At 40.4% G+C, this 140,493-nt stretch overlaps 13 protein-coding genes, 2 long non-coding RNA genes and 2 other non-coding genes across 29 annotated transcripts; 12 read left to right on the top strand and 5 right to left on the bottom strand.

The window, feature by feature from the left end:
* Nucleotides 1-1,229: 1,229 nt before the first annotated feature.
* On the top strand, nucleotides 1,230-3,199 carry LOC122049559 (AP2-like ethylene-responsive transcription factor At1g16060). The gene is made up of 8 exons (XM_042610929.1): nucleotides 1,230-1,400; nucleotides 1,512-1,594; nucleotides 1,724-1,732; nucleotides 1,812-1,900; nucleotides 2,000-2,073; nucleotides 2,134-2,184; nucleotides 2,252-2,328; nucleotides 2,458-3,199. The coding sequence occupies exons 1-8, from the start codon at nucleotides 1,276-1,278 to the stop codon at nucleotides 2,967-2,969; spliced, it is 1,020 nt and encodes a 339-aa protein (XP_042466863.1). The 5' UTR covers nucleotides 1,230-1,275; the 3' UTR covers nucleotides 2,970-3,199.
* Nucleotides 3,200-6,820: 3,621 nt separating this feature from the next.
* Nucleotides 6,821-9,907, top strand: LOC122047309 (probable serine incorporator). The gene is made up of 6 exons (XM_042608492.1): nucleotides 6,821-7,106; nucleotides 7,250-7,489; nucleotides 8,575-8,686; nucleotides 8,771-8,945; nucleotides 9,104-9,344; nucleotides 9,407-9,907. The coding sequence occupies exons 1-6, from the start codon at nucleotides 6,923-6,925 to the stop codon at nucleotides 9,700-9,702; spliced, it is 1,248 nt and encodes a 415-aa protein (XP_042464426.1). The 5' UTR covers nucleotides 6,821-6,922; the 3' UTR covers nucleotides 9,703-9,907.
* Nucleotides 9,908-10,362: 455 nt separating this feature from the next.
* LOC122047308 (UDP-glucuronate 4-epimerase 1-like) lies at nucleotides 10,363-12,065 on the top strand. Its single transcript, XM_042608491.1, has one exon. The coding sequence runs from the start codon at nucleotides 10,648-10,650 to the stop codon at nucleotides 11,959-11,961; it is 1,314 nt and encodes a 437-aa protein (XP_042464425.1). The 5' UTR covers nucleotides 10,363-10,647; the 3' UTR covers nucleotides 11,962-12,065.
* A 3,306-nt stretch (nucleotides 12,066-15,371) lies between these two features.
* On the top strand, nucleotides 15,372-18,412 carry LOC122047307 (cytochrome c oxidase subunit 6b-2-like). The gene is made up of 4 exons (XM_042608490.1): nucleotides 15,372-15,503; nucleotides 17,575-17,663; nucleotides 17,762-17,843; nucleotides 18,118-18,412. Exons 1-4 carry the CDS (start codon nucleotides 15,495-15,497, stop codon nucleotides 18,169-18,171), a joined length of 234 nt encoding a protein of 77 aa, XP_042464424.1. The 5' UTR covers nucleotides 15,372-15,494; the 3' UTR covers nucleotides 18,172-18,412.
* A 622-nt stretch (nucleotides 18,413-19,034) lies between these two features.
* On the bottom strand, nucleotides 19,035-20,782 carry LOC122047306 (RING-H2 finger protein ATL13-like). Its single transcript, XM_042608488.1, has one exon. The coding sequence runs from the start codon at nucleotides 20,636-20,638 to the stop codon at nucleotides 19,355-19,357; it is 1,284 nt and encodes a 427-aa protein (XP_042464422.1). The 5' UTR covers nucleotides 20,639-20,782; the 3' UTR covers nucleotides 19,035-19,354.
* Nucleotides 20,783-64,385: 43,603 nt separating this feature from the next.
* Nucleotides 64,386-67,947, top strand: LOC122047305 (mitochondrial pyruvate carrier 1-like). Of its 3 annotated transcripts, none has more exons than XM_042608487.1 (6): nucleotides 64,386-64,562; nucleotides 66,094-66,259; nucleotides 66,636-66,750; nucleotides 67,242-67,296; nucleotides 67,391-67,526; nucleotides 67,720-67,947. In XM_042608487.1, exons 3-6 carry the CDS (start codon nucleotides 66,658-66,660, stop codon nucleotides 67,754-67,756), a joined length of 321 nt encoding a protein of 106 aa, XP_042464421.1. In that variant the 5' UTR covers nucleotides 64,386-64,562; nucleotides 66,094-66,259; nucleotides 66,636-66,657; the 3' UTR covers nucleotides 67,757-67,947. The 3 variants fall into 3 exon arrangements, with proteins under 3 accessions (XP_042464421.1, XP_042464419.1, XP_042464420.1); XM_042608485.1 differs by having other exon boundaries at nucleotides 64,387-64,562; nucleotides 66,094-66,290; XM_042608486.1 differs by lacking the exon at nucleotides 66,094-66,259 and having other exon boundaries at nucleotides 64,388-64,562.
* Nucleotides 64,908-64,980, top strand: TRNAK-CUU. The gene has a single exon. It is a non-coding gene; the product is annotated as a tRNA-Lys (tRNA).
* Nucleotides 67,948-68,213: 266 nt separating the features above from the next.
* Nucleotides 68,214-68,286, top strand: TRNAK-CUU. The gene has a single exon. It is a non-coding gene; the product is annotated as a tRNA-Lys (tRNA).
* Nucleotides 68,287-68,600: 314 nt separating this feature from the next.
* On the top strand, nucleotides 68,601-69,170 carry LOC122048737 (tetraspanin-8-like). The gene has a single exon (XM_042610267.1). It carries the CDS (start codon nucleotides 68,601-68,603, stop codon nucleotides 69,168-69,170), a length of 570 nt encoding a protein of 189 aa, XP_042466201.1.
* Nucleotides 69,171-85,923: 16,753 nt separating this feature from the next.
* LOC122048736 (tetraspanin-12-like) lies at nucleotides 85,924-89,018 on the top strand. The gene is made up of 2 exons (XM_042610266.1): nucleotides 85,924-86,040; nucleotides 88,713-89,018. Exons 1-2 carry the CDS (start codon nucleotides 85,924-85,926, stop codon nucleotides 89,016-89,018), a joined length of 423 nt encoding a protein of 140 aa, XP_042466200.1.
* Nucleotides 89,019-89,111: 93 nt separating this feature from the next.
* LOC122047303 (cyclic nucleotide-gated ion channel 17-like) lies at nucleotides 89,112-93,449 on the bottom strand. The gene is made up of 7 exons (XM_042608484.1): nucleotides 93,050-93,449; nucleotides 92,244-92,745; nucleotides 91,680-91,883; nucleotides 91,215-91,525; nucleotides 90,960-91,071; nucleotides 90,004-90,240; nucleotides 89,112-89,926 (listed from the first exon to the last, which is right to left on the bottom strand). The coding sequence occupies exons 1-7, from the start codon at nucleotides 93,106-93,108 to the stop codon at nucleotides 89,213-89,215; spliced, it is 2,139 nt and encodes a 712-aa protein (XP_042464418.1). The 5' UTR covers nucleotides 93,109-93,449; the 3' UTR covers nucleotides 89,112-89,212.
* A 535-nt stretch (nucleotides 93,450-93,984) lies between these two features.
* On the top strand, nucleotides 93,985-98,836 carry LOC122047301 (protein CYPRO4-like). Its single transcript, XM_042608483.1, has 2 exons — nucleotides 93,985-95,697; nucleotides 98,399-98,836. The coding sequence occupies exons 1-2, from the start codon at nucleotides 94,063-94,065 to the stop codon at nucleotides 98,678-98,680; spliced, it is 1,917 nt and encodes a 638-aa protein (XP_042464417.1). The 5' UTR covers nucleotides 93,985-94,062; the 3' UTR covers nucleotides 98,681-98,836.
* Nucleotides 98,837-98,971: 135 nt separating this feature from the next.
* LOC122047302 lies at nucleotides 98,972-100,386 on the bottom strand. Its single transcript, XR_006130520.1, has 3 exons — nucleotides 99,673-100,386; nucleotides 99,219-99,539; nucleotides 98,972-99,143 (listed from the first exon to the last, which is right to left on the bottom strand). It is a non-coding gene; the product is annotated as an uncharacterized LOC122047302 (long non-coding RNA).
* A 2,314-nt stretch (nucleotides 100,387-102,700) lies between these two features.
* LOC122047300 lies at nucleotides 102,701-112,187 on the top strand. 6 transcript variants are annotated; one of them, XR_006130515.1, is made up of 6 exons: nucleotides 102,702-102,901; nucleotides 107,804-108,039; nucleotides 108,708-109,021; nucleotides 109,583-110,658; nucleotides 110,908-111,004; nucleotides 111,785-112,187. It is a non-coding gene; the product is annotated as an uncharacterized LOC122047300 (long non-coding RNA). The 6 variants fall into 6 exon arrangements; XR_006130517.1 differs by having other exon boundaries at nucleotides 102,708-102,901; nucleotides 109,583-109,655; nucleotides 110,254-111,004; XR_006130518.1 differs by having other exon boundaries at nucleotides 102,709-102,901; nucleotides 109,583-109,655; nucleotides 110,265-111,004.
* LOC122047299 (magnesium-transporting ATPase, P-type 1-like) lies at nucleotides 102,928-110,592 on the bottom strand. 2 transcript variants are annotated; one of them, XR_006130513.1, is made up of 10 exons: nucleotides 110,456-110,592; nucleotides 110,220-110,333; nucleotides 108,774-109,000; nucleotides 108,429-108,640; nucleotides 108,239-108,341; nucleotides 107,779-108,149; nucleotides 106,067-106,574; nucleotides 104,272-105,447; nucleotides 104,095-104,173; nucleotides 102,928-103,986 (listed from the first exon to the last, which is right to left on the bottom strand). XR_006130513.1 is itself a non-coding variant. In XM_042608482.1 (9 exons), exons 1-8 carry the CDS (start codon nucleotides 110,577-110,579, stop codon nucleotides 104,302-104,304), a joined length of 2,805 nt encoding a protein of 934 aa, XP_042464416.1. In that variant the 5' UTR covers nucleotides 110,580-110,592; the 3' UTR covers nucleotides 102,928-104,173; nucleotides 104,272-104,301. The 2 variants fall into 2 exon arrangements, 1 of the variants encoding a protein (XP_042464416.1); XM_042608482.1 differs by having other exon boundaries at nucleotides 102,928-104,173.
* Nucleotides 112,188-114,861: 2,674 nt separating the features above from the next.
* LOC122047298 (zinc-finger homeodomain protein 1-like) lies at nucleotides 114,862-117,571 on the top strand. The gene is made up of 2 exons (XM_042608481.1): nucleotides 114,862-115,828; nucleotides 117,359-117,571. The coding sequence occupies exons 1-2, from the start codon at nucleotides 115,018-115,020 to the stop codon at nucleotides 117,463-117,465; spliced, it is 918 nt and encodes a 305-aa protein (XP_042464415.1). The 5' UTR covers nucleotides 114,862-115,017; the 3' UTR covers nucleotides 117,466-117,571.
* Nucleotides 117,572-117,633: 62 nt separating this feature from the next.
* LOC122047297 (pentatricopeptide repeat-containing protein At5g18475-like) lies at nucleotides 117,634-123,324 on the bottom strand. Of its 5 annotated transcripts, XM_042608476.1 has the most exons (3): nucleotides 120,698-123,324; nucleotides 118,711-118,820; nucleotides 117,634-117,929 (listed from the first exon to the last, which is right to left on the bottom strand). In XM_042608476.1, exon 1 carries the CDS (start codon nucleotides 123,314-123,316, stop codon nucleotides 121,757-121,759), a length of 1,560 nt encoding a protein of 519 aa, XP_042464410.1. In that variant the 5' UTR covers nucleotides 123,317-123,324; the 3' UTR covers nucleotides 117,634-117,929; nucleotides 118,711-118,820; nucleotides 120,698-121,756. The 5 variants fall into 5 exon arrangements, with proteins under 5 accessions (XP_042464410.1, XP_042464409.1, XP_042464411.1 ...); XM_042608475.1 differs by lacking the exon at nucleotides 118,711-118,820; XM_042608477.1 differs by having other exon boundaries at nucleotides 117,684-117,916; nucleotides 118,711-123,324.
* Nucleotides 123,325-140,493: the final 17,169 nt, after the last annotated feature.

The raw sequence follows: 140,493 nt of genomic DNA, 5'->3' as shown, positions 1-140,493 counted from the left end.
GGGCGGGTCCGGTTAAACCCATGACCCACTTCGGATCCGCCTTGAAACCCGTTTTGACAGATCTAAATCCGTCCTGTCGAGATAGATTTATCACGGGATCAGATTTCAATCTATTCCATTATCATTAATAATCCTACCACGATATCATAATCCCAGGGATGCATTAGTTTATGGTCTAGACAACACAAATACTAGTTAAATTTTATCTTACTTGATCAATCAAACAGATTTAGCATAGTAAAGATGATCGGCATTGTCGTCCCTTTTCTCATTATATGTTAACGTTGCTATTTATTCTTTGGATTTGCATGATAACTTGAACACTAATGTCAAAGGAAAAGTGCCAAAATAAAAGCTAAAAAATCCTTTTAAAAATAGAAAATTCCTTTCAATAAATTAGATATTTGTATTAAAAAAATAATTAAACTGTTATTTCGTAGTTGAATCTTTCAACGAAGATAAATTATATTTTCTTGGTTGATTTCTCAATGCAGAAATAATCATTTTTTTTACATAAATTAATCTACCAATTCTATTATACTCTAAATTATTGTGTGTGTTTTTTTTAAAAAAATAATTCCCTTTTAAATACTTCACAAACCACACAAAACAAGCTACTACAGCTTTTAAGTTAAAATATGTGGAATTATCTGGTTGTTGAACTAATTAATATAAAGCTTTGTTGAGAGTTACAATGCCAGTTAATAGAGGGATTATTTTATTTAAAAAAAAATCATATATTTTAGTTTTATAAAAAAAATATTAAAATTTAGAAATCGAAATGAAATTTCTTAAAAATAAATTAAATTCAAAGTTTTGTATTTAAAAGTCATCAATTGGATCAACTAATTAATAATCTGAACAACAATATGTAAAATAAATTACTGTTTTTTCAGGATTCTTTAGTTGGGAGTAGTTAATTAGTAGTTCATCTAAACTCTTCTTCTTTTTCCTTCTTTGCGCCCCCCAAAAAATTAATATTAAACAATTAAATATTAACATCTGAAATTCTAACAATAGTGTTTAAGATACCAAATTATCTTTATTTTTCATCGAATAAAGTAAAAAAAACAAATCCCTGCAATAAATTAATACTTCAAAAACATCAAGATTAGTGCAAGAGTGACCACAATATTGCTCCAAGTAAAGACAATGGACGGCCAATATCAAAGAGAGAGCCGGCTTCCAATTAAATTGGGCTCATCCTTCTTCATTAATAAAAACCCCCCTTTCGTTCCTTCTCCCTCAATTACCATCTTTGGAAGAGCAATAGCAATGGCCAAGAGGCAAAGAAACATCGACAACGGTGCGACCGGAGCCGCAAAGCTAAAGAGAACAAGAAAAAGCGTACCGAGAGAGTCTCCTTCTCAACGCAGCTCCGTCTATCGCGGTGTCACCAGGTTAACCAGTTAATTACCCCTAATTAATCATTTTAATACTTTGCTTAATCACTATTAATTGCTGTTTTTGGGGTCCAATTAGTGTTCATTAATCATAATTAACTTGAGCAGGCATCGGTGGACCGGGAGATACGAGGCACATTTGTGGGACAAAAACTGCTGGAATGAGTCACAAAATAAGAAAGGAAAGCAAGGTAAGCAATTAATTAATTGATTAATTAACTAATCACAAAGTTAATTTTTTTTTTTCTTAATGGAGTTAACATTATTTTACATTATGTTTTCTGTGTTGCTTCCTTGGTGGATTTTGGATCTCGATGCAGTTTATCTTGGTGAGAAAAACATTTTAATGTATAATAAATAATAATAATAATAATTTGAGAATTAATTTCTGGATTAATATTAATGCAGGGGCTTATGACGATGAAGAGGCAGCAGCTCATGCGTATGATTTAGCAGCATTGAAGTATTGGGGCCAAGACACCATCCTCAATTTCCCTGTATTATTTTTTTTTTATTTTCTACTATTTCCATTTTTATCATTTTAAATATATTTTTTAATAATTAATTATGTATTATTTAATTTAAATTAATCGAAGATATCAGCATACGAGGAAGAGCTCAAGGAAATGGAGAGCCAGACCAGAGAAGAATATATTGGATCATTGAGAAGGTATTAATTAATATACATTAATTATTTTTTAAAATTAATTAAGTGGTGAAAGTTATACAGGAAGAGCAGTGGCTTCTCGAGAGGAGTCTCTAAGTACAGAGGAGTAGCAAGGTATTTAATTTGTTTATATCATTATTATTAAAAAAAACTAATCAAATGAAAATTTTATGTTAATTAGGCATCATCACAATGGGCGATGGGAAGCTCGAATTGGTCGAGTTTTCGGCAACAAGTATCTCTACCTCGGAACATACGGTAAAAAAAATTAATATTGGTGATTTATTTATTTATTTATTTTAAAATAAAAATTTATATTAAGGAAATATTTCATTTTATTTATTATTTATTATTTATTAAAAAGTGAATCTCTGGATTTGCGTGCAGCGACGCAGGAAGAGGCGGCGACCGCTTACGACATTGCAGCGATCGAGTACCGAGGCCTCAACGCCATCACCAACTTCGGACTCAGCCGGTACATCAAGTGGCTCCGGCCGAACGCCGAGGGAGCCATCGGCTCTTACCCACCGACCGGCATCCCGATGCCCCACGTCGACGTCAGCGACGTCCCTGAGCCAATGAGAGCCAGAGGAGGAGGCGCCGGGACATCTGCGCTTGGACTTCTATTACAGTCGTCAAAATTCAAGGAGATGCTGCAAAAGACTTCACCGGAAACCACAGCCGCTGCCGCCGCTGCCACCTCCTCCTCCTCATCATCAGCACCGGCGACACCAAACTCTTGTGGAGACAATAAATCATTACTCCAGTGCAATTTTCCAGATTATATTCAGACCTACTTCGAGTGCCAAAATGGCAGGAGCTTCATTGAGGAAGAAGACGACTCCATCTTTGGGGAGTTCGGTGACTTTATGTCTTCTCCACTAATCGAAGGCGTGTAGTTCTAGCTGTTTGTTTGCGAGCTGAAATAGTCAATAATTTATTTTCCTTAATTTTGGAAATAGGATTAGTGATAAGTTGAGTCAACAGAGAATTAAAGGAGAGAAGGGAATTGTTGATGAAGATATAACTGTTGAGCTAAACATTGATTCATTTTGTTCTATTGTAGCAATAGAACAAAGTTCTAGCTAATTTTCATAGAGATTCAATTCAAGCATTAATATGATAAAAAGTGTATTGTTTCAGAGCATTTTGTTGAGTATTTCTTCTTGTTTCTTTTATTTTTGGAATACATATTAGCAACTTCCATACTAATAAATGGCTCTGGTGAGTGGTAAAAGGATTTCAGTGAGGGTATTTCTAAAGTTTACCTTTGAATTTGAATAGGTATAAAAAAACAAATGAAATCGCCGTATTAATGACCTCTTATAATAAAAATATGGAACCGCCGTAGCGACCCTTTAGAATTAGTTCTTATGGATATAGAGAAAGATAAATATAAGTATATATAGTATGGCCAGAATGTTAATCCCAAATAATGATATTTCGATAATTGAACCCTAAATCTTTCGACTATGAAATCATACATCCTTAGCTGTGCTACGTCCTGGGGACTAATGACCTCCTATAATTGAGCAAAAGACGAAATCGTTCGCCCATAGCTAGCATCCCCGCCGCACCCGACTTCAGATCATCACGAGGGAGGTAAATTACGGCAGGCGAGCAGGCAAGTGGTGGTGGGGTGAGGTGCATAGGGTCCAGGAATTTACACCCCGACATCCCTACAATTCTACCCCGCGACGTCATGTGACAAGCATGCTACCACTTACCAACTCGAATGATCCATGGGATCCTAATGACCTCCTATAATGTGGCAAAAGGCGAAATCGCTCGCCCCCAGCGCTCCCGCCGCACCCGACCCAAGGCCATCATGAGGGAGGTAAATCACAACATCCTGAGCGAGCATGTGGCAAGTGGGGTGAGTTGCACGGGGACCGGGGATTTACGCCCCGACTACCCTGAGTTTTGACCCCGCAACCTCATGCAAGCATCCCATCACATACCAACTCGGATGACCTGTGGGGTCTAATGACCTCCTATAATTGTGACAAAAGGCGAAACGCTCGCTCCTAGCGCCCCCGCCGTACCCGACCTAAGGTCATCACGAGGGAGGTAAATTGCAACATCTGAGCGAGCATGTGACGAACAAGGTATAATACGGGGATAGGAGAATTATTCCCCAGCTACCCCGAGGATCGATCCTACGATTTTATTGTGGCAACACCCACCACATACTAACTCGGATGACCCACAGGGTCCTAATGACCTCTTATAATGACTATATGTCATATGGAGAGAGATTCAATATAATAGGCTTGTTTCTTTTATTTTTGGAATACATATTAGCAACTTCCTTACTAATAAAGTGACTCTGGTGAGTGGTAAAAGGATTTTGAGGGCATTTCCAAAGTTGCCCCAGGGTGTAGCGTAGACGGTGGTTGCATAGTATCTTTGGCATAATGGCCAGGGGTCGATTCTCAGGAACTGACGACCAGAGGTTTATCCCGCCATGCGCCTATGGCCTGTGTACCTGCAGGGGCGGATCCAGGATTTTAGGTTTGAGGGGGCCGAATTAATACGCCTCCTGGCTATATGATGACTTGCTCGAAAGCATCGTCATAGGCCAGCGTGATTGGATGGTGAGCGACCGGCAGCCTAAACTCTTTCTTCACCTTGGGGGTTTTAGGGTTGGGGGCCGGGTTGATGCATCTCCTAACTGTGCGATGATTTGTTCCATGAAAGTGTCATCGCAGAGCGTGATCCATGGTTTGCAAGAACAATCTTGATGTCATCTCAAATTCTACCGTTCCAATTTCAATATTGTTTCACAGAACGATCATAGCACGGATTTATAAAATAAATAAATAAAATTTATTGTATAAATTTTTTATTAGAATGAATTTAATAATTAAATAATTAATAATAATAATAATAATTAGTTAAGACTTGCAGAATAAATAAATTTAAATATATAAAATTTATTTAGGAATTTTTAAAATTTAAAATAGATTTTCTATGATATTTTAGAAGATAATTTATGTTAAAATTTAATTAAGTTATTTAAATTGAGAATTAATCAAAATCTAACCTAAACTAATGAACTCTCAATTAATTACCCTATATTTTTTTTCTTACGTCATCTTCCATTTTCGCACGTCTTGGTCATTGCCACCAAAGTCCAAACCACTTCCTTCCTTAGTTCCTTCTCAGCTTTTCACCTCCCCACTCTCACTGTCTCTCCGCCATGATATATCGCTGGAAAAGTTACTGTCGCCGCCGTGATCTTTCGCCGGACAAGATGCTGCCGTGAGGTCTAGAACGTTATATACAAAAAATTTGACACGGCTCATGCCATTCCAGACGTTCCGCATCCGTTTTGACGAATTATATCATAATCAGCCGGTCGGGCGAGAGATAGCCCAAACTTTTCCCCCATCTTTGGGGGGGCCGTGGCCCCCCCTAGTCCTATACTAAATCCGCCACTGTGTACCTGCATGAACCTCCCTCCATATCCGTGGGGTCGGTACTAGGGGGCCGCTAAGGTAGTGGATCTACCTTTTTTTTAGAGCATTTCTAAAGTTGACCTTTGAATTTAAATATGTATAAAGAAACAAATGAAACAGTCGTATTAATGATCTCCTATAATAAAAATATGGAATCATTACAGTACTGATCCCTTAGAATTAGTTTTATGGATATAAAGAAAGGTAAATATAAGTATATATAGTTGAAAGTGCATGGTAGGAACGTTAATCATAGATAATGACATCTCGAAAATTGAACCCTAAACCTTTGGTCACGAAATCATACACTCCCAGTTGTGCTACGTCCTGGGGACTAATGACCTCCTATAATGGCTATATGTCATATGGAGAGAGATTCAACATGAGCACAGGTGGTAAACGTACGACGGAGTTTCCACATGCGGTAAAATCTTGAGATCGACCTCTAATATCATGCGTTTATAAGCGGTGTCAACCCCTAGGATTTACCTAATAGATGAATTAAAAGAAGGGCATAAATGAAAAGGTCTTTTTTTCCAATTCATTAAAGACGCATCCCATTTTAATTTTTTTTATCAAAGACGCTCTACTATATTGTTTTGTCTTGTATAATTATCCAATTGCCCTTTAATATTGTTCTATCTCCTATTTAAATCTTTCGCATAATTTTTGAATCGGTTGGATGTATTTTTTAGTAACTGTAAAACTGTAGCGACTATATAAGTTATAACAGTTACGATTTTATAAATGCTACAACATGAATTTTAGATGAGCATCAAATTTGTATTATAGTAGCTATAATTTTATACTGTTTCAATGTGAATATTAGGTGAGAAAGTCGAATCTTCATTGTAACAATTACGATAAATTTCTATCATTCATATTATAATAATTATGAAATTGTAATGGTTATAACTAACTACAATAAATTCTTATCTAGATTGAATAACTTTATAATATTATAGTAATTATAAATCGTAACTATTTAATTATTGTAATGCACCTAAACAGTTCGACATTTTCATGAAAGATAATAATATTGAATAATCTGAGAGAATAATGGACTAATTATATACTTTTGATTTAAAAATCATAAATGAGAGTGTGCTTTCCGCTCTTGCCCATAAAAGTAAGACGGTTTACTAATGAAATTAATTAGATAATAAAAAGTCCTATACTTTTGAATGCTTGACCGACTCTAATATTTGACAATTTAGAAAATTAAAAAATAGGAGGGCTGATTCGAAAAAGTTATTCCCGTCGATTACTCGATTACAAGAGGATGGGAAAGAGACAAGCTTCCGCTCACCCTTTCCGTGCTCTAGGGTTTCCGGTTCGGGCTTCTTCCCTGTAGATTCGAAGAAGAAGAGGGCGAAATCGACGACGAAGTTATGTGGGCAGCCTCGTGCCTCGCCTCTTGTTGCGCGTCCTGCGCTTGCGAGGCGTGCCGCTCGGTCGCCGGCAGCATCAGCCGCCGCTCCGCTCGCATCGCCTACTGCGGCCTCTTCGCCTTGTCCCTCGTCATCTCATGGATCCTACGCGAGGTGGCCGCTCCTCTCATGGAGTCCCTCCCGTGTATAAATTTTTAACTTCTCTTCATTTTTACCAATTCGCAAGACGAATTCTACGTATTAAGCTACAATTTTGGTTGATCGTTCAAAATTTTATCGTTACCAGATTGGATCGGTCTAATAATTGACCCTTGGATGGTTTTGCAGGGATTAATCACTTCCAGAAGATGCCCGATAGGGAATGGTTTGAGACCAGCGCCGTTCTTCGTGTCAGCTTGGGGAATTTCCTGTTTTTCACGATTCTAGCTGTTCTTATGATCGGTATAAAGAATCAGAAGGATCCGCGCGATCGTCTGCACCATGGTGGTTGGATGGCGAAGATTGTCTGCTGGTGTGTTGTGGTCTTTCTTATGTTCTTCGTCCCCAATGGCGTCGTCAGCTTCTATGGTGAGGCTTTGCTGTCTTAAGAAGTTAAAATGCCTCTCTTTCATTTAAATAATATAAGGAAGAATCTTTCTCTAGTTACTATGCAATTTCTTACTGCAGACTATTTGTTTTTCATGGAACTCTAGGAATTTTCGTTCTTCATAAAGACGGTACATTAGTTTGAGCTGAAGATTATGACATGGTTCATTTTTCCATTAATTTTAGCAGAAAAAAAATTCACACTTCCTGTTTTGATCTAGTTCTTTCATACATGGGTTTGAAAGCATATAATTTTCTAGTACCAGTGTACCACATATACTATTTGTATTAGATAATAAAACTAATTATCTTCATAAGCTGTGTGGTTAGTTGCTAAGAATTGAGAATAAAAGAAATTTAAGTATGAACTAAGTTTGTTTTATTTATAAATAAGCAAGCATGTGCCTATTTGAAAAAAATAATAATTGATCAGGGAAGTTGTTTGTAGTTTTAGGAAAATATTTATTCAGCTAAAACATCATCATTAGCACAACACTAACTTGATTCCTTATAGCCATTGCCATCCACCACACCCTGCCCTTTCAAAGCAGGCTGTAGTTTATGACTTTTGTTGCTGTTGAGGTAGGTAGAATTTGGAGGTCCTCAGCAGAGAGCTCCTAGCCTTCATAGCTAAGTCCGACAACTATCTCGATTAACTGTCTTTCTGTTAATCTTTTGTTTTCATTGTTTTCAAATCTTCTATAGTTAACAAGTCTCAGCACTTTGTTGATACTTAGGATTGAATGCGAGCTAGACAAGTAATCTTGTTTATATGAAGAAACCTACTACTTTTGTGTTTAGCGAATCTTGTAAATTGCTTTAATCAAATATTTGAATATGATTTAAATAATATATGCCATACAGTGTGTGGTCTGCAACTGGCCTTTTACACCACAAATACATGTCAATGGCATAATGACAGTAAATATGGAATTACTGCATACTCTGCCATTGCATGAACTGCTTTTTACACATTTTTATTCATGTTACAAAGAATCAAATCGCTCACCTCTTTAAGTATGTTAATAGATATACAAATTGGGTACTTATGGTGTATTGTGTTGCAGAGTCAATATCAAAATTTGGTTCTGGATTGTTTCTCCTGGTTCAAGTAATTCTCTTGCTTGACTTTGTACATGCTTGGAATGAAAATTGGGTCTCAAAGGACGAGCAGTTCTGGTTTGTATATACTATGTTGATGCTTCTGTTTCATAAACTGTGTTTATAGCAAATGGAGGCTTTCACTCTATCCTTTTGCTATAGGTACATGGCTTTGTTAATTGTCTCTATGGTTTGCTACTTAGCAACATTCACCTTTGCCGGGGTGCTCTTTCACTGGTTTACTCCATCAGGACATGACTGTGGACTCAATACCTTTTTCATTGTTCTTACGTTGATTCTAGTGTTCGTTTTTGCTACAATTGCATTGCATCCAAAGGTTTGTTCCTACTCCGTCTTACTAAATTGAATAACCTCATTAAGCAAATCACATTCTTTTAGTTAAAGATTACATGCACAGAGGAATCAAATTTCTATATTCATATGCTGCCAAACAAATTGCAATGAAGTTTTTTTTTTTTTGGTTGATACATGTAGGTAAATGGAAGCCTGCTGCCAGCATCAGTTATTTCACTTTACTGCACTTACCTCTGTTACAGTGGGCTTTCAAGTGAACCGAGGGATTATGAGTGCAATGGCCTTCACAACCATTCAAAAGCCATTTCGACTGGAAGTCTCACTCTAGGATTGTTTACGACTGTGCTCTCAGTTGTCTACTCCGCCGTTCGCGCTGGCTCCTCAACAACCTTTGTATCATCCCCAAGTTCACCTCGTGCCGGTCAGTTCTCTACATTGCTTTGTGATCGTTGGACGTTGCTTTTGTTAACAAATATATCATAGGGTCCGAGAAACCATTGCTGCCGTTTGACAAGCTGGACGAACAGAAAGACGAGAAGAAGGATGAATCAAAGCCAGTTTCTTACTCATATACCTTCTTCCACCTCATCTTCTCTCTCGCAAGCATGTACTCAGCCATGCTCCTGACTGGCTGGTCGACCTCGGTCGGAGAAAGCGGAAAGCTCGTCGACGTCGGGTGGCCTTCTGTGTGGGTTAGGATTGCCACTGGGTGGGCAACCGCGGGTCTCTTCATCTGGTCCCTTATTGCTCCTCTCATATTCCCGGACAGAGAGTTCTGATTACGTCGAGGAAGAAGAGCCTCGTGCGACCTATATCAAGATGTTGTGGTGCGTTTACTTACGACTCTATGATGGCGCTTTGAGTATTTGGATTATTATAAATGATATGATGGCAATGCCAGTCTGAGCTTCTAAATAATCTATGGAAATAATCTATGGACATGATGTGTTATCAAGTATGAAAGATGGTCTACTTTGGTGTAAAGTTCTAAGCTCTTGTGTTTATCATGCCAATTTGGTGGGCGTTGGAAAGCAAAATGATAAAAAGGAAAAATGAAACTTTAAGGGCATTTAAAAAACCAAAGATAGAAGGTAAAATAAAATTTATCGAATTTATATTCGACCTATTTTATCATCACATTAAATTTGTACTCTAAAATACTTAATCTTAAAAAAAAAAATCTAATTTTACTTTGCTTTCTTATTTTCATATTGTAATTTCAAAAGAATGCCCCCCGCCGCCGCAACCGCTATCAACGGTCGTCCTCTCCCGCGTTGACGTTGACCCAACAAATGGGCCCTCACCGGACATGAGTGCGGTACTGCAAAAATCTGGGTCCACAACCGGTTGGATGGAGAACCCGATTCTTCGGCGCCCAATTAAAGAATCTTGCTATTATTATTAATCCACTGTATAACAGAGTTTCAAGTCTTTTTTATTTGCCTTTCATTCTATCGTTTCTTATATTTAAAAATAAATTTAGGCAATTTTGATTAATTATGCAGAAAAAGAAATAAATAAATAAATAATCGGCAGTTTTTGTTGTCGTTGACGAGACGACGACAGCCGTGAGAGTACGCGGTTTCTCTGTTTTTTCCTTTTTTCCTGACCTGCTATTTATACGCTCGCGCTCGGCGCCCCTACCTCAGCAGGTGCAGCTGGACATTTCGTCGAACGCCTGGCGTGCGATCGCTGCCCTGCGGAAGAAACAAGCAGAAGAAGAGATGATGAAAGTGAAGGAAGATGATCTATTTCCGGCGACGCCGGGGAAAGTGAAGATCGACCGGGCGCTCACCATCAATCGGCAGTTCCACCGGTGTTTCGCTTCAACAGGCACAATGTTCATGTGGGCGCTCTTGTTGATCGCGCTCACGGCGTCGTATCTCAGCTTCCAGAGCTTCGTTGAATCGTCGTCCAAGTATTTCCCTTCTAACTGGGGTGGGATGCAGTGGGAGAAGCAGATCCGGGCATCGGCGACGCCGCGGCGCCCAGGCGGCAAGTCCGTGCTCCTCACCGGAGCCGCCGGCTTCGTCGGCACGCACGTGTCGCTGGCCCTCCGCAAGCGCGGCGACGGGGTCGTCGGGCTGGATAACTTCAACAACTACTACGACCCGTCACTGAAGAAGGCTCGCAAGGCCGTGCTGGCTTCGCACGGCGTATTCGTGGTGGAGGGCGACATCAACGACGGGCGCCTCCTCGCCAAGCTCTTCGACACCGTGCCCTTCTCCCACGTGATGCACCTAGCGGCCCAAGCCGGGGTTCGCTACGCGATCGAGAACCCGGCGTCGTACGTCCACAGCAACATCGCCGGCCTCGTCACTCTGCTCGAGGCCTGCAAATCTGCGGACCCGCAGCCGGCGATCGTGTGGGCGTCGTCCTCGTCGGTGTACGGCCTCAACGAAAAGGTGCCATTCTCAGAGATAGACCGCACAGACAGTCCGGCCTCTCTCTATGCAGCCACCAAGAAGGCCGGCGAGGAGATCACCCACACGTACAACCACATCTACGGCCTCTCCATCACCGGCCTCCGTTTCTTCACCGTATACGGGCCCTGGGGTCGCCCTGACATGGCCTACTTCTCCTTCACCCGCAACATCCTCCAGGCAAAGCCCATCACCGTCTACCGCGGCAAGAACGGCGTCGACCTAGCCCGCGACTTCACTTACATCGACGACATCGTGAAGGGCTGCGTCGCCTCTCTCGACACCTCGGCGAAGAGCACCGGCGACGGCGGCCGGAAGCAAGGCCCCGCACAGTACCGCATTTTCAACCTCGGCAACACCTCGCCGGTCACCGTCCCGGCTCTCGTCCGCATCCTGGAGCAGAACCTCAAGGTGAAGGCCAAGATCCACGTGATGGAGATGCCTGGCAACGGCGACGTCCCCTTCACGCACGCCAACATCAGCTACGCTCGCGCCGAGCTCGGCTACAATCCGACGACCAACCTAGAGACCGGTCTCAAGAAATTCGTCAAGTGGTATCTCTCCTACTACGGCTACAGCCCAAAAACCGGCGGCAAAGACTCCAAAAACTTGTAAAGATCCCTTTTCTTCAATTTTGACCTCCCATATTCAAATTTAGCTCCTAAACATCATACTGTATTATTTGACGTGAATTGTTAATACTGCTTCCACTCTCTTAATCGATCTCTGACCAGCGCTCCGCCGGCCACCGTCGCCGGCGACTGCGCAGATCTGGTCTCAGTGCCATTCTGGTAAATATCATTAAATGCTGGTTGTTTCTCTTTGTTGCTAACGTTAATAAGACACGTTACCTTATCCGCTGACGAAGAGGCAAACAACAGTGGGGCCCACGGGTCAATCCGTAGTAAACTGTCGGGTGCCGCCGTGATGGTACCCTTGCGCATCGGGAGACGATTTGCTAGGCTATGGTGTGGCGCAGCCCACCTCGAATGATTCTCCAGCGTCCGAACACGGTGTGTCCAGCTGTAAAATTTGTGTGCGACAGAAAAAGTTTAAAAAAATATTTAGGGGTGTTTGATTTGTATATATATATATATATTTTTTAAAGTATATATTTAAAAAAAAAATGATGTTTGATTTGTATTTTTATATTTGTTTTTTTTAAATAAATAATATTTTTTAATAGAAAATATTTAAAAATTATTTTTTAGAAAACATTTGTTTTCCAAAAAATAAAAATAAAAACATAAACTAAATGCACCCCTCATTTTTCTGAAAACTTTATTATTATTAAAAAGCACTTCGTGGTAAGAGAATATGTTAATAAAAATATATTAGGGGCTCATCAATATTTATAGTCCCCATTTTACATTATTTTTTAAATATTTTACTATTTAAATATTTCAAATCTCACTAATCAAATATTTTTTTTTGATTCAGAAGTTCCATAATTATTTTATTAATTTATATTTATTTTTTAAAAAAAATATAATAAAAGACATACGCATTTAAAAAAAACTACTTATGAATATAAATATTTTATAAATTTAAAATTAAAATATAATGATACAAACCATATTAAATAAATAAAATACATAATGATAAACCATAAAAATTATAAACTACAATTAATAAAATAAAAAAAGAGCGGATAAAATAAACTATAGAAATTAACTACATGTTCATTTTTTTCTTCAACTACTCACATATCGTTAGATGATTTTGAAATTATTCATCTGTCATAGCTCGTGTGTCTATCCATTACAAGGAGTTGATATGCTTGGATAAGTTGATTCACTTTCTTATTGTTATTATACTTTTCAAAATATGTCATTGACTATTGCACAAAATGATTCAATCCATCAATTAGCCTTACTCTTTCTTTGTCTTTCCTCTTTACTGTCTTATGTCCCATTGGACAAGATCGGACTTCTATATCATCTAGATCAACAGTTATGTTAGGAATAGAGGAATCAGGATGTGCATATGATGATTTTGATGTTCTTGCTTTCTTTATAGCTCATCATTCTGAAGATTGAGAAGCATACATCAGACTATCTTTCATGATCCTCTACATATGTTCATATTAGAAAGTAGTTTTAAAACTACTATTGTATTCTTCATGAGCTCGCACTATCAAATTATTATTACTCCATCCGTTTGGTCGATCATTATACTATTTATTGTAGATTCCATTATATCTATTCATGATCTTTTTCAATGAAGGCCAATGTGATTTTGCTTTGTCTGCAGTTCTCTTTTTTAACTCCCTTATTTCGATTGGTATTGTAGTATATCACCACCCATTTCCCAAAAGACTCACTCTTTTGTGTATTACCAACTATTAAATATTTACTCATAATTATGTAGGTTGCTGTAAGGAGCTTATCATTTGCTATTATCCATACAGTTCGCTTGCTATCATCTTCATCCGATTCATTACCCATCTTTGGTGCTTGATTGAAAATAATATCGTTGGATCCTATTTCAGAAAAGAACAGTGGAAATTATGAATCGAGAACTGTATAAGGTATTTCTCTACCTTTAGCACTGTTAGTTGCATTAACACTAACTCTTCTCAATTCATTTGATTGAATCTCTCGTGATTGAAGCGGTTTAATTCCATGAGATGTGGCTTGTATGAAATATTGACTACTCTACTAATATTCTGGAGTATATGTATAAAACGGAGCTCGAGGGTTGCAACTTGCAACACAAAGAATTTGGATAACTTTGAAAATTATGATAATATGGTGGTGGGTATGGAAAAGGTTAGAAATTTGATGGGTTTTGAGTGAGAAATGGAAATTAAAGAAATTTGGACGAATTTAGAACTTTCTTCACTAGAATTTTTATTGATATTTGGAGAGTTGAACAAATCTCTAAAATAATGATCAAAATTTTTATCCATTTCTCTCTATTTGTTTTTAATGAGTGTGGAATTGATGAAATTAGATGAAAAGAACCATGTATATATATAGGAGGAAAATGAATATTGCCCAATGTTAAAAAAATGAAAATTTTGATTTTTTTTCTAATTTCAATTTTAATTTTTTTTCTCTAAAAACGTCTAAAAATTTTAAATTTTTTTTTTTTTTAAAAAAAAAATGATAGACCACTTTTTAGTGGATCCTATAAAAAAAAAATATCGGATACAAACTTGTGTCTGATTATTTTGAATCATTTTACAAATATCCCATAGGAAAATTGAGAGAGATATTATCTTTCACGTTGCAGAAGGATGATGATTTAGGATATTTATTTGGTTATTATTTATTAATTTTGTTTAGAAAGAACAATAGAATTGGTAATTTTTAAAATATTTTAATTTCAACCTTTAAATCTCTCATTTTGTCTTTTTATGTATTTAAAAAAATTCTTTCATAAATTGTTTCTCAAAAACACAGGTCAAATTAAATCCGTCGGAAGCCGATTCACACGGGTCATGGGCTAGATGAATCGGCTCATCTAGATCTATTTTTAAATAGATTAATAAAATTTTAATACAATTTAACATAATTAAATTATCTGACGGAATCAACCAATCTGACCGTTCCAATTCAAATGGATGCACCGACAGATCTATCAATAAATAAATTTGAATTTTGCCAGCCTTTATTTTAGTCAGAAAATAAAAGGACGTATTTAGTTATAATATATAATTAGTCATGTCATAATTACTTTTCTAAATTTAAATTTATTTATTGAGAAATGATATTTTCTCAATAAATAATGAGTCCCATTATTTATGTGTCTATCTAGATGAATTTTCTAGATGAAAATTCTAGATGAGTATCACAACTCTATTGTAATATAGTATTTTGAAAAACAATTTTACTGGAAACATTCGAACTTCAATCATTATTTTAGGATCGGACTCGAGCGGACTCCGAATCCGTATCATTCTAATGAGACTCAGTTCCTGCCCCTAAATTTGACTCGATCCCACGGTGAACACGTGGCCCAATGACAGAGATTCTCTGTCTTACTTCCCTCCATCACATCCTCCCACGTGTCATCCAACCTTCTCCAGATTGTTAATTGACTCGTTCTTCTATTCTCCCCTCGTAAAGACTAAAGAGGCAGACTCCCGATCTCGTTCCTTTCTTTCGAGACCTTGGCTTCTCTCTCGCTTTGGGGATCTTTCAATGGAGGAGGTAAGAAGTTCCATTGATCCTTGCATATCTCTTTCTCTCCATTTGTTTCTTGTAATTTCTGGTCTCAGTTCTGCCACGGTTTCATTTCGATGCGCTTGTGGATTTTTGGTTTTTTTTTTGTGTGCGCGCGTGTAGTATCGATTGGAGCATCGATTTATTGGCTATTTTATCCATGCACATGCACCATTTCAAAATCAACCATACGAATATACGATTTTATCGTTTCTTTATTCATTTCTTCGATCGCGTGATTCTAGGGTTTTCGTTTGATCGCCGAGAGAGTATTTCACGATCTCTATCCATAAATCTTCATAGGGACTCTTTCATTTCTATTCTTGCAAAATCTGCCGAAAGGATTGACGTTTTGAATGTATCGTGCCAATTTCTCTGAATTTCTCTATTCATGATCTCTATACATGAATCTTTACATGATCTCTATTCATTCCTGTTTCCGCAAAATCTGCCAAAAGGCTTGACTTTTTGTGTATAAATTATTGTGCCACTATATCTGTGTTTTGCTCATTTATTTAAGTAAACCTTACAACGAAGATATTGAAGCATTTCTAAGGAGCAGGTTATCTTTCTGAATTCTAATAGCGCAAAGCTTAAGGGTATTTCATAGCTTTCTTTCTGATCGTATCATTGGTTAATCTTATTTCTAGATAGACAAGGTCAAACCACAAAGATTTGAGTTTCTTTGTTATTGATGCATAAACACATACTTAATATGTTTTATTTGTGTTGGTTGTGGTATCTTGATATCTCATTGTTCCCTGCAATTATGAAGCAATATCTATTTGTCCAGTCTAAGTTTCTTCCATGGGAGAGTGGTACTACTATTTTACATATCCATTTATATTTGATATAATGCCATTCAAACCTATATTACTGTCACAGATCTGAAATTACCAACTTGTGCAAGGATAATCTCTTTAATGTTGCCAATTTTAAGCTCTTCAATAATGATAACTAGACCACATTCAATTGGAGATTCTAGGGAGTGGGTAGGGCTCAATTAATGAGCTCTTTTGGTTAAACGTTCTCTTTTATTGACTATTGGTGTAGAGATGACGCCAATAGGGAAGAACGTGAATGCCTCATGCTTGCCCTGGGGCTTTGGTGCGATTCTAAGTGGTGGGGAATGCTCCCTAGGAAACAAGGGTTCAAATCTCACCCAAGGCACATTATACTTATACCTGAGGAGTTTGAAAAACTTATGACGTTGGACCATCCACTAGGACTCATCTTCGCTTCCCAATTTACTCTTGTGGTCAGTGGGAAACTTTCATGGGCCGCACTCATTACCTCCAGGATTAGACATTATAAGAGCTGGATACTTGAATTACCAAAAAAAAATAAAAATTGAATGCCTCGTGCTTTGCTTCCCAGAAATAACACATCAACAAAAGCAAATAGCCATAGTATTACAGCCATGACTAATTAAAAAAAAGGTAGGCTTAATCAACTAATGAATCATCAATTAAAAGGATTAACTTGCTGAAAGAAAAAAATTGTAGTAGATGATGTGGCTATATGGCAATAGTAAGAATCCAGAATATGTATGGTTAAAATTCAAACACAATCAAAGCTTTAGACCAACTGATTGCCTTTAATTTAGGAATAGGGTACCTTTTGTTATTGTTAGCCTGCAATTTAATTGAGTACTATTGTGTAGAAGACTAGAAGTAGAGCTTGTTTAAACGCTTTGCTAGACCCGCAAGGGGCCTTTTAGTCTCATATTTATTTGCTTCTTTTCATCAAGCTAAATTGAAAGCCTTGTAATGCTTAAATTTGAAAGAAATATCATAAGGAGAGTATGAAACCTAGAATGTAGCTAATTATAATAATTATTCTGTAGTTTCAATTATCTAGTGCATTTGCACATCCAACTTGGTTTGAACTATCAATAATTAGTTGCTTGGCATGTTTTTTAATTATCCTCCATCTTATAGTGTCTTCAATCTTCAGTTAAAAGAGAGATACTTGTACTTTAACATTTTTTTTTCTATTACTTATCATGTTTATTGGTTCAAGCTAGTGACATTAATATTTAAACAATTTCCCTTGTTAGTTTGAGTTGAAAACAGCACCAGCTGATTTTCGGTTTCCCACTACAAATCAAACCAGGCACTGTTTCACCCGCTATATTGAGTTTCACAAGTATGTTTTACCAAACCAAACTGCTACTTCCATAAGTATACTTTAAGACGTCCCCATCAAACTTAGACGCTGTTTTTTAATTGATGTTGCACATGTAGGTGTGTGGCTGCTAAAGGTGAAGACTCTGGCGATTGCCAAAAGTTTGCCAAATATTATCGATCTCTCTGTCCAACAGAATGGGTAACTTATTATACTTCTTGTTTTTTCTTATATTTCTACTCATCTATGCATGCTATTCCAACTCATTATGATCTATATACATTTCCAATTTATCATTGTGCCCTTTTTTTCTTCGGTGACTTCCTTGATTACAAATTTTACCATGTTGTTTAAGTTACGGTCATTGTCAACTAATGCATTTCCTGCAGAATTTTCTTTTAAATATTTTGTATGTTTTATGGTTCTAGAAGTTTTTTCCTTTCACAGCATGTCTTCTCCTTGTTTTCTTAATCAGATTGAGAAATGGAACGAGCAAAGAGATAATGGCACATTTCCAGGTCCTCTCTAATCGGCACAAGCACGACAAAACTCAATTGCTGTTTTCCTTTGAAGGAATTGAAATGATGTTCTGAATTTAGTAATTTCCCATCTGATTTTAATTATTGGTGATCGATGCAAAATCATATCTATCTTGATGCTCTTAGTTCTTTGTACTATTAATAAGTGGATGAACAGAAATCCAACCAACTGGATCTCTTTATGATTGTGTGCCCCTTCAGATTAATGAGTATCAATTGCCTTTTCTAGTATTCCTCCGATTGCATCATGATATTTATGTTGAATTAAATCTTCTTGACATCTTCTACACCTGTGGAAAATTATAAATAGCATTGCAATCAAATCTAATACTAACCTCATTGGCATAAATGTACTTCGTGCATATGGTAGGATCAGTAGAAGTTCCTCTGGTTTAACAATAGAAGAAGAAGAACAAAGAAACTAGTGTGAGTTGATGACTGATTATTTTTTCAGAATTTAATTTTTATATTTTTGTTTGAAACAATTGAAACATTGATGAGTGTGAAAGTTAGGTTTGCTCATGAGTGGTACACTTGACCTACCATTCCATCAACACTCGACATCTCTTGTGATGTTTAGCTTTCAAAGTAGTTCCCCTTGATGAATGGATCCAGCTACAGCCACAGGTCAATGCATAGAAAGCAAATAGCATTAAATGCAACAGGCCAATCCTTTAATGGCTTGCCACCCCAGCAAATGAGATGAATGATGGTGAAAAAAGAACAAACATCACAAGGAAACTGGTCAGGCATTTGAATTTGAATTTGAATTCACCATCCGCATCATTAATTCCATGTCAATTTATTTATGCCAAAAATACTCCTTGAACTACTTTTTCTATTACCTCTTTGAATGGCCGGCAACTTTGTTCAAGTGACTGGAAGTTACATTTTGATACATCAGAATTTCTTCTCTCTATAATAGAATATGGAAGCCCGTTATTAGATGAGAGTGTTTGTATCACAGGAAAACCTTTCAGAGTGAGAATTCAGTTTGGTTTTGCAACATCCTTATCATATTTTCGGCATGAGATAAAGTAGCTAGTTTTATTTACAATACAACAGAAGCACTATTACTTCCAGATACATATCAGCTTTAGTCGTCTCTGAGAAACATGTGTTGTAAAATCCATGGTTGAATGAATGAATACTAAGACACCACCAACATCCATGTCAGAGTTGATTCCCCACTCTGTTTTGCCTTCCTACTAGCCAAAGCAATGTTCTTCTTGCAAATGAAGGAACCTCGCTGATCTGAGATCCCACACTGTAGTTAGAGCTTCCAACTTCCACATCCAAATCCACCTCGCTCGAACTTTTCCCCCATGATGAGACATTGAACTCTGAAGCAATGGTGATGGCAGGGCTGGCATTGGCTTTGAGCTTCAACCGATCGCTCGCTGATCGATTCAATGGCAACCGAAAAGAGATGGCCCTCCTGGAAGAGTCACTCTTCTCCTCCTTGGCCTGAAGCCAAATCTTGGAAGCTGAGAAGCTCTCTTTCAAATGTAAACCTCCAACAGTAATGGCACCGACATCACTTTCTCGCCGAGGTATGGCACTAGCAAGCCCTCTAAACCCCTCCCTTCTCGAATGGCAATCGCATTCGGACATCGCGATTCGGTGGCCGGGCTTCTTGACAGAAGGTTTCTTTGGAGGTTTGATGGGCACCCGAAGCATTGTGGTGTCTTCCATCACATACTCATAAGACCCCATGGAGAAGCACCTCCTCTGATTTAAACTACTGGCATCGACAGTGCTGCTCGTGGCTTCTTCACCAACAGCATCCACACTCTTAAACTTGCCGAGCTTGACGGCCATCGTGACAGGCATATCTTCCTTTGCGGCAACCTCCGCGTAGGCATTGCCCTCATCGCGGTCGTCGTCGTCGTCAGCCGGGACCGAGTCTCTTCTTTCGGAGGCTGTCTCGCTTGCTGATTCAAGAACAAGGACCCCGGGACTGCGAGGGGAGCAGCAACCGTGGAGGAGACTGCTCCGGCAGAGAGGGCAGGTGGAGTGGGACAAGAGCCAGGTGTCTATGCACTCGAGGTGGAAGGCGTGGCTGCACTTGGGCAGCAGCCTGAGCTTGTCCTCGGGCTCGAACTCGCAGAGGCAGACCGCGCAATCGAAGGGATCCTTGAGCCCCATGATCGACTTGTAGAGGAAAACAGGGAGCATGTCGATGAACGACTGGTCCACCCCCGCGTCATGGAGGTGGAACAGCTGCTGGAGCTGGCCCTGAAACGCCGTGACGCCGTCAAGGTACTCCTCCGGCTCCCGGGAGATGGGTCTCACGAGGCAGCACCTCACCAGCAGGTGGAGGAGGCCGGAGACGAAGAAGATGATGGCTAAGATCACGATTATGAGTAACACGCTGGGGCTAATCTTGTTTTCGATGTGGACGACAGGCGCTGAATGAAGAGAAAGAGGAGGAGTCGAAAGAATTGATTCACGCATAGCTTCAGCAGCGCCTGTGAGCTAAGATGATGGCGGAGGAGGAAGTAGTGGAAAAGGGAATTGAATTGCGAGGTCAATTTGAGGGAGGATGGGAAGGTGGGACTCTTAATGAAGGGAGACGAAAAATTAATGAATGAGGAGGGGGTTTGACAGCTGATTGGAGTCAGATAATATAAATATCGAGGACAGATTGGTGAAATAGAATTGAATGGTGTTCAATAGTTTTTGGCACCTAATGGCAATAACACACCAAGTTAATTTAATCTCTTTCTTCCACATCAGGCTCGAGGGCCGCCATTAAATTCCTGCACCACGCAACAAGACAGAACTATAAGATCAGTTCTGTAATTGTGCATGTCATTTTACTCTTGCATGCCAGCACCACACTTCTCATGGATCACCTGTAAACTTCTAAACCGTTTCCTTTAGTAGGTCAACATGTCCTTGTGTCTTCTGGGGCCTTGTGGACTTTGGAGTGGTGGGAGAGAGGGTCAACATGGGAGAGGGTGAAGAGTTAATTGTTTGCTGTGAGATTGGAGAAGGAGTTGGACTTGGGGATAAAGATTTGAGCCTTGGCATTCGAGTCTGTGGCCTTACGTTCCAAATTATATAAATAATCAAAAATCAAAGAACATTTAAAAAAAAAAAAAAAAGTCAAAAAAGAAATCCCAACTAATATTTTATTTTAAAAATACCCCTTATTTAATATTAGTGTACCACCTATTATACGATATAGTATTTATAAAGATAAATATGTTACCTTAATGGTTCTTTTAGTATCGGCCCAATGAATATGGAGGGATATTCATATAGGTACATAGGTCATGGACGCATGGCGGAGTAAATCCTAGATTATCAGTTTCTCAGAATCGATCCCTGACCATTATGCTAGAGATATCATACGTCCACCATCTGCGCTACATCCTGGGGACTAATATATAATATTTATAGTAACTACATGATATTGTTCTTAGTGATTATAATAATTACAATTAATTTAGTGGTTATAATGAGTAGAAGCTATAGCTTTATAATTATTTTAAATTATATTAATTATTTTAAAATAATTTAAATAAAATTTTAAATAATTTTATCAAGTTGATAATTTTTTTTTTGATATAATATAGTTGATTTAGAGTATAAGACTTTACAATTTATGATTTAACGACAATGTGTATAACTCAGTAGATAGTTACTGTAATTGAAAAAGTTAGGTAATTGCTATCGTATAAAAATTCAACTATTTCAATATTCAGAATTTAAGATTTAAAATTTAAAATGATAAAATTTAGAATTTAATCATAATATGGAGAAGTTATTTGATGGTTATTATAATGTACTCACAATATAACTAAATTAGTACTTGAGTGACAGAGTTGTTGTTGGGGTTGTAAAGTTACAAATAAAATTTCATATTGAAAACACATGAAAAAGATCATGACCTCAGTGGTATGAGACCTTTTATGTAGAGTTTAAAAATAAAATCAAAAGAGTTTAGGTTCAAAGTGGATAATATCATACCAGAAGGTTTAACCGTCGACTGTGCATAAGAGTTCGTATCTGGATTAGAGAATCAGGCACCAAGTAGGAAGGCCGCTAGGTAAGGAAGTCCTAGTAAGTTGGTGGACCGAGAGATAGTGGTTAGTATAGGATCGAAAAGAATTTAGATATCTTCACAATGATATAATATTGTCCACTTTTGGCCTAAGCCCTTATAACTTTGCTCTTAGACTCTACCTAAAAGACCTTATGCCAATGGAGATATATTTTTCTTATAAACGTATAATCCTTCCCATGTATTGTTAATGTGGGATTATGTTTACAACATTACAATCCCAACATCCCCCTCAAACAAAGGACCACAAGATCCCCCCTTAAGCATAGGGTCACTCTTGACCTACTCAGAGCCTCCCCTCGAGCATCCGGGTCACTCTTGACCGGCTCAGGGTCTCCCCTCAAGCATCATGTCAGGGTCTCCTCTACTTTGTTTAAGGTTTCATCCACATAGTTTGATCTTGGATCATTGCTCTGACTCGTGCTTCTTCCAGCGGTTAGTCCGGTGAAGAGCGACCTCTCTCTGATACCAATTGTAGGATAAAAAAGAATTTATATATCTCCATAATGATATGATATTGTCCACTTTAGGTCTAAGCCCTCATGACTTTGCTCTTAGACTCTACCCAAAATGCCTCAAGCCAATGCAGATATCTTTTTCTTATAAACCTATGATATTTCTCATGTGTTTTCAATGTGAGACTATATTTACAAACTTACAACTCCAATAGTTAGTAGTGGGGAGGGTTGTGGCATTTGCAATTGCAGAGTAGTTGCTTGCCACACCCCACAAACCCCACTAGACTCCCTTTCCTTAAAGGGAGTTCGTCCAAGTGAAAAGAGGGTTGCTTAAAGTGAAGGGGAAAACTTTGTTCATGTGTGAAGAAGAGTGCATCATTTTGGCAGAAGAACATTCAAGTTCGAGATAAGGCATTTGGTTTATGGATGTGTCAAGGAGGTTCATTGTGATTTTCTTATAGACAACAAACACAAATATTGTTCTATACATAAGATTGTATTATTTTATACATAAGATCCCTCACAGTGGTATCAAAGCCACTTATGTATATGTATACTACGTTATAGATCTATTTTATATGTGATATACATGTGTTTATTATGATTGCACAATTGTTCGAGCATGAACAACAACTTATGTTGTTGTTGAACGGTTGTTGATTGCTCTATCCATGGACAACAGATTTGACCAGCCACGGTTGTTGATTGCTCTATTCGTAGACAATAGTTTTGACCAACAACTCGTTAGTTGCTCCATGTTGAAAGCAACTCATATTTAGAATAGCAAAGATTGAGACTCTGAACAACAACTACAAGGGTCTCAGGTTCATCTTAATGGACTAATGGCCAACAACTCATTCAATGAGTTAAGAAAATAACTCATAGCAAAGTGACCACCATAGGTTTGCGGCTCATCAATCGTTGTTTAGGATCATAATAAAATTGTGTCATAGATCTATTACAAATGTTATATGTCATAGTGCACGATTATGACCTCTTACCCCAATGTGATTGGATGATTATGTGTGTGTGCACATGTTGTAATTCATAATATAGCCTATGTGTCGTGCCTTTCACTTTATACTTCTAGTTATAAAATTTGATTACCCTCAAATATAACTCGAGGTTTTTTTAAATTTATAATGTACAATTTAGAATAGTTCTAGTCTATTGGACGATAATGGAAAGGGAAGAAGGCCAACAACACACAACAACCAAGGAAGTACTTGGAGAAGATACAATTTTCTGGGTTGACCTTTCAATCTTCTTATTGGCAGAAGATGGTAGTATATGGGTCATAACCATGTCTCATTTCTTATTATGCATATATGTGATGTATGTCATGCTTGTATGTGATACATGATTAATTAGTTATCATAATTAGGTCATTTTATATATGTCTACCAAAGTTTAATAGTCACTACTAGGTCAATCAATTGTAGTCAGGTTTGCCAAAGCAAATTAACTCGATTTATCTTGGTAGAGTACAACAAGACAATTGTGATGTCCGACTATTAAACTTTAGGTGAGACTTAACTAAGTTACCTTAATCGGATTGAGAACTTAGAGACATAGAACATAATTAGGTCAATTTAACATGTCTACCAAAGTTTGGTACTCACTACTACCTCGATCAATTGTAGCCAGGTTTGCCAAAGCAAAGTGATTTGATTTATATTGGTAGAGTACGACAAGATAATTGTGATGTCTGACTATTGAACTTTGGATATGACTTAACTTAGTTATCTCAATTGGATTGAGAACTTAGAGACATATCTTATATGATGGATAAACAAACAAATAGTCGTGTTCACCCAACTATATAAGAGTTGTATATGATATAATTGGTAAAGTTTATCTACATAAATTATACAAGTATTGGGTGATTAGCTAAAACTAACTCAAGATGAGGTATAATATAGATATTGTCCCACTTGAATGTCATTATTTTTTAGTATGGAGCTAGTAGTGTGCGTAAACTATGGTTGCCCACATATATAACTTGCTTCTACCAAGTTTTTTAATTTAGTGGGAGAATCATTTAATTAAAAGATTAATTAAGTAATTTAAATATGATATTTATTTCTGCATTTCATATTGTAGATCACCATGTCATCAAATATGTTGAATACTTTCTCTCTACGATCTATCCTTGACAAGGATAAGTTTAATATAGTTAATTTTCTAGATTGGTATATAAACTTAAGAATTGTTCTTAAGCAAGAAAGAAAATTGTACGTCTTAAAACAATCAATTTCTGAACCACTCGCCACCACTGCTACTCGTGTTAATAAGGATGCTTATAAGAATCATCAAGATGATGCATTGGTGTCATGTCTTATGCTTGCCACTATAAACTCTAGGCTTCAGAAGCAACATGAGAACATGGATGCTCATGGTATAGTTGAACATCTTAGACAACTATATCAAGGGAAAATAAGACACAAGAGATTTGAGATATCTAAGCTTTGTTTTCATGCCAAATGCAAGAAGAAAGTCCCGTAGGAACTTATGCACTGAAAATGATTGGGTATGTTGAGAACCTTGAAAGATTGGGATTTTCATTAGGCGAAGAAGTAACCATCGACCTTGTTCTATAATTATTGCTAGAATACTATAGTCAATTTGTCATGAATTATATCATGAATAAACTTGATAAGTGATTGTCTGAGATGTTAAGCATGTTAAGAACTGCTGAACACTACTTTAAGAAGGCCAAACCTAGTAACAAACTGATGATGCAAAAGACCAAAGGTAAATGGCAGCCCAAAGGTAAAAGTAAGACCCAAGCCAATGGCAACCCAAAACTTATGCATTGAAATCTAAAGACGAGGTGCCTAAGGAAGGAACCTGCTTCCACTGTGGTGAGACTGGACACTGGAAGAGGAATTGTAAGCTGTACCTAGAGGAAATAAAAAGGAAGAGAAGTGAGACTTCTGACTTAAGTATATATGTTATAGAAGTCAATCTATCTATTTCTTTTTTTATGGATATTAGATATCAATTGTGCATCTCATATTTGTACTAATGTGAAGAAGGACCTAAGAAATATTAAATGATTGATAAAGGACGAAGTAGACCTACAAATAGGCAATGACGCAAGAGTTGTTGCTATAATTATAGGAATATATTCCTTATCTTTACCCTGAGCTTATTCTAGAACTTGAAAAATGCTATTATGTGCCTACTTTAGCTAAGAACATTATCTCTATCTTTTGTTTAGACAATAAAAGTTTCTCATTTATAATAAAGGATAAATGTTATTCTGTTTATTTAAATGAAATGTTCAATTGTAGTGCACATCTTTTGAATGGACTCTATTTCTAGATTTTGAAAACTCAATCTATAACATAAATATGATACAACTCAAATCTAATGATTTAAACCAAACATATATCTAACATTGTCGCTTAGGTCACATAAATGAGAGTTGCATATCACAACTCCATAAGGATCGACTTTTGGACTCATTTGATTTTGAATCAGATGAGGTATGCGAATCTTGTCTACTAGGCAAGATGACAAAGACTCTTTTTAGTGGACACAACGAAAGAGTTAATGATTTGTTAGGACTCATACATACTGATATTTTTAGCCCTTTCAATATAGCAACTAGAGGAGACTATCAGTATTTTATTACTTTTACTGATGATGTCAGTAAATATGACTATGTGTATTTAATGAAACACAAGTCAGAATCCTTTGAAAAGTTCAAAGAATTCAAGAATGAAGTACAAAACTAACTTGGTAAGCGTATTAAGATGCTTCGATCAAATCGAGATGGAGAATACCTTAGCTAAGAGTTCTGTGACCATCTCATTGAATTTGATATCATATCTCCACACATTCCACCTGAAACACCATAATAGAATGGTGTATTAGAGAGGAGAAATCGTATTTTATTAGATATGGTATGATCAATGATGAGTCAGACAGATCTTCCTACTTCTTTCTAGGGATATACTCTAGAGACAACCGCTTTCACATTTAACCTTGTTCCATCTAAAGCTATCATCTTTGCAGTAATTGGCACTAGTGTAAGTGAGAGATTGTTAGTGTTAGCCCTAAGAGTCAATTATGAGATAATTAGACTTTTTGGGTTAACAAATATGGATTGGCTTAGTGGATTAATGGTTATCTAATTTGCTAAAATTCTACCCATTAAAGATAATTAATCAAGATTATTTATGCATTGAAGAGGAAGATCAAAGGGCAAAAACCCTTGGTATTAATTGGATGAATATAAAAGGGTTTTAAGGCATTGGATTTGGTAGAGGTGACTCTTGATCCTCTTCTTCTCTTCTTGCTCTTGGCCGAATCACCTTGTGTGGCTACCACCATGAAGCTGATTCTTCTCCAAAGACTTAGCTCGTGTAACGAATAAAGGATATGTTCATATTGATAACATAGATGTGCGGACGTTCTAATCATGTTGAGATCTACATCCGAATGAAAGTTACTGTCAGGAGTACAATGATAACTATTCTATCTGATAGAGTAGCAAGAACGAATATACCGTATTCATAAGGATCTCTAGAGGGATCTTTTCTTCACTGCATTATGTATTATTTTATGCATAAGATCTCTACAGAAAGCTAATTGAAATTGTTCTAGTTGAAATATGTCGATCGGATGTTCATGTGAGTTGGGCATGCCGATCAGACATTCTTTTACATTTGCATTTTGACTTTGATTTTGCTCTTGCATGCTAATCGAACGTTCATGTGAGTTGGATATGTCAATCAGACGTTCTTTTACATTTACATTTTGACTTTGATTTTGCTCTTATATGTCGATCAAACATTCATGTGAGTTAGGCATGCCGATCGGATGCTCTTTTCCATTTGCATTTTGACTTTGATTTTGCTCTTGTATGTTGATCGAACATTCATGTGAGTTGGGCATGTCGATCTGACATGCCGATCGGACATTCCTTTACCTCTATATGCCGATTGACATCAATAGGCCGCTGATCGACGTCAAGATGCTGCCAAGTGAAGCTGCGATTGGGATTTGGATGCATGGCCTTACCAATTGGGAAATTTTCTATTTGGAGCCAATAGGATTTGGCCACTTGCATATGGTTGGATTTATTCACTTGCTCCTTACTGGTTGGAAGATTGACCTTTGGGATTTTTCCATTTGAGGCCGTCTTTGATTAATTGCTTGTTGGGGCTGCCAGCCGATAAACTTGGCACTATTGAAACCATCAACTTGGAGGCTTCATGACCGACTTGGAGAGTGTCGATTGGACTTTACTTGGTGCTATAATTGTGATATCATTGACTCGGGCTGCCAATTGGACGCTTGGTTCGAGCGCCATCTAGGATCTTTTTATTGGGTATGCTCTTGGAGCAGACCCTTGACAGGGGTGGGAGGTTGATTTTTTGTCCTCTTCACTTAACTCTATCATTCGACTGAGCATCTTCGTATACTGATGACATTCACTAATAGCATGATAATAGGATTGGTGGTAATCACAAAAACGTCGGTGCCTTTCAAGAGGTAACTAGTCTGGCATGACAGTTAATTTTAGGGCATCCTCCACTTTATGCACTGCTTTCTCCTCTCTTCTTGTTAGCTCAAGTGGACGACTTAGATGCCAACCTGCATCTTGTGAGGGAGGAGGGAGAGCCTTTCACTCTATTTGAGTGATGATAGAAGTTGGTGTATTGCTTTCTTTCTAGCAAATTGAGTCTCCTCCACATGGACATACCTGATCAATCAGCTTAACATATTATCAAAATTTATTGGGGGCTTCCTCACTAGAGAATGAAAGAAATTTCCATCAAACAAACCTTGCGAGAAGGCACACATCAGTATTTCTGTAGTTGTCGAGGGGACATCTAAGACAACTTAATCAAAGTGTTGAATATATTCCTTCAGCATTCCCTTTGATCCTTGCTGGAGAGCAAACATATTGAGCGGGGTCTTGTGGTATCTCCAACTATTGGCAAAATGGTGAAGGAACGTCTTACAGAAATCCTTGAAGCAACAGATGGATTCAGTAGGAAGCTGGTTGAATCATGTTTGTGCCGAGCTAGAGAGTATGGTGAAAAATACCCAACACTTTACGTCATTCGTGTATTGGTGAAAGATGACTATATTTTTGAACTTAAGGGGGGTGATCTTCTGGGTCAGTGACCCCTCCATATTCTGGTATCGTCAGGGGTCAAAAATGGTTCGACAGTTTATCTTCTAATATTTCTTGTGAGAACGACGTACTCAACCATTCTGGGGACCCTTTGACCTCAGGGCTTTTCCCTTGTGCAGATCTTGCACGAACACGTCTCTAAAAGATGATGCTTGGGGTTTTTCTTCTCAGCCCACCTCCTTGAGAGGCATGCGGAATAATGTCCGGTGATATGCAATCGAGGATGGTGGCACAAGTGGGAGACTGATTGCATGAATGGGTGGTTGTATGAAGTCATCCGCTGGTGGAGGAGGAACTAGCTGAAATCGAGTTGGGCCTTCGATTCAAGTCCCTCTCTTAGTGTGAGGACCCGTCATCAACATAACCGGTCGTGCAACAATGGTATGTCGGCTGCTATTGCTTGATGCTGCATTAACTTTTGCACTCATGCTGCTACCAACAACTCAAAATCTTCTGATGATAAGGTGATGAGAGAGGGTTTTCCAGCATTATCTATTTTCACGTTCCAGATCAGGCGAAGTTCTCATAGATTGCGCCAAATTTGATCATGTTTGAAAGCGGTGGAAATGACGCTCTAGGTAGGTGGCCCTGCTATTGACCATGAGATGATCTGTTAGGAAAAAACGATGATGCCTGACACTCCATTCGGCTCCATTCTACACACACTTAAAAGAATAAACAGAAGGTTAGGGAGAAAACTAGGGAAGGAGTCCCTGACATAAGCCCTCCAACGCCAAAGTCAGTATGGTGACCAAACGAAAAGTGGAGACAAGGAACCATAAAATGCGAGTGTCTAATCTTGCATACCTCGCCAACTAAGAGAACCTCCTTTTTATATTGTCTCTTATAGCCTCTATAATAATGTGACCTTGCTGTTGACCGTGAGATGACTTTGTTAGGGAAAATGATGATACCTGGCACTCCATTCGGCTCTATACCGCTCACGCTTAAAAGAACAAATAGAAGGTTAGGGCGAAAACCCGGAAAGGAGTCCCTAACGTAAGTCCTCCGACGCCAAATTTTGTATAGTGGCCGAATGAAAAGTGGAGACGATGAACCATTAAATGCAAGTGCCTTATGCTGCGTACCTCGCCAACTAAGAGAACCCCTCTTCTATATCATCTCTTATAACTTCTGCAATAATGAGGCGATAAGGAATATTCGATGCCAGAAGATGTCGGATAATGGAGGCGTACAATGTTCCTCTAAGGAATATTCCATTACACGTGTATAAATAGTTTTTTGTAACTTCATAGTAATGATAGAAGCTGGGTGACCACTCTCATAAGAAGGTTTCGTTGTCCGTATGTGTCAGATATCGGAATATTCCTTGATGAATAGTTATTATTCTCTGACGGATTGTTGTGATTCCCTGACAATGTTATCCCTTGGAGGTAATCCGATCGTACCCATATCTAATCGGCTATATGTAATAGGAAACTGTAATAAAAATGAGGAACTAAGTCCTTCTAGCCCGATGGTTATTATGTCGATTGAGCTATATGCTGAGTTGTATTGTAGTAGTGAAAAATAAGCTGTCCTTTAAGTGGAATGACACTAAGTCCAATCGACTGTATATTGAGAGTGCCTTTGCTGAGAAATGACGGATTGTTGTGATTTCCTGATAATGTTGTTCACTAGAGGTAATCCAACTGGACCCATATCTAACTGACTATCTGTAATAGGAGACTATAATAGGAATGAGGAACTAAGTCTCTCCAGCCCGACTGGCTATTAGGTCGACCGAGCTATATGCTAAATCATATTGTAGTAGTGAGAAATGAGCTATCCTTTAACTTCAAACGACATTGAGTCTGACCGATTGTATACTGAGAATTCCTTTGCTAGGAAATGGGAGATCACCCCTAAGTTCGTCCGATACTTTAGATCGAGCAACTATATATAACAAGACTTGCTCTTGAACTATTATGTTGGGATCTGGAAGTCCGACCGGATCTCATCTTGGCCCACTATTGTTGGGAGATATTGCCTTTGTTGTGTGCTAAGAGAATACTTTTATAGGATAGAGATCTAAGATCCATTTGCCCCACCAATATTAGGGTCGTTTGGATTTATCTTGTATATCTTAGCTTTAAGTAGAGTGATAAGTCCTCTCAGTTCGACCGGTTATTAGAGTTGATCAATCGTATACAGAGAGACTTGTACCCAAAGAATGGGGAATCAAGTCCCTTAAGTTTGACTGGATGGGACGGCTGGCTTTATTCTGAGAGTCATATCAGCGAGTGAGAAGTTGAGTCTTAATGAGAATAACTTGCTCAAACGCATATATTCTGATATGATTATCACCTCATTTTGATTTTGACCATCACCTCACCTTGACTTTGATTGACATGTCATATCTGGATCCACTTACAACACACCGTATCATATGTTGAGGGTGCATCTACTATAATAAAAGTTGATCAACGCATCCTCATTAGGGGTTCCTTCCCTAGAGATTTGGTTAGTTTAATCTAGCTAAGCCACTAACCTCATTGCCCGTGGATTCATGAAAATGGGTCATCATTGGTTGGAGCTCGTTCGGTTCTATCTGCAGTTGCTCGAACACCTTCTTGAAAATGATATTGATAGAGCTTTCTGTGTCAATAAGTGTGATGTATGTTATAATTGGTTATGACAACCTTAATAAACAAAACATCATCAGTCCCTTAAGTCCGACCGATTATTAGGTTGACTGGCTTTATTCTGAGGGTCGTAGCGCTGAATGAGGAGTTGAGTCTTGGTGAGAATAACTCACTCATATGCATATATTCTGTTGGTTGCTACTCGGAAAACCTATAGGTTCCACTGTACAAAAATTTTGTACAAAGGTCTGAACCTTTTCCTAGCTACCATGTGTTCTTTTAAATTAAATTTTGGATCGCTTGCGGAACTTAACACGTTTGATCCAAAACTTAATCTATTTGTTCTTTTAGGTTTTGACTTGGATCTCCTGCGGAACTTAACACGTTCGACCCAAGTCTCCTTAAGTTATTAATTCCATTAAATATTAATTTCCATAAAAGGTTCCCAGTACTGACGTGGCGAGGCACATGGCCTTCTTGGATATGGGAGCAACCACCACCGACTAGACAAAACCTTTAATAGAAAGCTAATATTTAATTTCCTAAAATAACTTTAGGTTAACCAAAGAGAACAATCAAATCACAAGGAAAAGAAAGAAACAAAAGAACACAACTTCGAAAAAACATATTCGAAATTCTAGAACGTAAGCCTCTTGTAGTTGGTATTATTTCCATAAATAACTAGCATGATGCGGAAATAAAATTTACTAGTTATACCTTGTAGAAAAACCTCTTGATCTTCTACCGTATTCCTCTTCTAACCTCGGACGTTGTGTGGGCAACGATCTTCCGAGACGAGAAACCACCAATCACCTTCTTCTCCTCCTAGCTAGGTTCGGCCAACAAAGAGGAAGCTTCACCAAGGAAGAAAAACAAAATACTAACCAAGCTCCAAGAGATGCTAGCTTTCTCTCCTTCTTCTTCTTTTTCTCTGAGTAGTATCCGGCCACCACAAGAGTTCCAATAGAAGGGTAGGGTTCGGCCACCACAAGAGGAAGAGAGGGAGAGGTTGGCCGACCACACCAAGGAACAAAAGAGGGAGAGGAATAATAGATGTTGTGTCTTGTGAAGGCACCCTCACCCCTTCTTTTATATTCCTTGGCCTAGGCAAATTAGGAAATTTAATTACAATAAAATTTCCTTAATTTCCTTGACATGATTTAATTGAGAAAAATTAATAAAATTTCCCAATTTAATCTCTAATGGCCGGCCACTTCTAGAGGAAATAAATTAGACAAGTTTTAATCAACAAATTAAAACTTCCTAATTTGTTTCCGGAAATTTTAAAAATAAAATTTCTCTTAAAAAATCTCTTCATGGTTGATAAAGGAAATTTCTATAATTTTAATTTTATCAACATGTGGATAATTTTTAAAGAGAAAATAAAATAACTCATCAATCTACAAATAAGGAAAGAGATCTAATCTCTTTCTTTAATCTTTTGTAGATCTTTTACAAGAGAGATATTTTAATTTTAATTATCTTTAAAAAATTATTTCTTCCACATAATAAAAACTAAAATTAAAATCCCTTTTTAATTTAATTTGGCCGGCCCCACTAGCTTGGGTTCAAGCTAGGGCCGCCACCAATAACCTAGGCCGGCCCTAGCTTGGTTCCCAAGCTAGCTTGGCCACCCTTATTAGTGGGTATAGAAGGTGGGTATAGGTGGGTATAAAACTTCTACAAATAAGAGGCTATGATAGGGACCGAGAGGAGGAATTGGTTTTGGTCTCCGATAAACTTAAGCATCCCGTGTTCGCCCCGAACACACAACTTAATTTTATCAATGATCATTCATTCCACTAGAGAACTATCATTGAACTACCGCACCAATCCCAAATTACATTTTGGGCTCCTTCTTATTATGAGTGTGTTAGTCTCCGTGTGTTTAAGATATCAAATGTCCACTAATTAAGTGAGTTACTGACAACTCATTTAATTAATATCTAAGTCCAAGAGTAGTACCACTCAACCTTATTATCATGTCGGACTAAGTCCACCTGCAGAGTTTAACATGACAATCTTTATGAGCTCCTCTTGAGGACATTATCAACCTAGTATCTCTAGGACACAGTTTCCTTCTATAATCAACAACACACACTATAAGTGATACCATTTCCCAACTTATCGGGTTTATTGATTCAACGAACTAAATCTCACCCATTGATAAATTAAAGAAATAAATATCAAATATATGTGCTTGTTATTACATTAGGATTAAGAGCACACACTTCCATAATAACCGAGGTCTTTGTTTCTTTATAAAGTCAGTATAAAAGAAACGACCTCAAATGGTCCTACTCAATACACTCTGAGTGTACTAGTGTAATTATATAGTCAAGATAAACTAATACCTAATTACACTACGACCTTCCAATGGTTTGTTCCTTTCCATCATGGTCGTGAGCTACTGTTTATAATTTATAAGCTACTGATAACATGATCTTCTGTGTGTGACACCACACACCATGTCATCTACAATATAAATTAATTGAACAACTACATTTATCATAAATGTAGACATTCGACCAATGTGATTCTTATTTCTAGATAAATGTTTATACCAAAAGCTAGGCTTTTAGTATACACTCCAACATATTCTAATTTTGACTGCCACCTCATCCTAACTTTGACCAACACCTCACTTTGATTTTGACTGACATGTTATCTTTGGGTCCACTCACAACACACCGAATCAGTGAGCATGTTAATCAGTTTTTTTAATTTCATGCTTCTGTTTAATTTACTGGCTTGGATAATTATTTGAAATAATTGAGCTTAGATCACTATTTGATCAAATGACCAAATTTTTTCTATTGAGTCAAATTTGATCAAATAGATTAGGTTATTCTAATGGGTCGAATTTAATCCAATGGGCATTGGTTTGATCAAACGAACATGAGTTCATCAAAAAGTTTGAGATTGACTTAAATGATCTTAGGTTAAACAAGAACAATATATGTAAGACATCCTTGTCCAATTAGATTAGTTCTAATTGTTGGATCGTGAAGCGTCGATAGAGGGGGGGGTGAATATCTATTCGAAAAATAACGAGTATAAACGCAGCGGAATAAAAATTGGACACAATGAATTTTACTTCGTTCGGAGCCTGTGACGACTCTTACTCGAAGGCACGTACTCCGTGAGTACTTTCGTTGGGCAATTCACTAGCAATTCAAAATAATGATTACAAAGACAGTACAAGGAATGCTAATGAAAATTAAAACAAAGCTATACCGACAGAAAGAAAACCACAAGGACAAGAGAACGTTGTCGGAGCTTCGTTAGCGTCGTTGGAGCGCAGAGCAGCAGAGCAAGCAGTCTAAGAGTTCTGAGTTGATTATTGTATCTCTGCCTCCGCCCCATCTTTTATATGAAGCTCGGGGTGCCCTGGATCCCTTCCGGGCGCCCTAGTGAGACGTGGCAAGTCCAACCAGCGAGCTCCAAGTGGCGATGCGCGGTCAAGATAATTTTTGCCTCCAGGGCGCCCGGACCTCCGGGCGCTCGGACCTCCGGGCGCCCGGACCACCTTTTTCCAGCGAACAACTTTCCTGTAAAACAAGGTTAGTCCGAGACAAAAATAGATCCTGCAAAATAGAGTGTTAGCATAATTACAGTTCAACAAAGTAATAGCAAAGAGTATGACTTAGATTCCGTCTTTTCGAGACCGGAATCTAGTCACGATCTCGACTTAGATATCCGAAATGGATCTAAGCCGGATCGACGCCTAATGTTCCCTTCCCGGGAACGCGTCCTCGCAGTCACTCCCCTCCAGTGACTTACCTCACTTACCTGCCAGACGTCCGGTCAGCCCTTCGACCCGTCTGGACTTCTCGCCAGCTATCCGGTCAGCCCGTCGACCTAGTTGGACTTCTCACCAAGCGTCCGGTCAGCCCGTCGACCCGCTTGGACTTCTCGCCAGCTATCCGGTCAGTCCGTCGACCTAGCTGGGCTTCGTGCCAGACATCTGGTCAGCCCGTCGACCTGTCTGGACCTTTCCTGCGCACTCGATCAGAGTGTTTAGACAACAATAAACTAACTTAACCTGATTTGTCATTCATTAAAATCTGGGTTAAATCGTTAGTGCTAACCGCACCAACAATCTCTCCCTTTTTGATGGAATGACAACCTGGTTAAGTTAGTAAAAACATATGCAAGAAACAACATGCATTTATGTGGTTTTAAAGTTAGTTTGTATTTTCAAAATTGGTTTGGCTAACTTAACCACCTAACCCTCCCCCTTTGGCATTCATCAAAAATAAGCACGGATTAAGTAAGCATATACATAAATTTCAGACAAAGTAAGAAATAATGTCAAGTTAATCTGGGGGAGTTTTAAAACATAGATTATTTTGCTTTTTATTTCTTAAATCTTAAAGAAACTAAGTCTTGAAACTGATAACTTTGTAATTTTGAGTTTTTAAACATAATTTTTCAAAATCAAAATTCAAAAACTAAGTTTGAGAGATAGCTAATTTTTCCGGTATAGTTTTTTTTTTTTTTTTAAGGTCAAAGTTAAAAATTCAAGTTTTCAAACATAAGTTGTTAAAATCCAATAACAAAGTACTTTTTTTTTAAAACTAATTTTTGTAAAATTTTAACTTTCAAATTAAAATGTCAGAATTAAGTAAAATCAAATTTTAAGAACTAGAGTTTTAAATTCAATTTTCAAAAACTAAGTCTAATCAATTTTCAATAAAAAGTAAAACTGCTTAGTTTTACAAAACTAGGTTTAAAAAATTTTTAGAAAACATTTTTCAAACACAAATTTAAAATATTTTTAAATAAAGGGAAAATTTTAATTAATTCCTCCCCCTGAACTTGACATAAAATTTTGAAAGTATTTGCTAAAAATATTCAAAGTAGAATAATTTTTTAAAAAAAATCTTTTTCCAGAATCAAATTTTCAAAGTTCACGAGTACTAGTTTTAAAAACATGGTTTAACATACTTGAAAAGTTTGATTTTCAAAATTAAGTTTGAAAAACTGAAGTAGTTTTATTTCTCCCCCTAAACCTGACACTAAATCAAATGTCTAACCAGTTTGTTACTGACTGACTTATCAGAAGATAGCAGCTTTCACTTGGTTAGTTAAGTTAAGTTTAACTAAAACTTGATTAATGTATATTTTGTATTTAACGCCCAGACTTATGTCGATGCACTGAAATAAGCATCTTAAGTCTTAGGCAAGTGACCTATACATCTCACCCCTTTCTATGTTCGTCAAACACAAGCAAGGTAAGCCTAAGGTTTTGGTGAGATGCTCAAAACTAGTCCTGTGGGTACATGTTTTCTAAGGATTTTGAACTAGTCTAAGGCTAAAAATATATTTAAAAATCTAAAAATTGGAAAGTTTTGAGAACGAAATATGCTTTATCCTATAATTTGAAAATAATCATTTTTGAAAATATTTTTGAAATTTGAAACTCCTAGTCTATTAGACACATTCCTAGTTTTCTACGGAAATGGCTAAATTCATTTTCAGGGAGTGGTTTAGTGAATATGTCAGCTAAGTTTGACTTGGACTCAACGTATTTGAGCTCAATGTCACCCTTAGTAACATGATCCCTAATAAAGTGGTGCCTGATTTCAATGTGTTTGGTTCTTGAATGATGCACTGGATTTTTTGTTAAATTTATTGAGCTAATATTGTCAATTAAAACTTTTACATTTGTGATTTTTAAGTTGAAATCTTTTAAGGTGTGCATCATCCATAATAATTGGGCTACACATTCTCCTATGGCTATGTATTCTGACTCAGTTGTAGATAGTACAACACAATGTTACTTTCTACTAAACCAGCTAACAAGTGATGGGCCTAGTAGTTGACATCCACCACTTGTGCTTTTGCGGTCTAATTTGCATCCAGCATAATCTGAATCAGAATATCCTATCAATTCAAAGTCATTGGTCCTAGGATACCAAATTCCTATGTTTGTTGTTTCCTTAAGATATCTAAAAATCCTTTTGACTTGAGTCAAATGGGATTCTTTAGCACAGGTTTGGTATCTTGCACACATACTAACTGTAAATAGGATATCAGGTCGGCTTGCAGTTAAGTAGAGTAGACTGCCTATTGCACTTCTATAATACTTTAGATCTACTGGTTTTCCATTTGGGTCATTGTCTAAGATTGTGTTTACTGCCATGGGTGTTTTTATTTCTTTTATATTTTCCATTCCGAATTTTTTAAGTAATTCTTTAGTGTATTTTTGTTGATAAATGTAATTTCCTTCATTTGTTTGTTTAATTTATAATCCTAGAAAATATAACAATTTTCCTACTAAACTCATTTCAAATTCTTGTTCCATCAGGTTGATAAATTCTTCTAAAAAATCTGAGTTAGTTGAACCAAAAATTATATCATCTACATATATTTGTGCTATAAATATGTCATTTTTTAGTAATTTAACAAACAAGGTTGGGTCAATTTGACCTTGGTTGAATCCTTTGGATGTTAAGTAAGATGTCAGCCTTTCATACCATGCCCTAGGTGCTTGTTTAAGTCTATATAATGCTTTCTTTAATTTAAAAACATAATCAGGATGTTCTAGATTTTCAAATCCAGGAGGCTGACCTACATAAACTTCTTCTTTTATTAGTCCATTGAGAAAGACTGATTTAACATCCATTTGATATAGTTTGAATCCCTTATGGGCTGCATAACTTAGTAACATTCTAATGGATTCTAATCTGGCTACTGGGGCATAGGTTTCATCGTAGTCAAGTCCTTCAACTTGACTAAACCCTTTAGCAACTAGCCTAGCTTTATTCCTAGTAATTTCCCCAGATTCACTTAATTTGTTTCTAAATACCCATTTTGTTTCTATTATTTTCTTATCTTTAGGTGGTGGTACTAGATCCCAAACTTCATTACGCTCAAATTGAGCTAGTTCCTCTTGCATAGCGATGATCCAATCTGGATCAAGTAGGGATTCAGCTACAGTTTTGGGTTCAATTTTTGAAATCAGGAAAATTTGACTTAGGTTCCTAAAGGATGATCTGGTCTGAACCCTTAGGTCTGGGTCACCAATTATTTGATCAGTTGGATGGTTAGGGTTGATTCTTATAGTTCTAGGAGGTTGATTTGCTTGAGTGTGTTCATCTTCTTCATGATTTAGGGATTGATTGGTTTCTTCAGAATTATTATTTTCACAGGTTGAAGTTGAGTTTGTTCTTGGGTTTCTTCAAATTTTACATTTGTGGTTTCCTCGATTTTTAGTGTAATTTTATTATATATTCTTTAACCCCTACTGTTTAAAGAATATCCTACAAAAATTCCATTTTATACTTTAGAGGTAAATTTTCCTAAGTGTTCTCTAGTATTTAAGATGTAGGTTGGACATCCAAATACTTTGAAATATTTTATGTTGGGTTATTTGTTATGGAATATTTCAAAGACGGTTTTATTTTGTCTTTTCTTTAATGTTGTTCTATTTTGCACATAGCAGGCTGTACTTACAGCTTCTGCCCAAAAATATTTAGGTAGGTTATATTCATTTAACATAGTTCTAGAGGCTTCTAGTAAAGTTCTTTTTTTTTCTTTCTACAATTCTATTTTGTTGGGGGGTTTTAGGACACGAAAATTCGTGATGGTAGCCATTCTCAAGACAGAATTTGTTGAAATTATGATTTTTAAATTCTCCCCCGTTGTCACTTCTAATTCTTTTAATTTTAATATCTTTTTCGTTTTCAATTTGTTTGCAAAAGTTTGCAAAGATTTCAAAAGTTTCGTCTTTATATTTTAAGAATTTAACTCAAGTAAACCTAGAATAGTCATCTATTATTACTAAGCAGTATAAGTTTCCATTTATGGATTTAACCCCATGGGAGTCAAAAAGGTCTAAATGTAGAAGTTCTAATATCGAGTAGGTTTGTGGTTGATTGGTTGGTTTGTGAGTGGATTTTGTTTGTTTACCTTGTTGACAAGCATTACATATAGTTGAATCTAGGTTAGGTAATTTCGGTAAGCCTCTTACTAGTCCATTTAATTTGCTTATATTTCTAAAGTTGGTGTGAGACATTCTCCTATGCCATAACCAAGTCTCTTCTTTTTGTGTTAAATAACACTTAATTAAAGAGGTGGTTAAGTTGATAGCATAGATGTTGTCTTTTCTAAAACCTTTTAGGCTTATAGTAGGATTATCTAGATGTTTGATTAAACACTCTGTGGATAGAAATTTAACCTTATACCTAGTATCACACAATTGACTTATACTCAGGAGATTGTATTTAAAATTCTCGACAAGTAGAACATTTGTAATTATGAAATCTATTTTTAGTTCAATATTACCTATTCCAATCACCTTGAGTTTGCCGTTGTTTCCAAAGGCAACTGTTCCTAAGCTTTTATAGGTGAGTTGAGTGAACTTGGTGTGATCTCCAGTCATGTGTTTGGAGCAACCACTGTCCAAAATCCACTTGGTTTCCTACAATGAGTAGGATTTAAGGTTAGTCTTTAAAAAAATATATATATTTTTAAAGTTAATTTAATTTTAAAAGTTAATTAAAATAATTTTTAAAGTTAATTTAAAGTTAATTTAATTTTAAAACTTAATTAAAATAATTTTTAAAGTTAATTTAAAATAATTTTTCAAGTTAATTTAATTTTTAAAGTTAAAAATAATAATTTTTAAAGTTAACTGAATTTTTTAAAGTTAATTAAAATAATAATTTTTAAAGTTAATTTTTTAAAATATTTTTTAAAGTTAATTTAAAATAATTTTTAAAGTTAATTTAATTTTTTAAAGTTAATTAAAATAATAATTTTTAAAGTTAATTTTTTAAAATATTCTTTAAAGTTAATTTAAAATAATTTTTAAAGTTAATTTAATTTTTTAAAGTTAATTAAAATAATAATTTTTAAAGTTAATTTTTTAAAATATTCTTTAAAGTTAATTTAAAATAATTTTTAAAGTTAATTTAATTTTTTAAAGTTAATTAAAATAATAATTTTTTAAAATATTTTTTAAAGTTAATTTAAAATAATTTTTAAAGTTAATTTAATTTTTTAAAGTTAATAATAATTTTTTAAAATATTTTTTTTAAAGTTAATTTAATTTTTTTTAAAGTTAATTAAAATAATAATTTTTAAAGTTAATTTTTTAAAATATTTTTTAAAGTAAATTTAATTTTTTTTTTTAAGTTAATTAAAATAATAATTTTTAAAGTTAATTTTTTTTTAAAAATATTTTTTAAAGTTAATTTAAAATAATTTTTAAAGTTAATTTAATTTTTTAAAGTTAATAATAATTTTTAAAGTTAATTTTTTAAAATATTTTTTAAAGTTAATTTAAAATAATTTTTAAAGTTAATTTAAATTTTTTTTTAAAGTTAATTAAAATAATAATTTTTAGAGTTAATTTTTTTAAAAATATTTTTTTAAGTTAATTTAAAATAATTTTTAAAGTTAATTTTTAAAAATATTTTTTAAAGTTAATTTAAAATAATTTTTAAAGTTAATTTTTTAAAATATTTTTTAAAGTTAATTTAAAATAATTTTTAAAGTTAATTTAATTTTTTTTAAAGTTAATTAAAATAATAATTTTTAAAGTTAAATTTTTTTTAAAATATTTTTTAAAGTTAATTTAAAATAATTTTTAAAGTTAATTTATTTTTTTAAAGTTAATAATAATTTTTAAAGTTAATTTTTTAAAATATTTTTTAAAGTTAATTTAAAATAATTTTTAAATTTAATTTAATTTTTTTTTAAAGTTAATTAAAATAATAATTTTTAAAGTTAATTTTTTTTTAAAATATTTTTTAAAGTTAATTTAAAATAATTTTTAAAGTTAATTTAATTTTTTAAAGTTAATTAAAATAATAATTTTTAAAGTTAATTTTTTAAAACATTTTTTAAAGTTAAAATAATTTTTAAAGTAGTTTTTAAAGTTAATTTAATTTTAAAGTAAATTAATCGTAATTCACTTTAGTTATTTAATTCGAAATTTGGTTAGTTCAAAATTTAACTTAACTGATTCAGTTCAAGATTTAATTTGAATAATTTAATTTGAAATTTTATTTAATTTAATTAATTTATTTAATTCAAAATTTAATTTAATTAATTTAATTTGAAATTTAATTAATTTATTCAATTCGATATTTAATTAATTTAATTCGAGATTTAATTTAATTTGATTTTGATCCTTAGTCATCTCACCCGATCTAAGTTTTCAATCAGGGAATCCTATAATTTTGTGAGATGAATTGGATTTTTAATTATGGAGTTTTGATTTAACTTGTATTAGATTCAGGTTTAGCTTTGGTCTCTACAAATAGGCATTCTTCGGATAAACTTCTAAGCTTGGTGAGTCACATGGACGTCATTAGAAGTAACCAACCTTTCGAGGTTTTCCGAATAGTCCTATCCACGGAGCTTAGTACTAGATCTTGGTCTAACTAGTTAGGATCCATTTAAGGGTAGCTTCGGTCAGTTCCACTTGGCCAAATGCACCAGATCGAAACCATATCTTTCTAGACATGCGATGCCCAAGCTTCCCTAACATACTATCATCCAAAAAACTTCACCAGTACCATGATTCAAGTTAAACTTGGTCTCTTTTTAGCTAATCCTAATTACCCTGCCGGGTTAGTTTGTTTAGGTTACCCTGTCGGGTAAGTTAGTTTTGGAGGTGCCAGCTATTCTGCCTGAATTATTGGTGTTTAATTTAAATTTTCGTTTTAGGTTTGTGTCGATTCCTTTTATAGTTATAATTAACTTGGTGATAATTTATATTTTGTTGAGTTTTAATATTTTTAGATTTTGATTTCTTTGATTTGTGTTTTGGTTTTTGATTTAGTTTATTCGAGTTTATATAATATATTTTTTCTTTAGGTATGTAATATTGATTAATTCCTACTTGCGTGGTCAAACATGCTTTCGGAACCCAAGCTTGATTAGTTGATTTGTATTGGGTTATTAATGATTTAAAGGTTTTATTTGAGTTCGACTTGTATCCAAGTCCGGTTTTATTATAACATGCTTTTTGATTGTTCAGGATTAAGTCTAAATTTTTTGATCTTGTAGTGAATTTTTCTAGTATTTCTTTTAAGTTATTAATTTCTGATTTTAATGATGAATTCTCTTTAAGTATTGGATCTTGAGTTGGATTTGAAATTTTTATTTGTTCCTTGAGATTTTGATTTTCCTCAAGGAGTGATTTGTTTTCATTTTCTATTTTAATTAACTTACTATTTAAGCAGGAAATAATTTTAAAAAACTTTTTATTTAAATTAAAATATACCTCTTCCAGGCCTTCGGAAACGAGTCCGGACTCGTGGCTTGATTCGGGTTCAGACCCGTCTTCATCTTCTGACTCGTCTTCCGTTTCAGTTTCGCGGGCCATCAACGCGAGGTGACTCTGGTGTTTCTGCTCTTCTGCCTCCGATTCGTCCGAGGAGTCGTCCCACGTTGCTTTGAGGGCCTTCTTTTTGGTTGGCTTCGGTTTGTCGAATTTCAGTCTTGGGCATTCGTTCTTGTAGTGCCCCTTTTTGTTGCATCCGAAGCACGTCACGTTCTTTTGTTCCGAGGGAGAACTGATCTTTTGAAGGTCCTTCTTGCTGAAGCTTTTTTTTCTCCTGGTGAACATTTTTCTTACCAGGTTCACCAGGTGTTCTTCGTCTTCGGTATCTTGATCAGAATCTTCTTCAGATTCAGGCTTGTTCTTCTTTTCTTTGGATGAGCCTGCAAATAAAGCAATACCTTTCTCAGCTCCAGCATTAGTCTGTTCATGTAATTCTAACTCACAAAAAAGCTCGTCTAATTTTAACTTAGATAATTTTTTTGAAATTTTGTAGGCATCTACGATTGATGCCCACAAGGTATTACGAGGAAAAGCATTTAGTGCGTACCTTATTAAATCTCTGTTTTCCATCTGGTGGCCTATCGCGTGGAGTTCGTTGAGGACGTCCTTGATTCTTGCATGCAGTTGACTTGCCGTTTCCCCTTCCTGCATTTTTATATTAAATATTTTATTTAAAAGTAGGTCTCTTTTTGTTTCCTTCGCGTCGCTTGTTCCTTCGTGCAACTCGATCAGTTTGTCCCACAATTCTTTAGCATTCTGATGTGGTCCGACCCGGTTCAGCTCTTCTCGTGTTAGGCCGCAGTGTAGCGTATTGATCGCTTTGTTTTCTGTCGACGCCTTTTTCCTCATGTCCGGAGTCCACTGTTCCGTGTCTAGTGGATTTCCAGAGTTGTCGGTTGGAGCTCGGTAGGCCTTTATAACGCTGAACCACTGATCGTAATCCGTCTTTAGGTATACTTCCATTCTTTTCTTCCAGTACGAGAAGTCATCCCCGTTGAATAGGGGAGGACATACTGTGCTAAAGCCTTCTAGTTGAGACATTCTGCACACAAGTAAACAACAAAAAAGAATATCCCAAGACTTGGTCTTGGATTAGTAGTGCGGGAAAAATAATAAGAATATCTAAATTAGTGTTACACCAATATGGATTTAATCGCAACGGAGGAAAGAAAAAAAAACTTCCCAGATTAATAATAATAATAATAATATCAGATTAGAATTAAGCGGAAAAAAATTTTCACCCCCTGTCTGATTGGTGGTTGCACCAAATCAGAGCGGTACCTGCTCTGATACCACTTGTTGGATCGTGAAGCGTCGATAGAGGGGGGGGTGAATATCGATTCGAAAAATAACGAGTATAAACGCAGCGGAATAAAAATTGGACACAATGAATTTTACTTCGTTCGGAGCCTGTGACGACTCCTACTCGAAGGCCCGTACTCCGTGAGTACTTTCGTTGGGAAATTCACTAGCAATTCGAAATAATGATTACAAAGACAGTACAAGGAATGCTAATGAAAATTAAAACAAAGCTATACCGACAGAAAGAAAACCACAAGGACAAGAGAACGTTGTCGGAGCTTCGTTAGCGTCGTTGGAGCGCAGAGCAGCAGAGCAAGCAGTCTAAGAGTTCTGAGTTGATTATTGTATCTCTGCCTCCGCCCCATCTTTTATATAAAGCTCGGGGCGCCCTGGATCCCTTCTAGGCGCCCTGGTGAGACGTGGCAAGTCCAACCAGCGAGCTCCAAGTGGCGATGCATGGTCAAGATAATTTTTGCCTCCAGGGCGCCCGGGTGCCTCCCGGGCGCTCGGACCTCCGGGCGCCCGGATCCCCTCCGGGCGCCCGAATCCCCTCCGGGCGCCCGAACCACCTTTTTCCAGCGAACAACTTTCCTGCAAAACAAGGTTAGTCCGAGACAAAAATAGATCCTGCAAAATAGAGTGTTAGCATAATTACAGTTCAACAAAGTAATAGCAAAGAGTATGACTTAGATTCCGTCTTTTCGAGACCGGAATCTAGTCACGATCTCGACTTAGATATCCGAAATGGATCTAAGCCGGATCGATGCCTAATGTTCCCTTCCTGGGAACGCGTCCTAGCAGTCACTCCCCTCCAGTGACTTACCTCACTTACCTGCCGGACGTCCGGTCAGCCCTTCGACCCGTCTGGACTTCTCGCCAGCTATCCGGTCAGCCCGTCGACCTAGCTGGACTTCTCGTCAAGCGTCCGGTCAGCCCGTCGACCCGCTTGGACTTCTCGCCAGCTATCCGGTCAGCCCGTCGACCTAGCTGGGCTTCGTGCCAGACATCTGGTCAGCCCGTCGACCTGTCTGGACCTTTCCTGCGCACTCGATCAGAGTGTTTAGACAACAATAAACTAACTTAACCTGATTTATCATTCATCAAAACCTGGGTTAAATCGTTAGTGCTAACCACACCAACACTAATAAGGATAATAGACTAAGTTAATGCTCAGGATCCAGTTTCTTAATTTATAAGTCTAGTGTGTCACTCCACTGGAGCTCCTCAATTAAAGAAAAATAGTTTTTCTTATTTGCTTATAGACTCTGCATATTTTTCTATGCATATATGAGAATTGAAATAAACCAGTTTCGTTATTGGTTTGTTGGTTTTATACTAACATTATTATTTTTTCAATTCCAGATGCCACGGATGATATGCATGATGACTCATCATGATGTGTGACTAAATAAGCTACGGGAGGAGAATTAAGAGATCAAGTATGACCCATTTTTGGGGGTCAGAGGATATATTGGATGACTTGATCGGTTGTTTTGGAAACTCAAATAAGAAGAATTTCCAGTCATGGATAATTATAAGATCTGAGTTTTGATTCAATCATTGTCAAGGTATCCTAAGATGGTAGCACACCATATATGGTGGCGCTTTGAATGGTGCATCTCATATGTAGAATTATGTGTGGAGTTATTTCACCATGAGTATCCAGAGGAAGATCCTGAAGAATCTGAGGGGGATCCAGAAGAGGAAGAAGATTTGATTATAGACCAATTGGAGAATTTTGAAGTTGGTCTATTTGAGATTGCTCCAGATGAGTTCAGGTTGAAAGGGATTATGTTAATCATTGTAATAGTATTTACCCTAGTGGGAGTGATGTTAATTTATCTATTTTATTGAGTTTTATTATTGTTACCGTCGTTATGTACGAACAATATTAGTTTATTTAGTTCATGAGTTAGGTAATAGTTTTATGTCGTTATATACAAATAGAATTATTTTATGAAAAGTTATGTTATATATTAACAAACTTGAAATTGATTAATTCATGTTTAATCTAATGATTAGTTCATTTGTTGGGATGTGTGTAATAGAATTGATTAATGTTAATTTGATTGGATTATACAAATTATGAGTGGAAATGTAGTTATTACTTAATTTGTAAACTAACTCAAATAAATATTGAGTCAATCATAAATTGCATGCATATGAATTACACTAAATATTAAATAATATGTTTATTTATATTAGATCATGACAACTAAGAACATAATAGCTAGACTCAATAAGAGAGATAAATTATATAGGAATAACTACAAGATCTGACACCTTAAGATATAATATGTTTGATCCTGTCCGAACCGCTGAACCAAAGGACGCTGGGCACGTGGCGCGCTCCTAGTCGATGGAGTGGATCTCCGGCTGGTCAAACGAAGCTCCGGCGATCCTGCACCAAAGTCGAGCCGGGAAGGGATTCCCGGCGGCGACCCTCCGACGCTCAAGTCAGGTAAGTGGTGGAAAAAGTGGCTGCCAAGCTTGTGTCATGCGTACCTTTGGCGGAGTAATAGGCTCTTTATATAGGACGAAGAAGGAACTAATGCACGTCCACCGAGGTGCATACGTGTCAGCAACCCATACCCCGGTATGCACCTGTCAGAGAGCTTACCTGACACCATACTGGTACATTCCGAGCATGTTCTTCGATGGGACAACAGGACCCCCCCGTTGTCAGACTAGGAGTATGCGTAGCCATACGACTTGACGGTTGTCAGAAGATGTTCCCATCTTTTACCCACCGCCTGACCGGAACGTCCGACCGGCCGGGCGGGCGAAGAACGTCGTCCGGACGGCCTTAATTCCTTGAGCCGACCGGGAGGCACGTCCTTCCGCTCGGTCATTATGTACTGCTTCATTTGAGCGTCGGAACCCTGGTCCCTACCAGGGTGCCTTTTACTATCAGATTTCCCTTTCTTCCGAGTCCGGTCGGCTCGTCCCTTTCCGGCGAGCCACTGGACCCTTTGACCTCCCCGTGGCGTTGACCCCTCCTTATGGGGTTCCGGATTCTTACCGCCGGATCACTTGCCTTCCTCTCGAGTCTAGTCGAAGGAGGCAAAGTCCGACTGACTGGACTGCCGATCTGCCTGAGCCATGATCATCGCATTAGGCCGCTCGGCCAGGCCTAAGGATGCTTATCTGTGCGGCGGTATCTGTCCGTTCGGCGATATTTTATCCATGCCTTATGTTTTCTTGAAATCCACGCCCGTTGCTACTCATCACGTGCTCTGCGCACGGTAAGGGGAGCTCATTAAATGCGACTAGTAACCGGCTGACACGTGGCGATCGTGCATTTGTCAGCGTATGGCGGTTGCGTCACTTCCGATGGGACAGCCGCCGTTTGAAATGGACGGTGGAGATGACAACCTCGATATCAACGACCTGGATCGGACGGTGGAGATCGCTCCCGGGTGGCGATATAAAGTCCTTGACTCCATTTCCGCCGCATTTCGCCCTCTTCGTTTCCAGACCCTTGTCGTTCCTCCTTTCGCCGGCGACCTTGTTCTCAGGCTTTCCGACGACCATACGGCTTCTTCCGATCATCTTCCTCGCTTGTAAGACCTTTTTCTCGCCCTCGACGCTTTCTTCTTTCTGTTAATCGTCTTTTTCAGTCGGCTTTCCTCCATTGCTTGAACCCTCCTCTTCTATCCCGCATTCTGGCCTTTCGATCATGACCAGTACCTCGTAGTCGACCGGCGGTACTCCGGGTCTTTGGTACTCGAACATGGAAAGCCGGTTCGACGAGGAAGACGCCTTGCGCCTCACTCGAGCATATGACCTACCGATCGACCACCAAATAGTGTTAGCCACACCGTCCGATCGGCCTCACAATCCGCCGCCCGGCACTGTTGTTTTCTTCCGGGACCAATTTCTGGCCGGCCTACGTTTTCCACCCCATAAGTTTTTCTTAGAAGTTTGCAATTATTTCCGCATTCCGCTCGGCCAGGTAGTTCCTAACTCTATTAGGTTGCTGAGCGGAGTGATAGTTTTGTTCAAACTGAACGACGTTCCCTTAACCCCAAAAATCTTCCACTACTTCTACTATCCCAAGCAAGCCGAGTGGGGCACTTTTGTTTTCCAATCTAGGATAGGCTTCGTCCTTTTCGATAATATGCCGAGCTCCAACAAACATTGGAAGGAGCATTTTTTCTATGTACGTTTTCCCGAACGGCCAACTTTTCGCACCAAGTGGCAGACGGCGATGCCATCACAACCGGAGCTCGGCAAATTTAGAGGTGACGCGGCCTATCTTCATGCAGCCGAACGGCTAGTTGGCCAGCGCTATCATATTGACAAACTACTCCTCCCGGGAGTAATGCACATATTCGGCTTGTCCTCTACCACAGCCGATCTGCCCTGCAGCATGAGTAAGTTTCCTTATCTTCCCATTTGTTTTGTTCTAACTGATTTATTTTTTGCTCCTGCAGCTGAAGTCATGTGGCGCGCCAAAGCTACCGAGAAGCTCAAACTGAAGGCCGCTCAGATTGAGGCGGTGACGAACAAGGACCGGCAGGCGAAGAAGGTGAGGGGATGCCAACTGTCCCCGAAGCCTCAGACGCCCCAACTCCTCATGATGAGGCCGCGGGCGACATAGAACCTCCTACCGAAACTGAGGTGGAGGGCCGCTCGGCAGATGATGTGACGCTACGCACTAGGAAATGCCGACGACCGGAATCCGCCCCTGCCTCTACACTTGATGAGTCACAACCCGAGCGGGGCGCGGATGCACCGATGCAGTCTGGGACGGTTTCCCTCGAGAGTACCCCGACCCCTCAGGGTTCTCCGAGGGCCAGTTCGGAGGTGCCGTCTTCCATCCCTCCAAGAACTTTGCGCCGTATCAGGCGTTTAGGCGAGCTACCCTCCTCGTCTGCTGGTGGGCCGTCTCAGAGCGAGCCGAGCGGCCAGAATTTACTTAAAACTGTTCTGCGCCTTCCTTCGGAGGAGTACATGGCTTCTGTTGATCGGCCAGTGTTTCCTGAGCAGATGATCACCCTGACGGGCCCTCTCGCCCAAGCTTGGTTGGATGCTCGGCGACGAATAGCCGCGCTAACTCCCGGGCAGCTCGGCGACAGCAACCTTCAGTCAGCCACAGGGGTATGCTCTTCCCCCCTCTTATTTTATATTTGAATTAAGTTTTTAACCTGCCCACATTTGCTAGCAGAACTGGGTGGAGCAGATCGCCATTAGCGATCGGTTGGCCGAACTGGAGGATGAACTGAAGAAACAGAAAGCAGCGGGGGAGGCCAGGTAGTCGACGGCCGCTCTGGAGAAGTCCCAAAAACTGCTGGATGCCGAGCGGAAAAGGGTGTCCGATCTGGCGAGCAAGGTCGTCCGACTTGAAACAATGATTAAACAACGAGACAAGGAGATCAAGACGGCGACCACTCGGAAGCAACAAGCCATCAATGATATGGACAACATGAAGGTGGAGATCCAGGGGCTGGAGCAACGCATCAAAGACTTGGACGCCCTGCTGACCACCGAGAAGGAGAGCCGCTCGGCTGATCTCCAGAGATTCGATGGGGACTTGAAGGAGCTTCAAGCTGCCAGTGATGCCGCCCACTCCGCGCTCAAGGAATACCAAGAGGGGGAGTCGGCCCGCTCGGATGAAGTGAGGAAGGCGTTCCTTCGTTCGGAAAACTTCGGAGAGAAGTTTACCGAGAAGATATCCCTCACTTTCGAGGAGGCGATCAAGGCGGTGGTGGGCTATCTGAAGACCAAAGGCCACCTGTCTGCCGAGCTGACCATCCCCCCCCCCCCCGAGGATCTAGCGAGCGTGATGGACACCATCCCCGACGCTCTTTTTGATTTTGATGTGTGAGGAGCGTTTCTGTAAACTTTTTTGAATTCCCGCCGGTCGGCCCCGCTTATCTTTGTAATGACTTTTTTGGCTTGCATATTAGATAATCTTCTGTTTCTTTCACTTTCTATTTCGGCAAGAAATTTTTCTCTCGTCCCAACTTTAAGTGTTTTTTTTTTAAAAACTCTTCCGCTCGGCACCACGCTATGCCAGATAAGCGAATTGTCTTTAATGTCTTTCATCATGCGACTAAGCAGCCGCTCGGCGCACGGACGACGCTCGTTCACTTGCTCGCATTTTTAATTCCGATTAACCATCTTTTGCTTCGCGCCTCGCCTCAAAGGGGTTTTTGCTGGATTTTCGCAAGGCCTTCCGCTCGGACGTTTATAGACGTCGGCTCGTCTCTCGATCTTTAACGTCGGAGCTCGACGGCGCGGATATTTATAGCCGATCGGCGCGGCTCTCGATCTTTAACGACGGGGCTCGTCGCCCTTCCGCTCGGACGTTTATAGACGCCGGCTCGTCTCTCGATCTTTAACGTCGGAGCTCGACGGCGCGGATATTTATAGCCGATCGGCGCGGCTCTCGATCTTTAACGACGGGGCTCGTCGACCTTCCGCTCGGACGTTTATAGACGCCGGCTCGTCTCTCGATCTTTAACGACGGGGCTCGTCGACCTTCCGCTCGGACGTTTATAGACGCCGGTTCGTCTCTCGATCTTTAACGTCGGAGCTCGACGGCGCGGATATTTAAAGCCGATCGGCGCGACTCTCGATCTTTAACGACGGGGCTCGTCGACCTTCTGCTCGGACGTTTATAGACGCCGGCTCGTCTCTCGATCTTTAACGTCGGAGCTCGACGGCGCGGATATTTATAGCCGATCGGCGCGGCTCTCGATCTTTAACGACGGGGCTCGTCAACCTTCCGCTCGGACGTTTATAGACGCCGGCACGGCTCTCGATCTTTAACGACGGGGCTCGTCGACCTTCCGCTCGGACGTTTATAGACGCCGGCTCGTCTCTCGATCTTTAACGTCGGAGCTCGACGGCGCGGATATTTAAAGCCGATCGGCGCGGCTCTCGATCTTTAACGACGGGGCTCGTCGACCTTCCGCTCGGACGTTTATAGACGCCGGCTCGTCTCTCGATCTTTAACGTCGGAGCTCGACGGCGCGGATATTTATAGCCGATCGGCGCGGCTCTCGATCTTTAACGACGGGGCTCGTCGACCTTCCGCTCGGACGTTTATAGACGCCGGCTCGTCTCTCGATCTTTAACGTCGGAGCTCGACGGCACGGATATTTAAAGCCGATCGGCGCAGCTCTACGGTTTAACGTCTGGGCTAGACGGCCTTCAAGGCTAACTCCTTACCAGGTCGAGCGACCTTGGCCTTCATAACTTATCCCGTGCTTGAACAGTTTTTATGCCCATCCGAACGGCACGGGTCATTTGCTTACGAATCTAAATGCATACTCCTCCTGGCCGATCGGCTCGGGGGCCTTCGCTATTCGAACGCTTGGCTCGAAAACTCCATATGCCCCTGCCGAACGGTACGCCGTTCAGCGGAGAATACTCAATGTGTTTTCATCTTTTTGCTCCCTGCATCACAAGTATATAGGCGACCAAAAAGTATATAAATTTATATTTAGCGCACCTTTCTCCTAGCTTGGAGAAAGTACTCCTGGCTGAACGGCTCAGGGTCTGCTTCGTCGAGCATTTCGGCTCGGATAATTTACCTCCGTTTGAACGGTACGAGTCCTTCAATTCTTGTTGATGATGCCTTATATTTGTTCTCTTGATTCTTCATTTCTGCATTTTAAGTATTCAGTCGAAAAAAGTACACAGGATGATTTACATTGATACACCTTTCACCCCGCCCGGTAAGGCTGGAGGTGGTTCGCGCTCCACGGTCTATCTAGCTGCCGACCGTCCTCGTCTTCCAAATAATACGCGCCCGAGCGGAGCTTTTCGTTGATTTTGAAGGGACCTGCCCACGGAGCTTCAAGCTTGCCGACGTCGCCGACCGGCTTGACTTTCTTCCAGACCAGGTCGCCGACCTGGAATGATCTGGGAATGACGCGCCGGTTGTAGTTTTGCTTCATCCGCTGACGGTATGCCATCAGCCGAACGGATGCCTTGGCTCGCTCCTCGTCAACCAAATCCAGCTCCATGTTCCTTCGCTCGGCGTTGCCTTCATCGTAACATTGGACCCGGACGGACTCGACGCCGACTTCAACCGGAATGACCGCTTCGCCGCCGTACACCAGATGAAAAGGTGTGACGCCCGTTCCTTCCTTAGGAGTTGTTCGTATGGCCCACAAAACGCCCGGCACTTCATCCGGCCAACTTCCTCCCACGTGGTCGAGCCGAGCGCGTAGAATACGGAGAATTTCCCGATTGGCTACTTCGGCTTGACCGTTGCTTTGGGGGTAAGCCACGGACGTGAAGTGTTGCTCGATGCCGTAGCTTTTGCACCAATCTTCTAGCACCTTCCCTGTGAATTGCCGCCCATTGTCGGAGACCAATCGGCGAGGGATACCAAACCTACAGATGATGTGTTGCCAGATGAATTTTTTAACCATATGCTCGGTGATCCTGGCTAGTGGTTCGGCCTCCACCCACTTGGAAAAATAATCGACCGCCACCAGCAAAAATTTCCTCTGCCCGGTCGCCATCGGAAATGGACCCACAATATCCATTCCTCATTGATCGAACGGACATGAAACGGTTGATACTTTCATCTCCTGTGCCGGTCGGTGGGAGAAGTTGTGATACTTCTGGCATGAAAAGCATGTAGATACTGTCCGAGCGGCGTCTATTTGTAAGGTCGGCCAGAAATATCCAGCTAGTAGGATCTTCTTAGCTAGTGATCGTCCGCCCGGATGTCCTCCACACGATCCTTGATGTACCTCTTGGAGGATGTAAGCTGAGTCCTCCGAGCTCACGCATTTCAACAGTGGGCGAGAGAAAGCCTTCTTATAGAGCTGATCGCCAATGAGTGTGAACCGACCGGCCCTCCTCCTGAGCAGCTGAGCTTCATCCCGATTGACCGATGTGGCTCCCGAGCGGAGGAACTCTATGATGGGTGTCCTCCAGTCGCTTGGAAACGTGAGGCCTTCCATCCGGTCGACGTGCGCCACCAGCAGTACCTTTTCAATTGCTTGCTGAATGGCAACCGGCGTTATTGAGCTTGCGAGTTTGGCTAACTCGTCGGCTGCCTGGTTCTCCGTTCGGGGGATCTTCTGAATAAGAACCTCTCGGAAAGTAGCTTTGAGTTTTTCAAAGGCCTCAACGTAGAGTTTAAGCCGAAGATCTCAAAGGTGCGAGAAAGTTCTTGAGCGCCAACCTGTGAGTCCGAATAGAGAGTCACCCGGCACCCACATGCCGTCGCAATCCGCCATGAGGGCCTCATACTCGCTTCATTGTTGGTAGCTTTGTAATCAAGACGGATAGGTGCATCTTTTCTTCTTGAGGTGAGACGACAATATTCCAATTCCACTTCCGAGAGTGGAGGACCCATCCACATATATTCTCCACATAGCTTCCGGCTCGGCCTTTGCACTTGGCCACAAAATCAGCCAAGGATTGCGCTTTGATCGCCGAGCGGGGCTGGTATTGGATGTCAAATTCACTTAATTCTGTCGTCCACTTGATGAGCCGTCCGGACGCTTCTGGATTCAACAGTACTCTTCCTAGTGGACTGTTCGTCCGGACAATGATGGTGTGAGCCAAGAAATACGGTCGAAGGCATCGAGCGGCTAGAACCAAAGCAAAGGCCAACTTCTCGAGCCCGGTGTAACGAGATTCAACATATTTTAAAATGTGGCTTAGAAAATACACCGGCTGCTCTTCGCCGCTCGCCCTCACAAGTGCTGAGCCTACAGCATGCTCAGTTGAAGACAGATAAATATAAAGTGACTCACCCCCGATCGGCTTGGCTAGTACAGGCAGGGAATTAAGATATGTCTTCAATTCTTCGAATGCTCGGTCACATTCCTCGTCCCAGTGAAATTTAGTGGCCTTGCGCAAAATTTTGAAGAAAGGGAGGCTCCGGTCGGCCGTTTTGGAGATGAATCTGGACAATGCGGTTATCCGACCGGTCAACCGCTGCACTTCCCTCGTATTTCTTGGAGGCGGCATGTCTTGTAGAGCTTTCACCTTGCTGGGATTTACTTCGATTCCCCGCTCGGTCACTATGTACCCCAAGAAACGCCCTCCTTTTGCTCCGAACAGGCACTTCTGGGGATTTAGCTTGACTCCGTATTTGCGCAGCATTCGGAAGGTTTCTTCCATGTCCTTGAAGAGATCGGCCGCTCGGACGGATTTGATAAGAATGTCGTCCACATATACTTCCAGATTAAGCCCGATCTGCTCCCTGAACACTTTGTTCATCAAGCGTTGATAGGTGGCCCCGACATTCTTCAATCCGAACGGCATCACATTATAGCAATATGTGCAGGCTTACTTTTTCTTGATCTTCCCGGGCGGCACTTGATGATATCCTTGGTAGGCGTCAAGCATGCAAATAAGTCGCATCCAACTGTAGAATCCACCACGGATAAAAATCTGTGGGGCATGCTTTGTTCAAGTCCCGAAAGTCGATGCAGACTCTCCACTTGCCGCCCGGCTTGGAGACCAATACTACGTTGGCCAGCCAGCTCGGGAACTGCACCTCGCGTATGTGGCCGGCCTCCAGAAGTTTCTCTACTTCCGCCCGGATGATGGCATTCTGCTCGGCACTGAAATCCCTTTTTCTCTGCTTCACTGGCCGAGCGTCCGGTCGGACATGCAACTCATGATGCGCTAGGCTCGGCGAGATTCCAGGCAATTCATGTGTCGACCAGACGAAGACATCATGATTTCGTTGGAGGCATTGGATCAGCTCTGCCTTCTGCTCCTCCTCCAGATCAGAGGCGATAAAAGTCGTGGCCTCCGATCGGGTTGGATGGATCTGAACCTCCTCCTTTTCATCATAAATTAAAGCAGGAGGTTTCTCGGTTATGGCGTGTACCTCGATCCGGGGCGCCTTCCGAGCGGAACAGGCTTCTGCTTGGATCATCTCTATATAGCATCGCCGAGCTGCTAGTTGATCTCCCCGTACTTCTCCCACTTTGTCCTCTACGGGGAATTTGATCTTCTGATGAAAGGTTGAGACGACTGCTCGGAATTCGCTAAGCGCCGGTCGTCCCAAAATGACGTTGTAGGACGAAGGAGAGTCGACCACCACGAAGTTTATCGTCCTAGTCCTCCTGAGCGGCTCTTCTCCCAGCGAGGTAGCCAGTCGGATCTGTCCGACCGGCTGCACTTCGTTACCCGTAAACCCGTAAAGCGGCGTTGTCATGGGCAGCAGCTCGGCTCGATCAATTTGCAGCTGATCGAACGCCTTCTTGAATATAATGTTGACCGAGCTCTCTGTGTCAACAAATATGTGGTGAATAGTATAATTTGCTATTACCGCTTTAACGAGCAGAGCGTCGTCGTGGGGCACTTCAACTCCTTGTAAGTCCCCGGGCCCGAAAGTGATTTCCGGTCCACTTGCCCGCTCTTGGTTGCAACCGACTGCGTGGATCTGGAGCTGCCGGACACCCGCCTTTCTAGCTCGATTGGAGTCTCCTCCGGTCGGCCCGCCGGCAATAACGTTGATCTCGCCCCGGGAAGTATTGCTCCTGTTTTCCTCTTCCCGAGTGGACGGTCGGGACCGTTCTCTGGACGCCCGGCGATTCTCCTGTCTCGGAGATCGGTGTCGATCGGGCGTCTGTTGATGTCGCCTCTCGGTGCGGGTCCGGTCGGCTTCATGGGTCCTTTGTCTCCTGTCGCTGGGAGGAGACCGTCGTTCGGCGTTCCTGGGAACGGGATTAGCCACGAAAGGAAGACTTCGACAATCCCTCGTGTTGTGCGTATCTGTCCGGTGGAAGGAGCAGAACATAGGGGTCCACCTCTTCTTTGGCTTGGGCCGAGCGGCAGCTACCTCTTGTACTTGGGACCTCACCCGAGGGGAGCGGATTGCTTCGGCCTTTGGTCCTCTCGGCGGTTGATGAGCGACGTGCTGTTTCCGTTCGGCATGAATAGGTGCCCGCTCGGTTGGAGTTTCCTTTTTCCGGGCGGCTTGCGCTTCTTCCACGTTTATGTATTCGTTGGCTCGATGTAGCATGTGATCATAATCTCGGGGCGGCTTTCGGATGAGCGCCCGGAAGAAGTCCCCATCCACAAGGCCTTGCGTGAAGGCATTCATCATCGTCTCCGATGTGGCCGTTGGAATATCCATCGCCACTTGATTGAATCGCTGGATGTAAGCTCGAAGCGATTCTCTCGGCTCTTGCTTGATGGCGAACAAGCTAACACTTGTCTTCTGATAACGCCGACTGTTGGCGAAGTGGTGGAGGAATGCCGTTCGGAAGTCCTTGAAGCTTGTGATGTATCCGTCCGGCAGCCTCCGAAACCACTGTTGAGCCGATCCAGAAAGAGTGGTAAGAAAGACTCGGCACTTTACACCATCTGTATATTGATGGAGCGTAGCTGTGTTATCAAATTTACCCGGGTGATCATCCGGGTCCGTTGTTCCGTTGTACTCGCCGATCGTCGGGGGCACGTAGTGCTTGGGTAGAGGGTCTCGTAGAATAGCCTCCGAAAATTGGCGATTGATCCGCTCGGGAGATGAGTCTACTCGGGGAGCTTTCCCCTTTCTGTCGTCTCGCCTAGGCATTTCGTCTGAAGAAGATCCTCTATCTCTCCGAGCTGGTACGACTTCAGGGGTGCGAAATAAGGCCCGATGGAATGCAACGGTGGCTTGAGGTGCTTCTGCTCGGCCACCCGACGCAGATGTTGCTTGTTGCTCCGGCCGCTTGGCGGCTGCTTTCTATTTTTGCTCCACAAGTTTGGCGGCCCTTATCTCGACTAGAGCTTCGAGTTCTTCCGTCGAAAGCGCCACCGTGTGTTGTCGTCCAGCCTCATCCATTGTTTCCAGTCGGATGCAGGAGCGTTCCCACAGACGGCGCCAAATTGATCCTGTCCGAACCGCTGAACCAAAGGACGCTGGGCACGTGGTGCGCTCCTAGTCGATGGAGTGGATCTCCGGCTGGTCAAACGAAGCTCCGACGATCCTGCACCAAAGTCGAGCCGGGAAGGGATTCCCGGCGGCGACCCTCCGACGCTCAAGTCAGGTAAGTGGTGGAAAAAGTGGCTGCCAAGCTTGTGTCATGCGTACCTTTGGCGGAGTAATAGGCTCTTTATATAGGACGAAGAAGGAACTAATGCACGTCCACCGAGGTGCATACGTGTCAGCAACCCATACCCCGGTATGCACCTGTCAGAGAGCTTACCTGACACCATACTGGTACATTCCGAGCATGTTCTTCGATGGGACAACAGGACCCCCCGTTGTCAGACTAGGAGTATGCGTAGCCATACGACTTGACGGTTGTCAGAAGATGTTCCCATCTTTTACCCACTGCCTGACCGGAACGTCCGACCGGCCGGGCGGGCGAAGAACGTCGTCCAGACGGCCTTAATTCCTTGAGCCGACCGGGAGGCACGTCCTTCCGCTCGGTCATTATGTACTACTTCATTTGAGCGTCGGAACCCTGGTCCCTACCAGGGTGCCTTTTACTATCAGATTTCCCTTTCTTCCGAGTCCGGTCGGCTCGTCCCTTTCCGGTGAGCCACTGGACCCTTTGACCTCCCCGTGGCGTTGACCCCTCCTTATGGGGTTCCGGATTCTTACCGCCGGATCAATGTTCTTGAGGAACAAGAAGTTCTATAAGCTATAAATAAGTTTATAGAAGAACCTGCTAATGGTTCTATAGCACAACATAAATGTGACATTGATATCTATAAGACATGGAAGAAAAAGGACTCCACTGCTAATGGAATATTAATTAGTTCAATGGTAGACGACTTGATATTTAAGTATGAGTCATTATCATCTGCTCATGCAGTTTGGGTTGCCCTGAGAGAAAAGTACAATGGAGTTAACTTGCTAAGTTACGTCAACTATTTATGAAGTTTGACAACTACCAAAAATGTCTGAATGTTACCATGACCCAATATTTGAGGGAAATGACTAATATGATTTCAGAGCTAAAGACTGTTAGTTATGAGTTGACTGATGAATAACATGTCCATAAAGTAATTTGTTTCCTTCCTGATTCTTGGGAAACAATGAAACAGAATTTTACACATAGTGAAAGTATCAAGGTGTTCACTGATGTCTCACGTCATGTTGAACTTGAGGTGGAGAGAATAAAATCCGTAAGGATTTCTGGAGAAGCTTTTGTAGCTGAAGGTTCTGATTCTATGAATAAGAAAAAATGATTTAAGAAAGGAAGGAGAAAGAGAAAAGAAGCTAGAGTTGTTGCTGGGCAAGGCCCAATTAAGAAGAAAGAAAAGAAGTATGGAAAGAAACCTTAAGCTTAAAGTAAGCTGACTTTCTATAACTATGACAAGGCTATTTTGTTCAGAATTGTACTGAGTCTAAAAAGGTATATTCATATTTAATTTCTTTTCATAAGTTTATGTTGTTAGTTCAGTGTTGTTAGCTGATTCATATCATTTGTGAATTATAGATTCAGGAGCAACGAACTATGTATCTTGTGATCTAGCTACATATGTGGAGTACCGTTGAGTATCAACTGACAACGAATGGATATATATATGAGAAACAATGCAAGGATTGAAGTTAAAAGAGTTGACACTTGCAAACTCAACCTACGTGGTGAAGTATCTTATTTTTACATGGTCTCTTTTATGCTCCTAAGATTTGACGAAATTTGGCTTTCATTACTTGTCTTCTTTATTTGGGTTGTTGTATAAACTACTTTAGTCAATGCATAGAACTTTGAATTAACTATGTATTAATTGGGTGTGATTATGTAATGAATAGTTTTATGGTTCTTGATGTAGAACTTGATATTAATTATGGTATTAATGGTTGCTTTTTAACATTGTTCTTACTAGTGATGCTGATATTAATAATGAAATTTGGCATGCTAGACTTGGACATATTTGATATGAATGAATAGATTAGTTAAAAAGCGTCTATTAGGCCCTCATGCTAAGATCAACTTGTCTATATGTGAGTGTTGTCTTGCTGAAAAAGTAAATAGTAAATCAATTGGTAAGGCTATTAAAGCTGAACCACCATTGCAATTAATTTATTTGTATATTTGTGGTCCAATGAATATGAAGGCTAGACATAGAGGTTTCTATTTCATTATATTTATTGATTACTTTACATGTTTCAGTCATGTATATTTGATTTCTCATAAATTTGAAACATTAGATTGCTTCAAACGTTATTTGAATGAAGTTAAGAATCAATTAGAACGTAAGGTTAAACCTTATACACTGACTGTGAGAGTGAATATTTGTCTGATCAATTCAAGATAATGTGTAGTAATAAAGGGATTATTAGATAGCTAACTATCCCTAGAACTCTATAGAAAAATGAGGTTGCTGAAAGAAGAAATCGAGTTCTTCTATATATGATTAAGTCTTTGATAACTTAGGCGAATTTATCAATTTCCTATTTGAGAGATGCATTATTAGCTACAACCTATATACTTAATTGAATGTCTTCTAAATATGTTCCATTTACTCCATATGAACGTTGGATAGGCAGAAAATCAGATTTAAGTAATCTGAGACATTGGGGATTAACTATTTATGTTCATGATAAGACTCACAAATATAAAAAATTAGGACCCAGAGGTAAGAAGTATATATCTTTATAAGGTATTCTGATACTTCTAAAGGTTATGTCTTCATTGGCGATCAACAAAATGAAATCATCTCTAAAATAGAGTTAAGAGATGTTACTTTTCTTAAAACTGAGTTCCCAACAAGGGGTGAAGTTGATAATACAATTTCTTTTTTTTTTTTTTGCAATAGAAGAGAATGATAATGTTCCTTTATCAATGGGCGAAATATTACAAGAGATGTCTGAATCTAGTCAGCTCAGTAGGAGTGATTTATCAATTAATAAGATGATTTCTAACAATTCGACCTACAAAGTAGTTGTAAGATTATTCCTCAGAGAAGATTTGATGTTGAGAATGATGCATTAATGATTCTCTCAGTTGATGATGAGGAACCTCAAACGGTTGAGGAAGCATTGAGATGCTTAGTTAGAAAAAAAAATAGAAAATTACAATGGATGAGAAAATTGAGTTTATGAGAAAGAATCAAGTTTGAGATTTAGTTGATCTTCCTTCGGGCTGAAGGGTTATTGGAAATAAGTGGATTCTCAAAATTAAGAGGAAAGTAAATTGATCGATTAATCGATACAAAACTCGACTAGTTACAAAAGGATATACCCAAATAGAGGGTATTAATTTTGAAGAGACATTTTTCCTATTGTGAAGTTTGTGTCAATACGTGTCATCTTAGCTACAGTAGACATTTTGACTTAGAAATACATTAGATGGATATAATAACCGCTTTCATTAATGGTAATATTGACGAGGAAATCTATACGACATAACTAGAAGGTTATATTGTTGTAGGCTAAGAGAATAGAGTATGTAGAGTTAAAAAATCTATATATAGTCTAAAACCAACATCAAAATAATGGAATATAAGATTAATAAAGTCATTTTATCTTTTGTTTTTGAAATGATCAATGAGGATCATTGTTTACCTAAGAAAGGAAAAAGGAAAGTTGTTCATCTTATCATTATATGTTGATGATATGTTAATAGCTGAAAATTACATGAAGTTTATGATAGAAGTCAAATCATGACTTTCATCACAATTTAACATAATAGATATGGGAAAAGTTGAGTATATCTTAGAAGTAAACATCATTAGAGATCGATCAAAAAGACTTTTGATTTCTCTCAAGAGACTTGTATCACTAAGATACTATAACATTTCAATATGTCAGATTGGTAGTCCTTGTGACTAGATTCTAATATAATTTTTATGACTAGATCTTAATATGGTCTTTGTGACTTAGCTTGGAAAATTGGGAGATGTTGGTAGTGGGGAGGGGTTGTGGCAGTTGCAATTGCTGAGCAGTTGCTTGCCACACTCCACAAACCCCGCTACACTCCCTTTCCTTAAAGGGAGTTCATCCAAGTGAAAAGAGGGTTATTGAAAGTGAGGGGGAGAACTTTGACCCTGTGTGGAGAAGAGTGCATCATTTTGATAGAAGAACATTCAAGTTCAAGACAAGGGATTTAGTTTGTGGATATGCCGAGGAGGTTCACTGGGATTTTCTTGTAGACGACAAGCACAAAGATTATTCTTCGTCTTCAGTAGATCGCTTCGAGAGATCACTGTAAGTTTTTACATGCTTCAAATTATGTATATCATGCTTTAGAATTGCTACAATAAGAAGACCTAGTAGGTCAGTTGGACTGAGGGGTAGAAAGACATGATGGGTTGAGAATCAGACATCAAACGGATAAGGTTTCTGCTTGAGGAGACCCTGTGGTCTTTCATTTGGGGGGAGGGGGGTTATTGGGGTTGTAAGATTGCAGAGAAAAATATGAGCATATAAGGAAAAAAATATCTCCATTGGTACGAAGACTTTTAAGTAGAGCTGAAAAATAAAATCATACAAGTTTAAGTCCAAAGTAGACAATATCATACCATCGTGGAGATATTTAAATTTTTTTATTCCTAACAGTCGTTTCATACTCAATAGCTGCTATAATATGTAGAAGCTACTTGGTAATCACTGCAATTGAAAAATCAAATATATCATTCAAAATTTAAATTTTAAATCATGAACTCTGTATATTATTATATTAAAAAAAAAATAGACGTTGTGATTTACTTAATTTGAAGTGTAAACTAATTAAATAGAAGGTTAAAACATCTATATTAAATACCCTATTTAAATATTTTATCCTAAATTTTAGATAAAATAGCTAAAAAATCTTTATAAGCTACCTTATTCATTCATTAAATTATGCATTTATAAACAGTACTTTTCTAAATTTAAAGAAGGGATTTCATTCTATCAATATTATAGAAGAGAGAGAAGAAATAGAAAAAACGAATATCTGAATTTAATAAAATAGTTTTTTTTACCTTAAATTATGTATTTTAGATAGGAAAACTAATGTGAATATTCTTATCCAGTTGGAAAACAAATTGAACAATTAATTAGGCCCATTGGAGCTACTAAATCAACTGAATATTTGTAAATAAATTTAGTATTTAATTTCATAGGAGCTTATTTATATTCATGTAAGTAAGATATATACAAAATTAAATAAATTAATATATTTGAATAACTCGTTAAATTAAACAAATAAATCTGAATATATATGTATTCAATTTATTAATATTCACAAATAGTATTTATAAACAATATTCAAGAATAATATTTGTGTATCATGTTCATCACTAAAACTTTTATAACATGTTAAATAAATAAAAAAAAATTAAAATGAACAAATAAATTTATATTATCAAACTCAATAATTAACTAAATAAATTTAAAATATAAAAATTTAAAATAATCAAATAAACTTCAATTGAGATCAATAACACGAATTAAGTTCAAGTTAAATTCAAATTAAACTTAATTTAAATTTAAATTAAGTTCAAGTTCATACAAAATTAATAAAGTGAAGCTTCAATAATTATTTTAATAATTTGATTGATTTTTTATCTGAGGTTACTTTATAGATATGTTTGAAGTTTGAAAATGATAAAACGGATTCGGCTTGACCTCTCTACCGTCCGTCCGTCCGTCCGTCCGTCCAATGGGTTTGCTTTCTCTCTTCTTTGGCAGTGTAGCGTGGTGCGACAACACACCTATCACGTGAGTGAAGACAAAACCTAATCTCTTCCTTTACCACCCACCATCTACATCTCTTTCTCTGCTCCCTCTCCCTCACCCTCTCCGATCCAGTCCCAACCTCCGCTACCATGGCCGCCGCCGCTTCTTCCTCCGATGATCCCCTCACCGTCCTTCAGATCCTCTGGCGAGCTTTCCTCCTGCCCTTTGCGGTGGCTCCCTCCCTCCTTCTCCCCCTCCTCCTCCTCACTTTCCTTTCCACCTCCCTCCTCTTCCTCTCCGCCTACTCGATTTCCCCTTCCTTACTCGACCTCCTCTCTCGCCTATACCCGCTCCTCCGCAGTGACCAACCCCCTTCGCCACCCTTCCTCGATCTCCGCCGCGCCCTCCTCGCCGACCTCCGCGCCATCGCCCGCGTCGCAGCTCCCTCTGCTCTCCTCTTCTTCCTCGTTTCCCTCCTCCTCACTCTCGCCGCCCTCTACGCCCTCGCCATCACCTACTCCTCCCCAAGCGGCGTCTCCCTCTCCCAGCTCCTCCGCCGGATCGCCCGCCGCTGGTACCAAACTCTAATCACCCGCCTCTACGTCCTCCTCTTCACCCTCGGCCTCGCGCTCCTCACCTCCCTCACCGTCGCCTCCTTCGCCCTCGCCCTCGACGCCTCCGCGGAAGCCGAGGCCGTCGCTGGGGCGGTGGTGGTCGCCGTCGCGCTCCTCTACCTCTACCTCTCCACGCGGTGGTGGATCAGCCTCGTGGTGACGGCCGTTGAGGAGACGTGGGGGATCGGCGCCCTCTCGTGGTCCGTGGAGCTCTTCATCGGGAACAAAAAGAGGGGGACGGCGCTCACGCTGCTGCTGAAGTCAGTCCAGCTTGGCATCCTGGCAGCCTTAGGGGTGGCTTTGGCTGCAGCCTCGGCCGGACCGCCGGGACCTCCGCCTCCTCCGCCGGAGAAGCAGATGCAGCTGTGGGCGGCGGCGGCGGCAGCGACCGCGCTGTGGGAGATATACTCCATGGCGGCGTACGCCGTGTTCTACTACGAGTGCAGGAAGAGCCATGGATTGGAACTCGATAGGATCAAATACGAAGCATTAATCTGAAACGGAAATTGGCAGGCTACTGCAATCGATCTGCATGGCGAGGGATGATCAGCGTGTGTAAGTAAATAATGATCTGTCGATACAAACTCTTATAAAAATTTCAACTTGTTCTTGTGTTTTGTTTTGAATCGAGCAGTTTCCGATGACACAACAATGATAATGATTAAAGAAGAGATTCGAAAATTGTAGGTAATGAGTAGACCGACTTTTGATTTGGGTCCCATTTTTTCGATTGGCTGTGGTCCCGTGGATACGGATGGGTGGAACTGCCTATGTGAATTTTGAGAGCCGCTCGCCGAGATGAGCTATTTTGGCATGTTGAAGCTTTTTTTTTTTTTTTTTTAATTTAAAATTTGTCTTAAATTATATATTTTATATATATATTTTTTTCATAAATTATTCTATCCCTTCTCTGTATTTAAATTTTGAGTAATGATATACACAATGAAAACTTGGAGATAAACACATAAAGTCAAATTTAATAAAATATTTTTTATTATAAATTTTAAATAAAAATAGTTAGCATCGATATTTTAATATTATTGCAAAATATTAATCTAATTGTTTTTTAACAAAAATATTTTTAGAAAATTAAATTTAGTAAAATATTAAGACAAAATAGGGAGAAGAAAAATGCCTGTTTAATTAATGCCGGCGGCCGGACACGGATAAACAAAGACGCAAGCCATCACATGACACGCGCGAAGCACGTGCTATTACTGCTCCCTAGTCGTCGATCTCAATCTCTCTCCTCCAATCTACGAGGAGAGTGGCCGCCCTGTAGCTCCCGGTTAGTCTTTGTTTGGCAGTCGCGTGCTCCAGCTTACCTTCTCTTTGCTCCTACCCGTGTTTTACGAGGTCAGATCTCTCTTCGCCTAGCTTTTTCGACGCCTTTGAGTTGTTAATTTCATTTACGTTGCGATTGAGTTAGAATAGCCTTGAATGTAGTTTTCGGATCAAAAGTCGAGATTCTTTTTGAGGATACGAGTCGATCTTATAAACCTTACAGCTGATTGTTATTTGGAGACTAGTTTTCTTCTCGAACACTTTTTCCCCCAAATAATTTGTGTCTAGAGTCTGGACTCTAGAGAAAGACTAGATTCCATGAAAAAGTCTTTGATTTTGGAGATGGGAGAAATAAAGCCGGCATCTTTATCTGCTCTTTGTCCCACATGTTTAATGATTTTAATCTTATTATCGCAAGCCCGTCTAGCTCAGTTGGTAGAGCGCAAGGCTCTTAACCTTGTGGTCGTGGGTTCGAGCCCCACGGTGGGCGAAGTTGGCGTTAAGCACTTTTTTGCCTTTTTTTGCTATCTAAATCATATTGAAGAGGATTTTCCTTTTCCATCTACTGGAGGTGTCTAACCTATTTATGTTGCTGCGCTTGGATAAAACTTTTACACCAAAGTTGACCAAAAAGTCCTCAATCGATAGTTCATCAACTGACCATACCGTTCAAAAGCATTTATGATCTTGCGAATATGGAATATGATTTATTGGAGCAAACACCTCTATGAAAATTATTATTGTAGCATGCTAGGGACGAAACCAAGATTTTATTCTTGGGGCTAAATTTAACATAAATCATCATCTTTTTATATGATAAAAATTTTATTCATAAAACAATTAATGCATCATATTATATAATACAATCACGTTCATTGATACTATACTTTACTCTAATAGACTTCTCATCGAACTTGGTTAAATTTGAAGTCTTGGATATAGAGAAGATGACATACTGGGCTAGTTAGAAAATTTATAATGGACTTTGAGTATTTGGGCTAGGTAGTATACCACTATAAGGGGGCTTGAGCCCTAGGCTAGGCCCCTTCCTACGTGTCGCCTCTGTTTATGCTGTTTACAGCATATTTATGTCAAATTTTTTAGTATTTTCATCTAGTTTATTTTCGAATTTAGTTTTGCAGCACCTATCGGAATCCTTTTCTTGATACAATATCACAATGAAATGCTGAGTCCTTCCATAAATGATATGCCTTAAATCTACAAGTTAAATTATGTCTTTTTAACTTTAATTTTGCATTGTTGGCAAGTTTGACATTGACCTTAAGCAATGCGTCTTTATTCTAGGATTAAGTCTACATGGGTGGACTAAATCTAATTAAGTCCACATAGGTTAACTAAATCCAATTAAGTCCATATGGGTAGTCTTAATCTCCATAAGGTGGGCATACACTTAATTAACACACACATAACTACTTGTCATTAAGGAAACTAAACTCCAGTTAAGTGATATAATGCTTTATTGCATATAAAGGAGGTTTGGATTAAATGAATGTGGATTCAATGTGTAGATTAAATAACCTAGTTCATTAATATTAATGGACTGTTAATGATAGATGAGCTTTAATGTGGATGATCCCTATAGGATGAGCTTGGTATACAAGGGAAGAAGCTTAGTCAATTAGGACATCTTCTTATATCAAGAGGGTTTTGAGCTGCTACTTCCTCCTCCTCTCGTCCCCATAAGGATTTCGGATTGCCGCCCATTCCTGTAGAAGATCATTCAACGCTCACAGCAACTCTGACGACAAGTAAGATCAATGGCTAATGCGATGGATTCAGGTTGGACCATTCATTTGTTGTTGCTTTCAATTCCTATCCAATGTAGCCTTATGGATGATGATAACTAGATCCTTAGAGGCATCCTTTAGTTTGGTTTTTGATGTATCTATAATTTTTTCATTTATGACTTTTTTTTCCCATACAAGATGGCTTAACTGGATGGTTGTAGATGATTTATCTCTGAAATTGACATTTAGTTTCAGATCGTGCAAAATGATTGCTTTTTGTTCATTGAATGGTTATTTAATTCCATTTATACATGGAATTGTTACTTTCTATGAGAATTATTTGCTGATTTTTCTTGATTTTGATCTCCCTTGTAACACTTGGATTATAAAAATTCAGGTTGAAAAGTTGAAACCTTGCAATGTCAGCCTTCAGAGCATTTTTGAATAGCCCTGTGGGTCCAAAAACAACTCATTTTTGGGGCCCAATTTCCAATTTGGGTTTTGTTACTGCTGTAAGTTTCCTTGCTTGGATGTTTAATTTGTTTTCTCTCATATAGAGTTTGCTGGACAGTAACCATGTCACCTGTTGATGAATTCACAAATTTCTGCTCCATAATATTTTCTCGACCCACACACCGTAGAGTTCTCCTAGTCCCTTAAATTCTCAAGAACCTCAAAAACAAATCTGATCAATTTGAGCAGATTTCCAAATCTTAAATTTCTGGAATAATTAAATTCTGTATATATTTTCTTACCAAGCAAAGGAGAGTGGTGTACTTTTAAAAAATTGAATTTCAATTCTTTAAAACTTCATAGTCTTAAATGAGGCTAGAGACTCATGAAGTTATCATTTTGAAGTATGTCTAGTAGGCACAGTAGAAGTCTGCATGGTGGAGAGGCCCTTTGGCTTCAGCAGTTTTTCCTACAAAAAAACCTCTTTTATTTTGTTTCTTTATGATTCAGGTCTCTGGTTTTTTGTTGTAACAACATGATGCTATTTCAGGCTTTGGTAGACACTCAGAAGCCTCCCGAGATGATATCGGGGAACATGACTGCAGGTTCTCAGGATAATATTATTGCAATCAAAACATTTACATTCCTAAATGTTGAGATCATAGAATGACTTAAAACCATGATGAATTTTTGCTGCAGTTATGTGTGTCTATTCAGGATTATTCATGAGGTTTGCGTGGATGGTACAACCCCGTAACTACTTGCTTCTTGCTTGTCATGTGTCGAATGAATCTGTTCAGCTCTATCAGTTATCTCGCTGGGCAAGAGCCCAACGGTAGGGATATTTTCGTCGGGCGAACCCTTTTGTGTTTTGTCCACAATTGATAGTGCTAAAGATATTTGATGCTCATACGAGTTTAGTTGACCGTTGCGATCGATTGAACTGAGACGAAATATTATGAAAAATATGGCAGTGCCTTTAGAACGTAGAGCTAATTGTTCTGTTTTTTGTGGCACTTTTGTTGCAGATTCTTGGAGAAGAAAGAACCTGAAGAGCAGAAATGAGCTTCTTAGCAAGTTTACTTGTGATTTTCAATAAGAAAGAAAGGGATTGTGTAATTTAGTTTAGAAAAACATGAAAATTGTAGCACTAAATGTCTGATATGATCATTCATTTGGATCAAATATTGTGAGCATGATCGTTTGGCTATTTCAAGATGAAAGCTATGTTTTTTCCTTAACTGTAAATTCTTCAATCGATTGTTGTCGTCTCTTGAAAATGGTCTTCATCTCCTATTCCATCAAGACACTGTGAATTTTTGTGAATAAAACTTTCTATTTCTCTTATTTAGCAAAAAGTTATTTTTATCAAATAATTTTAAAATATATGTAAAAGTAAATAATTTATAGAAGTTTTTATTTATTATTTTTTAAATGAACAAGGGTATCGTATGAACGAAGAGTTCAGTTCATAGATTAAGAACACTAATTAAAAATGGTACATTAAAAGTTAAAATAACAAGCCCGTCTAGCTCAGTTGGTAGAGCGCAAGGCTCTTAACCTTGTGGTCGTGGGTTCGAGCCCCACGGTGGGCGAAGTTGTATTTTTTTTAATGCAAATTTTAGTTTTCACCGGAAACGGTCAATTTTTCGGGCGTCTGACGAACCTTTCTAACTGCTTATCGAATTCTTCAATCGCTGCTGCCTTTTTATTCAATCATACACAGTTTGGAATCGATAGATTGAGTCAACGATCTTTAACATCCTAATAATAGCAACTCCGGATCGTCTTCCTCTCCCATCACATTTCATGGAATTTGTATGGATCATATTTCATTTCCTCCTCCTCCTCACCATCTCTCCTCGGCTTCCGTCTCAACTGATCCCAGACCACCGTCGACATCGTGGTAATGAGAAAGATCAGCAACGCCGTGCTCGGCGTCGTCAACTCGCTCACTCTTCTCCTATCTCTCCCGGTGATCGCGGCGGCGCTGTGGCTAACCTTCCGCTCAGCGGCCTTGTCGGAGTGCGGCCGGTTCCTGCTCCTGCCACTGCTCGCGGTGGGCGCTGCCCTGTTCGTGACCTCCCTGCTCGGCTTTGTCGGCTCCTTCTTCCGCGTCTCCGGCTTCCTGTGGACCTACCTGGCGGTGTTGTCCCTGGTGATCTTGGCGGTGTTGGCATTCGCGGTGATGGCGCTGGCGGTGACCAACAGGAGCGTCGGGCGGGCGCTGTCGGGGAAGGGTTACGAGGAGTACCGTCTGGGGCACTACTCTCTGTGGTTACAGAGACGGGTGCACGAGTGGAAGAACTGGAAGGTGATCTCCTCGTGCTTGAAGGAGGGAAAGGTTTGCCGACGTGGAAGCATCTTCGCCGGAATCATGGCCGGGCTCTTTTTCAGGCGAAACCTCACACCCATACAGGTCCGTCTCCTACCTGCGATCTTTTGTCCCAACAAACATCCTTCGAGGATGATGCGGTAATAAGGAGGAGACCTGCTTTTCCCCCTTCCCTGACACCTCATCTGCGGGCCCCACCCATTTTTTTTTTTTTAACCTTTATACCCTTATTAAGTGTCCATGTTTTTTTTTTACAATTTTTTATTTCTTTTTAACCAGTTTTTTATCAAATTTTTTTTAACAGTTTTATTTTTTAATCAGTTTTTATCAATTTTATTCTTTTTAAATAAATTTTTATTATATATTTGTAATATTTTATTTTTTAGTGGTAGATTTTCACATTTCACTCACTCTCTCCTAGCTCCATCATATTATTTACCTTTATACTATTTTTTATTCCATTAAATTTTGTTTTTTTTATTAAATATTTTTTCGACAAGAATATCATACTATTTTTATATTTGTAATATGAAATCGGATCCTATGTCCTCATTTTCTCTCTCCCCGTGTTTTACTTGTCACCTCCAACCCACTACCGACGGCCTTTGGTCGTCGCACCGACTAGAGCTATATCCTATGAGGAAGATAAACTAAAGGGGATCGTCATCGACACGATCGACATCGGAATTTGACTGAATCTGAGCAGGGACTCAGATCGACGGTGAAGGAAAGTCTGCTCAGATCCAGTCAAATTACGGCACTGATCATGTCGATGCGACCCCATTACGTTTACCTTCCCCCTATGATATAATTTTAATCGAAGCGGCGATCGAGGGCCGCCGGTGGTGCCGTCGACGGTGGGTTGAGGCAACGAGTGGGAACAGGGGCATGTGATATTGGAATAGATGATTAAATCTCTTGTAATCTTTTATTTTTTTAATAGTAAATTTTAGAGGTTATTATTTATAAAAATATTTAAAAGTAAAATAGGGATAAAAAATAAAAAAAAATTGATGAAAAAATAATAAACAAAATTTATTAAAAAAATAAAACTAAAGAAGTAAATAAAATTGAAAAAAATATTTAAAGAAGTAAATAAAATTAGAAAAAAAATAACTTGTTATTTAAAGAAAGAGGGGTTAAAAGGTCATTTAATATGGGAGAGAGAGAGGCGTGGGCTGCCAGAGGGGGTGGGAAAAGCAATTTACTAAAGGAGCCCACCAAATGTGGGTAAAAAGAGAAAGATAACAATTGATATGGAGGTCAAAGTCAAAGAAGTTAACATCAGAAGACAAACAAGGTCCACTAAAAGGTAGTCAAGCGGAGCCCTACATTAAGGGCCGATCAGGCATGAGTTGCTCGACCAGCAAAGGGCGCGTGTAGATGACCAAATTGCTATTACGATCGAGCAAGAACATACTATCTAGACTCGTTGTCACAAGATAGAGCAGCGGAGCAGAGGAATACTCGGTCCAGCAGCGGAGTATTCGGCCGAGTGGTTATCCCTCTCGGTCGATCGGTGAGAATGCTGACGTGTATTTGGATATAATTGGAGAGCATGTCCATGACCACGTGTCCAGGACCAATTGGAGAACACGTCCGCAATCAATGGGAGAACGTGCTCATACCTCGAAAAATGTGCACGTCGCCCACCATGACATTATATAAAGGGGGTCCGTACATCGACGCGGATACGCATTATTTACTTTTTACGCTTGTGCTACTGTTGTTCCATCTTCTTCTTCGTGACGGTGACTGACTTGATCGTAGGAGGGCCAATGCCAGGGACATCTTCCCCGGCTCGGCACTCACATTTCTTGTATTGCAGAATGGGGCAGAGTCTACATCCAGTCAATATGGTAGCCACCTCCCTAGCTTGCCATCTCCCCGATTTTCGAACAAGATCATATTAGCGTCATTTGTGGGAACGTAGCCTGAATCCGAAACGCGAAGATGAAGGGCGTTGGATGACTCGTCACGGTTACTTTAACAAAAGAAGAGCTAGATGCGCCAACACAAGCTGGAGCAACAAAAATAGTGGAGCAACAATAGCAACAAGCACTGGTTAATCGCCATGTGTAGGAGCACGCAGCCTCAACAACAGGTCATCCAGCCAGATATGAAGACCGAGTGGATTATATATCCGTTCGGGGACATAGTAAGAAGCCGGCTGGCACATACGGAGATGCACCCCATGCGCCGATCCCCTTCCATCGAGTCATGTTCCACACTCCAGCAGATGAGCTAGGCCGAGCATATAAAGAATGATGATCCTCCTCAGACGAAGCGCCTGTTCAGGATGCATGTAAAGGGAAAGCACCAAGGAATGATGCTTCGCCCGAGTGGATCAATCAACAGTTTTCTCAGGGAATCTTGGACGACCCTATTCCAAAGCACTACACCCCATTGACGATCGCTGAGTATAATGGAACGACCGATCTGGACGACCACCTGACTCAGTTTGATAACGCAGCCACACTTCATCAGTACACCAATGTGGTGAAGTGTCGGGTCTTCCTCACTACACTTTTCGGGTCAACGCAGCGCTGGTTCAGACGAATGCCGATTGGTTCGATTCATAGCTTCAAAGAATTCCGAACGACATTCTTACACCACTTCGCTAGCAGTCGCGTGCTATCAGAAGATGAGTGTCAACCTATTTTCCCTTAAACAAGGGCCTAAGAAGGCACCGAGGGGATATATGAAGCGCTTCAACCAAGTGACCATGGATATTCCATCGATCTTCTCGAAAATATTAGTGAACGCCTTCGCCCAGGGGCTCACCGAAGGAGAGTTCTTCCGGTCACTCATCCAGAGCCCGCCAAAGGACTTCGATCACCTGCTCAGGAGGATCATGGAGTACATAAATGTGGAAGAGACACAAGCAGCAAGAAGAAAGGAAGCGCTGATCGAACCCACAAGAGCACCTGAACAATGACCATCTAGTAGCCATCAGACACCCAAGGGGCCCCGAGCGAAAGGTGCACAGCAACACCAGGAGCCCAGAACGCAGGTCGTACAACATGTGGCAGTCAGTCACCCAAAGGTGGCAAAGGGAAAGATATGAACGCTAATGTTTTGTTCGTTCCATCAGTCGACAACGCACAACATGCGCAATTGCTACGATCTGACACCAATTTCGAGTTGACTGCTCCTCGAGGATATCGCCGTCCATCACCATCACCCGATTGACATAACAGTCGCCGATCAGTGGAGCGGCGAGATGGCGATCGAGTGGCATCTGAGCGACATCATCATCAGCCTCGAAGGAGAAACAATACAAGTCCCACCCGAGCTTCTGCTGAGCGGACTAGGACCTCAGTTCGGGAGGAGGAGAACCGAAACAACACTTGTCGGGGAGAGATTGGAATGATCGCAGGTGGGCCGACGGGCGGTGACTCAAATCGGGCAAGGAAGTCGCATGCCCGACGCCTAGAAATACACGTTGTAGGATGCATCAAGGAAAATGCCGAGGGCCCTGAGATTAGTTTCAACCCCCGAGATCTAGAGGGAGTGGAGATCCCTCACAACGACATCTTGATCATCCGAGCGATAATAGCTAATTATAATATTCATCGGACCTTAGTTGATACAGGAAGCTTGGTGAATATTAAATTCAAGAAGGCGTTCAACCAGCTGCAAATTGATCAGAGTGAGTTGCAGCCAATGACGACCCCACTCTACAGGTTCACAGGCAATGAAATATTATCGATCGGCCAGATTTGACTGGCAATATCGCTCGGAGAGGAGCCGTTCAAGAGAACAATGACCACAAACTTCATTGAGGTGGACACGCCGTCCGCCTATAATGTTATATTGGGCCGACCTTCCCTTAACGAGTTTTGAGCGATGATGTCCACTTTCTGCCAGAAGATCAAGTTTCCTGTGGACAACAAGGTGGGTGAAGTAAAAAGCGATCAGCTGACTGCTCGACGATGCTACGTCAAGATTGTCAAGTTTGAAGCAAAAGCCGCACAGAAGGCCCCTCGCTTGGAAGTGAACGCCATCGGGGAAGAACCTCCCGCACTGGTTTACGAGAAAAAGGAGGAAGTCCAGATTCATCCTAGCCGATTGGAGGCCACCATCTTCATCGCTGTCGACCTGATAGAGAGGAAGAAGGCAAAGTTGGTCACCTGCCTTAGGTGAAATCACGACGTGTTTGCCTGGTTGAACCACGAGCTCCTAGGCATCTCGCCAAGTGTAGCTCAGCAGGAGCTTCATGTTCGACTGGATTCTTGGCTTGTGAAATAGAAGAAGAGGGACTTTAATGCAGAGCAGAACCAAATCATCCGGGCGAAGATAGAAAAACTACTTGAGGTCGGTCACATACGCGAGATTCAGTTTCCTAGCTGGCTCGCCAACATCGTGCTGGTCTCCAAGTCGGGCAACAATGACGAGTCAGCATTGACTTTCATGATCTGAATAAGGCTTGCCCGAAGGACTTCTATCCCCTGCCCAGGATAGACCAGATGGTGGACTCCATGGCGGGCTGCGAGCTGCGAGCTGATCTGCATGCTCGACGTATATCAAGCTTACCACCAAGTGCTGCTCGCTAGGGACGATCAAGAAAAGGTCAGCTTTATCACTGCCAACGGAACTTTTGTTACAATGTCATGCTGTTCAGATTGAAGAATACCGGCACCACCTATCAGAGGCTGATGAACAAGGTGTTCCGTTTGCAGATCGACCGTAGCATGGAGGTATATGTTGATGACATACTGATAAAGTCCCTCCGAGCTACTGATCTTTGTGCAGATATCGAAGAAACATGCTAAACTTTAAAGATGTATAGAATAAAGCTGAACCCGAATAAGTGCTTGTTCGGAGCAAGAAGCAGCTGGTTCCTTGGATACATCGTCATTGAATTGGGGATCGAGGCGAACCCGAGCAAGGTGAAGGTGCTAAGAGACATGCCCCCCGCCCCGTAACTTGAAGGAGGCCTAACGGTTGACCGGACGAATCACCGCGCTATCAAGGTTCATCTCCAAGTCAACCGATCGGAGTCATCCGTTCTTCAAGATATTGCGCCGAGCAACTAAGTTCCAGTGGGACGCGGAATGCGACAAGACGCTGGAAGAGCTTAAAGGGTACCTTAACTCCCTACATCTATTGGCCAAACCCATCGCTGCTAAGCCGCTTTTGATTTACTTGTCATCCACTGAGTATGCGGTTGGCTCGGCGTTGGTGTGCCAGAACGGCTTAGAGCAACAACCTATATATTTTCTGAGTCATATATTGAAAGATGTAGAGTCCTGCTATACCTGTCTCGAAAAATTGACATACACGCTAGTACTCGCCGCTTGGAGACTTCGTCCATACTTTCTTTCACATCCGATTGTCGTGATGACCAATAGTGCCTTGGGAAGAGTCCTTAACCAGAAGCATTCGGACAATTGATCAAATGGACAATCGAGATGAGCTAATTCGACATAAAATATCAACCCCGAACATCGATCAAGACCCAAGCCTTAGCTGATTTTGTTACTGAGGTCCATAACGTCGAGCCGGACACGACCTGGAAAGTATACGTAGACGGATTGTCTACTCAGCAAGGTAGCAGGATCGACATTCTCTTGATCTCACCACGAGAGGACAGGATGCAACAATTCGTGCAACTAGACTATCGGGCTACCAATAATGAAACCGAGTACGAGGCCTTAAAAATCGGCTTGCAGGAGGCTCGGCATGTCAGAGCAGCAAAGGTCATCATCCACTCAGATTCTTAGCTGGTCACTCAGCAGCTATTGAGGGCGTTCAAAATAAGCAGCTCCCGACTCAGGCTATATGTAGAAGCTTTCGAGAAGTTGAAGGCAAACTTCCAAGAAGTTGTTATACAGAAGATCGCCCGCTCGGATATCCAAATCGCGGATGAGTTCGCTAAGTTAGCCAGTTCATTGTCACCGATCATGATAGAGTTGTCGATCGAGCAAGTCTCCCTAGTGGTGCATATCGATAAGATGGATGGAATAAACTTCCCGAGCGACTAGAGAAGCTCATTGATAGAGTTCCTTCGATCGGGTAGCATTCCAGCCGATCAGGAGGAAGCTCATCTGGACCAGCTGTATAAAAGAGCTTTCTCAATATCGTTGCTCAAGTGTGTCGGATCGAAGGACGTCGTGTACATCCTTCAAGAAGTGCATCAGGGCTCCCGCGGAAGTCACCCGGGCGGTAGATCGTTGGCCTGAAAGATCCTGTTGGTAGGGTATTTTTAGCCCACACTGCAAGAGAATGCCGCTCAGACAGTGGCCACCTGCCCGTCGTGTCAAAAATATCACAACATTCAACACCAACCGACCCAGGAATTGAAGGCATCCATTGTGTCTTGTCTGTTCGACTAATGGGACATGAACATCATTGGACCATTTCTAATGGTGATCGGTCAGAGAAGATTTCTGCTCATCGTAGTAGACTGTAAGGGAATAGGTTGCTAAACACGTAAACGCGCAGCGGAAAAAACCTATTTCCTCCGGAAGATCCATGCGAAGGGAAACACAACCTTATACTAAGTTAGATCTAAAGACATGATAGAGTTATACCTTTGAAGTGTGCTCACGATCTCCCGACAGCTCGGATCACAGCACGATCAAGCGTTCGCGCCTCTACGGTATCCACATGAACAAGCCTTGCCTTCGTTTGTCTCACAAACTCAACAAGGTGGAGAAGAACACACAAGGTTGTGCTAGCAACCTACAAGTGTGTGTTTCGGCCAAGTAAGGGAAGGAGGAAGAAGAAGATGCAAAAAGACTCTTCACCTTCTCAAGTGATGAAAATCTTATGAAAAATATCATCCAAATGATATTTATAGCCTTCCCATGGAATACCAAGTGTCTCCACCCTTTCATCTTCTAATCCAATGGCTCAAAATCAACTATTCAATCCAATGGTTGAATTTTGACCATTCAACTTCCTTGGTGAACTCAAGTTCACCCAATGAGTCTAACCCATTGATTCCCATGCAATTCGACTCAATCCAACAATTGGATCTATTTGAATTTAACTCAATGAGTCTAATTCGGATTACACTTAATCCAATGAGTGGGTTCATTCGAGTCTAACTCAATGATTAATCTAAAAAGCCTAATCATCTCATGATTGGCTCTTAGGGCTAATTACTAACATAGGCTACTTTTCAAAGTGGTTGGAGGCATAGCCGATAGCTAAGATAATCGAACATAGGGTCATCAAATTCATATGATAGAATATCTTATGTCGGTTCGACATTCCTTACCGGCTCGTCTCAGAGAACGGGAGGTAGTTCGCCCGACGGAGACTCAATGAGTAGTGCGAGGGCTACGACATTGTGCATGCTTTCACCTCGGTGATCTACTTTCAAAGCAGCAGCCAGATTGAAGTCACCAACCGAGAGATCCTTAGAGGATTATGGGCTCGGCTCGACCACGCTGGAGGAAGTTGGGTCGATGAGCTCCTGAGTGTCTTGTGGGCTCATTGTACCACACCAAGGGAGACGATCGGCGTCACACCATTCCACCTGGTGTATGGCGGTGAGGTCGTGGTTCCAGTGGAAGTCAGAGTAGAGTCCGATCGGGTGTAACTCTACGACGATGGAAACATCGAGCGGAGGCTCATGGAGCTCAACCTTCTAGACGAAGCGTGAGACAAGGCTGCTATTCGGATAATGGCGTACAGACAACGCATAAAGCAGAACTACAATTGGAAGGTGATCCCAAGGTCATTTCAGGTCGACGACCTGATTTGGAAAAGAATGAAGTTGGTCGACAATGTCACCAAATTGGAGACTCCATAGGGAGGAGGACCTTTTAAAGTCATTCAGAAGCTCCGCTCGAGAGTCTACTATCTACAGGATGAGGATGGGCAAAAGTTCAAGCGGCCTTGAAGCGCGAACCATCTCCAGCCATATAGGGTTGGGTGATAGGTGCGTGGTTAAATATGAATGTACTTATATAAGTGTAGGTCTTGTGGATGTAGGAAGACAATGAATAAAAATTCTAAGTGTCCCAGATTCTTGTACCGTTCGACTAAATTAAAAGTCGAGCAACGACTATAAACCCTAGTCTTCACTAACAGTCGAGCGGCAACTATAAACCTAGGTCTTCGTCAACAGTCAAACGACGACTATAAACCCTTGTCTTCACCAAAAGTCGAGCGGCGGCTATAAACCTTAGTCTTCACCAATAGTCGAGCGGCGACTATAAACTCATGACTTCATCAAAAGTCTAACGACGACTATAAACCCTAGTTTTTAACAATAATCGAGCGGTGACTATAAACTTGGGGTTTGTCAACAGTCGAGCGGCGACTATAAACCCTTATCTTTACCAACAGTTGAGTGGCGACTATAAAATCATGTCTTCACCAACAGTCGAGCTGCGACTATAAATCCAAATCTTCGTCAACAGTTAAATGGCGATTATAAACCCATGTCTTCCTCAACAGTCATGCGGCGACTATAAACCCTTTTCTTCACTAACAATCGAGTGACGACTATAAACCTATGTCTTCGTTAACAGTCGAGCGACGACTATAAATCCTATCTTCACCAACAGTCGAGTGACGACTATAAATCCTAGTCTTCACCAACAGTCGAACGACGACTATAAATCCATATCTTCATCAAAAGTAGAGTGACAACTATAAATCCATGTCTTCGTCAAAAGTCGAGTAGCGACTATAAACCCATATCTTCGTCAACAGTCAAGCAGCGACTATAAATCCATGTCTACGTCAACAGTCGAGCGGATACTATAAACCCATATCTACGCATCAACAGCCAAACGGTGGCTATAAACTTAAGTCTACGATGAATAGCAGCCGAGCAACGACTCTAAAACTGAGTCGGCGATGAAGAAGGCCAAGTGACTTCCTATAGCCATAAAGTAAAGTTAATAGGTTGGGCAGTGATCAAAGCAGGAACGCCTTGACACGATATTGTCGCTCGACCTATGTGGAATGAGCATTCGGAAGTCTCTGGGATTAGCTACACTGATGATGGGAAAGCAGGGAGTTATACTTAGACAAATTTTATAAAACTTTAAGTGGTGCACAGTCCCAATTGAACTGAATGGCAACACATTGCTTAAGCGCTTTTAAGATTCAACAAAGTGAATAGACATCGAATTGTGAGTCACCAATACCCACTTGTAAAGGTTGATTGAAAAATGAAACGCCGAAGGACTATAAATTCATTTGAACTTAGAAAATTTGTTACATATGGAGACATACAGAAAGCGACCTGAGGAGGCAAAAATGAAGGCTACTTGAGATAGTAGAGCACGTCGTCAAGGAGCGACTCGGTTAGTTTTTCCCTGTTGATAACCTTGTTTGTCAGCGCTGAAGGGAGATAACCGCCGTCCTTCAGCTGATCGATAGTCCCGTCAATTTCGAAGTTGAAAAGGCAGAGCGCTCTGTCAGTAAATCGGTCATTGAAGGCATCCGAGCAGAGATAATCTCGCTTGAGTACTTCAAATCGACTGTGTTGGTTGCTATGGGGAATGTCATACCGATTTCTCTGTATAAAAATTTTGTACAAGTCCTGAACCTTTACTAACAACCTATTGTGTTCTTTAGAAATTAAATTAGGAATCGCAAACGGAACTTAACATTATTGATTCCAAATTTAACTTATCTGTTCTTAGTGGTTTAGACTTGGATTGCAAACGATGATTAACATTATTGATCCAAATCCACCTATGTTACAAATTTAGTTAAATATTAATTTCTAAAATTAGCTTCCAACACTGCATGACGAGGTACTAGTCCTTCTTGGGTGTGAGATCATCCACCACCGCCTAGACAAAACCTTTTAAAGAAATCTAATATTTAATTTCCTTGTATAACCCTAGGTTTAACCAAATAGAACAATCGAATCACAAATTCAAAAAAAAAAAATACAAACTCGAATCACAAATTCGAAACCTAGAATCATATGCCTCTTGTGTTTTGTATTTCAAAAATTATACAAAGAAAACTAGTATGATGCGGAATAGAATTACTAGTTATATCTTTCTTTGTAAACAACAACCTCTTGATCTTCTACCGTATTCCTTTTCTTATCTCGGACGTCATGTGGGCAACGATCTACCGAGACGAGAACCACCCAAGCTTCCTTCTTCTTCTTGTGAGTTTCGGCCACCACAAGAATTTCAAGAATAGATGAGGTTCGGCCACACCATCAAGCTCCAAGAGATACTAGAAACAAAACCTCCTTTCTCTCCTTCTCCAAGCAAAATCCGACCACCAACAAGCTCATTGAGAGTTGATGCCGCCGACCACCAATGAAGAAGAAAAGGAGGAGAGGAAGAGGATGAGAAGGGCCGACCACCAACCAAAGAAATAGAAGAGAGGAAAACTAGAACATAAGTTGTGAGGTGTCTACCCTCTCTTTTATATTCCTTGGACTTGGCAAATAAGGAAAGTTTTATAAAAACTTCCTTATTCTCTTAGCCAATGAAAGGAAAGTTTAATAAAAAATTTTCCTTTCAACTTAATGTGGTCGGCCACCTCTCAATCATCCAAGCAAGGAAAGTTTTAAACACAAAATTAAAACTTCCTAATTTGTTTCCGAAAATTTTAAAATAAAAATTTCTCTATTAATTTTCCCTTCATGGTTGGTTATAAAAGGAAATTTTATAAATTAAAATCTCTCTATTAAAATATGTGGATGATTTCCAAAATGGAAAGTTATCTTTAAAATTAAAATCTTCCTCTCAATCTACAAATAAGGAAAGATATCACATCTTTTCTTAATCTTTTGTAGAAACTATAAAAAGAAAGATTTAATTTTAAAACTCTTTTAAATCATGAGGATGGTTAAAAAAGGAAAGTTTAATAAAAAATTAAAATCTTCCTTTCAACTACAAATAAGGAAAGATTCCAAACCCTTCACTTAATCTTTTGTAGAAAGCTATAAAATGAAAGGTTTAAATTTTAAACTCTCTTTTAAAACCATGGAATCAACATAAGAAAAATTTTAAAAAATAAAATCCTTTTAATTTTATTGTGGCCGGCTACCTAAGCTTGGACTCAAGCTAGGGTCGGCCACACTTCATCCCATCCAAGCCATGTCTTGGCCGTCCCTTGCTTGGGCTCCATGCTTGGCTTGGCCGGCCACATAAGAATGGGTAAAAAGGTGGGTATAGGTGTGTATAATACTTTATAAATAAGAGACTACGATAGGGACCGAGAGGAGGAATTGGTTTTGGTCTCCCGATGAAATTAAGCTTCCCGTGTTTGGCCCGAACACCCAACTTAATTTCATCAATAATAATTCATACCACTAAAGGATTATTATTGAACTACCGCACCAATCCCAAATTACATTTTGGGCTCCTTATTATTTTGAGTGTATTAGTTGTTGGTCCCTTTGGAGGCCGGCAAGAGGGGAGGGGTGAATTGCCCTACAAAAAAAAAATACAAACCTTTCTCGGATATTCAACTAATTTAAAAGAACTTGTAATCAAAATAAAGAGACTAATAAAATGCAAATCAGACACAGAGGTTTACTTGGTTTGCAATCAGGGGATTGCTAATCCAAGGAAAGTAAGCGCACTATCTGATGATCTCCTTCGGGCGGAGTAGCCTCTTTACAGTGTTGACAGCATAAATAAAAAGAACAGAAATGAAAGCACAGAGAAAACTGATTACAAGTGAATTAAATGTTCTGTGCAAACCAGTGCTATATTTATAGTACTGGTCGGGGCGCCCCGAAGGGTTCCGGGCGTCCTGGGGGGATAAAATTTTATCCCCCAACGTTTAGATCGAGTTTGACTCGATTTGATCAATTTCTCTGGTCCGGGCGCTCGGAATGGCGCTCGCTTCCGAGCGCACGGAATGGTTACGAGCGCCCTGAGCCCTAAAGTCAACAGAGGTTGACTTTTTCGTCTCTGGTTCAGCTCGTCTCAGTTCGGGTCTTGTTCGCTCCGGCTCCACTAGCTTGGGTGATCTCGACCATCCGGAATAGGGATCACCCGAACTCAAGTTCTGACCTTCTCCTCGAGTAGCCTTTCTCCCCGGTTTCTCGTCCCTCGAACTCCGCGCACGTTCTTCTCGTCCACCGGTATACTCTTCCGCGGTCACCTCGTCCCTCGGACGCACCAAGCCCGTCGGCTCTCTCCCCGTGCCGTCCTTCTCGCTAGCCACGTCTTCCGCTCGACTTCCTGTGTTCATAAGCTCCTGCACACTTAGACACAAGGGTTAGACACAACAGGACCTAACTTAACATGTTTGATCACATCAAAACACCTTGGGGTTCCAACAATCCCCCCTTTTTGATGTGAGCAATCCAAGTTAAGTTAAGGTAAAACAAATGCAATAAAAAATAATTAATATGCAAATAAGTCCAAATATTTTTCAATTTAAAAATTACCTCCCCCTAGACTTAACATATTTCTCCCCCTTTGATCACATAAAAATTGGGGTTCTAAATAAGTCTAAGGTAAATTCTTACTTAAAAACTTAAGTGTTAAAAAAAATTAAAAAAAAATTTAAGTTTTAAAAGAAAACATTCATAAGGAAAAAAAAATTCTAAATTTTTTAAAAAATATGATAATTTTTCAAAAATTTAAATATTTGCAAAAAATTTTAAAAAAATTTATGCAACAGAATAGATATCTTAAAAGATCTTTAAGTAAAAAAAACTTTAAGGCAAATATTATTTTTTTTAAAATTTGCAACGTTAAAATTTTCAAACTTAAAAAATTTCTAAGTTTTTAAAAATATGAGTATTTTTGAATATATTTTCTAAAATAAATTGAGTAACTCTTTTAAAACATTAAGTAATTTGAATTAATGTTCTTTCAGTTAGTCAATTAAACTTTTCATTTCGATACTTGGCTTCCAGACAGTGGCGAGGCACTAGACCTTCTTGGTTATTGGAGCAACAACCACTTTCTAGATAAAGCCACATAAAGAAATTACATGTTTAATTTTCTTGCTGAAAATGCTTAGTCTAATTTTAATTTTCTAAGTTAAACATGTTTTCAGAACCCAATAAAGGTTTCTACCTATAGGGTTAATCAAGTATTTCCTAGGTACATAGGCTTTTGATATTTTTCTAATTTGACTTTGATGAAATCTATAATACCAATTTAAACCTTTATAATTTCTAAAAGTAGAAATATTTGAAGCATTAGCCTTTTTCAATCTTTCTATTTCTTCTTTTAGTTTTTCATTTTCAATTTTCAATTTATCAAAATCCTCTATAAGATATGATTTTGCCAAAATTCTTTTTGTTTCTAAAATTTCTTTTTCTAATTTGGTATTTTTATTTTTTAATTTATACATGGATTTTGCCATAGACTTAATTCCAAAGTAAAGTTGATCAGGGGTAAGAGGCATACCTCACTTACCATATCAGACTTGAAGCCTGAATCTTCCCCTGCTTCGCTGCTTTCATCTGAGGTCGCTCCCCCTTCATCGATGTTAGGTTCTGATGTGCTTTGCCCTTCGTAGCTTGCCATCAGCGCTAGCCTGGCATATTCTTGAATCTCGGACTCAGATGATGAAGTGTCGTCCCATGTAGCTTTTAGGTTCTTATGCTTCTTAGGAATCTTGCCTTTGTCCTTCTTTAGTTCTGGGCAATCCTCTTTTAGGTGTCCTTCCTTTTGACACTGGTAGCAACACATCCTTCTTCTATTTCTTAGATTCTTTTTATTCTGCATTTCTTTAAATTTATTTGATCTAAAAAACTTTTTAAAGTTTCCTACCATATATGCTTCCTGATCCTCTTCTGAATCTGACTCGGGTTCATCCTTCTTGGTTGTGTTTAGTGCAATCATCTGACTTGCTTCCTTTGTTGTCCCGGCACACCCGGTTTCATGTAGTTCAAGTGTAGAGAACAATTCTTCTAAGGTACTTACCTCCAGGTCTTTTGAAATGTAATAGGCGTCGATGATTGATGTCCATTCTGGAGTTCCGGGAAACGCGTTGAAAACGTAGCGTATGGTGTCCCGGTTTGTTACCGTTTCACCGAGGTTCTCGAGACCGGTAATCAATTCTTTTACCTTCACGTGTAGATCGACTACCTTCTCACCTTTCTCCAGATGGATGTTCGTCAGTCTGTTCCGAAGGATGTCTCTTCTTGCGAGCTTCGCTTCGGACGTGCCTTCGTGGAGTTCCAAGAACTTCTCCTAGAGTTCTTTAGCAAATGAATAGCTTCTGATGCAGTTGACTTCTTGAGGTGGCAACACGCTGAGCAGGTGATATTCCGCACGGTTGTTCGCTACGGACTCATTCTGCTCCTTCTTTGTCCACTGGCTCTCTTCTTTTTCTTCTCCATCTTGATTTATCGGAGATATAAACTCATACTTTATAATTAACCGAATTTCGAAATCAGTTTTTAGGAATACCTCCATACGACGCTTCCAGTGTGCGAAGTCCCCCTCGAATTTTGGTGGAACGATGCTTGGTCCGGCCATCTCATTGCTTCGATCGGCGGTTAGTCCTCCTAAAGCGCTTTGCTCTGATACCACTTGTTGGTCCCTTTGGAGGCCGACAAGAGGGGATGGGTGAATTGCCCTACAAAAAAAAACACAAACCTTTCTCGGATATTCAACTAATTTAAAAGAACTTGTAATCAAAATAAAGAGACTAATAAAATGTAAATCAGACACAGAGGTTTACTTGGTTTGCAATCAAGGGATTGCTAATCCAAAGAAAGTAAGCGCACTATCTGATGATATCCTTCGGGTGGAGTAGACTCTTTACGGCATTGACAGCACAAATAAAAAGAACAGAAATGAAAGCACAAAGAAAACTCATTACAAGTGAGTTAAATGTTCTGTGCAAACCAGTGCTATATTTATAACACTGGTCGGGTGCCCTGGGGGGATAAAATTTTATCCCCCAACATTCAGATCGAGTTTGACTTGATCTGGTCAATTTCTCTGGTCCGGGCGCACGGAAGGGTTCCGGGCGCCCCGGGCTGCTCCGGGCGCTCGGAATGGTTCCGGGCGTCCTGAGCCCTAATGTCAACAGAGGTTGACTTTTTCGTCTCCGGCTCAGCTCGTCTCGATCTGGGTCTTGTTCGCTCCGGCTCCGTTAGCTTGGGTGATCTCGGCCATCCGGAATAGGGCTCACCCGAACCCAAGTTCCGGCCTTCTCCTCGAGCAGCCTTCCTCCCCGGTTTCTCGTCCCTCGAACGCCGCGCACGTTCTTCTCATCCACCGGTGTACTCTTCCGCGGTCACCTCGTCCCTCGGACGCACCGAGCCCGTCAGCTCTCTCCCCGTGTCGTTGTCTCGCAAGCCGCGTCTTCCGCTCGACTTCCTGTGTTCCTAAGCTCCTGCACACTTAGACACAAGGGTTAGACACAACAGGACCTAACTTAACTTGTTTGATCATATCAAAACACCTTAGGGTTCCAACATTAGTCTCCCTGTGTTTAAGATATAAAATGTCCACTAATTAAATGAGTTACTGACAACTCAATTAATTAATATCTAGCTCCAAGAATAGTATCACTCAACTTCATTATCATGTCGGACTAAGTCCACCTGCAGGGTTTACATGACAATCCTTATGAGCTCCTCTTGGGGACATCATCAACCTAGATTACTAGGACACAGTTTCCTTCTATAATCATCAACACACAGTATAAATAATATCATTTCCCAACTTATCGGACCTCTTGATTTATCGAACTAAATCTCACCCATTGATAAGTCAAAGAAATAAATACTAGATATATGTGTTTGTTATTATATCAGGATTACGAGCACACACTTCCGTAATAACAAAGATCTTGTTCTTTTATTTAGTCAGTATAAAAAAAATTTACCTTAAATGGTCCAGCTCAATATACTCAGAGTGTATTAGTGTAATTTTATAGTTAAGATAAACTAATATCAAATTACACTACGACTACTCCAATGGTTTATTTCTTTCCATATTAGTCGTGAGCTACTGTTTATAATTTATAAGGAATTGATAACATGATCTTCTGTGTATGACACCACACACCATGTTATCTATAATATAAATTAATTGAACAACTACACTTAGCATATAAATGTAGACATTTGACCAATGTGATTCTTTATTTCAAAATAAAATATTTACAAAAGGTTAGGCTTTTAGTATACACTCTAACAGACTAGCTCTACCTCTTGATAAATTTATAGGGCGGATCGGGAGGCTTCCAACTCTGCTTTAAGAGACTCCAACTCAGCATCCTTGACTGCGAGCTGGACCTTCGCCGCAGCCTGCTCTACCGATCAACTCTCTTGCTCGGCGCTCAGTGCGGATTTGGCCTCCTTCAAGTTCTGAGGCAGGACTCGAGCCTCTTTGTGTTTTGATCTCCAAGTCCTCAATGGCTTGGAGTTTTCTGGTGTTGGACGAATGGATCTTCGACTCAAAAGAGCTGGACTATTTATTGAGCCTCGCTAGTTGTGAAGCCTGATCGGCGTTCTTGCTCCTTTTCTCCTGCAGCAGCTTAGAGTTTCGCTGTAGATCGGCCTTTAGCTGAGCCACTTGGGTCATAAGCTATTCAAGTTCAACACGTGAGGCTTCGGATCGTCGCTCGGGACGCGAAATTGTTGGACTTCGACTCTAAAAATGCCAGCCACCGACACATGGCTAGGCTCTCGCCCCAGTATTGCAACGACAAGGAGATCGTAAGGGCCGAGGGGGCAAAAATAAGTAAATATAAAGGCAGTAAACATACCCCAGTGGTCATCAAAGTATGACTGTTCGCTAGTTCCCCTGGAGAGATAACCGTCGCACAGGCCCTAGCATCGACCCATATTTGTGCTAGCGGCCCTTGTATCCGAATCTAATGCTCAGGGGTGCGAGATGTGATGTTGTCTAGGTTGCGTCATTCATCAATTGATAAATGGATGATTGACTTTATTTGGCGCTGGCCACTCAGACTGGACAGGTCAGAGGTCGCTCTCCCTATGGACGGGGACTTAGAGGCCGGCTAGATGACAGATACTTGTGCGACCGGCGAGGATGGTGGTGGCATGAAGGCGATTGGCGGTGCAGAGATTGTTCCTGACGGTAGACCGGACAACGATGGAGTCCGGTCGGAGGATACGGAAGTATGAAGTGCAGCGACTCCCTACTTCGAAAGAACGGGCGTCGATGTCTCACCCGGCTTAGATGAAGGGCATGAACCAGATCGGGCGGGGGTCTGCAGGGGCAGATGTGGCAGAGCGGGAGGAAGCTCTCGCACAGCGCCTCTTGCGTCGTTGGAGGATTTCGCCGGAAGTGGACGACTCTAAAGCCACCACGATTGGCAGCATTGAAGGCCGTTCGGGAAGAAGGTTAGTTGTAGCGACTGCTGCATCACTAGCCGCCGTCTAACTCGCTCCACCCATGCTGCTCGATGCAGGAGTCTTGCCCGCCTAGCCAAGCGGATCTTCAAAATGAATGACTGGATGCATGCCATGACTCTTTAACTCGGCTACAGCCGTTGCGTTGATCTCCGTGTCCGTGAGCCTGCTCTTGCCGGCCAGGCGTGCCCTTAACATGACGCGGGATGCAAAAATATAGGAAAAATCAGTTATATTCAAAGATGAGAAGAAGAAGAAGAAAGAGCATACCTAGGTTGGACGACAGCCGTGCTCGGATCGGGCTTAGGCCGAACACATACAGGACGCCCTCCAACAATAGCTTGTGGATGTAATACTTCTGACCGGTCAAACTGGACACTGCTTAGAAATAGTCTGATCAGCTTCTGTATTTCCCGAGCGAAGGAGCCGTCATCACTTCCATTTGCCATCCGATCGGGAAGTCAGGCCGATCAGGAAAACGATCAAAGAAATCCCTCCAATGTTTATTGGAGGACGACATTTTTGTCGAAAAAGACCGAGCCCACTCGGGCTTGGAACAAGAAGGTCTTCGGCTCGAACAATTTAGGCTAGTAGAAGTAATGAAGAGCCGAGGAGTCAAGGGAAGGTCGTGCAGGTGGAAGAGAATTACCACCCCGCATAGTAGCCTAAAGGAGTTTGACAGTAATTTGTGTAGGGAAATATGAAAATATTTACAGAAGGCTGGAAAAAAGGGATGAACAGGAAACTGAAGGCCTGCGCTAAACTGGTCCTTAAAGAAAGTCAAAAAGTTGGTTCGCGACTCGTGTGGCCGATTGTAAGCGGAGGGAATATCAACTTGATAAGTAGAGGGAAATTGGTATATGAATTTCAGTTTTTCTATGTCGTCCCTGTCGAACTTGGACTTGGTGGAAGTATACCAGAGTCCAAGACAGACACCAGAGGCTGCGAGGAACTAGCCATCGAAAGCGAGGAAATCGGGAAGAAGCAATGAACGGATTTGACGAAGGAAAAGAAGGAGCTAGCTTACTGAGAATGGTCGCTGGAGAAGAAGAGGAGAAGAAACGTCGCAGACGCCGCTCGAAGATGAAAACCCAGGGAATTAAGACGACGACAAAGTGAAGTAATGTTTATAAACCTCGCAGCCGATCGCCCTGAGCCATCCGATCAATGGTTGCAAAAAACTAAGAGAAGATCCGGCCGTAGAATTTGAAAAGATGCTTGTCACATCACCGTGGTTATCTGCCTGTCACATCGAGCGTGTGGAGGTAGAAAGTAGGACACGTGTCGGCGGATTATAACAGGACATTAATGAGGCTTAATTAAAAGGCATGAGTGGCATGCTCGGTCATAATGATAAGAGATTTACACGGTCTTCTAGAAATTGAGATGATGTTAGCCCTTGTCATTAGGCACTCAGCCAAGAAAGTCTAGAGAAATGAAAAAATTCACAAAGTATTGGTGTCAACCATCCCGATCGGCACATATATTCGATTATGGTATAGCCGAACAACCGATCCAACACCAACTTATGAGGCATCATCCGAGTGGCAACTAGACATCCCCAATAAAGGAATGGTCGGTTGGACCTCTGACCAGTTACCAGGCCATGGATAGTGTCTGATCAAAGGTCACCTGGTACGCTACTTATCCAGTCAGTCGGACTTGCTCGCCTCCTTCGACTAGACTTGAGGAGAAGACTTATGATGCAGTGATAAAAGAGTCCACCAAGTGCGGGTTAAAGGAGTAAGATAGCAGCTGACGTGGAGGTCAAAGTCAAGGGGGTCAACGCTAGAGGACCAACAGGGCCCACTAAAAGGTAGTTGAGCGGAGCCCTACATTAAGGGCCGATCGGACATGAGTCGCTCGACTGATAAAGGACATGTGTAGATGGCCGAATTGCTATTCCGATCGGACAAGAACATATTATCTAGACTCGTCGTCACAAGATAGAGTAGCCGAGCAGAGGAATACTCGGCCAAGCGATTATCCCTCTCGGTCGATCGTCGGGAACGTTGACGTGTATTTGGATATACTTTTGGGAGATGATGCCGTCGACACGTGGCATGGTCTACAGGTGGATCAGACAATGGATAAATCGGAGAACGTGCTCATGCTTCGGAAAACGCGCACATCGCCAACCAGGATATATTATATAAAGAAGGGTCTGTACACCGTTGCGGGTACACATTATTTATGTGTTACGCTTGTGGTACTGTTGTTTCTTCTTTTTTTTCGTGTGGATGACTGACTTGAATGTCGAAGGATTAATTCCGAGATCCTTTTCTTAATTCGATTCTGATATTTTTTATATTACAAAATGAAATGGAGTTTATATTCAGTACAATAGCTATATCCCCAGTTTACTATTTCCCCGATTTATTTTCGAACAGGATCAGATGACAACGAAGATCTTCTAATGAATTCAGTTTCGCATGCAGTCTGGTTGCTGCAAACCTCCGAAGTACTGCAAATTCAAGAACACGAACGCAACATCGACGATCCCTGATTCCGCAACCGCTTCGTCGTCCCCTGATTGCTTAGCGTGGAGCAACAACCTGCACCAGCTCTGCTACTCTTGCAGCTCGTGCAAGGCGGGCGTCGTCGCAGTTCTTCGACGCGGATGGAAGAAGCTCACCATTGCCAACCTCATCCTCCTCATCGTCGTCATCATCATGTCCTCTCTCACGTGCTGCGCGTTGAGGAACAACAGGCGCCGGCGTCACGTAACTGGAGCTCACCCTTGATCAACGTCGAGTTCAATCACACTGTGGCTGTATCTCTGCCTGTTATCTCGATTCATTTTTTCGTTTATGTACTTGCAGTGAACAAATAAAAGATTAGAGGAACCCAGGAACTTCAGAATTAGGTCAGCCAAGTGTTTCAACGAAGTGTGCATCATCCGTATTATATTTTACAGGGTTGAAAAAAAAAGTAATAATCAATCGTAAGATTCAGAAGAGAAATCGGGCTCGCTCGGCTTCTGTAAATTGGGCATGCCTTTGATCTTCTGGGCACCCTTCCTGATCGCGGCAGCAAACTTGGACGCGTGAAGTGTGACTCCGACGAGATTTTGCTCGGGCCGAGATGAACTCTTTGAGTACGAATTGCTCTCGTCTTCCTCCTGACCCGATTCGTCTGTACGCGAGTTGAATGACTCCTTCATGCTCAGATCCCTTGCCATCTTCCGCCTCTTGTAGCGATGCCAAGCTGCCTGGATGAAGCAAGCGGCCCATGTCCTCCAATGGTGCGAATAGAAGCGGAATGTGTGCTGCAACTTCCGGCTGTGGAGCCGCCTGAACTGATTCGCGACGAACTTGAGGTCCTCTGCCCGCAGCGCGAAGGCCTCGACTTCGACGAGCGCTCTTACGGTCCGAGTGGAGGAAGGCAAGTTCGCCATGGATTTCGGAAGAAGCGCCCAGGAAAGCAGTTCTTCGCCGCAGAAATCACCTGGCCTCAGTGTGATCGTATTAAAGAAGCCCGTCCGCCCACCGTTGGTCGTCGAGCTCTCTAATCGCCCCCGAATGATGAAAAGCATTTCAGTCACAGGGTCTCCCTCCCGAACGATGAACGTGCCTTCTGTGCTCAGTGAAGACACCAGACGCTCGCAAATTGCATCTAGAAGTTGATCGTCCATCTGCGAGAAGAAAGGAACCTGCAATTCCGAATCCAAACTGGCATGGTCAGTTATGAACTTGGGAAACGAGAGGAAACGAAAATGTAGCTTTGTACCCGTCGAACGAGGTCTAAACACAAGTGGCGTTGAATATCTCGCCGAAGGTCGGCAGGTAAAGCCCGCAAAATGGATTCCTCGTCCACTCCACGAGTAGCAAGCCACTTGTATTGAACAAAGCGTCGAACCCTTTCTTGCAGATCATGAGGAAGTTGCCGATGCCTCATCCACTCTTCTGTGTCTCTGCGTTTTAGTCTCCATTCTTCCAGTCTCACGGTGATTGATTGCAGGTAGGTCTATGTTACGAGAAAAGAGTTTGATTGATTAAAACATCCTAGTAGAAAAAATTGCTCCATGCAGTGCATAGAAATATCTAGACAGCTGACAGAGAAAATATAATCATAGCATATTAGATTTCTATATAAAATAGTACAAATTCAAAATCGAAGAAGAGATCAACTAGTCCAAACATTAGCCTAGACATCTAAGGGTGCATTGGAACTTCTAAGCAGAGTTACAAAGATCAGACCAGACCAGACCATTCGCAATCAGACAAGATGTGCATTTGAAGCAGTTGAATCAGTGATTTTTTTTCTTCTTTCTTCTATGTGTGCTCTTGATCTTTGCTATTCTTCACCCAAACTATTTATCAAAGTTATACTAGCTAACAATCCTAACAACCGAGACTAAACTTGGTTTAAGTATCATTTTGGAATAAATCCACCATTGCCCCAACTATTGTTGTATTATCTCACTATCTACTTCTCATACTTGCCACCTCCTCTGCTACTTCTCCTTTCCCTACTAAGTTTTACATCAAAGCATACTAAAAAAACTGCATGTATGTCCGTAAATGAAAACTCAACTTAGTGAGTACTTGTTAAGCTAACACATCTGTAATTAGTGGCTTTGAAAGAGGCGAGCCTATAAACAAATGGAACCAACCATTGGTTACATCTCATACAATATGATGATTGAAAATAAAGGAACAGAAGAAAGAGCCTTAAGATGGTACCTGCATGTTTCCAATCAAGTGCGCAAACAAGACCAAGCCAAGAATAGCAATTAGTATAGCAAACAATGTTTCTCCAATGAAAGTGCTTGTTGTCAAAGTCTGGCCATACGAACTGAAAGCACAAAAGAAATATAAATATATGCATATGAAAGGATAACAGAAAGACTCCAGAAATATAATAAGATCAATATGTTTCACCACGACACTCAATATGGGCAGGGAAAGATTATCTATTGCTGAAGCTACTCAACATACCTCAGGTTCTGCAAACCCCACCAAAGGCAATAGAAGTATTTCTTGATGAACTCCGTTGAGAGGGCTTCATTGGTTAATGCATTTTGGAAAATGCCATAGTTGAAAGTGATGTTGGGGTTATTAGCATCGCAATTGCCAAACACCTGAGTAGCCTGAGCCCATGCCTCGTGATCTGGATGACCTAATTGAGCACAATTTAAATATTTAGGTCTGCATAGTGGCCCAGTTGTTCCATTTTCATTTTTGCATTCTGATCGCCAACATGTAGTCTGCCTTTCGACAGATAGTAGATACCATGAAGCTCCTAGAACCTGTAATGTGGATCTATAAGTTCACGATTAGAAACCATTTGCCAATTTTAAAAGAAAAAAGTACACATCTAAACTGAAGCAAGTAGAAAATTAAGGATTACATCCAAAATATTGCACACGACTGATTAACAGAAAAATATACCCAGTTACTTACGTGACTAGCGATCATGTAGAGAAGTAGATTATATGCAGCACCAGCCCAAGCAGTCTTTGTGACAACACCATCAGCTTTAATAATTTGATAACTTAAAGGAAATATGAGATAAAGCCTTGGTATATACTGTACTAGGACAATTAGCGCGAGAGCATTATTGTTATGTTCAACTCTTGAGTTCCTTACTGCCGACCAAATGAGCAGCTGAAATAAAATAAGATGGTTCTCATAATTGTTACAATAAAAAGAACTAGATTAGATAGGCATAAAATGTGGAAGTCAGGACAATTTCCTTTTGAGAAAAGTGTTCAATTGCAAACAAGGTTGGCGGACACAAACATGTAATGGATAACTGAGTTCTGGGATTGTAAGTAAAACAAATTACGAGTAAAGGATCATATCAATCTGGTTTTCTCTACAGTTTAATCAAAATTATAAGTAGTCTATGAGGATAACAAACCGTATCTTTGACGAGGAAAGGAAAGGATAAAACCCACCAGAGTGATGGAATGTAAGATAAACCATATCTTACAAAATCAATTTCAAAAGAAATGTGAGGCTTACCTGCGGTAGAGGGAGTGCAGCTGCGAGATCTATAAAGAAGTCTGATCTCAAATATCTTCTAGCAATCATCTTAGGGTCCATAACAAGCTCCCCTCGGCCAAAGACTCTTGAGCTTGGAGCAACATATGCAGTTCTAAATTTCACCACAATATGTGCTATGTACAAAAGGTCAGCAAGTGTCCTAAAAATTGTGACAGGAATGCTAACATGGTCGTCCATCATGATACATATGGTATTATCGCCCTTTTTGACCTTCGGCAAATAGAAGTACAATGGATCTATAAACAGTGCAAGCAAGCATGAAATGAGAAAAACACGATTCCATTTCAATACAGTGTCGCTTCCCGGATCAAGAATGTGTGTCCTCCATGGCTTATGGTCCTCAGCGAAAGCTATGGACTTCCAGGTGCCGACTTTTCCAATTCCATTTGAGGTATACCCACCCGACTTCAAGCCTTGGAGTGTAGTTTTAGCTTGATTTTGCTTTTCATCGGTATAGATCCTGTGCACCAAATAAGAAGAAGTCCCCCCCAAAAATTAACAGTCTAACACAACTAAAAGTTAACTACACAGTATTTGCGAATCAAATAAATGCAATCATGAAGCTAGTATGAACTCAAACACCGAAATATAAACAACACCCAAAAAGTAGCTTCTGGATGCTGATTTAAACGGAATGTATCCTCAATCTGTAGATGATTGACTATGATGCGTCCAGGTAATTAAAGGATCAAATCAAAATCAGGTTCGTATTACTGCTGGAAACTCCCCAAATCAAGCGCCAAAAAGAAAGCACGTTAACTGACCTTACAGTCCTCTCCTTCCTGACCTCCATCCCATCGTCGAACCTCCTGGATCCGAACATGGATCACTCAAATAAATGGCAGGAGAAAACAAAAAGTAGCTTTTCACTTCTCGTGGGGTTCCGGAGACACCGAGGCAGGATCTTTAGCCTGATCCGGCCACAGGAACAGACAAAGAGGGATCAATTGGATTCCCGACTTCGATCCAGAAGCAGACAGAGAGGCAGGAGACAGGACGGAGGCGGAGTCGCCTCCACTCGGAGGAAGGATTAGGGATCGCCGATTCAACTCGCAGTTCAATCACGATCTGTTGTAGAATTATTAGCTCCATCTCGTGAGTCGTGATATGAAGTGAAAACAGTGGAGACGGGCGTCGGAATGGGAAAGGAGACAGTTGGATGCCCAGCTTCCACTCTGTATTTTCAATGATCCTGTGGCTACGCAAATATATATACTCGGATACTGTACCCGGTCTGCAGTGGCCTCGCTGCGCGAGTCCCACATCGGTTGGCGAATCCCTTGCAGCAGTTATGACGATGGGCAGACGTCAGAAATGGGCGGATGTTTTGGGCTCGCGTATTTAAATTTAATTTAATTTTTATATATTCCGATTCGCTATATTTAATTGTTTTAAAATTATAATTTTCGTAATAATTTAGTTATACGCTTTATTGCTAATTAAAATAATACTTTATTATATATATGTTAAAAAGGGTGGAGGCGTGTTTTGGAAAGATCCAAATTAGATTACGTGTTTGATCAAGATTATCCCAAGTTTTATTATTTGTTACCCACTGACTCACCAGAAATTTCACTGGACGATGACATCGCTGCACTGGTTGGATTGCAACGTAAACGACTGAAAACTGGTCCGCACGTAAGGCGAGTCTACTTACCGTCGGTAAGGTAACCGTTTGAAAGAGGCAAGAGGCAGTTAACATTAGGCTCCCGATCAAAGCCCATTCTGTTCGTCACCAATTCTGTTCTCGGCTCACTTGCTCGATCGCCAATTCGCCATGGGAGGCTCTCAAAGCCGCGAGGACTTGGAGCTCTCAGATTCCGAGGAAGAGGAAGAAGAAGAAGGAAACGAGAATGAAGGGGAGCGACAAGATCGAGATGAAGCGGGGCCTCGATCTGGAGGAACCCTAACTCCAGCCTCATCCATCGACGAGGTCGATCGTAAGCTCCAGGCTCTCAAGCTCAAGTATTCTAATTCGTCCCTTTCACCCTCCCCGTCCTCCTCGCGGAAGCCTAATTCCAGAAACGCGGTCAAGCTCTACCTTCACATCGGCGGCAACTCCCCCGCCGCACGGTGGGTCGTCTCCGACAAATTCGCATCCTACGAATTCGTTCGCGACTCAGGATCTGATGAATCTGATGGCGAGGAGAGTCCTTCCTCGCCTTGGTTACTGCAAATCGGCTCCAAGGTCCGCTCCAGGATCGACCCAAACTTGCAGCTCAAGTCCTTTCCTGGCCAGCGCCGCGTTGACTTCGTGGCAGATGGGGTCTGGGCGATCAAGTTCCCCTCTCCAGAGAGTTACCGGGAGTTTCAGAATCGGTTCCAAAGCTGCCTCTTTGAGAACACTTATGGATTTGAGTCGAACCAGGATAATAAAGTCAAGATTTTTGGGAAGGATTTTACGGCGTGGGCACAACCGGAGGAAGAAGATGACAGTATTTGGGCAGATGCAGACGAAAGCTTCGAAAAGAGTCCTGGTCGGTTGGCTACTCCAACCAGGATGAAACAAGACATGCTGGAGGAGTTCGAGGAGGAGGCTGATGAAGGAGGGATACAAAGCCTCGCCCTTGGCGCTCTCGACAATAGTTTTTTGGTGAGCAATTCAGGGATTCAGGTCCTCAGGAACTTTAGCCATGGGGTCCATGGCAAGGGTGTGTCTGTGAAGATTTCGGGTAATGGGGGTCGAGCTGTTGCATATTCAACCCCCAAGAAGGCACTTTTGATGAGAGCAGAAACTAATATGTTACTGATGAGCCCTGTAGAAGCTGGTAAGCCACATGCAACTGGGGTTCATCATCTGGATATTGAGACAGGAAAAGTTGTGACAGAGTGGAAATTTGAGAAGGATGGAACTGATATTACTATGAGAGACATTACGAATGACAGCAAGGGAGCTCAGTTAGATCCATCAGAGTCAACCTTCTTGGGGTTGGATGATAATAGGCTATGCCGTTGGGATATGAGGGACCGCAGAGGTATAGTTCAGAACCTTGCAAATGCCAAGGAATCGCCAGTTCTAGAATGGACACAAGGACATCAGTTCTCTAGGGGAACAAATTTCCAATGCTTCGCGTCAACAGGAGATGGTTCTATTGTTGTCGGGTCTGTGGACGGGAAGATACGACTTTATTCAAGGACTTCTATGAGAATGGCAAAGACGGCATTTCCGGGCCTTGGCTCGCCAATCACTCATGTGGATGTCACTTTTGATGGGAAATGGATATTGGGCACAACAGACACGTATTTAATCCTCATAAGCACAGTCTTCAAAGACAAAGATGGAAAAGAGAAGACTGGTTTTAGTGGGAGAATGGGACACAGGATTGCTGCTCCAAGATTGTTGAAGCTTACTCCACTGGATTCTCATCTGGCTGGTAAAGACAATAAATTCCATGGAGGACAGTTCTCATGGGTATGCTAGACTTCATCCTTCTTTCCTTTACTCAAAATTCCACTGCATTTTTCTTTTTTCTTTTTGTTCTTATTTTGCCCTACTCAGTAATTGATTTGAATGATATAAATGCTGATTGGTGCTATTTTTTCATTTTGTGTTCTCATGTCTCATTGAAAGTTTGGATAATGCAACATAAGTTCTCAAATGATATATAGTATCTAAATTTGTAAATTAACCAAAGTGTCTATGTTGCCTTATTTATTGACACATTCTTAGTAATGATCTTAGTTTATTTTCCAGCTTTTTTTTTTTTTGGCAAAAACAGATACTGAAATCAATCTTCTAAAGTGATCCTTGTGAACCATAACTTTCGAGTTTAGTATTTTCCTATGAAACTTTGTAGAAAAGCCTAAAAGGCATTTATTTTGCATATCTTTGCCCGTGGCTTTATATTTGAGTCTCTAGATTTCTCAAGAGATCTTTCATTAATGTGAAAGTTTAATTTTTAATTGTGAAATTGTTTAACCCAATCTTCTCAATATTGAGTTGAAATTTTTTTTCTACTTATTGCATTCAATATGTCTGTTCTTTTGGATTGCTGGTATTCTATGGGCTTACAATATTGTTGTTATTTGTCATTGACCAACTTTATTTAGATTCAGATTAACCTTATCTTTCCTGCATTTTGAGACAAAAAGATCAAGTATAAGTTTTGCCCTTGTTTATCTAGTTTCCTCGGTAGTTCATGTCCCCAGGTTTAGTTTTTCAATCTAGTTTAGGGTTGAGTTTTCATTAAAAAATAATTGATAGTTCATGATATATTTATCTTTGGATTTGGATTCGGAAGAAGTAGGTGATATCTTAGTTTTTTCATGGATAGTAAATTTTATTTTTTTATTATTCTGCGGAATAATGTTTACAACCATAGATAACATTTCCATTGATATTAGTGTTTGAACAAAGAACTTCCTCTTTCTTATGGTAATTGATAACCATGAAATAGAATTCACTTCTGCTGAGATATCTCAACTAAAATTGACCTATTTATGTGCTACTATCTTTTCCCTCTTGTTCTTATTTTTATTCTTTATGGACAATTTACTTGAACGCACTCCTCTAATTGTTTTTTTTAACCAATAATATTCCTTAATTGTCGTATACTAAATCACACTATTCAAATTTTTTGCTGTTTCACTCTCAGCCTAAACCACATGCCTATGGAAGCGCTTTAATTCTTATTCTTAATACTTCATTAGGATGTGAGATTCAAAAGTAATACTTTAAGGTATAAAAGAACTTAAACAACTCAAATTTGAGTTGAAATCACATCAAATCAGCCCGTGGATCAATCTTGTTCCTATCATACCTGGGTCAAACATCCAATTGGTTCAATTTGAATTATCTAGATTATGCCTTATATACATCAAAAATAATGTACAATCAAACTTTCTTAATTCACTAGAAGCCCCAAAAGAAGTGAATATAGTGCATAGTATCTATTTAAATACACTCAAATGATCAACTTTCATAATAAGAATGTACATAAGCTTACTCCTGTCTTGTGTGGTATTTAATGAACCTATAATCTTATGATCAAGTTGATTCCAGGTTTATATAAGTTCATAACCTCAATCCATTCCCATTTTGCACGGAACATATTTGCTATTTCTTTTATTCCAATTAGTAGGGGTAACATAATTGAGGTAAACTCTTTATGTTTACGCACTTTAGGATTTGAGAGCCCCAAAATGATTATTTTGTCAAAATGAACTCAAATAAGTTTGAGTGAAAAGCATGCTGCAAGCTGACTTTGAAATAAGTTTGCATGGATATTCTTGCGAATATTTATGCATTAGATATCACAAGCTCCAAACTCAAACATTTTTTGTGCAAAGTGACTCAAGCAAGCCAATTTTGAATAAAAATCATACAATTTGGGAAATCAGTGATAGTAAATTTTGGAAGGGTTTTTTAAATTAAAGGTTTAAAAGGAAAAAATAGCTGGGAGCACGGTTTACCAAAAACCAATTAATCAGGCGTGATTTGGTAAAAATTAATTAAATGGGGGTCCGATATGTAAATTGCCCTTCTTTATCTGCCTCCAGTTAATGAGTTGATGTATTTTTTTTTATCTGTGCGTGTTAAGTCTGTTTTCAAACAAAAAAGCTGAAGCACTTGTCAACATTATGTAAGTTCTCTTGGTTAAAATTGTTTCAATTGACCTAAATAGTTTACGATACTAAGTCAGTTTTTGCTGTTGGCTTAGTTTCAAACTTTAGCTAGTCAAAGAAGAGTAATTTGCTAGTTGCTGGCTGTTCAATCTTTTGAATTCGTTCCTGTGAAAATTGGAGTTGTTTTTTTTATAGAACGTTCATTAGTCTGCACAATAGCAAGTTAATGACACTCATATATTAGCCTGAACTCTGGAATGCAATTAATTGTGAAATGTTCTATTTTCTAATCATTATTAGAGCTCATTTATAAGTTTGTAGTATATATGATTTTCCATAATAGAATTCAACTTCATCAAGTGGTGTTCTTCGACATTCTTATACTTGTCTTATTTTTTGTGGCTCAAGATGGGATGGGTTATCAAACTCCTGGATAAAGAAAAACTTTGAATTTTACCAGGCATTTGAACTATATGATTTTGTTCATTAGCATTTCAAGCTCATACAATCTAATTTGTTTGACATATTTCCGTTCCACTGCTCGACAGGTGACTGAAAACGGCAAGCAAGAGAGGCATCTGGTTGCGACCGTCGGTAAATTTAGTGTCATATGGAATTTCCAGCAAGTGAAAAACGGCAACCATGAATGTTACAAGAACCAGGAAGGGCTGAAGAGCTGCTACTGTTACAAGGTCGTCCCCAAAGATGAATCCATCGTCGACAGTCGCTTCATGCACGAGAAGTTTGCAGTGACCAACTCTCCCGAAGCTCCCCTCGTGGTTGCGACGCCGATGAAAGTGAGCTCCATTAGTATCTCAGGTAGGCGATAACTTTGCTAACCAAACGTGTTTACATTAACTGAAACTTTTATGATGTGATCTGCCTCTGCCTATTTGGAGATTTTCCTGTTGTTGAAACTGCATTAGTTGCGCACTAATTACTCGTTTGTTTATGATTGTCAAGTATTTTTCATGATTTGAACTTTAGGTTTGATGAATTTTGGGCAATGACCACTCCGTTTTGTAAAGATGTGTCAGGGTTCTTTAAATGCTGAGAGAGACGGTCGCAATCCAAAAAATAAATGCATATCATAATTCATAATATATGATCCTCCCCATCAATCACGGTGCGATAACTGCGGGATCTGCTTTATTTTTTATCAGGAAAAAATAACGAGAAAAAGACAGCACAATCTACAGTGTTGTAACTTCTGAGATTGATCGATGTGACCTCACCCCCTCTGTTCAAAAATTCAAACAACAATTTACATCTACCAGTTCCGCCACTGAACACCTGCATCTTGGAAAAATGAAAAGTTCATTGATCACGAAAGAGTAAGATAAACTAGAACTTGAACGAGAGAAGAACCTTGGCGTTCATGTAGCAAAGTTGGCATCTTGACGATTTGATCAGAACCAGTGGATGAATCAGTTGCAGAGCAACCTTTTATGGGTCGTAAATCCGGCTGCCGCACCGGCACTTCCACCCGAGCGGCTTGTAGTCGGAGTAGAGCTGGTTGCCGACGGTCGGCGGGGCGGTCTCCGGCCCCGCCCGCCTTCCGACGCCGCCTGAGCCCACTGGCGGCGCCGGCACCTGCACTGCCGTGCAAGGGTTGCACCGGTTGCAACGGTTGTGGCAGCTCGGCGGCGTCGAACCCAACCGGATCTTCTCTCCCCCCATCGCCATCGCCTGTTCGCCGTTAGAAAAATCAAAACTTTAAACAAAATTCCACAGAAAAACTGCATCTTTTAACCGATTCAGATAGAAAAGACACATCTAGCCGCAGATTTTTTCCCCCGGCAACAAATGAACCGATATCTACCTCAGGGGACGATAGCAGGGGCTCGTCCATGGAGGAAACAGGGAGGAGATTGAGAAGAGCTAAGAAGAGAAATACATCCCTCAGTGCTCTCATCTTAATACGACCATCTCATTCTGCCATGAACCAAGCCCTGCCCGGGGAGCGCGAGAATAAAGCAGCGGCGACGGCTTCCAAAGTTCTTGTAGCGCCTTTCTTCAGCAACGCACACAGAAATGGAAGCGTTTAAATGGGGGATCGTGTCCGTAATAGGAGACGCAGTCCAGTGAAAGGGAACCACAGTTGCTGTGCCAGAAACAAAGAAGTAAATTGCAGCGGCCTCATTTGTGCTTTCCGCTTAGTAAATCAAGCCATTAATTAGCAGACAACAATCTCCCTTTCTCTTTCGCCGGTTTGGGAATCTGATTTTGACTGTTGTTGAATGAGTGACACATGATACATGGCATGTAAGGAAGGCAGGCAGGCATGTGAACAAGAAAAGCTGGAAGGAGTCATGATTCATGAGAGAGAGGGGGTGTCTTCTGCAAGACTGCGATGGCCTTTTCACCAATGTACTGGTAAGTTGCAGATTAGTCAAACAGATGTTAGAGGAGAAGGAAAGATGAGCAGGAGAGGAAAGAAAGGATCTCTTTTCTTTTTCTCATTGTTTCCTTTTTCTCTAACCATCATTAGGTTGGTTGACAAAGAGAGATGGAGCTCTTCTTGAGCTTTTGGTTTAATTGCGGAGGGGAATAAATAAAATAAAATAAAATAAAATAAACGAGAAGGAAAAAGACAGTCGGCATTAAAGCAGGAGCAGGTGCATAATTTCCAAGGTACATCCGTGCCGCAGGGGCGCACATGGGGCGCACATGGTTTGGTTGCGACTCCTGCGACCTGCTTGAATGATTGATCATGGCTTCGAATTTCGCAATCTATGGCTCCAATCAGACAAACCGAGAAGACGATAAACATACAGAAAAGAGGAGATGATAAACAAGAAAGCTAACTAAGAAATAGATATGGTCTCTATTAATGGGCCGTCTCAATAACTTAGTCGATCAATTGCGTTGATGGGCCGGAACGCTGGGCTGACTGAGCTGGGTCGGGATGTCCTCGGGTCTGCAATATTATTTTTTTTCCTTTTTCTATGAATTTTATTTATAATCTAAAAAATATCTATCAATTTGGTTTAATTAATTTAATTTTAATTTTAAAATTTTAGATTTAATTAAACCGAACATATGTTAAGAGTTCGCTCCTATGTTATTATTATTACCCGTCGATTGATATTAAGTCATAAATACATAGCAATCCACTACTATGATTGAATTGGACTTTAAAATTCTTAATTTGTGGCCCACGTTTATCGCTCACGTTTAAAGAGCAATTGATCAATCGATTGCCCTAAATTCCACTATCTAAAAATTTAATTATTTCATTTTTTGACCCAATTATTTCATTTTTTTATTAGTTTGGTTTATTTGATTTTCGTAAGAAAGTTGGATGGATTTGATATTTTTTAAAAAAATTAATTTAATTGGTCCATAAATTTGATTATTAACCAATTGTTTGGTCCTAATTTCCTCTATTTGTCTACGTCCACCTTATCCTCTAGACCGTTTTTTTATAATCGAGAGGATGATCTTTAAATATACATTAATGGGGATAAATGATCCTCATCTATTTTATAAGTGGGGATCATGTATTCCACTAATGTATGTTTAAAGACCATCTCCTGAACCATTTTTTACGATCTAGAAGATCTGGCCTCCATTTCGAAGCTCATCTCTAAAATATTTGTCCATAAAATCCGAACCATAAACTTTGGTACTCTTATTTTTACCAAAATGCTTTGCATTTTGTTTTGTATCTTACTATTTTATTAAAAATCTCCTCCTTTACTAATTTGGTGAAGCATAAAATGAATTTACGTTAATATCCTTTTTTTTCTATTCACACTAAAAATAATTTCAAGGTTTATTAGTAATTCCACAAGCGAAACAATCAACGATCTAGAGTTCGAGACTCAGCTGCGGAATATTATTATGAATTTTTCTCATCATTAATTTTCTTAGTTGTTTTATATAAAAAAAATATAGTTCTCTTTAGTCCCACTTCTTAAAATTGGAAACACTATGATAAAAAAAAATTCTATAAATATTTTACGCCGACAATGTTAAAAAATATACTTTTCTTAGTTTTTTTACTAAGATAAGTATAATATTAAATTAAATTAATTGTTTTCATAGGGACTCTACTTTAGTATTTTAATGTCAAAATACTTTAATTAATATAATTTCATTATAATGTGATTTCAATGTATTATATTACATACGCGACGCGTGTGCATGATTACTAGTATATATTAAATATCGAGTTCTTATAATTTCATAATTCTGAAGTAGACGTTGCAGTTTTATATTTCATCTAATAAATAAATTTAGAAAGCACGATAATTCCAGTTCGGATCTTCTTTCCTCAAATTTCTCTGTCTTCGTGTCTAGTTCTTATAATTTCATAATTCTAAAGTAGACATTGGAGTTTTATATTCCATCTAACAAATAAATTTAGTAAGCACGATAATTCAAGTTCGGATCCTCTTTCCTCAAATTTCTCGATCTCCGTGTCTAGTTCTTATAATTTCATAATTTTAAAGTAGACATTGTAGTTTTATATTCCATCTAACAAATAAATTTAGAAAGCACGATAATTCCAGTTCGGATCCTCTTTCCTCAAATTTTTCTGTCTCCATGTCTCTTTACCGATTGGACAGACCAAATTACATCTTAAGGATGTCATGATACCTTGAGATGTAATCTGATCCGTCCGATCGACAAGGAAATACGGGGACAGAAAAATTTGGGGACAAAGGATCCGAACTGCGATAATCCATGTCCCAACTTTACTAATAATTTAACAAACTCTTAATTGTGTCCTAAGTAAGAATTGAATCGTCCCTGTATCTTCCGTACCTGAATTTATCTTTCTTGGGGCGGTTTTAGGGCTACCGAGATGGCGGATCCACCTCAGTAGAATTGAATCTTGATCGCGTGGTAATTGCACTCTGTCCCGTACCACCCCACTAAACCTGGGGCGTCCAAAATGCTTTACCACTGCACCTTATTATTTGTAATTGCTCGAACGTAACGTCCCCTCTCTCTCTCGGGCCAAACTCTCTCCTTTCTGAATCGTAGCAGATCAGCGCTCGACCTCCTGATCGCTTGTCGACTACTTTTATCGCGTTCCTAAGGTAAAGCTTTCACAAGTTCCCACTTTTTGATGGATGGTGCTATTTTTTCATGAGTTCTTATTGCTGTAAATTCTAGATTTTTCAGGGAGATGTTGCCCGAATAAAATGTGATATAGGGATACTTTTGATAGAGAAAACATAGAAGACTACTGCGATAGTAATTAAGTTACCGTCGTTTGGACCAAATCGAAACGCTTTCTTAAACTTTCTGAATTAGCTGAAAGTTAAATTTTCTAGCAATACGCGCGATTTGGTGAGTTTAGTTTTCTCATTTGCAGTGATTCGATAACAGGAGTTTATCACTTGTAGCAAGAGTTTTCGAAATTCTTATCGTGCAAGTGATGACAAAAATTCTAAAAGGGTTGGTGGTGATTGTGAATCTAGATATTTTCACCTTCATCAAAGGAAGGAACTATGACATATATGTTTAGAAGAGATTCCATTTTAAATCACCTTCTTTATCATGCTCTAAATCATCACAACTATTGGTTTCATTGTACATGATTTAGAAAATCATGGTATACGATTTTAAAAGCATAGTAAACGAAAGTTCTAAAGTGTAGCATATGATGTCACACATTGTAGTATATAATATAGAAAATAGTAGTTTATTATATAAAAAAAGTCATAACATATTATGTAGAAAACTGTAGTATATGGCACCCTCTAGATATCTCCATGGAGAAGCCTAGACAAAATTGGCATTCTGCCTTCTTTGTGCATTTCTCAGGATTGGGGAGTCTGTGCTACCCCTTTCTTCACTAACTATTGGCGCCTCTTCCTCTTTGTGGAACTATCGCCGTGTATAATGTTCCTCCTCCACCCACTTCCCTTCGCCTTCCAAATTGAGCAGCAAAAGTATAGCCTCTTCCAGCCACAACAGAGAGTCACAGCCTTGCTGTTTAGTAATAAATCATTTTATTTGTGTATTACTGCTCTTGTTATATTATGATGTTGAGTGTGGATGTGGTATGAATATTGTCTAGTGCTGCCGTAGCAAACTCCTTTGATGGGCATGAGGAGTTGTGCTTATTGAATTGTCCCACCGGCAAAGTGATTGTTCCCAGCCATGGAAAGGGGGTTTACTTGGGTATGAGTATGACAACACTATGGTCAGTGACATGATTATTATTGTACATCATTTCATATTTATGCTAATTGCGATCAAGATTTTTTTCAATGAAGCTCCTCACCTGATCAAGTCTTCGCTCAGAGTATGACTTTCTTCTCATGTTTGATAGATGGACTAAAACCAAGGTTGATTTCTATGTCCTGGATAAAAGACTCAAAATCTTATTTTATACCTCATACAATCATTATCTAAGACAAAATTATTCACATTGAAGATATAGGAAACTAAATACCATTACCATTGCTTTTGAAGAATAATGGACTCCCTTTTATAGCCATCGTTTGTATACATGTATATATATCCTCTTGACAACCTGACCAAGTGAAAAATATCCAAGAAAAAGCACAACTAAGAAACCAAAATATGATAGTGGAAGTTTACTTAGTCCCATAACTTTGCCAATTGGACTATATGGGATAGTGATCCCAATAGCAGAAATTGTTAAAGTTGACAAAACCACTGGCCAAGATGCTGTATCTTGTATAAAGGGAATTTTTTCTGTTCTAATCATGTGGATGATTAGAGTCTGCATAAGGAGGCCTTCAACAAACCATGCCGAATGAACAAACTCAGCATCTGAATATTCACTGGCGTCATAGTAATATCGAAGGAATAACAAGGTGGCAATGTCAAACATTGAACAAACTGGGCCATTCCACATAATGAAAACTGGTAGTTCTTTAGCAGAAAAACCCTGAGGAACCATGGCATATCCATCATCTACCTTGTCCCATGGAATTGCTATCTGGCCTAGAGTATACAGAAAATTTTGAGTAAGAAGCTGCCTGGGAGTGAGTGGCTCAAATTGCAGCAACATAGTTGCTATAAAGAATGAGACAACACTTCCAATATTAGCAATCAAAGACAGTTTTATGTATTTCATTGTATTTCCATATGTCAGCCTACCATGTTCGACTCCAGAGACAAGAACATTTAGGTCCTTTTCAAGCAGTATAATGTCAGCAAAGTCCTTGGCTACACTTGCTCCGGAATCAACTGAGATACCAACATCTGCAGCTTCCAGTGCAAGAGAATCATTTATTCCATCCCCTAAAAAACCGACAACATGTTTGCCTACTCTCTGCAGTGACTGAACTACTCGAAGCTTCTGAGTTGGAGTAAGACGGGCCAATAATGTGGCTTTTCTGACAGCCTCATGGAATTCAGTTTCTTCAAGAGCATCTAGGTCTGGACCAGTTGTCACGTGAGTAGTTCTGATGCCAACTTCTTTGCAAATTTTGATGGCTAGAGAAAGTGAGTCACCAGTTAACACTTTTGCTTTTACTCCCTTCTCAGCTAGTTGCCAGAGTGCTTGCTTAGCTGATTCTTTTGGTGGATCAAAGAAGGAAATGAGGCCAAGAAAAATCATGTCTGATTCTATTAGTGAATGGCTGTTCTCTTCATTTGTAGTCATCTGCAATTAGAGTTATGACTCATTCATAAGTTTCGACAAATATTGACACTAGTTATCTATGCCTATCATAACCCTCAACATTTTATTTAGGTCGGGCCTGGCATTATCAGATCATAATCATGAATAAGGTTAATCTATCAAATTATCGATTTTATGACTTCCACCCACTTCTGGAGAAGAGAAATCTTAAGCTGCTACAATAGTGTTTGGTTTCTTACTCTGCTAGTATATGGCAACTTATGATTTATTATTCTTAATGGAAATGCTTGGTAAATGACAGAAAAAACTATATCATTGTACATGGTCGTGTATTGATTTTTTTATGACGCCTCATTAGTTAGTTGGAGAAATTCCCTTACCCTAAACAATGGTTTCAAAATGATATTGGATACATGATGGTTATAGATAGTGGATCACAATCTTTTTTTCACTATCATGAATATTGAATATTAATTATGACCCATTCAAAGCTTGTTACTCAGGAACTTAAGTTTTCCCAAATGTTGAGCTTAATACAATATGTCCAGGATGTTTCAAAAAAACTGACACTCTGTCAAACTTTTCAAAATGTTGTCCTAACAAATTATATGTCAACTAGAAAGGAGAGATGAGATCATACTGTGCTTGTCCTCTTTATTGCTACTCCCAAAACTCTTAAGCCATCATTGGTCAGTTCTTCGCTTTTCTGAAGAACTCTTTTCCGCTCTTCTGAAGTCAAAGTCAATGTTACACCTTTCTCATCGTACTCAATTAAGGTAGAGATACCTAATACTTCTTCAAGTGCCCCCTTTGTTATGACGTATTTGGCTGTGTTCAAGTAAGAGCCTTTTTGATCCCTTATGCTGTTTAATTCTCCCTCAACGATCACAGACATCCTTCTTCTTCTAAAATCAAATGGAATCTCTTCTATCATTCTCCATTTTGACACTTGGAATTTGTAGCCATTCATATATGCATACGCAAGAATTGCATCATCTATAGGACCTTTAAGTTCAGTTTTGAAGAAGGAATTTAGAAACGCAAATCTCAGTACCCTTTCATCTGAAAAACCAAAACTATTTAAATGATGTACCATCAGCGCACAATCTGTTGTTAGTGTTCCAGTTTTATCGATGCACAAAACATCCCTGCAAAAAATCGTGAGGTGGAGTTAGTTTAATATCTTTCACATTTCAAGTGAGCAATGGTCAATAGCTGATAATACCTTACGTAATAAATACATAATATATTCTGTTTTTCAACAGACAATTCTACACTTGGTAAATGCCTGTGCTGTTATTTCTCAAATTTCACCATGATAACTTACAAAATAAAACATGTACTAGTTGCTAAAACAATTTATAACATGATAAAGGTCGTGTGATATGGGACGATAGTAGTGACTTGTGAAGTTCTAGCACAAATATTACAATAGAGGATGATCATCTCAAGTTCGTCTTCATGCATGTACATTCTTCTGTTCATGTGTCTGGTTGAAAACAGAAATCCATACATAACAAACAATCTTGAGAAACAATTACAAGCAATTGAAACCTTCTCCCTTTATGATGTATTAAACCACATGAAGGATACTTGATATATAAGAAGACATACTAGTTAATTTCTGACCCATAGATCTATAAGAAATTGATGGTGGAAATGTGTGTATGTCAGATGGTGTAAAATGGAAACTTAGCTCATTACAGCATGGAAAAGTCAATAAGTTGATGTTTGTTTTCTTCATCTAAATGGTTATTGCTTTGTTTCTTTCAGCTGTCATGTCATTGACATACAGAAAAATAACTTATTGTTGGTTATGCATTTCCTATCTGTTTTAGATTTTCTTCTTTCTGCACTTTGAATTGGCTTGCTTTTGGTTTTGAGTTAATCCTGTGCAGCTGAATGCACAAGACTTGTATAGCAGTTGCCTAGTATGCTGATACCAGGTTTGCAGCAGTAAAATAGCATTTCACTAAACCTAAATATATATCCGCACAAAAATCTTAGCCTGTGCAACCTGTTGGACATGCTATTTGATCTTTACATTTGTTCAAGAACATTGACTAAGAACATATTGTGGAGACGGGAAAGGCAGGTTAAAAGTTCACTCAAGAAAACAAATAGGAGTCACATAGTTATATAGTAAATGTTTGCAAACAGAAGAAAAGAAACTAAACTTGCTCTTTTTAGTGTTGCATCATTGTTTTTTTTTTTTTTTTTTATTTGAAAAATAAATATTCAATATTAAGCAGTTGTAGAACATGTTGAAAACAAACTTTAACATGCTACAATGCATCTGTAGACTTGTGTGCATTTAGGTGGATTTATGAATCATTGAAATTTCAAACTTACATAGCTCCCATGTTCTGTATGGCAGATAGCCGCTTAACTATACATCTGTCTCTGGCCATTGCAATGGCTCCTTTAGCAAGATTCGTATTTACAATAAGAGGAAACATTTGTGGGGTCAGTGCTACTGCTACAGAGATCCCAAAGATGATGCTCTTGCCCAAATTATGTGAAGCATAATAATCAGACAGGACCATTATTGGAACTACCACAACCATGAGGCAAATGAGTACATATGATACAGACCGAACACTATTATCAAAGGTATCTCCTCGTTTCTCTTTCCACGCTGTGGAAAATATTGTACTCATATATGTCCTTGAACTTGTAGATATAACTAATCCAATTCCACATCCGGAGACCACACTTGTTCCCTAGGATTGCTTTTGTTTGTTAATACATATAGTCAGAAGTATTTGGCATTAGAAGATGCAATAACATGTAGAGAGTTGTCAAAGATTACCATAAAGCATACATTCTTTAGCTCTAGCAAGGGAGTGCTCCTAACTTCTGTGATATCTGCTATTTTCTCCATGGTTCCTGACTCTCCTGTTAATGAGGACTGACTGTTCAATGATTAGGCAAATATCATGTAATGTGGGAGCTTTGATGGGTAAATAAATCCTGAAAAAAAAAATAATCTGCCCTATTACCTTACAATCAAATCTTTGGATATCAGTAGTCTTACATCACCGGGAAAAAGATCCCCAGGGCTAAAATGGATAATGTCACCTGGTACAATGTCTCTGTAGTCAATTTGTACTACTAGTTCTTTCTGAATGATTCTTCCAGCACATCTCTGCACTCTGATTTGTGATCTCAAATATTCAGAGAGTTGCATGGCTGCCCTTGAACTCTTATAGTCCTGCCATACGACTTTTTTATTTGGTCTATAATCTGGTAGCATTAATGCAGTATATGAATGACAGCAGGCTTTTCTTCCATGAAGTGCTCTAGGAGATTGATATTGACATACTTCCTAAGGTTATGTTATGTACCTGTTGGAATCGGATGCCTACACTAGTCAAAACCAGAATGAGCATAATGCTTCCGTTGGCATTATCAGATGCTAGGTATGAAAGTGCAGCCATGACAACAAGAATCATATTAAATGGGTTAATAAAAGCCGTGCACCAGAGCTGCCACCAGCCTGAGAAATTATGGTCAATAGGGATGTTTTTTCCTGCTTCCCTCAGTCTACTTTCTGCTTCCTTGAAGCTCAAGCCTGCATAGGGATTGACATTCGGTATTTAAAATTGCTAATTTTTTTCTTGAGATAACTTGTGATTTATTATGTTTTATTGTGTTATTTATAAGAAACTGATAGATACACTTTTAGCTCAGCTCTGTGTTTCATTAGATAACTTTGTAAAATTGAGGAATTGAAAAAACAAAATTGCAGTGTATTATCCTCTTGAAGATTACTGTTTATATAGGTGCAGATTCATTCTGAATGACCATTTACTCATAAATAGAATTACACAATTTGATACCAGATGTCGAAATGTATGATTCTGGCGGCACATGCAGTGGTTGTAGGTTTGATATGCATTGCGTCTGTTCATCAGGTTTCTTTTTTCACTTCATTGAAATGGAATGGTTATCATTTAAGGGATCATCCAGTAAATACAATGAAAATCATTCAGAACTGGCTAAATTGTAAAAGGTTCGTCATTGATCAATGAAGATCATTTGGATCAAATCTAATTCCTGGTACATGCATATTTAACTTCAAGAACTATTACCTTGATCATCAAAGATGATAGTCTCATTGGTTGCTCATTAAAACCTCCTATTTTTCTGATAGATTTGTGCAGAAAAATGATATGCAGATAGACGTGGCAAATAATACTCAGACAAGTTCATCGCGATCAAACACGGTACTGATTTCTTCTATATTACATGTTTTCATTTACACTAATCTGGGGTTACTGTGATGAAATTGAGTAGAAATTCATTTCTCTAGTTTACCCTACTAAAATTTTTGAAGGAAAAGAAATCATCTAAATTTACTGGATCCAATTTGGAGTTAAATCACTCTTCTTCCCTCTCCATTGAAGAAGATACAGTAAGCTTGGGAATGAAATTCCTTTTTTCCTTTCTTTTATTGGAGAGCAACCACAAAATAAGGAAGAGAACAAGTCAAGCTTTGAACAAAAGAATGTCTGCTTAGTTAACAGCAGAAAACCTGCTAGAAGTGGACTAAAACTCGAATCTCTTCCTTCAGCTGATTCATATTTTTTTCGCCCTGTTATTTTACTGATGCAAAATGAATACACAAACACACATGCTGCTATCTTATTCTGCTAACAAGTTCAATTTGTTTATTCATCTTTATGCTCATGTGTACATATATGTGTATATCTATGATATATCAGAAAACAGAATCATTTAGGGGAGCAGTTTTTCCATTATATCTAGCATGGTATGTTTTTTCCCCATACCTCTTTCAGTAGAATGAACATATTCAAATGTTAGGTTCTTTTCAGATTGAGCCAGAGCATAGATCCATGACCGGACTCTTTCCTCTGCTTCGGACGGTCCAGACACATTCTTCCCTGAATTTTTAGCAGCAAAGCAAACCATGACCAAACTAAAGTTCACTATGAGGCAACAACCATGACAAGAAAATAAAACTCAAGGAGCAAGATTTATTTTCGCAGGAACTTGTGATAATTACTTGCTTCAAGAAGCCTTCTCAAGCACCCAGAGATAGCTTGTAAAATGCCATGTTTATTGTTCGATCGGCTCAGTGGATGGTGCTTGCCCAAGAGGCTCTGTCGTAGGGAGTTTGGTGCATCCATGGCAGTCTATTTGATCGATCGATCGATGGATTAACAGAAGAATTCCATGATGCAAATAAAGAAGCGCAGCATTGAACGGGTAGTATAAAATGCAAGAACTAAGCTTATTTTTTGTGCTTTCCAACTACCATGCATGAGTTTGACTGTTAGGTTCCACTTTGACTTGAAATTTCTTTTGTTTCTTTGTTTGGTGTGTTGGATTGAGTTAGGTTCTGACTTTCAGATTATAGAAGTGTAGATAGGTGCTTTGAATACCAAGTCCCACCACACTTGTTCTCGTATCAAATTCAGAAATACTCATTCTAATACGTTAATATCATTATTTCAGGTATCAAATAAAGGAACACCCCACTGATCAGTACTCTGCAGCAACGTTGGAATCAACAAGTTTCGATGGAGCTGGAAATTAAAGTGGAGAGCACACGGTAAGCATGTCAAGCCAAACTTGGCACTGACCATTCAAGCCACCAAATTTAATTCTCCCTCACACACACACACACTAATTCACTTAGCAGTACACTGTATGAAATCGAATTGAAGTGGGTAGGTAGTGAATATGTTTCAGGGACTGCATGCCCATGCTTCCAATCTCGTTTCTCTGCTGGGACGTACGTACCTACGTACGTGCATGGAGGGCATGCATGCAGGAGACGAATTCAAAGAAGGTGGTTGAATGCTGATCATCCCCATTAATTGTTTCAGCTAGAGGCTGAAATATAAAGTGATAAAAAAGTATGATAATTCATCAAGTAACAGTAGCAAGTGGGAAACCATGGGGAGAAAAAGAGGAATATGGAAGCATCGTCCATCCAACTAGAGACAAAGGGCAGAGAGAGAGAGAGAGAGAGAGAGGAGGGAGTAGAAAACTAAAGGGTAAATAGGAAAAGCAGAGGGGGCGAAGAAAGGCTGCAAGGAAGAGAGATAGAATTCACGGTCGATGCCTTTTCCTCCGCTCGTCTGGTCCACATCCAACATCATTCTCTTCTCCCCACAAAAAACAAGCCCTAGAAATTTAATTTCAAACTGAAGAAGAAAAGAGTTTTAATCAAGCATGCAGCAAAGTAGCCATTTAATATGTAGCATTTCACCAGATTACACCCTATTAGTACTTTCTTTTTCTAACATTGAAATATATATTTAAATATAATCAATGCATAACTCCCTGCACAGCACTCAGCCACTCACTGGTTTGCTTGTGGGTGTAGGTTGTGACAGTCATTTCTCCAGAGCAAGCACGAGGAGCACCCATCTGCTTCAGCCCTGCTGCTGCAGCTACAGTGATTCTCTGCAGTCTGCACCACCACAGCGTGTAGATCATCAGATCTCTCATATCCGATTCACTCAGACCAGTTTGCACTAATGTGCGTCAAATAAATAGAAATCAACCAACAGCAACATTTAATTGATGATGTATGTGAGTGTGTGTCTGCTGAGAGAGATGAGGGAGTTGGTGTTTGGTTTCAATTAATAGACAGGGGAGGTACGGCAAAGTTAAAGGGTGGAGTCGCATCAAACAATCACAGTACAATTCCTTTGTGTTTTTGCTGCAATATTATCATTCCACATCGAGATTAACAAGTATACTTTTCACTGAATAAGAGTATTCAATTTCAGCTATGATATTTATAATTGCTATTCTACATTCTTCTGAATTAAGAGTATTTTTTCATTATTTTTAATCAATGATAAGGCTGTGTTTCCTATGAAAGATTGAAAGTGAAGTAGGAAGAAATGCCGAAGGAAAGCAAGTGGATAGAGTAGAAAATGTTAATGGTTTTTTTCCCGTCTTGTTTCTTTGAAGGAAAAGGAACAAAGGTAGCTTTCTTGTCTTGTATTTCTGTCCATTTTATTTACTTATTATCTAATTAATAAAAAAAATATTGAAGAACATAAGCAACTTAACAAACAAAATACAAACACTTACCTCCGAGTAATTATTTTCTCAATTTCTTAAACAAATTTTTTTAAATTAATGGATAAATTTTTCTTAGCAGATGATTGATTTAAGAATATTGAACTAATATATCGTCTACATCAGTCATCTCAGAATTAATTGAATGCCAATTAAAAATCAATAAATAATAATAAAAACCTATAAACTTAGTTACTTCTATTCTATTGTTAATTTGCGAATGTATATTAAAGTGTGTATTCATGCATGAACAACACCGTAAAATATAATGAATGACAAAATTATTTCTACACTAAATTTCGAGTTATGAATTGCTTATAAATGACAAAATTATCTACACTAAATTTCGAGTTGAATGATAAAATTATTTCTACACTAAATTTCGAGTTGCGAATTGCTTATAAATATGTTAGATGAGTACCGATTCGACTACGCTTATAAATATATACAGAGACATACTCGATCTAGTCATGGATCATGCGTCCCATCAAAGATTTGACACTTAGCTAGAAGAAAAAAAACTATTTTCTTTTTTTATACTATTATTTCTCGAATTTTACACGGAATTTGAATTGTCACATCACCAAATTTGAATTGCCCAATATAAGAATAAATTTAAAGTATTTGGCAAAGGAAAGAAAGCAACCGTATCCAAGTCCTTGACAAATGACAAGTCTTGGAAGTAGGAAACTCATAATATATTACGAGCAATTATTAATTTTCTTTTCTTTATTTATATATTTATAGACTTATTATGGTTTCGTTAGTATGTTTGGTGTAATTTGGAAGTATGACATGCTCCCAAGTCCCGAGACAACCGCCTCAACCCATCTCCCATTAATTAATTAATTAGACATATTATTATTAAATTATACTAAAGATTGCATTAATCCCTATGAAAAAAGAATTAATAAAATTCCGAGTATCAACGATTTAAGTGAGATTTGATATCTCACTGCATGCATCCCGGCCACGTTAGATAGATAGGATAAACCCCGAATTTGGTGGCTAATTAACCACCCTCACTGAATGCCTGCAGTCAATCGGATCTACCTGACCGAGTTAACCTGATCCGTTTGTCCCGTATTGTCGAGCCAATTGGCGTTTCCGAAACCGATCGATGCAACCTAATCGCCTCGATTGTCTTGAACAACTTGAACTGATCGGAATTAGGTTAAGTTGGGTGGAGGAAGAAGCCAATGGAATCAAGTTTTCAACTCCAACTAATTGAATTATTAACATTAATTTGCACTCTACTGTGCATTAGGAAGCTGTTGGAAGATCAAATTGGTTATGTTTTTTTTTAAAAATTAATATGAATTTTTAGGAGGACTAAAAGGGAAAATGGAAATAAATACGAACGGTCCTTGTTGTGTGGTACTTGGTCAAAGGGTGATGAAACCATCCCCTTCCTTGTCCCATTTATTTTCATACTGACAAAAAATAATTTTTTATAATTGTTGCAAAAAATAAATATTTTCATTAATTGCCAATATATATGGCTTGTAAAGGAGATTAACAATTATGAAAATTAAGAAGTTAAGTCGGTAAATAAATGAATATTATAGTGAGTACAATGACAAAATAAGAAGTTAAGTGGGTAAACAAATGATTATAGTGAGTAAACTTACTATCCCACATTGTATTTTGTGAAAGGAAACAAAAATGAGTGTGTGTTTTTTTTAAATTTTATATTGAAGGTGAAAGATGCATGTTTATGTTAATGTTGAGGGGAGGGGTATCTGTGTCATTGTCTCCCATTCATTCTACTTATGTTTTTTATTCCTATATCTCTTATACTACAAAAATTAAGGAGAAGTCTGTCCCTGGTTTTGGAGATTAAATTAAAGAAAAATTTATCTCTCAAAAACGATGTGATGATAAAAAATAAAATAAACTCCTATATAATAAAGATCTAAATTTTTAATAAAATATATTCAGGGACAGGACAATGGCCGCTATTCTTAATTTTTAAGTATAAAAAATATATGAAATAAAGGTAAAAAAGAGATGAATGAGAGATAATAATATAATTATCTCTTTTCAATATAAACATATATATTTTATCCGTTCGATTTGAAATTTCTTGCTCCATCAATATATGATACAATTCATGCTATTCGAACTATCCGTTAAGATTTTATTTTTCAGATTTCAATTTGAAAGTTGAATATTTGGATTAAAAAAAAATGAAATTTGGTTGTGGGTTTCTGCTTTTAGGGATGCAGTCATTTCAGCGACAGAGTGAAACTGTAAAAAGACTGGTCAAATTTACTTAACTTGCCATTGACGTGGGTTCATTAAGGAAAGATGGAGCTTAATAAGCTCCTTCCCTCCTCCATTAATGCAATTCGGAGAGAGAGAGAGAGAGGGGTTTATAACGACATCAGAGAGAGAGGTTGATGGCGTGTGCTATTCTTCGTCTCGGTCTTATCCCCTTAAACAAGGCGAGTTAAGGTCGGTAATGAAGTGAGGGAGCTCATCGAAGTGAGGTGAGGTGAGGAGGTGGTGAGGGGGGTGGAGGTGATGGATTTTGACGAGCATGAGGAGACGGAGGAGGAGATGGGGTTGCCGGTGGGCTCCAGCTACGACGCACCCAGCCCGAATTCGCCTCCTCGAGGGGGAGGAGAGGGAGGAGGGGGAGGGGGAGGGGGAGGAGGAGGGGAGCGGGGGAACGGGAGTAGCGGCCGGAAGGCGGGAGGCGGCGGGGGGAGGTACAGGGAGTGTCTGAAGAACCACGCGTTGGGGATCGGCGGGCACGCGGTGGACGGGTGCGGCGAGTTTCTGGCGGCGGGGGAGGAGGGCACGCTGGACGCACTCCGCTGCGCCGCCTGCAACTGCCACCGTAACTTCCACCGCCGCGAAACAGGGAGCGGAGGAGGAGGAGCAGGAGGAGGAGGAGCGGTTGGATACTACCACCACCAGTTCTCGCCGTTCTACCGCACGGCGGCGCCGGGGTATCTCCACCACCAACAGCCGCTGGCAGTGCAGGCGCCTCCGCAGGCGATGGCGGCGGCGCCCCCGCAGAGGCACCACCTGGCGCTGCTGGCGTCGACGTCGCGCGGGGACCGGGAGGCGGAGCATGGGATGGAGGACCCGTACGCGGCGGCGATGATGGGAATGGGGCCGTCTTCAGCGGGAAGCCACGGCGGCGGCCGGAAGCGGTTCCGCACCAAGTTCACGCAGGAGCAGAAGGACAAGATGCTCGCTTTCGCGGAGCGCGTCGGGTGGCGCATCCAGAAGCAGGACGAGGCCGCCGTCCAGCAGCTCTGCGACGAGGTCTCCATCAAACGCCATGTCCTCAAGGTCTGGATGCACAACAACAAGCACACCCTCGGTAAGAACAAACCTACCTGATTAATTCCCACATTAGGATTTCATTGTAATACTCCCTCGCCATTACAACCTCCTCCTCCATCTTCTTCTTCTTCTTCCTTCTTCGATTTGTACTAGTAGCCTTGTAGTCTGTCCTAGTGTTGTTAATTAATTATGAAGACTGTAACTGTTGGATTCAACACCTCATCTTCTCTTCTTCATCAGCTACTTCAACTTATTAAACGTGTCCTCCATGCAATGCTTGCGTCCATCATGTTCTTCTTCTTCTTCTTCTTCTTCTTCTTCTCGAAGACTGATTCAGCTGGAATTAAATGAAGAGAGGCAAAAGAACAAAGACCTTTGTGGTTTTACTAGCCAGCCATTAATGAACACAGTTACAATTAATTAACTTGTTGCAGGACCTTCGTGGTTTTCCATTAACCAATCGTTCGCATTGATTGCTACCATGTATCAGTCAGCTGATCAAACCTTGTCTCATTAATTTACACCACCACCACCACCACCACCAAGCAAACTTCATGAGCTTCATAGGATAGGAGGATTGACTTCTTCCCCCCACAATATATTCCCCTCCTGTTATTCTATAGTTGAGAAAGCTAGCTAGAGACTTGGTTCTTCTTCTTCATTAATTATAGGTGCAACCGGACAAGATAACGAGAGAGACAGAGAGAGAGAGAGAGGGGGTGGATGAATCTTTGTCTTTTGGCATGGCCCATGGGAATACAATAGCTAAGTGGATGGTGGAGTTTATAGGATCGATCCGGGTCTGTACCCTGACCAAAATTCAGATTCAGAGATGAAATGAACATAAATTGACAGAACACAATTCCCCAAGCGGCCATGGACCCGGCCGCTGCTCCTTCTCCTCCTCCCTCTGCATCATGTGACTCCAATATATTCATATTCATGTAGCGCAGTGCAGTCCAGTCTAGTCCAGTCCAGTGCTGTCCGAATGGACATGCCGATCGATGGAGGGGGTGGACATGTTAATGTAGGGGATGGTGAGCGATGCCCGGTGGTGGGGATTGGAGCGAGCATGCATGCATTGGTGTGTGTGTGTGTGTTGCGTAGATACATGTGGAGAAATTGGTCTCCTGAGGGAGATCAGAGGTAAAAGATGAAGGGAATTGTTGTAGTTGTCTGTCTCCTGTGAGGTGGGAAGGGAGGTTGAGGTGGGTCGTGGAGGCCCAGAGCTGCTGTTCTTCAACAATGATTGCTTTGGGAGCAGCTGAGAACTCATGGAGATCAGATCAGATCACTACTTCCACTTATTGCTATGTATCAGTATATCCTGTCCTGGGACAGGATTGAATTGGTTAGCGTGAGACAGAATTATTACCCTAAGATAAGGGTTCGAATTTTAGCAAAAGCCGAGGAAAAAAGTCTTCTTTCACACTGACTAATTATAATTTTTCGATTTATCACTAATTATAATTTTTCGATTTATCTCCTCATAATTGATTATAAGACTAATCATGTGCTAACGGATTTTACTTTTTACTACGATGTGTATCAACACATTGCACTCCAGTTATGACAGCACAGTTTAGTCCGACCCGCCCTTTTGCTGGATTCAGTTGGAAGCAAGCATGCATGCATGTGCTCATCTCTATCACTGGGCGAGCTCCATCTATTTAAAGGGAATCAGGATTAATTACTCAGAATAATAGATATGCGCGCGCGCATGTGCAAGTTTCTTATTTGTGTGTGAGAACCCTTCTGTTTATTGAAAATCTTAATTACAAATAGATGAGCATAGACTAATTAACACTTTTTTATGCTAATTGCCCATTCAATCTTCAAAGGCATAAGTCTCATGAAGGTCAAACCAATATATGAACATATATAAATATAGGATGAAGTTATCGTCACATACATAAATAAATACAACAATTGTTTGTTTCTTCAAATACTCGGTAAAAGAATCTTGCGACTCCCAAATAAAAAAGCAAAGTTGGTCTTTTTGATCCGTATCTTCAATCGCAGTCTAATTCCAATGCCTCCAACTTCGTCAGGACTTGAATTCTTTAGCTTATATTCACCTTCCAGGAAATGCTAAAGCTCAAGCACTACTTTAAGAAGTCTTATCCTTCATAAGAAAGCTATGAAAAATATGTTAACTATCAAACAATTCTGCAACAAAAATACACTATATATAACAATGATCAAGTATAATATCAGGAACATATAAAGCTAATAAAGACTATATACATCAAAAATATGAGAACTTGGCCAAGAGCTTGCAGTTATTTTCAACGAATTAAGCTTCATCCAAAAAGCAATATATATTCTAAATATAGGCATTACCGAGGGAATATGATGTTTAATGTGAGCTGCTCGGTTGGAACTTGGCATGCAATGTCAAATACATATAAAAAATACAAATTGAATCATTAATTTCCTGAGTTAGTATTCTTTAAAGTCGCACTGCGATTGAAAAAGCTGTTTACTTTACAAAGATTCAAGAAGGAAATGAGAGAGAACTTGGCATGCCTAAACAGTGACCCTGTGCCCTCATTGCTTTAACTTGGCATGGTACAATATACTTGGAGTAAAAGTGAATTAAAGAGACGTAGAGAGATGAAATGTTCCAATAAAAAGTGATTTAAAGAGATGTAGAGAGAAGGAGAGTGTGACAGACCCTTTGTTCAGATATATTTATGTATATATATATAAATGTGTATATATGTTCAGATAAAGGTAATATATTGCAGAATATGTTTTTTTGTATATAAGGTAGGTTACTGATAGGTGATCAGACAATTGAGCATGGATCACCTAATTATTATGATGAGTGATGAGAATTTATTTGGATTCATGTAATTATGATCAATTCAAAGCATGGATTATTGTATCTGACAAGAAGATAGGAGGTTTCTGTACCTCTCCTCCTTGCATGCATGTGAAAACTCTGTCGTCTGAGAAAGTGAGGCTTCTTTTGGCTACATGCCAATGCTTTAGAGCTGCTCATCACCTAAATTAACTCCATGTCTCTGAGGAAAACAGTATCCTTTCCTTACTGTTCGATCATGTAAAAGGGTCACTTGATGAATCAATTAAAATAATAGCGATGAATGATGCATCATGCATGGAGTGTGGTGTGGGGTCTGCAGCATGCAGTGTGGTTCAGGACTGATGGTGACTTATCAGAGAGGGAAAGGATTGCAAGGGAATGGTTAAGGATCTTAATTGGGCACCAAGCAATACTGTTTCAATTTGCAGGCAAACATCAACACAGTCTGGTTTGACCCACCACCTTACATTAATATCTGGTTTAGGTAAGGACAGACAGTATCAGATGTCTCCTTCTGCCCTTAAAAATATAACATTTGTCTCCAACCATAATATGTTTCAGCAAAATATAAAAAACTTGTCTTTATTTACCCAAGCCCTGTAATTTTCCAACAAATTGTAGCAGGAGCATGGCAAACTTTGTGAACTAATATTCAATGATTCTATAGTTTTAACTGGTTGAATTTCTTAATCTTCTAAACATGGCATAGGAAGGAAGAATAGTGAAAAAAAACTTACAGATACTAAAATATATTTAATTACCTACTATGTTGGTTTAGTCAATAGTGAAGTGCCACGAGGAGAAAGAAACAAAGATTTTAGAACTTAGTATTTAGTTCGGCAGTAAGGGCAGTATGCTTGAAGTTCTACCTTGTTCTACCTATATGATCGAGTAGAGTGAGATGTATTAAGCAGGCCACAAATGAACCTAGTAAACTTGACAAGTTGGGCAGGCTGGACTAAGTGGCAAGCTGACTGAGCCAAGTTGGATAGACATAGCAAGTTGAGTATTGTAAAAATTAATTATTTCTTGTCTATTGTTTATGATGTCTCCATATACACCAAACATAAAAAAAAAACAAAACCCTATATATTTAATTTGATGAACCAAATTGACCAATATATGTTCTAATCTCTTTCTTACTCTGTGGCATTCCCTAGGAACTATTTTATTTCTTGCCTTACCATTAGTATTAACTAAGCACACTATAAAACAATCAATTTATCAATCATAAATGAGTCATCATATTGCCTTATTTAATTATTAAAAATATATGTTAGATAAATTTTGAGTTAAAATCTTTGTGGAAATAAGTGATATGCATCGAAAGTAAAAAAATTATTTACTCCATATTTAAATCATGGATTGCGCAAGATTGATAGTATGAACAAATCAAACAGGCTAGACTATCTAATGATATTGATGGTTCAAGTAGGCCTAATGGGCCTATCAAACCATATAGGTAGAGCAAATCATGCAAACCAACTAGAATGAATGAGTTGGGCTAGTGGGATGGATTAGAGGAGACAAATTAGTCAGATAAACAGAGCACACCAAGTGAACCTAGCAACCCATAAAAAACCAAGCAGATTCTGTGGGCTAAATTAACAAACTTGGCGTCAAGATTTTTTCTTTTTTCTTTTTTAAAAGCAAGAAGTAAAAATTAGAGGGTTTTCAAAGTTCAAGCAAAGGCACCATGGTGCGTGCCTATTCTCCTAAATTGCATACCGCTTGAATCTTTATTTAGAAAACCCAAATATGCATATTCTCAGCAGGCAGTTCAGATAATAAATTGCCATGCAAATTTTTTATATGCAAAAACTAAATTAAGAATTCTAAGGATTATCACTCGAAAGACATCCTAAAAGCTAGTAGATGAATATAATTTTCATCACAATTTAATCTACAATTCACTAAACTTTGAAATTAGACAGGAACAGACTGCCAATCTACAAATGCAACTGCACAAGATGCTAAGTAATATGCCATCTATCTGCTTTATACCAAGGAATCTGATACACTCAAAAGCATTGATACTTCACTAATTTATGAGCTGCAAAGTGTAAAAGCATGTACCTATGGTCCTGCTCACAAACAAACCAAATGCACCGAAAAGCTTTCAGAAATTTATTTCAATAGCTTGCCCACTCTGCAAGGCCCCAGAGGAGTCATCCGGATCCTGAGTTTCACAACTGTATGACGCAACAATAGAAATTTCCTCTACTGATACTTGTTCCACGCCATTGTTCTATGGTAACAGAAATGTTGTGCAAATAGCCCGCAAGGTTATGCATCAAGAACCAAACATCCAGGTTGACTATCAACTCATCCACCGTCTTCACACATTCTTCTATGGTAATAAAAATGTTGTACAAATAGCTCCACAGGTCACATTGAGGCTAACTATCAACTCATTCACCAACTTCACTTGTCCTATCCCCTCAAGAACAAACAAAGTCTCATCCTGATCCACAACTCTGATGGAAAAATTCCATCACAATGCTGTCTTGTCGTATCCTTTATTAAGTTCAAGGGGGCAAGGCCACAATATAAGACTACTAGATCCATATTTTCATCATATCTCATAACAGTGGTGCTACTATGCAGGCTGTAGCTTAGCTTGTGAAGTAGTGGTGCAGGTGTTGAAATTGAATAATGCATTCACCACTTACAATGAAAACTCATAAGGTACACAATCTCAAATTCTTCTTCCAGTCACACAAAGAAGTAAGCTAATCGAGTTCATCAAATATTCCACACAAGAGAATGATTATGTCATCAAGTGGCTTGGCCGGAATCAAATCACTTGTAGAGAATTCTTATCTACTAGCCAGAGTTGTGAAAAAAGATCTTCTGTATGAACGAGTCACTCCTATCATCTTGTTATTATATTTCAGTAAAGTATGCGGTGTGCTTGCCCAAGGAATGGTCAACAAACAAAGACTGCTAAGAAGAATTTCTCATCATCCTCTGGACAATAATCAACTCAAGTCAATATGATCAAAGTTTTATTGTTTCCTGGAGCACCACAATGAATGGCAACTAAAAAAACTCATGATTTTGCTGTACACATTATCCTATCTGGATCACAGGATGGCAAAGTAAACTGCATCTTCACAAAATAAATCACAGAACTCACTGTTCTGTAATTATGCTATCAAGCAATTCTATAACCTTCTTAAATTTCCTCTCCCCGCACACACATTCGACAAATTTAGCCCATGTAGCAACCTCAGGCATAAAACCCATTTCTGCCAATCCATATAATGCTATAGTTGCATCAGCTACTCTTCCAATCTCACATAATTGAAGTAATAATTTGTTGGATGTCACAAAATGTGGCATGAATCCCCTTCCTAGCATCAAACCAAGAAGCCCAACTGCTTTCTCTATCTCCCCTTGAGCGAACAGGCTATTCAAAACAATCCTATAGCTCGCAACATTGAGCCTCAAACCCTCATACGGTAAGCACTCAAGCAAACCCATTGCCTCCTGAAACTTCTCCACCTTGCACAGTTCTCTGAGCACCACGTTGTAAGTAACCACATCAGCTTTGCACCCTTTCTTTCTCATCTCTTTCACCAATTCAATCCCTTCATCAACTCTCCCCTCTCTGCAAATACAACCGATTAAAGTTGTGTATGTGACAGCATCAATCTCCAATCCAATGTTCCCCATTTCTACAAACAACTCTTTTGCTTCCTCCACTCTGCCTCCCCTGCAGTAGCCATTCATTAGAGTTGCGTAATTGTACATATTCGGTTCGCAATCATTGTTCCTCATAAACGCAAAGAGTTTTCTCGCCCTATCGACCTGCCCACTTCTGCAGAAGCCATCAATGAGCACATTATATGTCAATGGATCAGGAACGATTTTGTCTCTGTCAATCATTTCCTCAAACAGCTCGAAGGCATCTTTCAACTTGCCCTCTCTGCACAGCCCGCCCATCAGCGTGGAATAGGTGATAAGATTGGGCTTTGCCGATTCTGACGTCCTCATCTCATCAAGGATACGGAAGGCGGCAGTGGTGTCCCCCCTCCGGCAATGGTGCTTGACGAGGATGTTGCAGACACAGGTGTTGGGCACGATGGAGAAACGGGACCTGGCGTCGGAAAGAAGCTCCTGGGCAAGTTCGAAGCGTTGGGATTCAACGAGACTGTCGAGGCAGGTGGCGAGTGCCTTGAGCGAGGGTTTGCAGCGGACGAGTAAGGGGATGGTGGAGCGGAAGATGTGGAGGGCCTTGTCGGGGAGGGAAGCGCGGCAGAGGAGGGGGATGAGGCGTAGGAAGATGGGCTCGTGGAAGCGGCAGGGCTCGAAGGACATGCGGTGGAAGAGGGCGTCTATGGCAGCAAAGCGGCGGTGGCGGGCGAGCTTGAGGAGGAGGGCAGAGTAGGTAGTGTGGTTGTGCGCGAAGCCAGGCTGGGAGGCGGCGGAGTTGAAAAGGTCGAGGGCGCGCTGTGGATCGGTCTGGCGGTTGATGAGGCGGATAGCGTCGGCGTGGGAGATATATCGGGAGCGACGCCTGCTGGACTCGGGGGGCGGCGGGGGCGTCGGGGGCGGAAGAGGAGTGGTGGTAGGAGAAGGGTTAGAAGTAGGGGATTTGAGATACTGGAGGGGAGAAATCCACTGTAGGGAAGAGGAAGCGGCGGCGGCGGTCGGAGTGGCGGGTTTCCTTTTCAGGTATTGAGGCCTCATGGCTTCAGTATCCCTCGTAAGGTCAAATTAAAATTATATAGGAGAATATAAAACATTTCCTATGTGTTTTCTTAAATAAAATAAAATAATTATTTTATATATTTTAATTTATTTATTGATCTAATTTTATTTTTAAAGAATATTTTATTTATTTTTATATCTATAAATAAAAAAATAAAAAAATTTACTAATCAAATAAAATCTTTTATAAATAATTCAATAATTAACTTAAATCAATAAAAAAAACTTTTACGACTTAATTTTTTCATTATTCTTAACGGAGCCCTTCTCCTCCTAAAGATTTTATTATTTTCCTTTTCACTCCTATTATTTTTCTAATTATTTTTTACTGTCTTTCTATCGTGTTGTGTAAGCGTGGTGATGCCCTTCTAATACTGCTACCATAACTTATCCTTCCAACATTCCTTCTAAGTCCACAATGGTTGTCCCAACTATTAGAATAAACAAAGAAAATTGTAACTGTCCAAATAAAAACTCATGTAAAGATCCATGTTTAATAAATACTCAAGACTTTTCTAGTCCTTTACCTATCTAAGAATATCAGAAAAATTAAAAATACTTAGTTGTATTAGCCCTTATTTAGATCCTTATCTAGAAATACTCACAGAGAATTCTGAAGACTAAGACATCCCTATAGATTTACTTTCACCATCATATTTACTTCAATTATTAAATATCCAACTTATCTTAGACGACGTCCTAATCTCTAGACCACAGAAAATAGAAATAATACCTACTAAATATTGGAAAAGAGATAAGGTATATTGTAAAATATCCATAATAAATCCAAATCTTACAATTAAGACATAAGAGTTAAGGTTCATTAACGGGGAGACACAAGAATGTACTATACATATTAAATAATTAATAAACATAGGAGTAATCCAACTTTTATAGTAAATAAAAGATCAATCCAACTTTTATAGTAAATAAAAGATCTAAACAAAAACGTAGACAATTAAGAATGATCTTTAATTACAAAAGATTAAATCATAATTGTCAAGAAGATATGTATAAAATATTTGATAAAGATCAACTTTTAAACAAAATATAAAACTCAAAATGATACTCTAAGTTTGGTATAAAATTAGGATTTTGGTAAGTAAAGACACATCTTGATTCTATCAAATGAACAACCTTCTCATGTCTAGAAGAACATTTTGAATGGTTAATAATAATATTGGACTTAAAGTAGCACCCAAGAGCTTTCAAGAAAGATAGATGATATTTTAGAAATATCTCTCTGTCTACATGCATCTACATTAATGACATCCTAGTATTCTCTAAAATAAAAGATGAATATTTTGCTCATCTACATACTATCTACAATCTTTTTGAGAAACATGAACTTATAGTCTTTAGAAAAAAGAATGAAATTAGCTACAAAACACATAGAATTTCTAGGAGTTGAAATAGAACAAGGAAAAATTACCCTTCAACCACACATCATAACCAAATTAATAGTGTTTCTAGATCAAATGGAAGATGCAAAAATCTTAAAGGTGCGTTTGGTTCAAGTTATCATGTATAACCTTGGTTATGTGATTACTAGGTAATCACATAACCAAGATAATACGGAATGAAACATAACCAAATGTTGTTTAGTTCAATCTAGGTAATGCAACAAAAACATGTTTGTTTGAATATTTTAATGAATAATCTAGTTTAATATTTTACTAGATTACCCTTAGTTACAAAACCAACTATATATAATAATAATAATAATAATATTATTATTATTATTATTATTATTTAAACTCTATTATATTTTATTATATTTTCACGTTTTTTTTATTTTTATATATATATATTTTTTTTATTTTGTTTTTTTATGCTTTTTAAATTTAAATTTTTTTTTTTTAGTTTTTTAATTTTTTTTACTTTTTTTTATTTTTTAGGGGTTTTGATTTTTTTAGGGGTTTTTACATTTTCCAAATTTTTTAATGTTTTTAAACATTTTTTATTATTTTTTTCTATTTTTTAAATTTTTTAATGTTTTTTCTATTTTTTTGTATTTTTAAAATTTTTAAATGTTTTTCTATTTTTTAATTTTTAAAGTTTTTTTACCATTTTTATTTTTTTATTATTTTTTAATGATTTTTTATTTTTTTAAAAAAAACTTACGATTTTTTTATTTTATTTTTTATATTTTCCATTTTTTTCTTTACATTTTATTTTTTTTTTTCACATTTTTCTTTTATCCGAGGGTATTTTGGGTAAAAAAAAATTCGATAACCCCGGAATCAAGAAAAACCTCAGTTTTCCGAGGTTTTCCAATTTCTGATTGCATGTCCCTTTTGCTGATGTATCGGACATGGAACATTACTTGGGAATTATCGATTACCTAAATCAAATAAGATTTTTGTTGATAACCTTAGTTATTCATCTAAGGTTATCAACGAAAATCATATTTGATTTAGGTAATCGACGATTTCGAGTAATGATCCATGCTCGACACATTAACAAAAAGGGCATGCAACTTGAAATCGAAAAACCTTAGAAAAGTAAGATTTTTCTTAATTCCAAGGTTAACGAATTTTTTTAACCAAAAATATCCCTAAAACTTTTTATAACAAAAATTTTATTTTAAAGTAAAAAAACCAGTAAACTTAAAAAAAAACCCGTAAAGTATGAAAAACTTTAACGTAAACCTCAAAAAAAAAAAACGTAAACTAAAAAAAACTTAAACTTAAAAAAAGCAAAAAAAAAAAACGTATACTAAAAAAAAATGTAAACTTCAGAAAAAAAAAACCATGTAAACTTAAAAAAACAAAAAACACAAAAAGGAGAAAAGCGTAGAGTTTAAAAAAAATTCAAAAAAGAAAAAAACTAATATGTATAGTTACTTTTTTTTTTATGAGGATAATAAAGTAAAATATTAAATTATGTTATACATTAAAATTTTTAAATAAATAAATTTTTATTATATTATTTTGGTTGAATCAAATAATATTAGGTTATGTTTTATTTCCTATAATTTTAATTATATGATTATTTGGTAATCACATAACCAAACTTATATATGATAACTTAAATCAAATACACCCTAAGAGCTTTCCTTGAGCTTCTTAACTATGCCAAACATTACCTAAAAAATATTAAAAAAATCAGTGGACCTCTATGTAATAAAACTTCAACTACTAGGCAAAGATATTTTAATCAACAAGATATTAACCTAGTAAAATAAATCAAAGTAATGGTAAAAATTATTCCAGTTCTAACTCTTCCATTAGACACAAACTATATGGTAATTAAAACAGATGGATGTGAGTCAAGATGGAGAGGAGTCTTATTAAAAATTTTTTTTTCAAAATATGAACCTAAAATGTCTAAAGCCCTGTGTAGATACACTTCAGGAAAATACAAATAAAAGACTACTTAACTTCCTTAGATTATGAAATCTTAACAGTAATCTATTGCCTTGATGTCTTTATGTTATTTATTTGCAATAAATAAGAAATCACTACCTAACTTCACTCACTAGGATTTACCCTTGCTTAACTAAGTCAGGATTTTTTCTTGTTAGTCATCTAGTCCTAACTAGATTTTTCTCTTCCAAACATTAAGTCTTATTTGAATTAACCCTTGGTCAAACTGACTAGACTTAGGTAGATTGTCAAATATTAAAATCTTGGAAGCTGATTGCACTGACAATCTCATCCTTTTTTATGTTTGACAATTTTCTTAAATTAGGTATTTGGTCCTTAGGGTTTTATTCCAAAGTTGGTAGTTAAAATATTTTTAAGTTAAGGTCACTTTTCTCCTTTGACACATATTAAAAAGATTGTTTAAGGTTGACATGATTTTGCACTAACAATTTTAAAAATACATGAGAAATCTTTGTTAAAACATTTATTTCAAATATTATTTTTGAAATAGGATTATTTTTGAAAATATCATTTCTGAAATTGCAGTTAAAAAATATAATAATTTTCAAAAAGTTTTCAAACATAGTTGATCCGGTGATAAGGACGGGGATCCTTGTTGGCGGAAGGTCAACGACGCGTGGAGGTCAATGGTCAAGAGGGTCAACCCCAAAGTCGTGTCGAGCGGGCAGAGGTCATGCCGAGCGAACTGGAGGGCCGACCAATCATCCGACCGGCCGAACATCCAGCCATGGGTCTCCACGGGCGGAGGAAAGACAGCCCGATCAGGGGTCGGGTTTCCGATGCTCAAAGGTAGAAGAGTCTCTGAGCCGAGCAGATAGGCAGCTCGGCCGAGCCACATGACAATCAGGCGCAATCCCATCCGAACACAAGAGCAGGATCACCGCCCGGGGCGAGGTATGCGCATTCTCGGAGGTCGCGGGCGCCGAACGGCTGGTTCGCTCGGCACGGAAGCAGACAAGAGCGCTAGGAGACAAAAAGGACAGTTGGTAACTTCATCCTCGAGACACCTGTCGCCGACAAACAGCATAGTCGGCGGTCGAAACGGACAGAGTATCGTACAATGGAAGTTTCCACCGTCACATCAGGGATATGCTAGGACGATTGCGGAATAGCGTCAGACATGTTTTTCTGACACAACCCTACTAAGGTATGTTTGGGGAAGCGTGACCGCGCCTCCCCGGGGTCCTATATAAGGACCCCCAGACTTCGATGGAGGTATGCAATCTTGATCACTGTAGCCACAGTAGACTTCGTTTCTCTTCTTCTTCTTCTTCGCTGCCTGACTTGAGCGTCGGAGGGTCGTTGCTGGAAAACCCCTCCCGGCTCGGCTTCTTTGCAGGTCCGCCGGAGATCCACACGACCAGTCGAAGACAGCGGAGAGTGCCACGTCCCCAGTGTCCTTCGACTCAGCGCTCGGACAGGATCAAATTGGCGCCGTCTGTGGGAATGCACCTGAATCCGAGTAGAGACGATGGAAGAAGCTGGACGCCAACTCATGGTGACACACTCTCCCGAAGAATTAGACGCGCTCATCCAAGCGCGAGCGGCCAAGATAGTCGAGCAGCAGCAAAAGGCTCAAGCCGATTGATTAGCGCAATAGGCAACGTCGGCATCAGGCGGTCGGGCGGCACCAGACGACCGGCCGGAGCAGCTCTTAATATGGGGCCAGAACAAAGGTCCGACCGATACTCAGGTGGAAGCTCTGCCCGCCCCGATACCGTTTCATCGAACTTTATTCCAAACGCCGTCAGAAGTCGCTCAGGCCAACCTCGACCGAGGATCTTCGTCAGACGAAGCACCCGCACGGGACAATAGAAAAGGCAAGGCGCCACAGACGGACTCATCCCCCGAGCGGATCAATAGACAGTTCTCCGAGGCCATCCTGCGCGACCCACTACCGAGGCATTACGTGCCTCCGGCGATTGAGGAATACAATGGGACCACTGACCCGAACGACCATCTGGGTAAGTTCGACAACACCGTCACTTTACATCAATATACAGATGGGGTGAAGTGCCGAGTGTTCCTCACCACCCTTTCGGGGTCGGCACAACGGTGGTTCCGGAGGCTGCCGGACGGATCAATAACAAGCTTCAAAGAGTTCCGCACGGCCTTTCTCCACTACTTTGCAAGCAGCAGACGCTATCAGAAAACCAGCGTCAGTTTATTCGCCATCAAGCAAGGACCGAGGGAGTCGCTCCGAGTTTACATCCAACGCTTCAACCAGGTGGCCATGGACATCCCAACGGTCACCTCGGAAACTATGATGAACGCGTTCACACAGGGGCTTGTGGACGGTGAGTTCTTCCGATCGCTTATCTGAAAACCACCTCGCAGCTACGACCACATGTTGAACAAAGCCAACGAGTACATCAACGTGGAAGAAGCGCAAATGACAAGGAAAAAGGAAGCACCAGCCGAGCCACCATCTCAAGCCGAACGGAAGCAGCCTTCCAACTATCAACCACCGAGAGGACCCCGCGCAGGAGTTGCTCGGCCTCATCAGCCAGCAAGGCTGCACGTCGTCCAACAAGTAGCAGTCGATCGACCTAAACCGAAAGGGAATGTATGGACTCCCATGTTTTGTTCACTCCATCAGTCAGCAACCCAGAACACGCGCGATTGTCGAAGCCTCCCTCCAATCGCTCATCCTACGCCGAGGAACTATCGCCGCCGATCACCTTCGCCGGACCGGCGACATCGACACCAAAGTCCTGCCCGGCGTACAGAAAGGAGATCTCCCGAGCGACAACATAACCAACAACACAGGGTCATTCCTCGGGCATCGCATGAGCGACCCCGACCATCCGCTCGGGAGGAGGAGAATAGAGGCAATGCGTCGAGGGGTGAAATCAACATCATCGCCGGAGGGCCGACCGGAGGCAACTCCAATAGGACAAGGAAGGCACACGCCAGGCAGCTGATGATCCATGCGGTTGGCTGCAGCCAGGAGCAGGCGAACGGGCCCGAGATCAGCTTTGGGCCTAGGGACCTCGAGGGAGTCGAAGTCCCGCATGATGATGCCCTCATCATCCGAGCGGTAATAGCTAACTACACTATTCACCGCATCTTTATTGATATAGGTAGCTCGGTCAACATAATCTTTCGGAAGGCCTTCGACCAATTGCAAATTGATCGAGCCGAGTTGTTGCTGATGACAACCCCCCTCTACGGGTTCACCGGTAACGAAGTTCTGCCAGTCGGACAGGTCCGGCTGGCTATCTCGTTGGGGGAGGAGCCACTCAGAAGAACGCGGACCGCCAACTTCATCGTGGTCGATGCTCCCTCCACGTACAATGTTATCCTGGGGCGACCGGCTCTCAACGGGTTCCGAGCGGTCGTCTCCACCTTCTGCCAGAAGATCAAATTCCCGGTGGAAGACCAAGTTGGGGAGGTCCGAGGAGATCAGTTTGCCACGCGACGATGCTATGTAGAGACGGTCCGAGACGAGGCTAAATCTGCACGGAAAGTGCCACGAGTCGAGGTAAACACTATAACCGAAAAGCCACCTTCTCTAGTTTATGAAGAAAAGGAGGAGGTACAGGTTCACCCTGCCCGACCGGAGGCCACGACTTTCATAGCATCCGACCTGGAAGCAAGCCAGAAAGAGAAGCTGATCAAATGTCTCCATAAAAATTACGACGTTTTCGCTTGGTCAACCCACGAGTTGCAAGGAGTTTCTCCGAGCATAGTGCAGCATGAACTTCACGTCCGACCGGATGTTCGGCCGGTAAAGCAAAGCAAAAGAGACTTCAGTGCTGAACAGAATATCATCATCCGAGCGGAGATGGAGAAGCTCTTGGAGGCCGACCACATAAGGGAGGTGCAGTTCCCGAGTTGGCTCGCAAACGTGGTGTTGGTCTCCAAACCAGACAACAAATGGAGAGTTTGCATTGACTTCCGGGATCTGAACAAGGCCTTCCCAAAGGATTTCTACCCTCTGCCCAGATCGATCAACTAGTAGACTCCACAACCGGGTGCGAGCTGATATGCATGTTGGATGCTTATCAGGACTACCATCAAGTGTCGCTCGCCCGAGAAGACCAAGAGAAGGTCAGTTTCGTTACTGCGGATGACACCTATTGCTATAACGTGATGTCGTTCGGACTCAAGAACGCGGGGGCTACCTATCAACGACTGATGAAGAAAGTATTCCAGGAGCAGATCAGGCGCAACCTGGAAGTATACGTAGATGATATACTAATCAAGTCACTCCGAGCGGCTGATCTTTGTACCGACATAGAGGAAACCTTCCGAACACTTAGAAGGTATGGAGTCAAGCTGAACCCCCAAAAATACCTGTTGAGAGCTAAAGGCGGGCGTTTCTTGGGTTATATTGTGACCGAACAGGGCATAGAGGCAAATCCCAGCAAGGTGAAAGCATTGCAAGATATGCCTCCTCCCAGAAACCTTCGAGAAGTACAACGCCTCACCGGTCGGATAACGGCGCTATTATGATTCATCTCCTGAACGACCGACCGAAGCCTCCCTTTCTTCAAAATTCTGCGTAAAGCTACCAAGTTTCAATGGGACGAGGAGTGCGATCGGGCGTTCGAGGAGCTGAAGACTTATTTCAATTCTTTGCCTGTGCTGGCCAAACCGGTTGTAGGAGAGCTGCTCCGCATTTACTTGTCTTCGACCGAGCATGCTGTGGGCTCGGCATTAGTAAGGCCAAACAGCGAAGAGCAGTCCGTGTACTTCTTAAGCCACATTCTAAAGGATGCTAAATCTCGCTACACTGGTCTCGAGAAATTAGCTTTTGCCTTGATCCTCGTCGTGCGGAGATTGCGCCCTTATTTTTTGGCGCATACAATCATCGTGATGACGAACAGCCCGCTAGGAAGGGTGCTTCTGAATCCAGAAGTGTCCGGGCGGCTCATCAAGTGGACAACAGAGCTAAGTGAATTCGACATTCAGTATCAGCCCCGCTCGGCGATTAAGGCGCAGTCCTTGGCAGATTTTGTGACCGAGGTGCAAAATCCTGAGCCCGAAGCTATGTGGAAAGTATTCGTAGACGGATCGTCTACTCGGCTCGGAAGAGGAATTGGTATCTTGTTACTTTCCCCTCAAGAAGAGCGGATGCACCTGTCCGTCCGGCTGGACTACCGAGCAACCAATAATGAAGCAGAGTATGAGGTCCTCATAGCCGACCTGCAGGCCGCACGACACGTGGGAGCCAGCCGGGTGATGCTATTCTCAGATTCCCAGTTGGTCGCTCAGCAACTCTCAGGGTCCTTCGAGATAAACAACGCGAGGCTCAGGCTCTACGCGGAGGCCTTCGAAAAGCTCAGAGCCAACTTCGTCGAAGTTGCCATATAGAAGATTCCCCGAGCTGAGAACCAGTCGGCGGATGAGCTAGCAAAGCTCGCCAGTTCGATATTGTCGGTCGTCATCCAACAACCAATCGAACAAGTGTCCCTGGTGGCGCACTTCGACCAGATGGAGGGTCTCACGTTTCCGAGAGATTGGAGAACATCCATAATAGAATTTTTGCGATCGGAAGTCACGCCTTCCGATCGGGAAGAAGCCCAGCTATTGAGGAGGAGAGTCGGTCGGTTCACGCTCATCGGGGATCAACTTTACAAGAAGGCATTCTCCCGACCGCTGCTAAAGTGCGTCAGCTTGGAAGACGCAAAATACATTCTCCATGAGGTACACCAAGGATCTTGCGGAAGGCATCCGGGCGACCGGTCTTTGGCTAGAAAGATCCTATTGGTCGGATACTTCTGGCCAACTCTACAGGAAGACGCCGCTCGGACCGTCGCTACCTGCCTTTCTTGTCAGAGGTACCACAACTTCTCCCATAGGCCTACGAAGGAAATGAAGGCGTCCACAGTATCCTGCCCGTTCGACCAGTGGAGTATGGATATAGTGGGACCCTTCCCTATGGCGACCGGGCAACGGAGGTTTTTATTAGTGGCAGTCGACTATTTCTCCAAGTGGGTCGAAGCTTAACCACTTGCCAAAATAACCGAGCAGATGGTCAAAAAGTTCATCTGGCAACATATAATCTGTCGGTTCGGCATCCCTTGTCGGCTCATCTCGGATAACGGGCGACAATTTGTTGGTCAGGAGCTCGGAGAATGGTGCAAAGGATATGACATCGAACAACACTTCACTTCCGTGGCGTACCCTCAGAGCAACGGTCAAGCCGAAGTAGCCAATCGGAAGATCTTGCGAATACTTCGGGTTCGACTCGATCACATGGGAGGAAGCTGGGTGGACGAGCTGTCGGGCGTACTATGGGTCATTCGCACAACCCCAAAGGAGGGATCGGGGGTAACACCGTTCCACTTGGTGTACAGAGGCGAAGCGGTCGTCCCAATTGAGGTCGGAGTGGAGTCCGATCGGATCCAAAGCTATGATGGGGATAATGCCGAGCGAAGGCAGCTGGAGTTGGACCTGGTGACGAAGCAAGAGCTAAAGCAGCCGTCCGGCTGATGGCATACAGGCAGAGAATGAAGCAGAATTACAACAGGCGTGTAATTTCTAGAGTATTCCAGGTCGGTGATCTTGTATGGAAGAAGGTGAAGTCGGTCGATGATGTGACCAAGATGACAGCTCCCTGGGCGGGGCCCTTCAAAGTCGTCGAGAAGCTCCGATCGAGCGCATATTACCTAGAAGATGAGGACGGACGGCGGCTAGATCGACCATGGAGCGCAAACCACCTCCAGCCGTACCGTGCTGGATAAAAGGTGCACCAGTGTAATTCATTTCATGTATGTTTTGTTCGTCTGTATCCTTTGGCTGCAGGATTGAAGATAAGAAAAATTGCGAAGAGTCTGAGCATTATTCGCCGAACGACAAACTACATGAAGATCGACGAGCGACGACGTTAAACTCTAGAGTCGAACCGATGACTATAAACCCCCCGACTCGAAGACCGTCGAGCGGTGACGTTAAACTCTAGAGTCGAACCAGCAACTATAAACCCTCCGGCTCGAAAACCGTCGAGCGGCAACGTTAAACTCTAGAGTTGAACCGGCGACTATAAACCCCCTGGCTCGAAGACCGTCGAGCTGCGACGTTAAACCCTAGAGTCGAACCGGCGACTATAAACCCCCCGGCTCGAAGACCGTCGAGCGGCGACGTTAAACTCTAGAGTCGGACCGGCGACTATAACCCTCCGGCCTGAAGACCGTCGAGCGACGACGTTAAACCCTAGAGTCAAACCGACGACTATAAACCCCCCGGCTCGAAGATCGTCGAGTGGCGACGTTAAACCCTAGAGTCGAACCGGCGACTATAAACCCCCCGGCTCAAAGACCGTCGAGCGGCGACGTTAAACTCTAGAGTCGGACCGGCGACTATAAACCCCCCGGCTTAAAGACCGTCGAGCGGCGACGTTAAACCCTAGAGTCGAACCGACGACTATAAATCCCCCGGCTTGAAGACCGTCGAGCGGCGACGTTAAACCCTAGAGTCGAACCGGCGACTATAAACCCCCCGGCTCGAAAACCGTCGAGCGGAGACGTTAAGCTCTAGAGTCGGACCGGCGACTATAAACCCTCCGACCTGAAGACCGTCGAGCGATGACGTTAAATTTTAGAGTCGAACCGGCGACTATAAACCCCCGGGTCGGAAGACCGTCGAGCGGCGAAAGTCCTTGTAAGATGGAAAGTCGTTCGACCGAGCGGCGCAGTTGAGAAAAACACTACAGCGAAAAACTCATAGAAGTTCCAGGCAGAATGGAAGGTCGTTTGACCGATCGGCGGAGTTAAGAAATTCCATGAGGGAAAAGGTCGAGAGACCGGTCAGCGACATGGAACGCAAACGAAAGGTGAACAAAGCAAAAGTTGACATTCCAAAGTTACATTTAAAAGTTCTCCGACCGGGACAAAGTTATAGATACAATAATTAAAATTAGGGCCTAGCCGATCGGGAAGATTACATAGAATACTTATTCGAGATAGTTGAAAACATGATTCGGGATGGTGGTCAGAAGCGCCGCATGCTCCGTAGCAGGGATGCCCACGGACTCGGGGAGCTGACCCATAGACTTCAGATAGTCCGCCGTGGCGGTGATGGCCAACTCGAAGGTGATGACCAGCCGGTCACAAACCTTCTCCACAAATTCTGCCGAGCGGATGTATTTTTGCCTCAAGATGACAGCGCGGCCTGGCTCCTCTTCTTGGTACTCCTTGAAGGCGGCGCGGGAAGCATCGAGGGCCTCCTGCAAGGCCTTCAGATCGTCCTTCAGTTTGGTCACCTCCTCCGAGCGGCCTTTCTGCTCTCCTTCCAGCAGCTCGGCCAGCTCGTTCACACGCTGCTCCAGAGCTCGGGCTTCCACATTCTTTTTATCCAGATCCACGATAGCGGTGTTCTTCCGAGTGGTGGCAAGCTCAATCTTGCGGTCATAAGTTTTGACCTGCTTGTCAAGCTGGTCCAGCATGTATGCCTGGTCGGTCGTCTTCTTCCTCTCGGCCTCTAACAGGACCTTGGTTTTTGCGAGCTCCTTCTGCAGCTCAGCATAAGAAGGGCCTCGAGAAGAAGACGGGCCGCTCGGACTCTTCAGCCTTTTCAGTTCCTCCTCCACCATTACCAAGCGGTTGGCGATAGCAATGTCTTCCACCCATCTCTGATACACAAAAATATTAAAAGGACAACCGAAAAGGCTACATAAAAGAGCAGAAATAAAGCTTACCCCTGTGGATTGTTGCATGTGACTGTCAGCCAGCTTGTCGAGCGGTATCATGGCCACATGGGCCCGAGCGTCCGCCCATATCTCAGCAAGGGGCCCCTTGATGGTGATCATATGTTCAGGAGTAGTCGGCTGAGCAGACTCAGCCATAAACGCCTCAGTGGGGAGTGTTGGAGCAATCTAGGTGCCCTAGGTTTTGATGTTTGGGCAAAGGTTTAAGTTAGGTTTATTGTTGTATTTGATATGCATTGTGAGTGTGCAGGATACAAGTACAACAAGAAAAGTCCAAGTGTGATCTTGGCAAAGGAGGAAAGTCCAAGAATGAGTCTTGGCGGTGTAAGTCCAAGCATGTAGTTTTGGCAACGTAAGTCCAAGTGTGACTTGGCAATGGATGAAGCCCCGGAGGTGAGGAGCCTCTTGGAAAAGGAAGACCCGACAATATGGACAAGGCCGAAGGAAGCTCCAGAAGGCAAGACGTGAAGGATGGGGAGACATCCGAGGGACGCGAGGCTGATGGAGGAGGCTAGAAGGCTGGGTCTAGGTTGGTCGGGAGAGAACGAGTGCTGAGTGAATGTACTCGAGGCAAAATCCTAAAATTAGGGTTTACTGTAGCGTTACTATAGCAGTCGACTGATGATTGTAGCAGTCGACTGATGCACTGTAGCAGAGAGCCGTTGAGATAGCCGTTGGCACCAGTCGACTGGTGCATTGACCAGTCGACTGGTAACGGGCAAATCAGCTTTCTGATTTGCTCCAAGCTCTATAAGAAGGAGCTTGGGATGGCCGGCCAAGGTGACGAAATTAGACTTGGTTAAAGCCTAATTAGTAGTCACCAAAGTGCTCAAGAGATCTTTGTGTGCCAAGAGGTTTTGGTTGGAGTTGTGGTGAGGTTTCTCCACCCACAAGGAGGTTGAGCTAGCCGGAGTTTGCCGGGGACTAATCCACCGACGGATTGAGGGATCGTCCACCTTACGGACACGCCGTGGAGTAGGAGCAAGTTATCTCCGAACCACGTACACGCCTTGTGTTAGGGTTTGTGTTTGGTTTGTTGTCTTCTTCCTTCTTGTTTTAGGTTAACTTTCATATTTGTTAGTTTGCTTTTGTATTCCGCTGTGCACTAACATAATAGGAAGTAAAGTTTTGGGTGAGACGCTATTCACCCCCCCTCTAGCGGACGTCAAGGTCCCAACAAGTGGTATCAGAGCAAGGTGAGCTCTTGTTGGACTAATCGCCAAGAGAGCGGCTAGAGGAAGAAGATGGAGTCGGAGGGACCTCTAGAATGGGATATTCGAATCCCACCTCCATACGATCGAGATGATTTCGAGTATTGGAGGAAGCGGTTGGAGACTTGGTTCCAAATGGATTGGAACCAATGGATTGTGTTGGAGGAACCGTTTGAAGCTCCAACGGACAAGAAGGGAAAGCGTCTCCGACGTCGATATTGGACCGATGAGCAAAGGGAGCAATCGGAGACGGACAAGGAGGTAACTAGAATTTTAATTAATTTATTACCTCCTAATGCGATATTGAATGTAGGTGAATACGAGAATGCAAGTGACCTTTGGAAAAAGATAATTGCGCTTCATGAGAGTCCTACACAAATCCAAGAAGAGGAGGAACCCAAGGAGAAGGACTCATTGGTCCAAGAAGAGAAGGACCAATTGAATGTTGACACGAGCTCAACATCCGAGGAGGAGAAGGAAGATGAGGAGGTATCATCCACATCTTCAAGGGAGGAAGAAGTTGAACCATCCACATCTTCAAGTGAAGAGGAAGAAGAGCAATCCAAGGAAGAGGAGATCTTGGAAGCTCAACCCTCCACCTCAACTACCAAGAAGAGCAAAAAGGACCACATCATATGCTTTGAGTGTGGTAAGATGGGGCACTACAAGAGTAGGTGTCCTTCGCTCAAGAAGGTAAAGGAGGTAAACCCTAAACTCACTAAAGTTAATTTAGAAACTAATGTGAGTTGTAGGAAGAAGAAGGAGAAGAAGCACATTAGGTGCTTTACATGTGGTGAGTGGGGTCACTACCACACAAAGTGCCCAAGGAGAGGAGAGCTCAAGAAATTGGCGCACTTGAAGAAATGGGAAAAGAAGAGGAGCACAAGTCAAGGGAGAGCTTCAAAGGTAAAAGGGAAGGTAATTCCTATTTTGAAGCTTGATCCAAGCTCTAATTCTTATATGCTTGTTAGAAATAATGTAGATTATTTACCCAAGCATAATCATGGATTTAGGTATAATGATAGGAATAGGGTTAACACGGTAGATAACCCTAAGAAATCATACACTAAGGGTAGACCTATTAAGACCCAAACCACTTTGCCTAAGGGAAGGAAAGTGGGTGAAAACCTAAGCATTAATCCCAAGAAAGGGAGACATATGCCTAGGAAGGTGGGTAGGTCTAGGCATGTCCAAGGTGGACATGTTGACTTTAGGGTTAGAACCCTAGAATTAGAAAATCAAGTCTTGAAGGCAAAGCTTGAGGAAATGGAGAAAGTCCTAGAGAGGTTCATTATTGGACCTAAAGGACTTGACATGTATTTGGGTAGTCAAAAACCTAAAAATGTCAAATTAGGTCCCTCCAAGACCAAAAAGAGGTCAAGTGCTAAGGTAGCACATGACATTGGTAAGGGAGGTGTGACCAAGGATAAGGGAGAGTCATCTAAGGCCAATAAGAAGGAATATGCTAGGGTGACATATAATTATGGCAAGTATGGGATATCCAAGGTTAAGGACAAGAAAAAATTAACCAAAGACAATGTGTCTAAGGTTAAGAAGGTGAGTTTTGTAGGCCAAGTGTCACCCGAGGTGTACCGAAGTGGCCTAGCCATAGTGGATGAATCACCAAGGGAGGTGACTAAGGTTAAGATTCCTAAGGTTAGGAAGAGCCTTTGGGACCCATGGTAGATGGGTTATCAAATGTGCCAAGTGGTTAGGAGACGGACTTAAGTCTCTAACATAGTGGGTTGACACAATTGAGTTGAGTTTCATGCATAGAAATATGAATTGGGTTCATATTGCATGAAAATTAGTTTTTGATGTAGAGATGTCATATAAACTAATGCTAGTAATGCATTATGGTTTAGTATGGGCAGATACATCAAGAGGAAGCCAAAACTAGGACTTTAGGTCAAGGTTTAATTGAACCATTTAGCTAGTTTTGAATTTTATGTCAATCTTGGGATCTGTAATAAATATATTTATATATATATTTTTCCCAAGTAGACATGGGTACAATAGACCTATCCACAAAATTTGGAAATTTTTGGAGGTCTGTGGAATTTCTGGTGCATTTCTGAAGTTGGCCTGAAAAGGCTGATTTTTTCAGAAATAGGGTATCAGTCGACTGGTACAGATACCAGTCGACTGGTAACAGTGTTTTTGAGCACAGAATGTTTCTGTAAGCTCATTTTGTCGATACCAGTCGACTGGTGCCGATACCAGTCGACTGGTAACAGTAGATTTTGACCACAGAATGTTTCTGTGAGGTTCTGTCGAAGGGGGCAGTCGACTGGTACCTAGTTCAGTCGACTGATACCAGCCTAAAAGTGTTTTTCGACATTGTTCTTGACCGTGTCAACTCATTTAAATGTATGAGATCATGGGGGATAAATACATGAGTTTAGGGTCAATTTGGATGACATGTTTTCAACAATTGGGATATTGTTGGAGCTCTTTTTGATGTATGGCAAAGGGGGAGAAGTCTAGGTTTAAGTGGGAAACCTATACACCTTTGCAAGAAATCCTAACTCAAGGGGGAGCTTAGGTAAAGGGGGAGCGATTGTTTAGGCAAAGGGGAGAAGTTTACCTTTGCGAGAAATCCTAGCTCAAGGGGGAGCTTAGGTGAAGGGGGAGCCTAGGGATTTAGGTTCCATTATCTATGCATGAGTTGATTTGCATATTTATTTGCATATATATTGCATTTATGTTTCCCTAACTTAAACAGGTTGCCAAACATCAAAAAGGGGGAGATTGTTGGAGCAATCTAGGTGCCCTAGGTTTTGATGTTTGGGCAAAGGTTTAAGTTAGGTTTATTGTTGTATTTGATATGCATTGTGAGTGTGCAGGATACAAGTACAACAAGAAAAGTCCAAGTGTGATCTTGGCAAAGGAGGAAAGTCCAAGAATGAGTCTTGGCGGTGTAAGTCCAAGCATGTAGTTTTGGCAACGTAAGTCCAAGTGTGACTTGGCAATGGATGAAGCCCCGGAGGTGAGGAGCCTCTTGGCAAAGGAAGACCCGACAATATGGACAAGGCCGAAGGAAGCTCCAGAAGGCAAGACGTGAAGGATGGGGAGACATCCGAGGGACGCGAGGCTGATGGAGGAGGCTAGAAGGCTAGGTCTAGGTTGGTCGGGAGAGAACGAGAGTGAATGTACTCGAGGCAAAATCCTAAAATTAGGGTTTATCAGGCGTTACTTATAGCAAGATCTTTAGCGATCGATGATTGTAGCAATGATGCATGTGAGAGTTGAGATAGTTGGCACCGCCGACCGGTGCATTGACCGATCGGTAGCAAATCAGCTTTCGATTTGCTCCAAGCTCTATAAGAAGGAGCTTGGGATGCTTGGGCAAGGTGACGAAATTAGACTTGGTTAAAGCCTAATTAGTAGTCACCAAAGTGCTCAAGAGATCTTTGTGTGCCAAGAGGTTTTGGTTGGAGTTGTGGTGAGGTTTCTCCACCCACAAGGAGGTTGAGCTAGCCGGAGTTTGCCGGGGACTAATCCACCGACGGATTGAGGGATCGTCCACCTTACGGACACGCCGTGGAGTAGGAGCAAGTTATCTCCGAACCACGTATACGCCTTGTGTTAGGGTTTGTGTTTGGTTTGTTGTCTTCTTCCTTCTTGTTTTAGGTTAACTTTCGTATTTGTTAGTTTGCTTTTGTATTCCGCTGTGCACTAACATTATAGGAAGTAAAGTTTTGGGTGAGACGCTATTCACCCCCCCTCTAGCGGACGTCAAGGTCCCAACAGGGAGGTGCAGGTTAGGCCTAATAGTGCGGCGCCGGCTCGGAGTCGTGTGAGCGGACGCCGAGGGATCGGAAGTCGGGCTGGACATTGTAGATAGAATGCCCGAGCGGCAGACTTGGCGCGGTACAGGAGGTAGAGAGCGAACCGGCACCA

Source organism: Zingiber officinale, chromosome 2B (assembly GCF_018446385.1).
Source record: "Zingiber officinale cultivar Zhangliang chromosome 2B, Zo_v1.1, whole genome shotgun sequence".
In the NCBI taxonomy this organism is placed as follows: Eukaryota; Viridiplantae; Streptophyta; class Magnoliopsida; order Zingiberales; family Zingiberaceae; genus Zingiber; species Zingiber officinale.
Note: the sequence above shows the minus strand (reverse complement) of the source record. Positions and strands in the feature narration are given on the sequence as shown.

Coding starts and splice junctions, on each gene's coding strand:
- LOC122049559 (XM_042610929.1), top strand. CDS start 1,276: ATGGCCAAGAGGCAAAGAAACATCGACAACGGTGCGACCGGAGCCGCA. Junction 2,074..2,133: donor TATATTGGATCATTGAGAAG/GTATTAATTAAT, acceptor AAAGTTATACAG/GAAGAGCAGTGGCTTCTCGA. Junction 2,185..2,251: donor AAGTACAGAGGAGTAGCAAG/GTATTTAATTTG, acceptor TATGTTAATTAG/GCATCATCACAATGGGCGAT.
- LOC122047309 (XM_042608492.1), top strand. CDS start 6,923: ATGTGGGCAGCCTCGTGCCTCGCCTCTTGTTGCGCGTCCTGCGCTTGC. Junction 7,490..8,574: donor TGGCGTCGTCAGCTTCTATG/GTGAGGCTTTGC, acceptor ATTGTGTTGCAG/AGTCAATATCAAAATTTGGT. Junction 8,687..8,770: donor TCAAAGGACGAGCAGTTCTG/GTTTGTATATAC, acceptor CTTTTGCTATAG/GTACATGGCTTTGTTAATTG.
- LOC122047308 (XM_042608491.1), top strand. CDS start 10,648: ATGATGAAAGTGAAGGAAGATGATCTATTTCCGGCGACGCCGGGGAAA.
- LOC122047307 (XM_042608490.1), top strand. Junction 17,664..17,761: donor CGCTATATTGAGTTTCACAA/GTATGTTTTACC, acceptor TTGCACATGTAG/GTGTGTGGCTGCTAAAGGTG. Junction 17,844..18,117: donor CTCTCTGTCCAACAGAATGG/GTAACTTATTAT, acceptor TTTCTTAATCAG/ATTGAGAAATGGAACGAGCA.
- LOC122047306 (XM_042608488.1), bottom strand. CDS start 20,638: ATGCGTGAATCAATTCTTTCGACTCCTCCTCTTTCTCTTCATTCAGCG.
- LOC122047305 (XM_042608487.1), top strand. CDS start 66,658: ATGTCAGCCTTCAGAGCATTTTTGAATAGCCCTGTGGGTCCAAAAACA. Junction 66,751..67,241: donor ATTTGGGTTTTGTTACTGCT/GTAAGTTTCCTT, acceptor ATGCTATTTCAG/GCTTTGGTAGACACTCAGAA. Junction 67,297..67,390: donor ATCGGGGAACATGACTGCAG/GTTCTCAGGATA, acceptor TTTTTGCTGCAG/TTATGTGTGTCTATTCAGGA.
- LOC122048737 (XM_042610267.1), top strand. CDS start 68,601: ATGAGAAAGATCAGCAACGCCGTGCTCGGCGTCGTCAACTCGCTCACT.
- LOC122048736 (XM_042610266.1), top strand. CDS start 85,924: ATGACAGATACTTGTGCGACCGGCGAGGATGGTGGTGGCATGAAGGCG. Junction 86,041..88,712: donor TCCGGTCGGAGGATACGGAA/GTATGAAGTGCA, acceptor TTTCGCATGCAG/TCTGGTTGCTGCAAACCTCC.
- LOC122047303 (XM_042608484.1), bottom strand. CDS start 93,108: ATGTTCGGATCCAGGAGGTTCGACGATGGGATGGAGGTCAGGAAGGAG. Junction 91,526..91,679: donor TCTACATGATCGCTAGTCAC/GTAAGTAACTGG, acceptor TCCACATTACAG/GTTCTAGGAGCTTCATGGTA. Junction 89,927..90,003: donor GTTTAGACCTCGTTCGACGG/GTACAAAGCTAC, acceptor TCGGAATTGCAG/GTTCCTTTCTTCTCGCAGAT.
- LOC122047301 (XM_042608483.1), top strand. CDS start 94,063: ATGGGAGGCTCTCAAAGCCGCGAGGACTTGGAGCTCTCAGATTCCGAG. Junction 95,698..98,398: donor ATGGAGGACAGTTCTCATGG/GTATGCTAGACT, acceptor ACTGCTCGACAG/GTGACTGAAAACGGCAAGCA.
- LOC122047299 (XM_042608482.1), bottom strand. CDS start 110,579: ATGGATGCACCAAACTCCCTACGACAGAGCCTCTTGGGCAAGCACCAT. Junction 110,334..110,455: donor GAGAAGGCTTCTTGAAGCAA/GTAATTATCACA, acceptor CTAAAAATTCAG/GGAAGAATGTGTCTGGACCG. Junction 106,575..107,778: donor ATACAGAACATGGGAGCTAT/GTAAGTTTGAAA, acceptor GATTTTTTGCAG/GGATGTTTTGTGCATCGATA.
- LOC122047298 (XM_042608481.1), top strand. CDS start 115,018: ATGGATTTTGACGAGCATGAGGAGACGGAGGAGGAGATGGGGTTGCCG. Junction 115,829..117,358: donor CAACAACAAGCACACCCTCG/GTAAGAACAAAC, acceptor ATTGCACTCCAG/TTATGACAGCACAGTTTAGT.
- LOC122047297 (XM_042608476.1), bottom strand. CDS start 123,316: ATGAGGCCTCAATACCTGAAAAGGAAACCCGCCACTCCGACCGCCGCC.